Raw genomic sequence first — 135533 nt, forward strand, 5'->3', positions numbered from 1 at the left:
GAGCTGAGCTGCGTTCAATAAATCATGGAGGCTAAGGCCTAGGGGAGGGGGAGGCCAGGAAGGAAGGGGGGGCATGGATAAATAATTCATTAAACAAATAAACAAGGAGCCTGTGAGAGGGAGGCACGCGTGTGAGCAAGAGAGGCAGCCGCCAGCTAGAGACATAAAATATTCACAGGTTCTGCACCTTGCACAGGGCCCATATGTGTGCCCCAGCACAGGCTGGTGGTGAGTGTAGCCCTAACACGGAAACCTGGGTGCCAACAACAGGGGCAATACATGTGTCTGCTGACTTGCCGAGTGTCCATCAGCTGGCATGGAACGACACACATGACTGACAGCCGTGAACACAGCACACTGATGTGGGGTCCAGGACAGGAAATGAGGATGCAGGATTTGGTGGGTGGTGTCAGGGTGTGATCACCTCTGATTCTAGTCATGCTCTGATCCCTCTAATGAGTGCAGCAAGCGAGAAGCCTGGAGGGAGGCATCTCTGGGGTGTTCCACTAGAGGTGTGTGTGAATCCCCTGAATGTAATTTGAGAAAAGCTGAGAGAGAGGCAGTATGACTTAGCAGTTAGCAACACAGGCTTGGGTTCGAATTCCAGTTCTACCACTCACCTTCTCTGACACGGCTTCCTCCTCTGTAAAATGGGGATAATAATACCCTACCTCAAGGAGTTGGTTGTTATGAGGATTAAAATCCATGTCTGAGAAGTACTTAACACAGTGTTTGAGATTCAAGAGGTCCTTGATTAAGGGACTTCACCATCATTATTATTCTGAGCTTATCTACTGAAGATTTCTACCAGGACTGGCCCCAGACTAGTCTCCATTTGTTTTCCCCCAAGTTCCTTAATACCCAGATACCACTATACTGGAAGAGGTGACCCAGTGATCTGGAGTTTAGTGAGTGAGGATGGAGATGGGTGAAGCTTGGGAAAGATTAGCTGAAATGAGAGGAAGGTTTAGCTAAGAAGGGGGGTCTCTGTCCTTGACAATGTGGTAGGAGGGGCCCCTGGCATTCTCCTCATACCCTAGAGCTTTTCCTTATCTCCCTGGGTCTGGACTTTCTTCTTCTCTCCACCAAAATTTAGCTCTTTAGGAAGGAACAGAGGGAATTGGGGTAAGGTTCTCAGTGCCATCACAGCCCCTTTCTCCCAGGCCTCATTGCCAGATTTCTGCCCTCAACCTCCTGTTGAGGGCTTCCCTTGCAAAGATGGCTGTGTCTGGGCAAAAATTTGAGAAGTGGAACCCTAGAGTGGGTGGGGAGAATCTAGGCTGGAGAGCCCGTCAGAGGGCCGGGGCGGGTATCTGGAGGCTTCCTGGTAGGCCCCAGCATTCCCAGCCCTCTTGTGTCCCCTGGAAAGGATCTGCTCCCTGGAGGAGAGAGCCAGCAAACAGGTCTGAGCCAGCCTGCTCCTCCACACACAGGAGAGGAACAGGCTGGGGGAAGGGGGGGCAAAATATTGTTGGGGTGTGGTGGTTGGAACCCCCATGCGTTCTCTGAGGAGTCAGGGCTAAAGGAGCTGATGCCTGGACACACCCTACTAACCCTAGGTTCCAGCCTCTTGCCTACTGTGGCCAGTATGCTGCCATTCTGGAGACGGAACAAAGAATTGAAGCCCCATGTGTGAAGATGGTGTCTGCCCACCTCTTCCTATGAAGCCAACAACAGTTCCCCACTTCCCCTCCCCTGGGCTAGGCAGGTTCAGGCCAATCTGCGCAGGATCTTCACAGCAAACATTGATCTGTAATAAAACCACAGTGTATGTTCAGTGTTCAGGAGAAGGGATTCCAGACACAGAAAGATCCAGACAACACACACACACACACACACACACACACACACACACACACACACACAGAGGGATGGGCGAGAATATATGATTACGAGAGAGCAGACACTAGCAGTCCCCAAAATACAGCTAAACATGGACCCATACTGTATCACTCAGGCAAGCATTATTAATTCTACACATTCCCTCCCTGCCACAAACTTCACCCTTCAGGACCCAAGCCTTCTCCAATAGCCCATTTTCCCAGTGTGTTCCCATTGCACTTTGTATGTAGCTCTGTAACACTACTATCCTTTGGCATTATAATTGTTGGTAAATCTGTTTCCTCTGATATTCAGAAGATTTCTTGAAATAAAGGCTCTTGTCTTAGGTAAATGTTTATTCTCAGCATCAAAACCACTGCGTGGTATTTAGTTAGTATGTAAGTTGCTTAATAAATGATCACTGAATAAGTGAACATCAATGTAAAAAAAATGCATTCTGACATAGGGGCTCATCCTCAGAATCTCTGAAAGCATAAGATAGCTGGTGCATGTGGCCCAGGCTTCTTTCCTACTTGCCTCAGGATCTCAGATCTTACTGCTTCTCATTTTTCTCAAAGGCCCTTCTTTCACTCTTCCCTCAGCCTGTAACCAAGAGTTAGTGTTCCACCTGAGGGCTGGCAGGCAAGGTAAGGGTTAATGACACCTCATTAGTGTTTAATTGGAGGAAGGAAGCTACCCTGGCACCAGACAGGTGGGCAGGCCTGCCCCTTGCTGGAAGTAGGCATACCTCCTGCAGGGCGTGTGGGTGATTTGGCCCTGGAGACCCTCGACCCAGCCGGGGCACCTCCCCTCACCATTTGTTTTGCCAATTTAGTCTCCAGGCTGTATGGACCAGCCTGCCCCATCTGTCACTAAACATCCCGAGGGAGAGGCCAACTCCACATCCTTTCTCCTTTAGCCAGGCTTTGCCCCCTCCCGCCCCAGGAGACATTGGGGGCTGGAGAGAGGGATGGAAAGAGGAGGCTATGGGCTGCACAACTTGAGAACAGATTACTGAGTCAATAAGGGATGGATTAGGGATACAGACAGTGACAACACCAGAGATGTGATGTCTGCCCAATTTGACCTTAAATGAAAAGAATGCAAATGAGATGCAGGCGATATGCAGATGAGGACAAGGATTCCAGAATTGAAATTGTCGGTGGCTGCAGTTCCTCACACAAGACCCCAATGTGATCTCCACCATCCTTCCCCTCAGCACCTGGGTTAAGTGGAGTTGACCACTAAGTAAGAAAAAGGGTCTCTCAAGAAAGCTAAGAGTAGGTTGAAGGGCATGGGAAACTGAGCTCCCCCTCAGCCTCCTCGCCCCCATTCCAAGCACCCAATCCAACCGCCACAGTTCAACCAGCGACCACTCTCTAGGTTACGCTCGGACGCCCCGTCGGTTGCTATGGGGACACCCCCCTGAACCAATGGACATCACCACTGATGATCTCATGTCCCAGGTCCAGGGATTCTATTGGCTATTTAGAATTCTGCATGCACCTTCCTCAACTGCGTCACCATTGGGGATACCCCGACGACCCCCCTGTGATGTGATGTACTGAAGGAAAGGCTCACCAGGCACTCACAATTTGTTGAATGAACGAATAAGGGAAGGAAAGAAGCAATTAATAAGCGGAAAGTGGAACAAAAGGGGTCACAGAAACAAGACCCAAACTTAAGAGACTTGGCCTCAAGGAGAAAAGGACGATTTGTAATCCTGGAAAGTGTGGAGCAAGATTCCAGGCGCAGAGCCTTGGGCGCTCAGACTCTTGGGGACAGGGTGAGTGGGTGAGGCAAAGATGAGAGCAGTTTTCACATCTGCTCCGGAGAGACGGGGGTAAGCAAGGCAAATTGAGGGCCACACCCTCGGCCGTCTACTGCCGCTGAGTTTAGGGGAGATCGGCGACGCCCCAAAACTTGCAGTCCTGCCTAGCCTCCTGGAGCCGCTCCCTGGAACACGCCTCGAGGACTTCTCGTGGGAAGGGCACAGTGCCCGGGAGACCGCCCAGCGCTTTCAGTACATCTTGGCCCTGTGAGCTGACTCGGCCCTCGCTCTCGGTAGGGGCGCGCCCTGGGACAGAATTAGCCGCCTGCGCCTGGCTGGCCCAGGCTGCGCGGAAAGTGCGCATCCAGAGAAGACTGGTTTGGTCTTGAGTGTCCGGGCCCGGGAGGGCCTGCATTTGCGACCCCCCAGCCCAGCTCCTTGCGCATGTGCGTGGCCGCCGAGGTGTCCGCCCTCGCACCCGCAGGGAACTGGGCGGTCGGCGAGGGCGTGTGTCTGTGTCAAGTGAGCGCGTCTGACTGAGGGCGTGTGTCTGAGTGCTGGGAAAGCCGACTGGGCCCGGTGTCTCTTTCGCACATGCGTTATCAGGTGACGGATCGCGCTCTGGCCCCCGATTCGGGAGCGAGCGCGCCCATCCTGGTCGGCAAGGAGAGGGTATCCGAGCCGCTGGGAGCAGGGTGAGACCCTTACAGTTGTCAATCCAAGGCAGGGACTGATTACAGTCGCCCCCCCCCCCCAGTTGTCACACCGATGGTTTCTTTGGGAGGGGCGGAGATAGCAATAAATCGGTTTCCATGGCGACATGGAAAGAGGCTAACCTGGATGAGGGTGGAAAAAGCACTCGAACTCAGAACCAGAAGGTGGTGCTCAGAGCTACTCATTTTTGCACAGATTTTATAGTCTACCGAGATCCAGGTCCTCTCCCCTACCTAATGGATTTGGAGTGAGGGTCGTGGCCCAAGAAAACGCAGGGACTTGCGCTTTATGGATATGGCATTTTCCTAGAGGGGGGAAGGGATCGGCCCGCGGAGCTGCCGCCTTACTCCAGACCTCAGCCAGAGCAATGGAATCGACAAAAGCTGAGGACTGAAGTGTGGTGCTTAGGGGTGATGAGAGGGTGCCCACTGCCTGCCTTCCAGAGTGACTGGGGTCTGACCTAGGTATAGAGCAGAGCAGAGGGTTTTTCAACCTCCAATAACAGTACTTGTCAGTTTTCTGACACCCCATCTCCCGTCCTCCCATGTTCACACGCCGCCTCTTGATGCCGCAGCCGGTCGAGCTAATCAGCACAACATCCACCTATCGATCGCTGGCTTGGTGCCAGGCGGGCCGGCAAGGTGCCAGGGGAGCCTGCGGGGCTCTGGGGTGGGCAGGGCACAGCTGTGGGGGCGGGGGTACCTCTTTACCCTGGCTCTACCCAGGGCATCATTCAGGAGGGATTCAGATAGGCTTGGGGGGACACCTCGCAGGTCAGAGGCGGGGATACTGCACAGGGCTGAGAGCAAAGGGGGCCCTCCCTCCTCGGCCCCACCCCCTCCTCCTAATAAAAGCTAAGAACAAAGAGGCCGCTGGGGAAGGAAGCTTTGATCTGACCCCACCTTCCCAGTTCTAGGCCAGGCACCGCCCAGAGTGCCCTTGGGGAGAAGGGATGACCAGTTCTCAGGGACCCAGGCATTCCAAAGCCCAGGCAACCCCTTGCTTTAGCCTCACTGCCCTGCTGCAAGGGCCTGGGTAGTCCCCTAAGAGGACGGTCATCAGGAGCATCTGCCCCTCTTCAGCATAGGAAGCTGGCTGGGGAGAAGGGAGGTGCCAAGCTCCACAGCTGCTGCTGGCACCCACCCCAAACAGAGGGGTGCCCACTGAAGCCTGGCATGGATGGACCTGGCACAGCTGGCATGGAGGTCAGGCCAAGTCAAGCTGGGAGCACAGGCCGCAGGAGTCCTGTTGTCAGGGAAGAAGCCAGAGGGTAGTAGGTTAGGGAGGGCAACAAGAGGGATGGTTTATTGAAGGTTTGGTCCAGACACTTATAAAAATACAAACTGGCATGAAATTCAACCTCATGGCAAGTCCGTCTTCACAGAAGACAAGTGAGTGACCTCCTGGGGAGGGCAAGGTGCTGTCCCAGGGAAAGGCCCACCCATGCACTAGACAAAGACAGGAGCCTGGGCTTCTTCCTGGTCCTGCTCCAGCAATCAACCTGTCCCCAGGTCTTCAGTCCCCAGCTGGCTCAAGGATTTGATCCTGCCAAATCCCAGTCTTCCTGGGGGTAGGGACCAGCACAACAACTGCCAGGGGCCTATGTTTTTTGCTCCAGGGTGCTCAGGGCTATCTGCAGCTCCCCTGACTTATCTTTAGCTTGTGACAAGGAGATGAGCCCTTACAAGGGTCACTTCAGACCCTCTGATTTCCACCGTCCACTACTCCATCTTGTCTTCTGTCTAGGCATTCCCAGTTCAGGTGGGAAGAGCCCTTTTTCCAGGGTCTCCTGGGGGGGGGGGCTCTGGCTCCTGAAGGTGTCAGGGAAGGTCCACTTGGCTCAGAGAACTCGCAGAAGGCGTAGGATTGGGAGCAGCAGCAGCAGCAAGAGACAGAGGGGGCTGGGAGCACCACCCCCTTCCCATCCTGAAGTGCCGCTTTCTCCAGGGCTCCCGACAGGATGCGCTGACTCGGACTCTGCAAGAGGAAAGGGTGACGGAGCGGACTTTACTCACTTCTGCAGTCGGCCTCTAGTTCAGCAGCAGTTCCTTGTAGTTAAACTCTTCACAGGCTCCCAAACTAGCGCCTATCTCCACACCACCTGATTTCGCCTAGAGATAACCAGCCCAGTTAAAGCCTGGAAGGGCCTGGCCCCTAGACACACAGAGACCTGATTATCTCAGCTGAACATGGAGGGGGGAGGAAGGGTTTTAGTGGAAGCTCCCACAGGGCTAAATGGGGGGGAGGGAAAAGGAGAAGAACACAGTCTAAAGCCCCACCTGAACCCTCAGAGTTCTGATGCTCCCAGATTCTCTCCATTTCTTCCCTCCTTGAGGGACCTACATTAGACAGAGGGCTGCCCCCTGTGGCCCCTACTTACTGCTCTCTTTGCAGCAGACAGACACCTGGAGCCTCAGACACTGACCAGAGCTCTCTGGAGTTGGTACTGCTGTGGGATGAGAAATCAGGAGGAAGCAGTTAGCACGGGGAGTCAGTATCTTGCATGTCTGAGATTCTGTTTCAGACCCCTTAGCTTCTCTTGTCTCCTAGTTCCCGGGAAAGCTTCACCTAACTTTGGGGCTGTATCTAGATGCCAGGTCCCATCAATGTCCCCCGTTCCCAGGTTCCTTCCTCTTGCCTTCACTTCCTCCCCCCACCCCATTTCTACACTCACTTTAGATATCCCCCTATTTAGTCCTGGGCTAAATAGTTCTCCCTCTGAGCTTTAGGGACCACAGCCCTCCCTGCTCTCAGGTCTCTGACTTCATTCCCAGACCTGCGCCCCACCACCTCTTCAAGCTCTCTGTCTTCACTAGCAATGGCATAGATGACTGTTCTCCCTGATATCTTCCCCAGAAGGCATCCAGTGTGTCCTCCTCACTCACAGATGTAGTAGTAAGTCTCTCCAGGCAGAAACTCGAAGCCCAGGGAGAAGGGTGTAAAACGCTGAATCTTCTCTGAGAATCGAACAGGACCAAAGGGGGCAAAGGGGCGGGAGCACTCCCAGCGCTTGAAGGCACCCGCTCCCTCTGCGTGGCAGGCCTCATAGCCAGGCCAGTCCACCATGTACAGAGCAAACGTCTCAGGGCCCTCAGGGGGCCCTGGCCCTTCATAGTGTGGGCAGAAGATGTCTAGGTAATCGTTGAGGCCCAGCTCCACCACCGCGTCTCCTTGAAGCAGCCTACAGAATAAAGGAGGTGTGGGCTGAAGGGGTTGTCACACATAGCACAACTGAGGCATGGAGTCAGAGTCATCTCCTCGCAGAGTTCCTGTAAGCCTCTCCTCCAGCCATGGATGATAGGTGGTCTGAGGACCACCCACATGAGGAAGTTCTGATTGGAAGTACAGTTCTGGAAGGCCCAGTTCCCCAGAAGACAATTTTGGAAAGACAAAGAGAGTGCAAGAAATGGATGGAGGGACCAAGTCCCAGATGAATAAAGGGAGGTTCAGAGAAGCTTCAGAATTGCAGTGTTCACTCATAATCACATGGTTTACATGAGAGGCTATACATGCTACCTTTTGTGCTGGAGCTGCCAGCCACTTGTGCAGTAGCTCCAGTGGTGACACCAGGCCCATGCTTTGTCAGTATTAGGTGAATGGACATTGTATGGGAGTTGGGCACAGAGGCAGATACCTTTGGGGACAGATATAGGTCCATAGGCAGTCAAGACAAAGGTGGAAACTGGGTACAGTTCCTTAATGAAGACGAAGAGAAAGTAGGGATGCCTTTTTAGATCTCCATCCACTGGCGAAAAGAATGCTATGGTAAGGGGTGAGGGGAATAAGTGCTGGGTGCCTTTACTGTTTTGCCAAGACAAGAAGCCCACTCCACCCAGCATCCAGTCTCTGTAGCCTTTTCATGATTCCTTTCTTCATTTCTTGGGAGGTGGATGCCTCTAGGAGCCAGTGTCCATAGGAAGGACTGGGATGAGCTGTCCACTGTCTGCCCTCCCATCGCCGTCCTGGGCACTGCATGAACCTCCTTCCAAAGTCATTACACAGCAAGGTCTCCAACTGTCCCTCAATGATAGCTGGCTTGCACTGGGGGGTCTGATTAGAAATACAAACTTCTGGGTCCAGACCAGAGCACAAACATAGGCCTTACTATGTTTTGTTCTGCTGTATCCCCAATGCCTAGAAATATGCTCCACACATGGTCAGCAGCCAATAAATACTTGTGGACTGAATGACTGAACCAGACACGTCAGGGATGGGGATAGGAATCTGAATTTTTAACAAATCCCAGGAGTGGTTCAGAGGCATTGGTCTGGAACAGAGATAGAGGGATTGAGAGTTGGGTAACAACAATAGCTCTTATCACATGGTGTTGTAATGGCCTTTTTTGTTGTTGTTAATGTTGTTAATGTATACCCTCTCTGGGGTCTGTGGGCTTCCCCAGAACAGGGTCTTGATCTTCCAAGACATTATCCCTAGCACAGACCCAGGCACAAAGTAAGAGCTTAAATAAATGTTAGTGAGTGAACAAATGAACACAGTCACAGATTGTCTCAAGCAGAAAACCAGAGAGGAAAACAGATGGAGAAAGCAGAGAGGCAGGGAGAATTAGGGAGGGGTGTGGAAAGAGTAAAAAAATATGAAGGCTCAAAGACAGGCAGCTCAGAAGAGAGAAATAAATAATAGTTTTTATCTGTACATACAGCCCTGCATCTCTTCATGCACATGACCTCAGCTAGCCCGCCTGACTTCCCTGGGCACTCCAAGGTAATATGTATCATTAACCCATTTTACAGATGAGACAACTAAGGTTAGGGAGGTCAAATGACTTGCCCAAAGGTGATTCACTAGAAGAGGCTGGATAGAAACATGTATCCGATAAAGACAGTGATGAAAGTAGCGATATTAAATGGGATCAGGAGACAGAGAGCCAGAGGGGAGGCCAAGAGAGGCTCGCTCACAAAAGTAAAACCCCTTTCCTCATTCTCAAGTCCGCCAGCTTCACCTCCATCCGGCTAGAGGCTGAGGATCACTGAGAGAGAAGCGTGGGGGGCGGGGCCCAGAGTGCAGGCCGAGGCCCCCCGGCTCTAGGCTCTAAAAGCCCACCACTTACCCTCAGGCTGGGGTCCCTCGCCCGCCCCCAACATCTGCGGGTAGAGGAGCCTCGGGGCGCGTCCCGCCCCTCCCCCCTCCCCGACCGGCTCAAACAAAGGAGCCCCGGCGCGCGGCCGGGCTCAGGCGGTGCCGCGCATAGCGCGGGGAGGCGGGTGCGCGCCTAGCTCGGGAGCGCGCAGCCCCAGCTCGGCGTCTGTCCGGTTCGGCCCGGCTACCTGGGGTTACTGGAGTTCCAGTAGACGGCGTGGCGGAGGCCAGAGGCCCCCCGCAGCGGGGAGCCGAGAAGCGCGGCCCAGAGGACAGTCCGCAGCAGGGGCAGCAGCTGCATCGCCCCCAGGGTCCGGTCTGATCTGGCCCGGCCCGTCCCGGCCCGCTTCGCTGTCGGGGCCAGAAAGGTACAAAGTGGAGGGGAGGGGGGTTGCTGGGAGGGGGTGGGGTGCGGAGACTCACAGGCTACACCCCCGGGTAACTTTCCGCCAATAGAGACGCGTCACCTCCCCTCTACTCAGAGCCAACTCCATGTTAACTCTCTCGGCGCTGGAGCGCGCACCAGTTGAGTCAAGCTCCTGACCGTCTCAATTCGAGGCGGCAGGGAGGGGAACATAGTCTACCATCTAGGAATTGTTTGTATAGAAAGCCTTGTCTTTCGTGTCTGACCTTGTACAAAATACAACAATTTATAAACTTCGAAGACTTTAAATAGGGGCACGCTCCCTTTGCTCAAACAGGGTAAGTGAGGCACAGGCAACGATCCACGAGGTCTATCTAACCACCTGTGCACGTTGCACCTCTTTTCTTTGCCCTTCTGTGCTTTTGAGGTTGCGCGACTGGAAGGGACAAAGTGCTTCCTGGGACACTCCTCCCCTTTCCAGTAGAACCTTCTGGTAGCAGGCTTACTGTTAGTGCCTGTCTCCTTCCTCCCCACACTTCGTTCTGGGCAGCCCCAAAGAAATGAAAGGTGGTTGCGGCCTGTTCAAAGCACCTTTGTTCTTGAGCCCTCAGGTGGGGGCGGGGGTGGGGATGAGGAGGTGGCAGGTGCATGGACGAGGGACCGTGGGAGCCGCCCCACTCCGCTTTGGCTCCAGGACTCTGAAGCCTAGCCAGATCCAACTCGCCCAGCCACTGGTCAGAGAGTGAGGATCCCAGATCCTACTTTGTCAGTGGCCGCCCCGGGGGGGTGTCACACAACAGTAAAAGCAAGGACTTGGTGAACGCGCGCACAACTTCCTGTGGCATGGGATGGTGTTAAGAGCCATCTCTCAGCGTGGGCAGAAACTAGCCGGGAATATCCCGAGGACACACGCCGACCCAGCCTGGGACTCCCTCCTCCTTATCCCCGCCCGCCCTTATCTGAGACGGCAGCGCCTCCTGGCGGCCAAACCTGGAGCCGGAGCAGGGGCAGGCAGCACGGCCTTCTCTGAACAGACAAGCTCTGAGGCGAGCTCCCAAGATCTCACGTTTATTGCAGCGCACAAGTAACATGCAGTCCAGTCCTCAGCCATCCCTCGGCTTCCGCAGCCGTCCAGCCCCAGCCTCTCCTCAAGCCTTGCTGCCCCTCCTCAACCCTTGCTGCAATGGCGTGGCACATCCGCAGGGTGCATCAGCGCGTGGTGGGAGGCATGGATGGTGCCTGAAGACGCCTGCTCCACGGAGGCTTGACTGTCTCTCTTGCCCGGACTCCAGTGGGCGGGCTCGCCTCTTAATATCCTTCTAAGTCCTGGTTGGAGGCAGCAGACCCTCAGGATTCGTCAGAGATAGAGCGAGGACACCGCTGGGGGTGGGGGCGCTGGCCTGGGGTCAACGAGAAAACAGGATCCCTTTCACCTGGCCTCTCAGCGGGGCTTCCATCCACTGCACCCTTCCTTGCTTACCTGGAAGGTATGATCTGGGGTGGAGTTCCAGTCCCTGGGCCAGCCAGGTTATCTGATGAGCGCCGGCTCTGGGGGTCAGTAGGCAACGGTTTCCTCGGGGGTGGAGGCTTGGCAGGCCCCTGAGACTGAGAGAGAGAAAGCAGGAGGCCAGCTGCCATGTTGCCCACCCCACCCCCGACGCAGTGGCGCTGGGGAATATCAGTTTGGGAGTAGCACCCAAAGGTCACCATTGCCGACAAACAAACCTGTCACCATTGCCGACAAACAAACCTGTCACCATTAAAGTCGTCACTGGGGTATATGTGCCCTCAGGCATCGTGCCACGGCCACCACCGCCAATGCTACCAGCACCACAGCCCTAGGTGGGGGGAGGGGCTATGCCCTTCTCTCCCCCCACGGTTACCTTCGGGCGCCTCACCACCGGGTCAGCGGGCAGAGGGCGCGTGGGGGGATTGGGTCGGTCAGCCAGCTCAGCCTGAACAGAGAGAGGGGGCAGTAGCCATGAGTGTGCAGCCACGGGCAGTGGACATGCAGAGGGTCCCCCTAGGCGTTCAGGTCGACATGCAAAGCCATTCTGTTAAGGGGCAGGAGAAAGTGGGCATGCACTGAGTACCTCAGAGCATGCTACAGAAGATGCCTCAAGGGGAGAAAGGGGGTAGGTCACCGAGGGGGTTTCCTGAATGACTGCAGTCCTGCCAATAACCACCAGATGGTGGTAGAGACCAAGGCAGGAGGCTCACCCTTTTTGCTGCTTCTCTTGCCGAGTGTCAGGGCTGAGGGACACCCTGGTCACCTAATGAAGAGCCCCACTGGCAGGGAGCAGGATGAGAATGGCCACTGAGCACCAAGCGCCCCACCTGCTTTCAGCCTGGGTGGGCCTGGCCCAGATTTACCTGCAGTCTTTTGGGCACAGGGTCGGGTGGCAGCGGCCTGGAAGGAGGGGCTGGGAAGCCGAGAGCACTAGTCTGCTGAGAGAGCGGGAGGTGCAGATGGGTGGGGCACAGAGTTGGGGCAAGAGGGAGCAGAGAGACACACGTGGGTGAGAGGGGTTAATGTTCAGAATGGGACAGCCACGACCCCAGGGGCAGCAGGGGGCTGTGCGTGCAGTTATTCAGGTGCGTGCAGAGGGCGTGCCAAGTGGTGTGATGGGCATGCAGGCCACTTTCTCAGGTGCACTCCTGTCATCACATGCAGAGGGCTCGAGGCAGGGGCACTCACCAGCCCTGCTACACATGGCGACCTGAGCCTCAGCGGGTCCTGGTGCACTGAGGGCCATTCAGAGCACCACCCCCCTCGTGCCCTCCAGGGACCACTGCTGGGAGCACACATAGATCCACCTCTCCAAGTCACCAGCTTAGCCAGCTCTGAGAGCCTGCAGTCTGCCCTCTGGGTGATGGCCCCTCCCCTCCTGCAGGCTGGACTCCTCAGCCTCACCACCAGTTGGATGGGGTGTAGGGGGTGGGGGTGGGGAGGTGCTGTGTGGCTCCAGCTCTTCTGACTTACATGTGGACAGTACTAGCCTTTCTAGAACCTTTCCATGCCTTCCCCATCCAAAGGCACCAGCTGGATGCTAGGCCACGCTTGGCACCTTCTCCTCTAGTACCCAGGACTCACCTTAGTGCCTGGCGTCAGCAGGGCCCTCTGTGGTGGTCCTGGGCGCTCAGGGGGACCAGGCTGGGCTGCCCTGAACACAAGGAAAGCATGTGGGGAGAAGGCCCAGAATCAGACCCTGTTCTTGACCTATATGCCAACCTCCAGTCGAGCTAACCCTTGGCAACCCCTTGGAAAGGGCCTTATATGAGGTTTAGGCCAAATCAGGAGTGCAGAGATGAAGGGCCCCATTGATCTAGCAGTGCTATACTGCAGGGATATGGGGTGTAAGGTGCTGGGCCATATGCAGGGGAAGGGAGATGTTTGGAGAATGGTGATCAACAAGTTTAAAGTTCAGGGAAAGCAGGTGGTGGGAGCTGCAGTGAAGGCAGGACCTGGCTTCCGAGTGGGAGTTCCTGGTGATGGAGAGATGATGCAGGTACCTGTATTGGCAGCTGGGCCCCTTTAGCTGGCAGAGTCGCTGGCGTAGACGGGCACGATGCCAGTAGCTGGCACCAAGCAGCACCAGAACCAGCAGCAACAGGAGGCTGAGGAGCAGCCCTGTGGTCAGGGACCTGGACTCTGTGGGAGTGAGGCCAGGTTTGAATGTAGGGAGGGTTATGAACTCTGTACCCAGGAAGGAGCAGGAGTGGATATAGAGGCTCAATGACAGAGAAAGCTAAAGAGTCAGGTACCATGTAGAGTTAGGGAATCAGAGGCAGAGAGACCAGAAATAGGGGGTCAGGGTGGAAGGTAGGGATGAGCTGCTTTTCCCTCCCAGCAGTCGGTCCCAGGCCCTTTCGTGCTACCTTTGAGCCGGGTGGAACAGTCAGGCGCTGCCCATCCCTCATCACAGTGACACTGCTTATTGCTGTTGCAGACCTAGGAGGGGTAAGCAGAGCTATTAGGGCCTTGTTGCCCTTTCAGGGTAACCCCACTCCTACCAATACTCCCTCCTTTTACAGGATCTCAGCTTTCAATACCTGGAAGGTATGAGGGTATGGTAAGGTAGAAAAATCCCTAGAGACAGGGAGCCCTCCTCACTCCAGGGAAAATGAGATAAAATTAGCATTTACTGAGCACCCTCTATATGCTGGTTACTGGCATAGAAACTTTCACACTCATCTCACATAGCCTTCCATGCAGGTAGTGTTATGCCCATTTGACAGATGAGGAAATTGAGCTCAAAGAGGTTATTAACCTGCCCTTAGTCAAACTGTGAGGAATTAGTAAAGCAAGGGATTAGAACTCTTTCCAAAGCTCATCATCCTTTTGCTCCCTAGAGGATTCCTGCCCCGCCACTTCATCTCACCCCATGCCCATGGCATTTGCTTCGACATTCTTGTGTCCCCAGGAGATGCACAGGCTGGCATCGATGGTCAATGCACACCTGCCCAACGGGAGAGAAGAACCAAGGTCACATTCTCACAGAGCTTTCCTGGGACGGGAGGACAAAAGGGCTTGTTAACACCCCTATTATTGTAGCTGCAGAAACCAAGGCTCAGTGGGAAAACAGGATTGCTCCATCTGAAGTCAGAATCAGATTCTATACCAGAGCTTAGTGAGGCCTGGGTACGGAGCGTCTCAGTCCAGATATCCCTCTCCATCCAGGCTGCTCACCAGGCCAGGGCCACAGGCTGTGCCCGCCAGAGACCGTAGGGGCTGGGCCACGTCGTTGCCCAGGTCCAGGTCCACCCAGCTGCAGTTCAGCTGAGTCCCGTTGGCTTCCAGAATCTCCCACATCACGTCCCGGACTGAGCCCAGCAGAGGCTGAGTGCTGCCACCCTGGCACTGCAGTTGCCCACAGGTGGCATCTCTGGGAAGAGGAGGGCAGAGGGTCAGTGGAGGATATGGACAAGGCTCCCACAAACCTAGAGCAGCTGGCTTTGCTCATTCACCTAGGAGCGCAGGCTATGTAGCTGCCATTGGGGTTGCGCCCGCAGTTCCCAAAGGCGTCACCCCTGGTGTTAGCAGTATGGAGGCAGATGGGTGCAGCAGGCTGGGCTCCAGGTCCCCAAAGTGCCTGGCACTGCTGGACATAGGAGGCACAGCGCCCCTGCATGCACAGGGCCTGCCCACCAGCACATGGCTCGCCGTTCCCGAGGCTGATGTCAGGCGGGCACTGGGAGCTGTCTCCTGCGCAGAACTCAGGTAAGTCACAGTCACCTCTGGTAGGACGGCATGGCCAGCCAGCTGGGCGAAGCTGTGGAGGTTGGGCAAGGATCAGTGTGGGTGCTGGGCAAATCCAACCAGGCCCAGGGTCAGAATAACCCTCCTTACCTTTGCCCTGCAGGGTGGTCAGTCTAGTCTGTGCCTACCTGGCAGTTTTGACAACAGGGCCCATCAGATGCACACTGTGCCCCTGGTCTCAGCTGGCAGGTGAAGAAGTCACAGCAGGGATCAGTGCAGTCCTGTGGGCAAGGACACCAAGGGGGTGGGTCTGCGGCTTATCTCCAGCCTGTCCTCCCAGGGCTGACTGCATGTGAGAGCTCCCTCCAGCCCATGCTCCATGGGCCTCCCGCACACTGGAAGCGGGGGAGTCTAGGGGGCCCAGGAGTGAGTGGGACCAGGGTTTTGGTGTGAGGACTCACATCAGGGAAGCCACAGTCACACTGCTCTCCCGGCTCCACAAACATATTTCCACAGAAAGGGACTGCAGGGGGCAGGCGGGCCAGCCGCTCAAAGAGGCAACTGCCCAGGCCCCCCAGGAGTGCTTTCTCCAGGGCCCTTCGGCTGCAGTTGCTGAAGTTCAGGCCTGACAGGAAGCTAGGAAGGGTGACAAGGAGAGCTGCAGTGTGGACCTCTCCCTGCCCACTGCCCCGTTCCTGCCCGCACCCCCGTTACTCACTCTGTGGAGGCTTCCATGATGCAGCTCTTGGCTGGAGCTGGACCAGGACAAGGGCAGCTGCTTTCAGGCAGGTCATGGTCCAGGCCCAGACTGTGGCCCAACTCATGGGCTATTGAGGAGGCGACTCCCAGAATGCTCGTGGAGTGGTCCTGCCAGTGGGGAGGGGAGACCCAGGTCCAGTCCCGTCCTGCCTCCATCTCCATGCCCAGCTCATCTTGACAGCTCCTGCTCTCGCCTCATCTGATTTCTTGGCACAGCCCCCACTGCCTGCCGCTTTAATTGCTTCTGAAGTACGAAAGGAACCTCAGCAAAGCTGGGGTCCAGCTCAGTTCTTCTCCCTGCTCTCACTCTGGGGTCCTGGGATATCATCCTGCTTTGGACCTCAGTGGTTCCCCTTTCCCCTCTCTTGCCCTAAGTGATAGGCAGTCCTCCCAGGTGAAGGCTGTGTTCTCTATATATTGTAGTGAACTGGCCACAGATGAAGAGTGTCCTAACAGGAGGGACCACGTCAGGTACCTCTGTTCCTACACCCACAGCTTTGGGACTGGGTAACTTTCTAGTGGGGCTTCAGTAGGGTACTACAACTAGGGTGGACTGAATTGAGAATGGGGAGACTTGGAAATACCTCACCATGTTCACACCTCCTGAGAAGTCAGGAGAGCAGATGGAGTTCTGGATGGCCATGCCCACCATGGGCCCAGAGAATGAAGTAGCGCTGTGGGATCAAGGGGTCAGAGGTCAATGCCCAAAGCCAAGAGCAGGGCTTAGGGCTTCAGGTGAAGTTGAAGGAGGGTGAAACTGGCCAGGGAAGGGCAAGGTTAGCTGCCCGGGTCTTACGTCACCAGCTGGGCACTGTCATGGGGTAAGCGAGGGAGCAGCTCTGCCCGACGCCACTGAAGGAAGTTGTCTAGTGTGACACGTGGGTCCGAGCTTATCTCCACCAGGTCCACCTGGTTCCAGGCTTCCAGGCCCACTAGTGCCACACGTACATTCAGGGGCTGGAATAACTGAGAGAGAGCTGGGGCTCAGAAAGGGGATCTTGTGGTCAGAGGTCCGCAGAGAGGCTGCCCTGCCCAGCACTCACCATGTCCAAGAGGAGGGCCACTTCCAGGGTGCGGTTCACCAGGCGCTGGAAGTCTGGGTACCTCTGGACCTGTGGGCCAAGAGAGGTCACCATAAAAGACAGCCAGGCTGGCCGGAGGTGGGAAAGAACCTGTCAGGACGGTAGGCTCACCTCCGATCGGTCAGCTACAATCACCAGTTCAACAATTTTGGTCTCTGTCAACACATCTCGCCTCCACTATAGATAAGGAGAAGAAGGAGCATCAGCACACTCCACCGCTTACGCTGGTAGCTGTGTAGGGGTGACCAAGCTGTGTCCACACCCACCCTGGGTGGTCAAACAGAGATGGGGGTGAAGATCCCGTTCTACAGATGAACCACTGAGAGCCAGAGGCCAAGGACTTGCCCAAAGGTAGAGCAAAAGTAATTTATAAACTTGTGTGGAGAGCCGTACTCTTCCAGCTCCAAACTCAGTACTGTCTCCAAATTAAAAAACAACCGAGCAAAGAACTATGATAGAATAGTGAGTAACATATCAGGTGATATGATAATAGGCTGGCAGTTCAAATCCATCAGTGACTCCATGGAGAAAAGATGAGCAGTCTTCCTATAAAGGTTTACAATCTCAGAAACTCGATGCATAATAGTTTTGAGTTGGAAGTGACTCAAAAGCTCAAGGACTTGGTGTCCCTGGATAGTAGAAATGATTCAGTGGTTGATGGCTGACTGTAAGATTAGAAGTTTGCATCCACCCAGGGACATTTCCAAAGAAATACTGGATGTTCTGCTTCCAAAACATCAGTCATTGAAAACCTGAGGAAGCATAACGCTTCTTAGACATGCATGTTGTTGTGGTGGTTCCGTTTCACCGAATCAAGTATAACTCATAAAAACCCAGGAACAACAGTCCTGAACCCTGTCCTATCCTGTGTCATCTTCATCAAATCTGACAAACTTGAGCCCACTGCACCAGTCACTGTGTCTCATTGGCGGCCTTCCTTTCTTATACTACCCCTCCACCTTCCCAAGCATGATGTCCCTTTCTAAGGAATAGCCTCTCTTAACATGTCTAAAATATGAGAAATGGAACGTCATCATCTTTGCCTCCAAAGAGCACTCTGACTGCAGTTTTCCCAGGACATGATTGTTCTTTTGGCAGTCCATGGGATACTGAGTACTCTTCTCCAGCACCACAAATCAAAGGAATAAATTCTTCTGTCATTTTTATTCATGGTCCAGCTTTCAGATGTGTAGCAGGTGATTGAAAAGACCATGAACTGGACTGAGTGCACTTTAGCTGACATCATTGCTCTTAACTATTTTCTGACAGTGGACTTGCCCAATGCAATATGTCTTCTGATTTCCTGACTGCTGGGGCCAAGGGTGTTGATCCAAGCAAGATGAAATAATTGACAGAGTCTATCCTTTCTCCATCTATCATGATGTTGTCTGTTAGCCCTGTGATGAGGACCTTTGTTTTCTTGATACTGAGATGTTATCCATATGGAAGGCTGTAGTACTTGATCTTTTGCAATAAATGTTTCAAGTACTCTTCACTTTCAGCATGTGTCATCTACATAACGTAGGTTATAGATGAGTCCTCCTCCATTCCTGATACCACATTCCTCCTCATAGGCTGCCTTTTCATTAATTATTTGCTTAGCATACAGATTTAATAGTATGGAGAAAGGATACATCCCTGACACACATCCTTCCTGATTTTAAACCATGCTTTTCCCTTGCAAAGCAACAAATTATAACAAAATGTGCAAAAAGTTGAAGTTAGAGAATAAAAAGAAAAGAACTCTCAGCATTTCTCAAGCTGAAAGACCTTAAAAACAAATTCAAACCTCCAGTTACAATACTAAGAGATCCTAAGGGAAAAATCTTCAGTAAACTAGGAAGCATCTAAAGAAGATGAAAGGAATACACAGACTATACAAAAATGATTAATTGACACTAAAAAATTTCAGGAAGTACCACCATATTAACAATGGTAATGAAAGATGAAGCTCCAGATGTACTGAAGACATTGGCAAAAAGTGAGTCCCCAGGACTTGATGGAATACCAACTGAAAAGTTTCAACTAACAGATGAAGCCTTCTATGTGCTCACCAATGTATGCCAGGAAATCTGGAGGACAGCTGACTGGCCATCTCACTGGAGGACAGCTGACTGGAAAACTCACTGGAGGAGATCCATATTTGTTCCCATTCCCAAGAAAGGCAACCCAGTAGAACGTGAAAATTATCATTAATACCACATGCAGGCAAAATACTGCTGAAGATCTTGGGGAAAAAAATGGCTAGAACAAAACATTGCCATGGAACTTGCCAGTAGTTCAAGCTGGGTTTAGAAGAGGCCACAGCATCAGGATTATCACTGCTGTGTCAGATCAATCCTGGCTGAAAGCAGAGAATACCAGAAGAATGTCTAGGTTTTATTGACTATGGGATCACAACAAACTATGGCTAACATTGAGAAGAATGGGAATCCCAGAACACTTCATTGTGTTCTTGTGAAATCTGACACATGTGGGGTTGCCAAGAATTTGAGCTGATTTGAAAGTAACTGGATTATCCAATATTCACTACATGGAAAGCACAATCCTAAACACTTTACATCCATATAAACACTTTATATCCATTATCATTGAGTAGACTGCAGAATCAGAACCGCTACATAGTTTCCAAGGCTGTAAATCTTTATGAGAATATATTGCCTCATAATTCTCTTGAAAGTAACTAGTGAGTTTGGACCATCACCTGTTCAGTTAGCAGGCCAATGTTTAGCCTACAGAACCACAGACTTCAGATATAGTAAGTCTTCTGACAATTAGTCAGCAGTTCTAATCCATCATCTACCCTGTGAGAGGAAAGACAGTTTCCTCCTAAAAATTTACAGCCTCAGAAACTTGATAGAGGGTCATTATGAATTGGAATTAATCCATCAGCTCAATGGTATATATATATATATCTTAGTCTAGAAGTTCTGCTGAAACCTGTTCACTGTGGGTGACCTTGCTGATGTTTGAAAAGTTGGTGGCATAGCTTCTTGCATCAGAGCAACCTGCAAGTCATCCCAGAAGAGCAAAGTGACAGACAAGTGCTGTACCAATAAAAAAAGCAAACTTTGAACAAACAAACACACATAGTCACAGACTAGAAAATAAGCAACAACATGCAAGTCACCCTCTTATACAGCACAGACAAGTGCTGTATCCATAAAAGTGAACCATAAAACAAGCAAACAGATATATATAATAAAATAAACATCCTTGCTATGGGAAAGGTATATCAAAGATGTGTCCAGAGGTGAGGCATTCCTGGTAACAGCAGTCAAGAAATCAAAAGATGTTACCTGCAAAAAGCTGAAGCATCCCTCTCACCACACACAAAAATCAACTCAAGGTGGATCAGAGACCTAGGGGTAAAGCCCAAAACCATAAAGATCATAAGAAACAAAGTAGGACCAAGCTTAGAAGGCCAACCTCACTATATAAAAAGGCTGACAAATACAGCCATAAATACACAACCTTAAGAGGATAAAATTGACGAATGGGACCTTCTAAAGATTAAATACCTGTGCTCATCAAAAACATTTTCCAACTGAGTGAAAATAAAACCTATTGACTAGGGGAAAGGGAAAAAAACAACAAGATTTGGCAATACTATTTCAGACAAGGGTCTCATATCAAAAGTTTACAGAATCCTACAGGGCCTCCACAAGAAAAAGACTGGTAATCCAATTACAAAATGGGCAAAAGACATGGAAAGACTTTTCACCGAGGAAGATATTTGGATGGCCAGGAGACACATGAAGAAATGCTCAAAATCCCTGGCAATAAGAGAGATACAACTCAAAACTGCAATGACATAACCATCTCACCCCAGTAGTAAAAGTTTAACAGTACAGGAAGTAATAAATTTTGATGAGAATGTGGAGTGATAGGAACTCTTACACACTGTTGGTGGGATTGTAAAATGGTACAACCACTCTGGAAGGTAGTTTGATGTTTCCTCAAAAAGCTGAACATGGAAATTCTATATGACCCAGCTATTCCACTACTTGGAATATACCTTGAGAAAATGAGAACTAAGGCACAAATGGAGACTTGTATAGCCATGTTCATAGCAGCATTATTCACCATCACAAGAACATGGAAACAGCTCAGATGTTCAACGACAAGTGGATTGAGAAATTGTGGTATATTCACACGATGGAATATTACACAACATACAGGAGTAATGATTTTGAAAATCACTACATAACTTGGGAAAGCATTATGCTAAGTGAACTAACTCAGTCCCATAAGGACAAATACTGTATAAGACTATTATTGTAGAAATAAAGATAACTAGTAAAACATGTATGAGGATAGGAGCAGAGGGGTGAGGATGGGCAGGGGGTAATCACAGGGTTGCACAATTTGATGGGCAGAGGGAGAGGTAGGTAAAGGAAATGGGAAAGATCCAGTGTGAAGAAAAATGTATATGAACTTTGTAAGCAAACCAGTATAAAATAAAGGTTTTATTCAAAAAAAATCAAAAGATGAAAATATTGAAAAATACTGGTGCAATAATGTCAGTTTAAAGACTAAGGTGCACCTAATCTAAACAATAAAAATTTGGTATATTTTAATTGTCTCCTATGCATCTAAAAGTTGGACAGTTAATAAAGATGACAGAGAACTGATGCTTTTGAATTCTGGTATTGGAGAAGAGTTTGCCAGAAGAACAAACATTTCTGTCTTAAGGAAAGTGAAACCAGGGTGCTCCTTGGAGGTAAGGATGGAGAAACTTGGTCTCACATACTTTGGACATACTGTCCAGAGGGACAAGTTCTAGGGAGCTCTGGTGGCCTAGTGGCAAGAAGCTGCACTGCAACCCCAGAGGTGTGCAGTTCAAATCCACCAGGTGCTCTGCTGGGGAAGGAGGGGCAATCTCCTCCTGTATCGGTCAGATTTGATTTGATGGTACATGCACAAAAAATAATTTTAAAAAAATTTTAAAAAAAGAGGGACAAGTTCTTAAAAACAGACATGCTGGGAATGGTGGAGAGTCAGAAAAAGAGGAAGGCCCTCAACAGGATGGCTTGACACAGTGATTGTAACAGTGCTCAAGCATATCAGAGATCTTAGGATGATGTGGACAAAAGGACAATGTTCAATCTGTTCATAGAATCACTATGAGCTGTAGTCACCTCACTGATGCCTAATAACACGTATATATGAATATATATCTATTCATTTTAACCTTCACAGAAATTTTGTAAGTCGTTTTGAGGTTTTAAAAATCTCAGCTTTACAAATTAGAAAGCTGGGTTTTCATATTTTTATGACTCTTATTCCCATTGCTGTTAAGCCAAAACTGACTCATCGCTGACTCTCTAGTGAGCTTTCGGGGATGTAAATCACACACAGGAGAGATTTCTCATCTTTCTCCCAAGGAACAGCTGATCGATTCAAACTGCCAGAGAGGTGCCACCTTAGAGTTAGCAGTGAATACCCTACGGATTTCCATATCTAAGCAACAGTACTTTGTAAATAGCATCAGAAGCAAGCTGAAGAATTTGAGTGAAACACCTATGTAGGTACCATTAATTAGCTAGGTGACCTTGGACTTTGAGCTGGTTCCTCATCTTAAAATAGAGCTACTGATAGAACCTACCTCCTAGAGTTGCTAGGGAGACGAAATAAAATAATATTCACAAAGTTAAAGGAGTTGTAGTTACTCTTAACAAATATCTCAAAGCGTCCCGAGTCAGTCCTCCAAATGCTGGAGACCCAGCCCTCCTACGAGGCATCCTCACCCGATGAGAGTGGCGCTGGCTCCGGGGATGCTCTCGTGGAGTCCGGGTGGTTCCAGATGCACTCCAGCTTAGGGCACAGGTGTGACCTGGCAAGAGGAGGTTTTGGATCCGGGAAATAATGGGAGGACTTTGAAGGTCCCCAGGCCCCAGCTCCAGGGTATAGCTTCTCTCTGGAGACAGGACCACCAAGCCCCTAAGGAAAGATACAGGAAGTCAGAGAGCATTTCAGCTGCATTCCAGGTGCCTCCTCACTGTCTCCCCCTCCATGGCATCCACTCAGCATACCTGAGCCCTGAGCAGGTGCAGATAGACACCCAGGAGTGTGCATGGCCTTGCACACTTCCTTGGTAGCAGCAGTTTTCCTACAGTGGAGAAAGAACATTAATGTGACTAAAAACACAGGTGATGATCAAGCCTAGAAGTCTAGGATAGTGGCGAACTAATGCACTGTCTTTGCGCATCCTTCAGGGATGACACCCCCAGTGGCACCTCCCCTTCCTCTAGGTTAGGAACAAGGCAAAGGAAGTCGGACTCACCAAAGTATGTCCCTCACTCTCCACCCTGGTGCCATCTGGCTGGTACCACACCAGGGTTGGGTGACCTGGGACCAACTCTCTGCAGAATAGAGGAAAAGGAAGACAGTGTCAAGGCCACCTCCGGGATGGTGCAGTGACAGGCTTGGACATTTCCACATTCCCCAGGAGCAGAAAAGCATAGTGACTGGATCACACACTGCCAGGCCTATCTGGACCCCAATCTGGATTTTGTCACATAAGCTGTGTTACTTTGGGCAAGTTTTTAAACTCCTCTGTGCTTTGACATCTTTGCATATAAATTGAGGAAAATAATATAGTGATAATAACAACAGTCTCTCCCTTATGTGGTTTTTATGAGGATTAAATGAATTAAAGCATTTAGTATCCAAACCAAAACTAAACCCACTGAGTTTTTCTGACTCATAGCAACCCTATCATGACTCTCCAGGACAGAGTCAAACTGCCCCATATAGTTTTCAAAGTTGTAAATCTTTATGGGAGCTCCCTGCCTCATCTTTCTCCTGGAGAGCAGCTTGTGGGTCCAATCACTGACTTTTTCAGTTAGAGCCTCACAATTAATCCACCAGGGCTCCAACTTAGAACCTAGCACATCAAAACCAAGACCACAGCCATCTAGTCGACCTGATAATGCCCCCACCAGGTTTCAGAGGCTGTAAATCTTTGTGGGAGGAGGCTGTCCATCTTGCTGATGAGCCCCTGATGGATTTGAGTTTCTACCAACACAGTCTGTAAGATACTAGGCCACCACAGCTCCTTACCTAGCATGTAGTAAATGCTGTATACCTCGTCAGCCATGTTGTTATTATAATGAGCACCACCATTAGTATCTACCTGTTCCGTAGCAGCTCCAGAATATGAGTCTCGCCGTCCAGCTCCAGTTTGATCTGTAGGGCCTCGGGCAGACTCATCTGTGGGCACCAGAGGGTACGTCACCTCCCTGGCCCTGCCCACAACTCCTACCCCCTCTAACAGAAAACCTCACTCTCTCAGGAGAGCACTAAAGATTAGATCACTGGTGGGGGAGGATCCTGAGGGAGGGGCCAGGAAGCCCTGCCTGGCCTGGGACATTGTTCTGGGGGCTTGTGTGGGGAGGTCAAGGAAGGTATCTGAGCCGCCCCTTCTCGGCTTCCTGCCCAGAGAGGAAGTATTGTGGAAGACCCATTGCAGGCCCCGGCCCTTCCTCTGACTCAGCTTTAGAATGCAGTGGTGGGGGGAGGCCCTGAACCCTCTCCAAGAAGTATCCCCACTGAGAACCAACAACATGAGACTAAATTTGGCCTCGAAATTTCCCCAGTGGAGATGGATGGTTTGGGTGGGGCAAAAGCAGACAGATGTGTGTGCTGAGGGGAGAGGGAGGTAAGTGAAGCCAGGTGTTGGGGTGCAATGGGAGAGTAAGCTAGACATTGCATGAACCTGCTGCAATGGGGTCCACTCACCCCGCTCCTCAGCCAGGTTTGGCTTTGAGACACCTGATTGTAGAGGTGTGGAGATGGGGGTTGGGGGTGTGTGTCTGTGTCCTTTTACAGAGGAGAGGCTCACCTGAAGCACCTCTTCCAGGCTGAACATGAGCTTGTCCTGAAGGAGCTGGAGCTCCAGGGGGCCACTCAAGACCCTCTGTGGTCTCTCTTCCTCCTCAGTGCCACCTGCAAGGTCCCCAGAGCACCCCAAGAGAGGGCTAAGAGCATCAACACCAGGGCTGGGGGTGGCTGGTCCCCTCACATCCTGTCTCCCAATATGTCCTAGCTGTCTGAAGGGCCCTGGCTCCTGAATACTAACTTCAAGAATGGGGAGCGGGAGGGGGCTTCTCTGCAATTCATTCCCTTTCAGCCCGTCAATTCATCCTTATAGTCCTCAGATAAAGAAACTCAGCCTGTGACCCCCCCAGTCCCACCCGGGCCAATCCCAGGTTCTCACAGGAACCCTCCCCCTGTCCCCACTCCCTCCCAATCCCCCCAAGGAACGCCTTCTCTCTGGACTGGGCAAGTCTTGTGGCTGGATGCCCACTCACCCTCCTTTCCCTCACATTGGAGATGCCGGGAACGCCCATTTCTGGGTGAGCAGTGCAAACACTCTCACCTCCCTAAATACCCCTATGCCCAGTCAGGCACACCCGCTCCCCACAGCCTCCGCTTCCTCCCAGAGTCCCCCCCCTCCCCACCCTCCTCAATGGCCCTGTCTCCTCCGGACACTCCACCCCCGCCTGCCCTCTCGGCCCCTGGCCCAAGACAGCAGCGGGAAGTGAAAGTTCCAAGGAGGAGCTGGTGTCACAGCCTCTTTCCTGGCCAATTCTCCCCTCTCCGGGCTCCTCCCGGTACCCCCTGCCTGCCCAACTCTCCTTCTAGGGGCATCAGCCTGAGGGTGATGGGTGCTTGGACGCCCAGGCCTGAGATGAGGGTCCGGGAAGAATTTTCTTCGCCAAACCCTATGAGCTGTTCCCTCTCAGCTGTCAGGCACCGGGTGGAGCTGTCAACTAGGCCCCAGAGGAGCAAACATCACTTCTAGGGAGCATCACCTTAACTCCCATGCTCGAAATGGGTCTTTGGCTAGGCCCTTTGGAGTCTGGCACCGGAGCCTGAAAGTGTCCACGGCATCCACGCAGATAACCGACACAGCGCAGAGTACTGGCATCTCCCTCCTTCTCTCCATCTACCAGTCGCCTATCTCTCTGACTGGGACAACGCACCAGGGCGGGCAGTCTTCTTATCGGACTCTTCTAAGGTCTCCGTCTCCGACACCCTCGCCTCCCTACTGCCCCACTCCTCCTCCCAGTCTACCTCCGGCCCAGTTCTAGGCGAGACTTACCTCTATTTGGGACCAGCCTGGAAGGCAGGGAGCTTCCCGCGCCCAGAAGCCCCAGCGCCCAAAGCAGCGCCAGCCGCATGGCAACGGCGGCCGGGGCCGGGCAAGGGCAGCAGGTGCGGGGCCGCGCGCCGACGAGCCCAGGCGGCCGGGTCTGCTCGGAGCTCCGCGCCGGGCCGAGCATCCACCAGGCTCCGCCCAGCCCCCTCCGAAGACCTGGTGCCAGGCTCAACCCCCGCCTAAGCTCCGCCCCATGAGGGCTCAATCCCCGCCCCGGCCGCGAGCTTGCTGAACTGAGTCTCCGCCCACAAGGCCAGCTCAGCTGGTGCTGTGCCTCACAGCCTCTTAGACTTCTGCAGCTGCGCTGGGCGAGAGTCGCGATTAGCAGCTGACGCCCGGTCCGACCGGCTTGGGCGTCACGCCCTAAACCTACCCGAGTCCCAGCCCTTTCCTAGCAGCTTTGCTTAGCCCCCTTCCTCGCCTCCGCCGCCTGGCCCTCCTAACTGCCACTTAAGACAGCAAACATCTAGTTCACCCCAGTGGAGACCTCCCGCGAACCGCCGCCACCAAGAGTGTACAAAGCATTTTATTAAACATCAAGAAGCAGTCTGAGAAAGTGGGTTACCCCATCACTCAGCATAGGTAGCGTCGTCGTCACTGTCGCTGAAGGCAGAGGAGGAGAGTTCCTCGCGAGGTGTGCAGGCTGGGCACTGCTGCCGCATGTCGACCCAGCATGATTGGCAGTACACAGTCTCGCAGCCCGCCGTCGGGCACACGTAGGACTCGGGCTTCTCGGGTGCTAAACACACCACGCATCGCCGGCGCAGCCAGAGGTGCAAGAGAGGGCAGCATCGGTGCAAAATGTCAACCAGGTGGTGGCGCTGTTTGGAGAGAAGGAGACCTTAGACCCTTTCGGAAAGCAAACTGAGAAGGCATTACTGTTGTTAGGTGCCATCGAGTTGATGAGTCATAGAGACTCTATGAACAACGGATCTGAACTTTGCTCTATCCTGTGTCATCCTCATTATCTCTGATATGCTCGAGTCCATTGTCACAGTCACTGTGTCACTCAATCTTATTGAGGGTCTTTCTTTCCTTACCTAACCCCTCTACCTTTCCCTACATGCTGTCTTTCCAAGGACTGGCCCCTCCTAACAACATGTTCAAATGTGAGGTGAAGTTTCACCTTCCTTGCCTCTAAGGAGGCATTGCTAGGGGGGCTGAAAGTGCTCTGCTTCAGAAATCTCAAGACCTGACTGTGCCATGTTGGAAGAAACTGAGGTGAGCAAAGAGTTACTCTGAATGAGGAAGGGTTCTAAGGAGGTTGATCCTAGAGAATGCTCCTCCCCCACTGTCACGTGGTGGAGAGTGGGAGGATGCAACCTCTACACTGTCAAAGCCAATATCAGCAACGGCTATCGTGCACACTTTCCCATAAATCAATCATCTTATTTGGTTCTCACCTTCAAACTGAGAAGTGTGTAAGGGCGATAAGGCTATCATTATTGTTATCCCTACTTTACAGACGAAAAAGGTGAATCTCTGAAAGATGATCTGATTTCCTCCAAAGCATGCAGCTAGTAAAGGATCAAATGATTGGATTCAGGTACCCCGAGTACAAATGAGTAACTATGCTCTCGCCCCTACCCTCTCTGTACACAATTGCCAGACATTTTTTTCTACTTATCAGGTCACTCTCTTACCCAGAAACTCCAGGGGCTGCACTGCCTTATTAGACAAAGGCAGGACTCGGTTTGTCCTTTAGAGCCTCCTGTGATCTAGTTCTTTCTACCATCTGTTGTTGTTAGGCACCATCGAGTCTAATCTCTACTCAATCTTAAGTAAATCAGCAAACTAGATTCTGACTAATGTCCCAGATCAGAACTGTGCTCTATAGTGCTATCATAGCTGTGGTCTTTCAGAAACCAATCACCAACCCTTTTTCTGAGGCACCTCTGATTCTCTGCCAGTGAGTGTCTTAAAATGTAAATTTTTGCACTACCCAGGGATTATTTTTTAAAATTTTTTATTTTTATTTTATTATTTGTGTGTACCGTCAAATCAGATCTGACTGGTACAGCAGGAGATTGTCCCTCCTTCCCCTGCAGAGCACCTGGAGGATTTGAACTGCACACCTCTGGGATTGTAGTGCAGCTTCTTGCCACTAGGCCACCAGAGCTCCCCTACCCAGAGATTCTTTATGCTCCAGTTTACCTATCCCTGAATGCCACCTTCTCTATGATGTTTTCTCCTTAGACTAACCTTGGCACTTGGCCCTTTGATCTAAGTCTTTGCACATTTCCCCCTCAGTTTCAAATGAATGTCTTTCACATTTTCTCCTCATTTGCTCATTTCAGTATAGAAAAAAAAAAAACCCCAAAAAGCCTTATCACTGGACCAATAGACAACATCATGATGAAGATTCAAGTTGTCAATCATTTCATTTTACTTGGATTCATAATCAATACCCATGGTAACAGCAGTCAAGAAACCAAAAGAAGGGAGCTCTGGTGGCCTAGTGGCAAGAAGCTGCAACTACAATCCCAGAGGTGCACGGTTCGAATCCACCAGATGCTCTGCCGGGGAAGGAGGGGCAATCTCCTCCTGTACCAGTCAGATCTGATTTGACGGTACACGCACACAAAAATAATAAAATAAAATTTAAAAAAAATCAAAAGACATGTTATAGTAGGAAAACAGATTTTCAAGGACCTCTCCAAAGTGCTAAAAGAGCAATGATGTCAGTTTAAAGTGCACTGGATCCAACTCATGATCTTTTCAATTGCTTCCTATGCATCCAAAAGTTGGATAATTAATAAGGTTGACAGACAATTGATGCCTTTGAATTGTAGAGTTGGAGAAGAGTACTGGATATCCCATGGACTGCCAAATGAGCAAAGAAATCTGTCTTGGACGAGTACAATCAAAGTGCTCCTAAAAGGCAAGGGTCGTGAAACTTTGTCTCACATACTTTGGGCATGTAGTCAGGAATGGTCACTCATTGTAAAAAGACATTATGTTGGGGAAAGTGGAGGGTCAGAGGAAGAGAGGAAGACTCTCAACAAGATGGATTGACACATCCAATTGGTATCTGAAAAGATGGGGTAATAGTAGGCATGGATAAATGGTGATTAATTTTTTTATTATTATTTTTTTTTGTGGGGGTACTGCCAAACCAGATCTGACTGATTGAGGAGGAGATTGTCCCTCCTTCTCCAGCAGAGCATCTCGTAGATTTGAACTGCACACCTCTGGGATTGCAGTGCAGCTTCTTGCCACTAGGCTACCAGAGCTCGCCAATGGTGATTAATGTTATAAAACACAATGTATAGAAGTGATCATTTGAAATGCAATGTAAATGAAGAAATGTGTGAAACACAATGCAATGTATAAAATGTTTGTATGCAAACCAATATAAAGTGGGAAAAAAAAGATGGATTGACAAATGACTTTGAAAATGGACTTGAGCATGTCAAAGACTGTGAGGATGTCCCAGGACAGGACAACATTTAGATCAGGCGTTCATAGGGTCACTATGCGTCCTGGTTGACTCACTGGCACCTAAAATAGCATTGAAATCCAGCTGATTTCAGGATCAAGTCACAGGATCACAACATGTTTGGTTTCCACTAGATATTCCTTCTATCTCTACTATGTACCCTGAGGGATCTTATAATTCAGGTACAGAAGCGAAAGGTGAGCAAAACACAATTTCACTCTTACAAGCTTTGTATTAATGGATTAAATAAGTATGGCAGCCATTCAGTGTTCTGTTTACACTATTGGGTCCTGTACTAGAACTGGATGAATTCCATCCAAACAATAACCATATAAAGCAGAAAATATCATCTCTCTCTGATGAGAAAACTGACACTTGAAAAAATGGACACCTACCCAGGTCACACAGTGACAACCAAGACATATATAGCATTTGCTTGCTACATGCCAACACCTGGGAGTGTTTTATGTGTCTGTACTAATTTATGCCCTGGTGGTCTAGTGGCAAGAAGCTGCACTTTAATCTTGTAGGCACGCAGTTCGAGGCCACCAGCTTCTTCAAAGGAGAAGGATGGGCAATCTCTTCCTGAGTGATTAACTGCCTCTGAAAACCCGCTGGAGGGTCAGCTACGTGTTGGCTCCAACTCTACAATACACAACAACAACAACGACAACTCCTTTATGCCTTGGAACAACCAGATGGAGTACTTAACTCCATTTTTCAGAAGGGAAGGACCAAGGCACGGAGGTTAAGTAGCATATCCAAAGTCACAGAGTTGTCATTGTAGTAAAAAGAGGAGCCAGGACTCAAACCCAGATTCTCTGGTGCCACAGCCCCACATGGAACCACCACATACACTGCTTTTAGTGAGAAGGCCTGACAGGTCTGTTCTTCCTACCATTTCCATATGCCATGGGCCCTTGACAAGGCTTTCTTGAGCTCAGCCGTCCTGTCTTCTCTCTCCTGTGAACCACAGGCCTCTCAGGGGCATCTGTGGCTTTGCCTTGAAACCCTCTCCCCCTGCTTCTTGTGAGCTCTTTACTGTCCTCTGACCAGACTGGAAGAAGCCTGATCCCCGGTGTCTGCCTGCTGCCCAGTCACCTGATGAGGCTCTCTGGGCTGGATTCAGGGGTACAGAGAGGAAGGGACCTAACCCTGGATGACAGCATATGAGTAGGGGCCTTGGCATCCATCACTGAACTCACTGAATTCACATAGGCCTGGGGCCTTTGGTAGCCATGGATGGACTGAAGAGAGATGTCCCCTCTCCTCCAGCTCTCAGGCCTGGACTTACCGGAGCCCTCTGCTGCTGTGCCCGCCTCACAATGGCCGCCCTCCTCAGTTTCGTGAAGGCTTCTCTCTTCCTCAGCAGCTCATTGTAGAAGAACAGGACACGCTTCTTCTCTCGCTGAGGGCAGGAGAGGTGGTCTGTGATAGCGATAGTGCAAAGGATAAAATACATCCCTATCCAAAGTACTGAAGAGCAGTGATGTCAGTCTGAAGACTAAGGTGTGTCTGATGCAGGCCATAATCTTTACAACCACTTGCTATGCATTAGAAAGCTGAACAATGACTAGAGATGATAGGAGAATTGATGCCTTTGAGCTGTGGTGCTGGAGAAGAGTATTGAATATGCCATGCACTGCTAGGAGAACAAACAGGTTCATCTTAGAGAGAGTGAGACCAGGTTGCTCCTTGGAGGCAAGGATTCTGAGGCTTCCTCTGACATACTTTGGACATGTTGCAAGGAGGGACCGGTCCTTGGAGAGAGACATCATGCTTGGGAGGGTGGAGGGAGAGTGCAGGAGAGGAAGACTCTCGATGAGATGGATTGATTCAGTGACTGAGGTAATGGGGGTAGGTGTATCAGAGAAAATAAAATTGGCACAGTATAGTGAAGAGTTTAAGGCTGTTGTACATAGGGTCACTATGAGTCACAGGCAACTCGGCGGCACATAACAACAACAACAACATCATCCAAGAGGACAGGGTTGATATGGAATTAGGGGTGTGTGTGTGTGTGGGGGAGGTCTGAGGAGCACACCTTAGGGAAGTAGAAAGCTGCAATGACCCTCCGGAGTCGGTAGCCAAAAGCCTGGAGCAGGCAGAGGCACACCAGCAGGCCACTTGGTAGTGCAGCGCTGAGGTAGGCCTTGGCATCCATGCTCTCTGGCTGGGGCAGACAGGCTGCAGAGTGGGCGCAGAGAAGGGGGGACAAAGCTATATGGGGTCTGGCCAGGGTCAGCCAAAGGATGGGGTTGCCCAGGGCTGGCCTTCTTGACTGTGTAGGTTTGACCTCTGATCCCCTGGTTCTCCTGCCTGGACAGTGTCAGATAACCTAGCAGAAAAGGGAAGCACAGCTTACTTGTGCTTATGTACTCATTTAGTGTAAACAATTTCTCTCTTTTTTTTCCCACATCAAAGATTCCGCTTCGAGGTATGGCTGGCAACTTTCTCTGTCCCAAATGCACAGCACCTTCCTATAGACTCAAAGCCTCTTCTCAAATTCACAATCTCTGACAAGGACGAGAGTTCTCAGGAAACAAGGTATGCACAGATTCATACTCACTGATCGTCAGTGAACAGGTTCACATGAGATCAGACCCACGTGAAGCTGTTCATTGCAGATTAGCATGTGAGCACCAGCACATCAGTGCTTCCCTCGCTTAGTGGGCAGTGAACCCCCATGCCTGTCGCTAACCTGCCAACACTGCCAATATGGAAGGCGGCCACAGAGCAGGCACACAAGCCCATGCACTCCGTGAGGCACGGATCTAGAAGGTAAGTATCATGGCAGAAAGTCCTGTTAGACAGCAATGCCCCGCAAGACTGGAATCCCCACTCTCTGACCTCAGGACTCTAGTCCACAGACTCTTCTGACCCAAGCTCGTCATCCTCTGCTTCTCAGCCTGCCCGCCCCCTGGTTTACTCACCTAATGCCCAGTGATGTCCAGCTCTCCACACTCAAACCCAGTCTCCCAACTCTTTACTTTGGAATCCTCTGCCGGCCCTTGGCCCCAGCCCTCGGTTCTCTGATCCCGATTTTCAGCATCACCTACGCATGTTATTTGATTCCACCACCGTCTCTGAGGAGGTGTTCAGGGCCCCAATGGTTTTTCGAAGAAGCCGGGCGAGCATGGAATCTCCTTCCACCTTCACCTCCAGTTTATGACTGCCTGAAGTCAAGAATGGGACCATAGGAGGAGGATCAGGAAGAACTTGGGGCTACGTGGAACAGGAGGGAGGCTGGATGCAGGGGAGAGGTCCAGGTGGAATCCCTATTACTTCTCTGAATCAACTCCTCTTTGTAGAGTGGGGACAGAGGTCCCAGTGACAGATCCCAGGTTGAGATTTGGCCCCGGGAAGGGCTGAGTCAGAGAAAGGGAGCCGAAGAAACAGAAAAAGGAGACAAAATGAGAATTTTGGTGAGGCAGCTGGGCAGGGTTGGAGCTTAGAGTGGTGTCTCATGGGACTGAGCTGCACACAGGGTCTGGAGCCCAGAGAGGGGGTGACTCACTGCGGAAGGAGTACTGTAGGAAGGAGTGGTGGCGGATGGTGTTGAAGATGGAGAAGAAAGCCCAGTCTAGCCCACACAGCAGCAGCAGCAGCAGCAAAACCGGCACCGACTCGAGCAGCTCCCTTACCTACCAGAGGAGCAGGCGCGGGGTCAGGGTAGTGCTGCCTGCTTGCGGCCTTGCCCGCCGCCCTGCGGTGCGTGCCCCACACCCTCCTCACCAAGTTCTTCATTTCTGAGGCCTGGATCATGGGCTTGCAGGGAAAGATGACGGTTTTTTCCTCAGCTTTGCGGAGAGGCAGCAGGCTCCGTTTGCCCTGGAGAAAGATGTCCACACAGTGAGGACCCTCCCAACCCCCAGCTCTGCCCCCTTTTCCCTTCTGGATGGTGAAGCCCACGCAGGCCACGTGCAGGGCGCCCTGGGGCAGGGCGGTGCTCACTCACTAGCTTCTTCCTGCGCTCATCAATCTGATGGAAGTAGGTGCTGATGTAGATGTTGTCAAAGCGAATGTCTTGGTTATACTTGTCCATGTAGGAGAAGGACCTGTGGATGAACAGACAGGGATGTCTCTAATTCTTACTACAAGTTCTCTTCCATCCACACCGACCCTGGGCTTCCTTGAGGTACAGCTAGTCTTTTGTTTAGCTGGCCAGATTTTTTAACTGAATGCCATTCAAGTCCCAAGCACTGTGCTCAGGGATGATGAGAGGAACACCCCCTCCATCAGAATGCAGTCGGTGGAAGTAATACAGCTACACGACTGGGGAGACAGGCCGGGGTAAGGAGAAGAGCTCAGAGGAGGGCAGGGCTAGCCTGTGTGTGTAAGTGTAGGGTTGTGTGGGTGAGGGAGGGGAAGGCTTCATCAGCATGGACCCTGCAGAGTGAATATAAAGCAGAGGAAACAGCAGGAGCAAAGGCACAGCCAGTGACAACCTCTCAAGGTTGCAAGAATCACCTAACCCACTGCGATTCCTATATTCACCTCTGAGAGTGTCTGCCTCTCAGCTGAGCCTGCAAAACACCTCCTGGAGGTCACCTCAAGCAAAACTCATTCCCATCCCTATGTCCTTTCTCCTCTGACAGACTCCTGCTCCTCCCAGGCTCCCCTCGGAGCCCCACAGCGTCTTACGGTGTGTGTGTGTGTGTGTGTGTGTGTGTGTGTGTGTGTGTGTGTGTGTGTGTGTGTTTGGGTGTGCGTTGTGTGCCTAGCTGTCCTCCAAGTATCTCCAAAGCCCTAACATAATGCTTCAGTTATTTAAAGAAAAAAATGCTCATTGTTGGACATGTGTTCAGAACTGTAAAAGGACATGGACTAAGCTGCTATGTAGGCTGTTTAACTTCCAATGCTATTAGATTTGGGGATCCAGGGAAAATCCGCGACCTTGCCTTTAAGATAGAAATGTAAAGATAGACTGTGAGCGCCCCCTGGTGGAGTGACCTACAGCAGTAGCTCCTGGGCCTCCTGAGTCCTGACTCCACCCACTGGCCAGCTCGACCTCTTCAGTGAGTGGCCTGGAGGGTGAAAACCTGGAAGTGCCTTTTGACTCTGTCTCCTTTTCTGCCCTCCCCAGGCTGGCTCTGACACGTGCCACACCTTCCTCCTTCTTCCTTCCATTTCAGGTTACCTTCTCGCCACGCCCCACCACAACCAGGCACCTGACCCCCTGACCCAGTCATGCTGCCACCACCCAAGCTCAGGCTCTCCTGAAGGACTTTCTAGATTGTTCTGGCCATGACCACCCTCAGCCCAGCCCTCCACTCCTCGTTCTCTACACTCCACAGAGGCAAGACCTTTGCCCAAAAGAATTTCCTTTCCCACCCCCTTTAGCCTCACCACCCCATCTGCAACCATGGGAGCTGAGCCAGACCCTCCAGTAGCTCTAGGAAGAAATCCTGGTGGCACCGTAGTTAAAGCACTCAGCGGCTAAGCCAAGGATTGGTGGTCTGGGAGAAAGAGCAGTCGGTTTCCATAATGTTTTGAAAACCTTATGGGACAGGCTCACTGAGCTGAAATTGATGCAGCAGATGTGAGTGTGGATTTTGGTTTTTTCAGGAGCCCTGGCTCTGGAAGCCCCTTCTCAGCTCTCACACTGTCTCCACAGCCAATCCATAGAACAGCCCTTGAAACCTTGTTTTGTAGGTTCTCTGTTGCCTTCAGTACCTTGGGTGGCAAAACCAGGCAAGCATTTGACTACTAACCAGAAGACTGGGAGGTTCCAACCTACCCAGAGGTGTCTTGTGAGGTGTGCTGATCCGCTTCTGGGAGTTAGGGTTCTACTCTGCTCCCCCTCCCGCCCATGTAAGTCAAAATTAACTTGACAGCAGTTGGGTTTTGATTCCTGTGTTTGCTCTTGTCTCTCCAACTAGACCACGAGCTTCCTGAGGGCAGGGCTTTGGCTCCTTTGTCTTTGTCCCCTCCCAGGGTTCCAGGTGCACACACAGCCCTGTGGTCACTCCAGGCCCCACAAACAGAAGCCAACAGAGCACCAACCCCTATGACTGCCCTCACCCGGCCGCTGCCCAGATTGGGCATTTGGGGTGGAGATGGCAACTAGAGGGTCCAGAGGTCAGCAGGGGTGCAGGAGCAAGGCCATGGGCAGCCCAGCTGGACGCCAGGCTGGGTGGGGTTGAGGACTTTGGTCCAAAAGGAGGGAAAGTCGCTGCCAACGCAGCAGGCGGGAGAAAATGAAAGCAAAATTGGACGATAAAAATGGCACAAAGTCAGAGCCAAGGGGAATATGAAGGGCAAGAAAAAAAATCCAAAGTCAAAGCTAAATGTAAAAAAGAAGTCAGCGTTGGGATAAAAAAGTCAGCGATGGGATAAAAGCTAGACTGAGGTAGACACATGAAGACAGGCCGCCCTTTCAAGGTGCTGGAGACACGGGTAACATTTCTTCCTACAAAATGTTCATGTTTCCTTTTTTCAATTTTGTGTAAACAGTGAACCCCACTTTATAAAAAATGCAAAGTTGAGAGCAAACATTTGGATTCAGAGTAGGGAAGAGGTTTTGCAATTCCATTCTGGAAGCTTCTCTCAGGGCAGGGTTCCTGTCTGGCTCAGCATGGAGAGGGCTTAGATCTTAGATCAGGGGAGGGGCTGCTGGGTGGAGGCTCCTGACTCACCCTCGTAAGACCAACAGGAAGGTGCAGGAGAGCAGCACCTGCAGCAGCCCCAAGGTCCACTCGAGCCTGGCCTCCTGGGTGCGCACATAATTCCTCGCCTCGGTACTCACGTGCTCCCAGCTGGTGTTGAGGCCCAGCACTGTAGCCTGTTTCTTTTCCTGGGGGATGCACAGGGCCAACTCATGCCGCAATGCCTGGCCAGACCTGGTCTCTGCATGACGTCCCAGTCCTGTCCCTTGATCTTCCAAATCTTCCGGAACTGTTGCTTCCTTCCTCTTGCCACCCTCCTTGACTTGCTCCCCCATCAGCTGAGCTCATCTCAGTCCCGGCTATCCATTTAGTGCCAAAGCCAAATTCATGAAGACTCAATACCATCCTTTCTTTCCCATCCAACGGCATCACTTGGCTCAATGCTATCCCCACCCTGTTCCTCTTCTCACACTTAGTCACCTGTTTCACCGGCCTGTATTCACGCCCTACCAGCACCCCCACATGTGCCCCCAACTCCTTACCTTTAGGTTAATACTGGCTGAAAATTCCCCAGCCAGACTATTAATAGACTGGTTGAGTGAGTCGTAGGTCTGCCCAAAGTTGCCTTCCACTGGGATGCGATTCTGACACCAGATCTCCATCACTGGTGGCAGTGTGAAGCCAAGTCAGGGGCCTCTCCCATCTGACACCCCCCCGCCCCCCAGGCCTGGGCCCAGCTGGCCTGCTTCCCTTCCCATGATCCTCCCCAATTCTGTTTCTGTCTCTCTGCTCATGACTTTTCACCACACCAACTATTTCTCATCTCCACTGGCTGGGATTCTTCCTTTCAGGAGCAAGACCTAATTTCCCTGCAATTTTCTCAGCTGCCCATCACCATAACAAATACTAATGATGATAGCCAGCATTTGTACAGCGACTCTTCTGTGTGCCAGCTGTTACCTGCTTCACGTGCATTATCCTCTTAAATCCTCAAACCCCCTAATGGGATAATGACTGCTATTTTACCCATCTTTCAGACAGAGAGGCATAGCTCAGAGCTTTTCTGTGTAACTTACCTTGGGTTGTGCCAGTCAGTGGAGGTGCTAGGCTCTGAGAGTGAGGGCCCCTTCAGAGCATCTAGGCTCTCTGCTTGATTGCTTTCCTACCACATATCTGCGCTCTTTCTCTAAGGATCCTAGTCCCCCAGCCCCGGCGCCCCCTACCCTTGGCAATGGCACAGAGGAACTTGAACTTCATGGGCAGGCAGAGCAGGTGGTTGAGCAGTGGGACCCACACGCGTTGCATGCACTGTTCATGCTTTAGGTTAAACCACTGATGGCAGCGGAGCATGGCCTTGTTCACCACATCTGAAGGAAGAGCCAAGAGGTGTCCGAGATCTCCACACCTTGGCCTGGAACCCTCACCTCCTGCACTGCCCAACCCACCCAAGGACATCCTCTCACAGGAGCAACGCAGCTTGGTCTTCAGCTCGAACATCTTCTGTGTGGAGTAGAAATCTCTGAAGGACGGGACCCGGCGGGCCTCTACGTCTTGAGCTGTTTCCTTTGAGTCTGGAGCATCCTCTGGATTGAAACCTGCCTCACTTTTCACCTGGGCATCAAGGTCCTTGAAGGAGTTGGAGATGTTGAGAGCCTCGGCTTTCAAGGAATCTCTGCTGCCCTGAGGTTGGTGAGGAAGAGACTGAAGAGCTGCGGAGTGCCATTCTCATGGTCTGCCCTCCTCACTCAGCTAAGCTCTGAGTGCCTACCCCAGGCCTGCAGGGAGTCTAGGCCCCAAGACGTAGCCACTCACCTCGAATTCACCTCTGTTCACAGTCCTACGGAGCCATCTCCATTCCCAAGTTGACTCATCTAATGCCCATGCCTCTCTCCACCTGCCAACTTCAGAGACGCTCAGCTCCTCCCAGGCTTCCAGAGCTTTGTGGGTCACTGATTGTCCAGATCCTTAGATTTCATCCCCCTCACTAATCTCTCTGACCACCATGTCATCTCAATGCCTTTGGTGCCTAACCCTCTCCGCCTGATCTTCCCAACTCTCCCAATCTCTAGTCTTCCAAGACTCAGTTCCTTAATCCTCTGGCCTTCAAATTCCCTTGGAACTCCTCAAGGCCAAGGGCCTCAGTTTTCTGGAATCCTAGTTCAACTACTCAGACACAGTAGGACCCATCTAGGTGTTTGGAAATGTATGTGAGGAATTCCAGGTTGTCTCAATGAATGGGAGATTCTCCTGGCATTTAGTGTCCAGGGACAGGACAATTTCTGGAATATTAGAGGGGCCAGTCCTGCAAAAATGCCCTATTGGGAAGTAGGGTCCTAACTCCCCATATTTAGTCATCCTGGCCCTTGGGAAGAAGCCTCATGCCCAATTGGGGTCCTGACCAGCAGGTCCTTGAACACTGTCCGCAGAGGGGCCGTGGAGGTGTGCCAGGCCGCCCGAGTGTTGTTGATCTGCAGCTCCACAGTACAGCCCAGAGATGCTATCACCTCGTTGAGGTTGTAACGCAGGTTGGCCGCTGGCCCTGGGGGAAGAGGCCTGGTGAGAGCTCTCCTCCCAGAAGATGCTCTGCAGCCTGCCTCTAGCCTACACTCTGCAGCAGCTACCTTCCCCATGTCTACATCCATCTCATTGCCCTTCAGCTGGAATCAACTCATAGCTGACCCTTTAGCCCATTCCTGATACTGCAAATTAATAGTAGGAGACTGCTCATCTTTGTCTCATGGAGCCATTGATGGATTTGAACCACCAAACAGGCCTTTGGGTTAGCAGCACAACTCCTTACAGATAATACCATCAGAACTTCCCTCTAAAACCGCACGGTGGTGGAGCTGGAAAACCTCGTTCAAATGCACCTTTTCTCACATGTGCAAATGAAGGATGCTCAGAAACAAGGAGGAACCTCGACACATAGCAGTTGGAGCAGCCAGGATTAGAACCTGCATCCCTCTCTTCCCACCTTTCTCTTTCACCAGGTCTGACTTCCATTGAATGGGTCACTTGTTAACTAGCATCCAGGAACATACACTCACCTTCATAGATGGCGGCCAAGGCATAGCCCAACAAAAAGAGCCTGCCCTCTTTACCCAACATCTTAGGTATCATCAGGGCGCTGGCACAGCGGATGTGAGGGGAGGTCCCCCAGCCCATGGCACTCAAGCCTGTCAGGAAAGCCCAAGGGGAGGGGCAGGGTGAGGATGCTGCCTTGCCCACCAGACCCAGCAGAGCACCCACCTGACACAATTCCTTCTGGAACCCTCACCCTCCTGCCCTTGTCTCCATTTACATAGACCTGATAAGAGGTCTGACAGTCCTTCTAGTCCCATTATTCATTCATTCGTCATCGATTTCATTCAATAGCTGATGTACATCATTCAGCTGTGTGCAGGGGGCAGAGAAATGGCTAGAGCTTGAAAAGTCACGATTGGTGCTTGTCTTTGGTGTGAATACAAGCGTGCGTATGCGTGTCAGGTAAGTGAGCCAACACTTTAGGATCCAGGCTGGTTTCAGATTTACGTTAGCTTCTGAGTGCACGGGGAGAGCAAGAGGAAGATTCTGGAAACAAGTATTGGTGCTCAGAGCAGTCACCAAGGAGGCCAGACCCACCTCCAGATCCCATCTGCTCTGACACTTCCAGTACTACAGTCTGTGCCCAGTTTCACGTGTCTCCCTGTGGTCGCTGCAAGGAGACAGGGAGCTCCTAGAAGCTCATAATCCAGGGAGAGAGACAGATGAGTAAACAAATGACTACAGCTCAATGTGCTAAGTGCACAAGGGAGGTGCTTATAAAGAGCCAAGGAGGGAGTGGGCATCTCCGCAGGGAGGGGTGGGGCTGGGAAGGCTGGACAAAGGAGATGATGTGTCAGCTGGGTCTGGAAGATGAGTAAATGTGCGGAGGATCAGAAGGCAGTCCAGGCTGGGAGAACAGCATAAGCTGGTCAGGGGACCTGGCTGAGTCCTCTGGCGATGCAGTGTTTGCTCAGCAATGGCCAAAGCAAATCCAAACTTCTGTCCATTGTCCTCAAAGAATCCTCCTCCTCCTCTTTCACAATAGCTTCCTAACTAGTCTCTCTACGTCCTCTATTGATATCTTTTACTTTGATTTTTTTTTTCACTTAACAGCCAGAGTAAGTTTGTCAACACATAAATCACATGTGCCCCTTTTCTCCTTAACACCATCCAGTGGCTTCCTACCACACTTGGACTAACCTCCCTTGTTATTCTGGTCTGTAGACCCGCAGGATCTGGCCCCTGCCTACCTGCTGAAGTGATCTCATCCCGCTCGGCCCTTCACCTACCACGTCCACCCACACCGGCCTTCTCCCTATTCCTTGCACATGCCAAGCTGATTCTCCCTCTCAGGTCTTTGCCCTAGCTGGCCCCTTTGCCAGGAGCACTCCTCCCCCTATTCTTCACATGGCTGGTTCCACCTAGTCATACAGGTTTGTTACAAACTCTGTCTGGTGCCACCCAATGGTGGTTTTTTTTCAGCCTTCCTCCTTACTAACGTTAGCAACTTGGGTTTTGTTCAAGGGCAATGGTCTGGCCCTGCCCTGGCCCCGGGAGGTAAATCTGGATCTGCCTAACCCAATCGTGGTATAACAGGACACGGTGAGGGACAGGGCCTCATGGCCTTTTTTACCAAAAAACTCACACTGAGGACAATAGTTGATGCCTTGATGCCCTACATTCCTCAGAGGGCTCCAGGGAGGTATCCATCCCCTCTGGGCTTAAAAAAAGAGCAAAACTAATCTCCTACCTGCTCCTCCATGAGTGTAGGTAAAAAGAAGAGCAAAAAGCTGAAATTTTGGAAATGTAAAGGGAATTGTTAGAATATCCAGACAGGCCTAGGAGGAGAGTCCATGGGAGGATGGGTATTCCCTCTCATGTTTCGTTGAAGGGCTCTGAGGTGATCCTTCAGAGACGGTAGCTTTGAGAAGGAAGCCTTGCTCATTAATCCTAGGCTGGACACACCAACCCACCTCCTCCACCCGCAGAACTTCTCAGGGTCACTTGAGGGCTTTGGGGGGGGTTGTTAATGGGAAAGCAGTTGGAGCAGAGGTGTCAGTTTGAGTTTGGGGAGCTGAGGAACTCTGAAACTAGCCTTCAGTGGCAGGAGAGAGGACAGACACGTGGGGCCCGACTTTCTGGGTCTGGCAGGACAGATATGTACATGATTTCTCTGTGGCAAGTGGTCAATATGGAGGGCAGCAGGTCTGGCACCACCTTGGAAAGTTCCCTATCCAAGAAAGGATCCTGAAATAAGAGGCTGTGGGTGGCCTACAGGAGCTAAGGGGGCTTCATCTGAAGTTAAAGAGAACTGTTCTCAGAGAGAAACAGGCACTTTGAGGTGTACACAGAGCCTCCAAAGAGTCCATAAATGGGTCTCCTGAGACAAGGAGTGTGCGGGTGCCCGTCACACAGAGGGCTTCAGCAGTGGAGTCATAACAGAATTGGTGACTTAAGACTTTTGTCTCTTTTCCTCTAATTCTTCTAACTCCCTGTCTGACATCAGAAAAGCCAGAAGGGGAAGGAAGTAGAGGAGAAAATTAATGAAAGAGCAGGCTGTGCCCCCTTCTCTACTACAAGACCTCATGCTAGGATCAAGCCCAAGCTGGGGGCTGATGGGGAGAGAAAAGATGATGAGGGGGGAATGCATGTGAGATTGAACTTCTGATGGAGGCTGGATTGGATCTCTTAATCCCTAAGTAATAATCGCTGAAGCAGGACGACATTTTCAAAATTAAAATAGCCGGAAGTTAGTGGTCTAACTCAAAGGTCATCAATGGGAGAGCAGGTCTGAATAAAGTGGCCAGAGGAAAATAAAGCCGTTTCCTGTTGGTATCCCATAGACGTTAGTTCATTGACTAAACTGGCAACAATGCTGCTTCCACTCCCCCTGTCAGAGACAGGCTTGGGATAAAGCGTGTGCTGTGATTCTGTTATGAGGGCAAGTGTGTGAGAGGATTTTGAGGAATTTTTTTTTTACTCTGGAAAAATGTTTTATAATGCTGAAAATATATTCCACAAACCATTCACCAATTCCTACATGTATAATTCAGTGACAATAATTACATTTTTCATGTTGTGCAACTATTATGATTATTCTTTTCCAAATTATTCTACTACAATTAACATAAGCTCAATGCCTCTGAGAAAGAACTCTTCCTTTCTCCCTCTCTCCCATCCTTGGTAACTGATAATAATCCTTGGCTTCTAGAAATTTCCTTATTTTATGTGAGATCATATAGCATCTATTTGTGGGAAAGTTCCTTACTCTTAAAATGAGAAGTTATGGCGATGGTTGCACAACACTATGAACATAATTAATGTCATTGAATTGTATGTGTAAAAATATTGAAATGGCAAATGTTTTATTATATAGATAGAGATAGATAGATATAGATATATAGATAGAGATATAGATAGATAGATATAGATGTTGTTATTAAGTGCCATTGAGTCGAGTACGACTCACAGCAACCCTGTGAACTGTAACACGCCTGACCTCTGTCCTATCTTGCATTATATCATCCTCACCATCCCTGACACCCTTAAGCCCATTGCCACAGTCCCTGTATCAGTTCATCTCACTGAGGGTCTTCCTTCCCTTTGGAGACCCTCTACCTTTCCAAACATAATGTTCCTCTTCAAGGACCAGCCTCTCCTTAACAACATGCCCAAAGTATCTTAGACAAAGCTTCACCATCCTCGCCGCTGAGGAACACTGTAGTTGCACTTTCACCAAGAGATGAGCAAGGGCTGTTCTTTCTATTCCCTGGTCTGCTGACATTGCTGTGCAAAGATGTGATGGCTGGAGTTGCTGCAGTTATTTTGTGATGAAGAGGGGGATAACAAGCCAAAGAATAGTGGCCAACAGGGCTGAAGATGGCAGAAAGAAAAAGGTACAAGGAACCTGGGCTCTTGATGGAGTTACTGGGCTGCTGAATAATTCAAATCTTGAAACTTCTCTACCTTGAGACTTTGTTATGTGAAATAAATATTTCTTATTGATGAACCACTCGTCAGGGGGTTTTCTGTTCTTGCAGCCCCATAACCCCTGATACAAAGTCTCCATTCAGATGTCACCCTGACTATTCAAGCTAGGAAGCTCTGAGTCACTTTCTATCACATCTCCCTATTTATCCCCCCGCCCCCCATAGTCTCTGTCACCATCAAGGAGTCCTGATAGTATACTGCGTTCAGTATCGTATAGTATCAGGCTGCTAACCAAAGGTTAGAAGTTCAAATCCTGGGTAACTCCTCCTGAAAGACTTACAGCCTTGGAAACCCAGAGGAGGGCAGCTGTGAGTGGGAACCGACTTGACAGTAACACGTTCAGTTTTGGGGTTGCACCATCAGAAGTTCTCTTATTACTTGTTTACTTATTACCTAACTCTTTTCAATAGGATGTCAACTCCAAGTGAGCTGAGTGTCTGTCAGTCTTGTTCAAGGCTGAATCCTCAGTGGGTGCCCAGTCAATGCTGAATGAATGAATGAATTCTCAGGAGGAGCAGGAAGCAAGGCCAAAAAGCCAGGAGAGATGGGGATTATGATGTCCTGGGGTTTGGACTTTACCAGGAGGACAACAGGGAGGCTTTCAAACTGGAGAGTCACCTTGAGGGCAAAAGGACTGAGTCTTGAGCTTCAGACTAGAGGTTCCTTCCCTCTGGACCTCCACACAAGGCATGCTTGGGTACAGAGGAGGCAAGCTCAGACCCCTTCGGCATGGAGACCTGGGTGTGCTCTGCAGGTCTTTAAAGCGCGTCTGGTCTTTGTCCAGCACTCACCCACCAAGCTGTACAGCATCACCATCTTCTGATCTTCATAGATGTTCATGGGGTTCACCAAGAGCTGAAAGAGCCCTAGGGACATGGGAGCAAGCCAAAGACCTAGAGTGGGCTCCCATACCCTGCACAGTCTCTGCCTACCTCTGACCTTCCACTTCTACTCACCTATGGCAAGGAGCGCCCCAGTGCCTGCCCCCAGCAGGAAAGCGGTGACCGGAAACTCGCCAGCCTGACGCCACAGGAATCGACTCCAGGAGGGTGGCAGCCCCCAGCACAGGAGCCTCGCCACGGCTGAGGGGTCAAAGAGTTCAGCCCAACAGGACCAACAAGCCACTCCTCTGGCAGAGGATTAGGGGCTTTCTCGGGGTGGAGACTAGGGTGGGTCAGGGTGCTGGATGAGGGTAACAGGAACATGGAAGATTCTGGAGATGAAGGACTCTGAGGAAATTGGGCAGATGTGAGGAAGAGAATAGGAAAAGAGTGGGCTTGGGGACACTGAATGAGAAAGGGAGGTTGAGGGGAGCCCAAGGTGAGGGCAGAGTGGGGGATCCCTGGATGAGAGAGGTGAAGCTGAGAATAGCCAGGCTTTTTTTGTGACTCACTGGTGTGGGGTGGCTTCCTTCTTGACCCTTTGGCACCATTCAGATGAAGATGGACAGCCATTCTTTTGCTCTGGGAAATACTCTTACCCAGGACTCTCAGGGTGGTTCATGTATGAGAGGCTCTGGTGGCAGAAAGAAGGGGCTCCTCTGCTGCCTCACCCACAGCCTGGGTCTGAGCTCTATGTGTCTTTTGATCCCTCTACTTTTGTTAAGGAAAGAGATTACAGCCCCACTTGTCCCCTCCCCAGCCTTTGGAACTGGGTGAAGGAATTCCAAGGACACACAATGAAAAGCCCTTTGGAATCTTAGGATATGGTGAGACATTCCGGGATCCTTTGAGAGCCCCAGAATGTGATGGGCATCTCCTTGGGAGAGGCAAACTCTTGGTCTTAGCAGCCACGTATGAAGTCCTGAGGGACATTATGCCCTCTTTTGGGGCACAGGAGCCTAACATGTCAAAGACTGTGGTCCGCAGTGTGGCAGGCTTTGCCCTGGGCTTGTCCTTGGCCACAGCCTATGGGCTGTTAGAGCTGCTGGTGGAAGGGCGCAGCCCCTGGGGCTGCCTGGTGGGCACCCTCTCTTTGGCTGCCTTCCTTGGCCTGGGCATGGGCTTCTTTCGCCAGGTCCGCGTCAGTGTCCTCCTGCTGTTGCCCCAGGCATTTTCCAGTAAGCTTGGCACTGGGAAGGACAACTAGGTCTTTGGGCTGGGGTGAAAGAGGAGGTCTGGGGGAGAGTGGGCTGAGGGAAATATTCTGAATCCTTCTTTAAGAGGCTTGTGTCTATTGCCGAGCGCTGGGTGTTGGTTCTGATTGAGGTCTTTCTCAGAGCAGGGCCGGACACTGCTGTTGGTGGCTGCCTTTGTGTTGGTCCTACAAGGCCCTTGTGCCAACACCCTGCGAAACTTCACCCGTGCCAGTGAGGCTGTGGCCTGTGGGGCCGAACTGGCCCTGAACCAGTCCGCTCAAGTGCTGCAGCGGGCCAAGCAGCCCCTTGTCAGTAAGATGTCCTCGCCCTGCCTGTGGGCTCCAACCTGTGTGCTGTACGGTCTCCTGGCTTCATCCCTCTCTCTGGCACTGGGTTCCAACCTCAAAGCATCTGGGGCCTGGAAAGGGTCCTCTGGTCTCAGTGGCTCCTTCAGCCTCGCTCTCTGGTTTCCTCCATAGCCAGATCCCAACACCCAGGCACCCCACCTCTGGGATGGCTGCCTCCATTCCACTCCCTGGTCCATGGGTGATGGTGAGAATCCAGGCTCTAGAAGAGGGGGCCCCCACATGCCCTTGACCTTCCCCTTCAGGTGCCTTGAACAAGATTAAAGCCATAGCCCGGAAGGCCAAAGAGGTGGCTGACCGAGTCAGAAAGTTCTTCCGCTCAATCATCGATGGGGTAAAGCATATAGGTTAGCATGCATGCATATCATTTTTTGGGGATGGGGTGGCTGTAAAATGCCCCTGTCTCTCTGCCCCACCTGTGTCCAGGCCATTTCACTCTCTCCTGGGAGTTGACTAGTACTCCCTGGACAAGCATATCCGGGCACTGACCACAGGTCTCCGCCTCTCTGGAGGGCTTGATGTTCCCGGCTCCTTGAAAAGATACTGCCACACTCTAGCCCTTGATGCCAGCCTCATGCCCATCCCCAGCCAGGGCCCTGCGGAGTGTGTGGTACTGGCTTCTGCACATTGGAGACGTGTGCAATTCAGAGCTGGGCAGTCCTTACTCCAAGTGCTCTGGGATCTTCGAGAATGCCAAGGACGACTGCATGAAGGTCATCCCGCAGGCCTACCACCTGTGCTATGTGCTTATGCCCTTCAAGCTGGTGCTCTGTGGACTTGTCAGCGGTGAGAAAATCCGATGCTCACCTGGGAGCCTCCAAGTACCAGGAGGGTTAAGCAGTAGACTGATAGATGAGCTCGCAGACTACTAGGGAGCTCTGGTGGCACAGGGGAAATGAGCTGCATTGCTAACCTAAAGGCAGATGGTTCAAATCCACCAGTTGCTCCATAGGAGCAAGATGGCTCGTTTCCTCCTGTGCAATTAATATACTCTGAAAATCCACCAGGGAGGGTCAGCTATGATTGGTTCCAACTCAGTGACACATAACAACCGAATGACTAGCAGAAATGTTAGCAGTGGGAACCCACCCCTAGAGGTGCCTCAGAAGACAAGCCTGGCCATCTGCTTCTGAAACATCACAGCCTTGAAAATTCTATGTCCAGTTCTACTCTGTATATGTAGGGTTATCATGGAGACTTGGAATTTATTCAGAGCAACTCACAACAACGAAAGGGAGGGGTGGACCAGTGTAGAGGAACCACAGGGACAGGACAATGGAAGACCCAAAACTTAAAAAGGAATTCCCATTAAAAGAAGGTCTCTGGAGGCGGGAGGGCTGGCTGGCCTTCTGGCCCTCCTCCTGATACCTCTTGGTCGCTCAGTGGCCCAGGTGTTCTGCATCATCCCCAAGTACATCCAGCCCTTTTTGCGCAAGACTATTGGAACCCGTGAGTGGCCCCTCCCACCTCCTGCTGGGTGTCCCCCCTCCCCCAGCTCTGTGTGGATGAGGCCCCGCCAGGAGGGCTCCCAGTCCATGGACGAGAATTCTAGAGCTGGAACCTCAAGAGGTTCTCCAGGCCGGCCATCATCCATGTGAGGAGGAGGAGGACAGCTGACAGGGGAAGTTCACTAAAGCTCGCTTTTAGGGCAGGAGCTAGGTCCCCTGTCTTCTAGGGCGGGCTGTTGAGGTCATTCACCAATTTACTTTCAAATCCTTATGGGGCATCCTTATGTGGGCCGGGGGCTTGAGATGCAGTGGCGATGGCACAGAGAGGCAGAGGCTTAGCCTGGGAGTCCCTGGCTATTCTGAGTAGTGTGACATCTGGGCTGTGCCAGGGTCCCCCCCCCTTTCTAACAATCCTTGCTCACGTCACGCCCTACCTGACCTGTGGACCCCAGCGGTGATGAAGATGATTAATCGAGTGCGTCAGGAATTTGAATTCAATGTAACAGCCACCCATCACTTCTCTGTGAATCTCAATGCCTCTCGGAGCCTGTCCCAGGTTGCTCTGGACATCAAGGAGGCTGTCAGCCTGAAGCTGCACCACATCCGAGAAGCCCTGGTGCTGATGGGCTACACCACACCTCTGCTGCTCACGTTTCTCTACCTCCAGTGAGGGCGCTACAGGGAGGGTGTGGGTGCAGAGACACCTCCCCTAGGCTTCCTGGGAGGCTGAAGTTGCAGGGAGGGGGAGGGAGGGCGGAAGTCCCTGTGGGGTCCAGCCAGGGCTTCTGAGAGGAGGGACCTCATGAGCACTCTACCCCCACCAGAGCCCTGTTCTACCGGTACTGTTACCTGAACTGGGATAATTTTGACAATATCTACATCACCAGCCGCTTCCTGCGCATGGAGGCTGTCCGCTCCATGGCTGGACTGCCCACGGTGTTGCCGCTCAGTGCACATGAGGCCAGTTACTACATCCAACCTGGTGAGGGCATGGGACTGGAGGAGGGGGCTCTGAGGGATAATACCAGCCCCTGACCCCCAGGCCCACTGCCTTAGCCTGACTTCATGTGCACCCAAAGAGCCAGAGGGGAGAAAGAAACCAGGTGTGCCGTAAAGGTCAGGTTGATTGGGAGATATAGCCCTGGTCTGGGGGAGCCCGCAGTCTGGATAAAGAAAACAGACATGGAGAAAAGGGGCAGGTGGTACTTTTTGGAGCACCCTAAGTCAGGACAGAAGGACAGTAGGGCATGGCTATGGAGAAGGGGAGGTGAGATTGGAAAGTCTTTGGGTGAGAGGAGTGGGGCAGGAAGGCTGACAGATCTGCAGTCGGGGTGAGAGGACTCATGTGAGTAAGTAGGTAGCCAGGTAAAGGGATTAGCTGCCCCAAGGGGGAGGGTCCTGAGATAGTGACACCCCCTTTCACTGTTGCTCATGGGTCCTCACACCTTCTTTTGGGTGGTTTTTTTTTTTAATATTTTTTAGAATTTCGTTATTTTGTGTGTGTACTGTCAAATCGTATCTGTCCCTCCTTCTCCAGCACAGCATCTGGTGGATTCGAACCACTCTCCTCTGGGATTGCAGTGCAGCTTCTTGCCACTATGCCACCAGAGCTCCCTGCCTCATACCTTTTTTTGGGTTCCAAAGATCAAAGGGACATCCAAACTCAGTCAGGATCCGAGGTCCGGTAGGCAGGCGTGGGGAGGCAGCATTCTGAGTACCCCATTTCCACCCAGGCTCGCTCTCTCTGTCCCACTGGGAGCGGATATTTTACATTCTGGCCCTCTTCAGCCTCATTCGACAGCTCCTCCTTGTGCTGCTCCTGATTTTCCTGGACTATGCGGTCTTCTGGGTGCTCGACTTGGCCCAGCACCACCTACAGGGGGAGATTGTGGCCCGTAGTGAGTGTGCCCTCCGCCCCACTGAAGCCCGGGTGTCCTGGTCCTCATCCTCCCGTATCTTTTCCTCTTTCCCACTCTCGACCCTAGGTGACTGACTGTCCTCATTACTGTTATTCACCAAACCCTGATTTTGTCCCACATCTAACTAGTAACTAGCAAGGAACATCCAAATAGTCAAAACCACGCAGAAGAGTTGGGCTGGCCTGAGCTCAAATGCTAGCTCTGCCCTTTTAGCAACTGACGCCTTGTAAGCAAACTGCTTCATCTCTCGGAGTTTTTATCTCCTTTTCTGACAAATAAGCTACTAGTAGTAACCACGGGCCTCTGAGATGATGAGTGTTGAGTGCCTGGTAGCCCACTGACTGAGAAGGTGCCATGAACCACCAGGTCTAACTGATCTAATTCTCGGCACCAGAGGTCCAAGAGAAAAAGCAAGACCCCAAAACAATGAAACACTTAATCCAGTGTCTGCTATACTGTCAGTGTTCAGGCAAATGCAACACATAACTGCTTTGGGTGGTCGTGGAGGCCACTGACAAAAAAGGTCACCCCAGATCTGGTGGTTTGAGCACGCTGGTATCAGTACCATCCAGATGGCCCGGGGTGCCAATCTAAGATGTCAAGAGTCGTGAGTGTGTCTGGGCATCAGATGTCCCTCACTAAGGGTGTGGACCTTCCCTGGGGACCGTCCACTGGCCTGCAGAAGGAAGTGGGTATCTGCCGCGAACATCCTTCACACAGTGTCTTTGTGCCAGGCCCTGTGTTGATCTCCATAACTGTGGAAGGGGAAGGCTATACTGGGAAGATTTTTCGTGATCTGGCTTCGGCATTTAACATTCTGCAACAAGGCAACATCACTGTCTTGTCCAAACGCTGCCTCCTACGCCCCTCGGAGCCTGAACCTTCCAGTTACATAGTCATTGGTACCAGCATCACCCCTAGTGACATTGGGGAATGGGTGGCGTTCAGAACAGGAGGGGCACAGGCTCCTGGAAGGTCAGTCTTGGGGTGGCTGGTACCTTGTGGCCACTAGTGCTGAAGACTGTGCCTCTGTGCTCCAGGCAGCATGTATGGCCTCTGCTTCTTCGTCACTCTATTTGGTACTTATATCAGCCGGCTGCGGTGGCTCATCTGTGCCTCCTACTACCCATCCCGGGAGCAGGTAAGGGGTCCACAGTGGACAGCTGGTCCCTGCCCTACCCCTAAGGTGCCAAACTGTGGCCATTTGCCTTGACTTTGGGGAACTTCAACTGCCCCAGTCTTCTGTCCAGTAGTCGAGCCTGCAGGTACCTGGACTCCACAGAGGATTGGGAGAGTCACTGCCTCTTGAGGCAGGGCTTCCTCAAAAGCTTTGGTAAAACCATATAGAATTGGCGGAGTTGGCCTGTTAAAGTGTGGATGGACACCTGCCATTCGTTTATTTATTTGTTGGTGGTGTTGTGTACTGTTGACTCACAGCTGATTGATCCTCCAACAGATTTTCAGAGGCAGTAAATCTCGTGAGAGGAGATTCCCATCTTCAAACCACATGCCTTTGGGGTGGCAGTGCAGCTCATTACCACTAGGCCACCAGAGCTCCCTTGTTTATTCATTTACTGAGGCTCTCCTGTCTGCTAGTCACTATGCCAGGCTTCAAGGATGCCAGGATGACCCAGACACAGCCTGGAGCCACCCGCCTGGGACAGTCAGACAGACTCTAACAGACATTACAATTTCAGAATTTGTTGTTATTGTTGTTGTTGTTGTTGTTGTTGTTAAAGAATGAATAATGGACTTTGAAAACCCAGAGGGAAGGGTGAGTAATTCCACCTAGGGGTCCAAAAGGCTTCCCAGAGGAAGGGACATTTGAGTCAAGCCCAGAGGGATTTACAGGAGTTGGACAGAAGGAAAAGGCAGACAGCTGGGGTGGGAAGCACAGAGAATATTCCAGCAACTTAGAGAACGAGGATCAAGGGTACCCACTCCTGATCTCCCCTCTGCCAGGAGAGGATTTCCTACTTGTACAACATACTGCTGAGTCGCCGAGTCAACCAGTCCTCTGCCCTGCAGCGAGCAGTGAGGCGGCGGGTGGCTGACGAGGAGCCCAAGAGCGTCCTCCATGTGCTCAGCAGCCGGTGAGCCCACAGTCCGCCCCACACGTTCCTCATGAGGGACAGAGTAAGAGTGAGAGGTCAGAGCGGCTCACCGCCCTGCCCGAGGGTCAAACGATTTGCTTGGTTGCAGTTGGTGTTCATTCCATGCGACTCCGACTCCGCAGAAGAGAATTAAAAACAAACAAATGACAAGTCATGGCTGTTAAGTGAGAAGAGATTCATAGCTGGTTTTCAGAGGCATAAATTGCATGAGAGATTGTCCTCTCCTGAGGAGCGCTGGTGGATTTGAACCACCAGAGAAACACGACCTTGGAGTTAGTTGTACTGCTCCCTATGGGCCAGGCAACCAGAGCTCCCTCAGAAGGAGAATAAGTGGTGAGAACTCTCCCGGGTGGGTGGTGAGTGGAGATAGGGAGGCCAAGAGGTGGTTGCTGAAGTCAGAGGGGTGGGTGTTAGACTGCAGGAAGGCCAACCCTTTGTTTAGAGGTTGGTCTTGGAGAGCAGGAAAGGGTTCCTGGTGATCTAGACCAACTGGATTGTCCTTAGCATTTTGGGGCCTCTCTCCTCAGGTTCCCTTTCCTGGCTCGATTTCTCAGTCCCTTTCAGTCACACCAGGCGTACTGCTTGGGCTGTGGGCAGTCCCATGATGAAGCGGACATGGAGAACTTTGTGTCCTGCAGTACCCCAGGCTGCCGAGGTGAGACATCCTCGCACACTGCCCCCCCCCAGCATGTCTCTCTCTGCTGAGACTCACCACATTTGCATATGACCAAAAAAAGTTCTTTCTTATTGACTCCTCTATGCCACCTATCGTATCCTCCTTCCTTACTCTGCTGGTTGAATTGTGTGTGTGTGTGTGTGTGTGTGTGTGTGTGTGTGTGTGTGTGTGTGTGTTATTTTTGCTCGTTCTTAATTATAAGGAATCCCCAGGTACCTCCTTTCCTCCACTCTCACTGCTGCCTACCGAACTGACTCATCGCTGACCCTCTCATGGGTTTTCTGAGGCTACAAATTGCATGGGAGGAGACTGCCTGTCTTTCTCCCAAGGAGCTGCTGGTGGGTCTAAAAGGCCCGAGAGGGCCCACCCATGAGTTAGCACAATTTCCTGTGGACTACACCACCAGAGCTCCTCCTTTCCTCCATTCTTAACTCTCTCCATGAAACAGGATTAATATGCAAGTGGCCCTGTCACCATCTCCTGGTTATGCCCCCTGTGGGAGACAGTATGCTGTGGTCAGGGTAGGAAACGCAAGACCGGAAGCTGGCTAATCCAATGGATGGGCGGCTAAGTTCACATCCACCTCCTACCCTCCCGGGATCCTCCAGGTCTCTTCTGCACCACTTGTTTCCGTCTCCTGGGCAACACCTGTTCTGTGTGTGCATCTCCTCTCTCCTACCAGGCGGAGCTGGACCTAGAGCTGTGAGTCTTCCAGGGACATGAGGTGGCTGGAGCCTGGGACGGGGACAGGAGGACTAGTGACTTCTCTGGGTCATTGAGACAGGAGTCTTCTGCAGGGACTCCAGTGATGAGGAGCATTCTCCTCTGTGGCTGCCTTCAGCTCCAGAAGAAGACCCTAAGAAACAGTGGCTACTGCAGCCACAGCTCCAAGATGCAAGAGGCAGGAGTATTTCCTCAGCCTCCAGCGAGGAGTCCAGGTGAGTTAAGGAGTAGAGGATCTCTAAGGGGAATGATTGCAGCAGGCACCACCAATCAGGGAACGGAGCAACTGACAAATGAAGACCAACCAATTTTGGATAGGCTTCACAGAAGAGGTGACAAATGGGCTGGGCTCTTTCAGGGGCAATGAGGTGGTTGTTAGGCCAAAGACAGAGAATAGCATTCCAGGGGGAGTCATGTGAGTGTGAAGAATGTGAGACATCCAAGAGCATAGAGCCTAAGGGGGAGAGAGGGAGAGAGAGGATGGTATGTCTGGGTGGGGAGACCTCAGAGAATGTTGGGAGATAAGGTTGGAAGTTAAGATGTAGACAGATGGGAGTAAGGCCTTTCTTGCTATCTGAAGATTTTAGGTGGAAAGTGGCACGTTCACATTTGTCTTCTTGGACAACAAGCTAAGAAGGCAGAGTGGAGACTGAACGGGAGGCAGGGAGCCCAGAAGTTAGGGCTGGCCTCAGAATGGAGGCCCTCGGAATGGCAGAATGGATTTCTGTGCTTAGCACTGTGGTGGAACAGGAAGGAGAACTGGTTCCGTTCGAGACCTTTGAGAGCTCCTGTCTAAGGGCATCCAGCTGGAGATGCCCAGAGGGTAGTTGGAAAGGGGCAGGGCTCCGGACTAGAGAGCCCAACAATCTTTGGGGATTGTTGATTTAGAGATTGTAGGAGAAGATAGATTATCCTGGTGGAAGGTGAGACGGGAGAGGAGACTGAGACAGGATCGGAACCCAAAGCAGCTCCCTCCCAAACCAAGGAAAGAGAGACTTTAAGAAAGCATTACCATCTCATGCCATGAAAAGACCAAGCCAGATGAGGACTGAAGACATTGAGAAATTGACATTGAAGAATTGAGAAATTACTGGAGTGGTTATGGGAATGATTTTCATGGCATTGCAAAAGTAAAACCCAGATCAGAGTGGATTGTGTGTGGGGTAGCTAGAGGAGAGGACTCACACAGAGTAAGGGGCTCCTGTATCACTGTTGTGAGAAACGTGACCTTTTAGTAGTCACTGCTGTGACTGTGAAAAGAGACTCTCATAAAGACTTTTGCTTCACACAGCAAAAATAGCTCGGAGAGGACCCAGCACCAGATTATTTTTGCTTTTTCTTTATCCAAGAACAAGCAGGGGAATTTGAAGGAGTCCCTGGGTGACATAAACAGTTAACCTCTGAAAGATTGGCAGTTTGAAGCCACTCAGAGGTGCCTCAGAAGAATGGCCTGGCAAATCTTCTAAAGGGTCACAACCTTGAACACTCTGTGGAGCAGTTCTATGTCCACAGAGTTGCCACAAGTGTACTGGATGGCAGCTAACAACACAATAGGGAGATTAAACATTTGAGAAGTGAAAAAGAAAGTGCATTTAAAAGGGATACAGGAGGAGTGAGATCTAGGACTAGGTGGACAGGTGGCTAACCCAAGGCAAGAGAGGAAGACTACAGGAGCTGAGCAGAGTTGAGTCAGGCCCAGCCTGGTTGGTGGCCTCTCTTCTGTGTGGGGATTAGGTGGCAAGGACACCTGCTGAGTGAGTGATGAAGGAGGGGGTGGCTGGGAGTAGAATAAAGGTTTAAGGAGTGGGTGGTGGAGGTTGAAATACCTGCCACTGGGAGTGTGCAAAGAAGTTCACCAGGGAGCTTGTGGGATTTCCAAGTAGCATTAAAGGCCCAAATGATGTTGAAAACCTTAACATTGGCTCCAGTGGGCATAGCTTGCGGTTTTCTGGAGCAAACGTAGTAACTATGAACAGGATTGAAAAGGGTGAGGGCTTTTTCTGGGCAGGTCAGTGTGAGAACAAGATGAAAAGTAGAGCATCTTCAGTTTCTTAGACTACTGGCCTTGAATAAGAGAAGGGGCTTACGCCTGGGAGACAGTCCTGAGTCTGTGTCTTGAGGTGTCAGGACCAGAAAGTAAGCTGTAGCTGGGAGAAGAGTCCTGGATGAACCCAATGAGAGGCCAAGTCTGAGGGAGTTGTCTGAGTGTGAGCAGAGGTGGTGAGGGTCACTAGGGCCAAGGAAGAGAAAGGTGACAAAGTTGGATGTGTCCTCCACTGAGGAGACTGCTGGACCACTCAAGCACTCAGAGTGAGGTATCACACCCTGAAGATCATGGCAGGGTGTTTGGGGACCTGAAGTTACACCTGTGCGGTTGCTGCCATAGAAGCTGAGGGTTTTTGAAAACACCATGAGCCAGCTGGGTTTGAGAACCAGCTGCCCCCACTCGGTAGGACTGCAAAGAAAACTGGAAAGTGGACCCTTTCCAGTGAAGAGAGCAGTGGAGACAGAGAAGAGTCTAGAGGTTGAAGGGGAAGCAAAGTTTTCTTTTCAGATGTCCCAGAGGGCCCAGGGATAGTGAAAGCTGGGATGGCAGAGGGGGCAGCTTGAGTCTTAAACAGGTATGATCTTTTGGGGACATTATTGCATTTGCCTATCTCGGCTTCAGCCTCAACTCAAGAGAGCCATAGCCTTGGGCTGATAGGTCTTGTAGGTCTTCTGGAGCAGGAGTGGCAGGTAAGTGACAGGAGAAGAATATTCACAGACGCCTTAGAGGAAGAACGCATCTATGAAAAGTGTTGATGGGCTGGCCAGCTTGCTTCCTTTCCTCACTTAGTGACCTGGATGAGGACAAGGTGCCTTACCAGAGGCAGCAGCCTCTACCCGAATCCCTTCAGTCTGCTAGCATTTCCGTGACTTTTCAACACCACTGACCTCATAAATTCTCGGCCCTGGAACAGTGAACTTCAGACTGCCCCCAACCCCACACCCACATCCCGCCTTTGTCCTTCATTCTGATCCCTCTCATCCATTCCTCAAATAAAAGAACCAAAGGTGGACACAAGTATGAATCTTAAATTATTATTATTTCTTCCTGTCGCTTACACCCGAGGTGGGGAGGAGGGTAAGGGAACAGAAGAGGGGAGATTATCTCCCCCCTTAAGGCACTGACTGGAAAAGCCAAGGAGAGGGAGGGAGGCCATTCTGTCCTCACTCCCTGAGGCTAGGCCCCAGGTCTCCCCAACCCTGGGCTCCCCCCATCACCTGAAATGCTAAGATGAGGCCCAGGGCAACCCGACCTCCCCCTAATATATTACATCATCATTTTTTTAAATAGATACAGGGACTGGTCCCGCTACCCCCTCCCTGTGACACCCCCCCCATTGTTGGGGGTACCTGGGCAGCTGTGCAAATGGGCATGGGGGTGCATGGGAGGGAAGGAGGGAGGGAGAGCACCGGGCCCCTGAACCTGCCCCTTTCAGGAGGGAGAGGAACCGCTAGGCCAGGGAGGGGAAATAGTGCAAGGCAGCGCCCAGGCCGCAACAGGGGTCCAGCACCCAGCGAGGACGGGGAGGAGGGAGACAGCCTCCACCCCCAGCAAAATTGGAGAGTTAAAAATCTGAAACTAGATTTCAACGAGACCAACAGAAGAGGCTATGTACAGAACGGGGTGGATTCGATCCTAATGGAAGTGAGGGGATCACTCTCCCCTACCCAACAGGAAGCCTGGGCTGCAAGGATCCGGGAAAAGGCCTCCTTTCCCACAGCTCCGCAGCCCTCTTTCCCAGAGGCTAAGCGTGAAGTTATTTGCCCACTGCAGTGACAAAGGGCGCCACTCTGCAATGGGAGTGGTTGAGGTGAGTGAAGCCTGCGGCTTGGAGCCGTCGCCAGGGGGGTGCGCGCCACCAAAGGGCACGGCCACCAGATGGCGCCGGCTGGCCCGCGCTCCACCAGGCTCCCCCCAACCTCTCACCCCGTCCCACACCCTGTGCCCCGCCAGCCCGGGGGCGGCGTGAGTCAGGGGCGGCAGCGGTGGCGGCGGCTCCGGCTCGCACCTGGGCGGGGAGGAGGTTGGGGGGAGGAGAAGAGGGTAGGGCCCGCCCTGCCCTCTGGCCCCAGGGAGGGAGCGGCGGGAACAAGACATTCCCTGCCCGGGGACGGGACGCAGGGAGGGGAGGGGAGAGGAGAGGAGGGGAGGAGAGAGAGAGAGCAGCTCCCCTAGCTGGGCGGGGCCCCTCCCGCTGCCCCCAGGGGCAGGCGAGCCAATCAGGCCACCCCACCCCCTTCTTCTCCTGGACCCCATGACTCAGCGCTGGGAGCAGGGTGGAGGGGACTGGGATGGCTCCTTCCTTACAGGCCCAGTCCCCCTAGTCTTTCAAGCTTCTACCTTGCTCCCCCCACTTTACCCTTCCGTCGCTGCCCCCTTTTGCATAATTCACTGCCAGGAAAAGGGAACAGAAACTAGGAAGGAGGGGTCTTAGAAGGGAGGGGCAATCCTTCACCCCCCTACACAGCCAGAGCCCCAAGGGGGTATGGGGCGGGGCAAGGCTTTGGTCCCAAGCCCCCCCCAACCCCTAGAAACCCGCATAGCCGAAGAGCGACCCCATGAATCAGAAATACATTATTGCTTCTACTCCCCAGGAGCAGCTGGGACAAGAACCCCACCTTTACAAAAGAGCTGTAAATATATACATATCGTATGTATGACTCCTTGGAGACCACCCCAATCTGGTGAGCCTTTGCCCCAAAACCTCAGCTTGGAACTGGAATGAGGGCTCGCCGGTGGGGAAGGAGGGATTCCAATGCCAGCAAGGCCCAGCGCCTCTGGCCCCAGCTCTGTCTGTCCTGCTTGCTCCCATCGCTTGGCATGGGTGTCCCCGGCCTTGTGCTGCTCCATCCAGGCCACCTGTCCCTCTTTAAGAGGACTCCATGGCTCCCTCAGCTTGAGGCGTGTTGGGTGTCCCCTCCTCGTCGTCCTCATCAGGGGGCACTGGAGTGGAGACTGGGGGCCCAGTGGGGGCTGACTGCTCCCAGAATCGAGCCAGGGAGAGGCGGTAGGTGTCCAGGTGGCCGTTGGAGAGATCGAGCCCAGCAGGGGACAGCGTGGCAGTAGAGGGTGGTGGGTAGTGGGGTGGCGCATCATCCTTGCGGCGCCGCCGTGTGCGCACCTCCAGACAGTTCTGGCCCTTGAGATGGCGCTGCAGGTGGTCCTCCTTGGCAAAAGCCTTGTGGCACAGGTGGCACTCGTAGGGCCGGTCGCCTGTGTGCAGGTGCATGTGGTTCTTGAGGTCGTAGCTGTGCAGGAAGCGGGCTGGGCAGTGCGGGCAGGAGTAGGGGCGCTCTCCTGTGTGCTTCCGCATGTGGATCTTCAGCTTGTCGTTCCTGGCGCAGGTGGGAGAGAGGGGCCAAGGAGGTGTTCAGAAAGGCCTCACTCTGGCCTGGCTCCCAGCCTCGTCCCCCTCCTCATCTCTCCATGTACTTCCTATTTACCCCCAGGATACCCTTGCTATCTTGTCAGCTTTTGCCTCTAGCTCAGGCTTTTTCAACACTAAACCCCCTTCAATGCTCTAAATCCACCCTCTAGTCCGGCGTTATTTATCCTCCTCCTCTATACTACTGGTCTCCCTATTCTAATGTTTCTCCCAACTCGATTCCTTTCCAGAACCGCCTCCTTCCACGTTTTAACTCTCATAATCTCCTCCCTGACCCAGGGCCCCTTTCCCTGATGGGTGCTCACCGGGTGAAGCGGACGCCGCAGACTTCACAGGCAAAGGGCTTCTCGCCCGTGTGGGTCCTCATGTGACGAGGCAGTTTGCCGGCCCCATGGATGATCTTGTGGCAGACCGGGCACTCCTGTGGCATCTGTGAGCGGCGCTTTCGCACCAGTTTGTCCTGGCAGTCCAGGCCTGGCGTCAGGGCATCCTGGTGCAAGGAGCTTAGGTATGCCATCAGGTCAGGATCGATAGCATCCTCATCCGAGCCCAGCTCCTCTGGGGACAGCGGGGGCCCGCCACCCTGTGAAAGCCCATAGTTGGGGGGATATACCAGTTCCTCCTCTTCTTCCTCACCCTCATAGCCCTCGTAGCTCATGGGCCCCTCAGAGGGTGAGGCAGTCCCTGCAGGAGGGCTGTAGCTGTCCCCTAGCCCACTGCCACCACTGCTGCCTACTCTGCCCACTGCCTCTTCGTCCTCGAAGGTTATGGGGTGAGTGGGCATGGCTGGCACCTCAGGTGTCAGGTGGTTTGCCCGAGCCCCCTTGGTCTGCAGGAAAGCTTTTCGGGGCTTGCGGCTGCGGCGGGCAACAGGCCGAGGTGGTGGTGGTGGTGGTGGCGGAAGGGGTGCCTGCGGTGGGCTGTCCTCACCATTGGGCACTCCGGAGGCTGTGGCTGTGGCAAAGGCCTCCAGGTACTGGCGGGCCCGCTCACAGTCGTCCTCATCAGGGCTGGGAGCTTCTAGTCCACTGCCCTGCAGAATCTCCACACAGGCAGCGATGACACACGGGATTTCCAGCAGCCGGGCAGCCTGGAGCACAGCTGGCATGTTGGCGCTGCTGGTGGTCAGCGTGGCTGTGTAGGCAAACTCGAGCAGGGCACCCAGAGCCTCTGGCCCCACAAAGTCCAGTTCACACACACCAGCCCCGGCTCCACCTGTGGCCCCCCCACCACCTCCAGGCCCCATGCCCATCCCACCACCACCCTCTGTGAAGAGCTTCTTAAAGTAGTGACTGCAGGCAGCCAGCACAGCCCGGTGAGTGCGGTACTCGAGCCCCTGCGTCCGGATGGTGAGGTCGCAGAGGTGGCCCAGCTGGCGTTGCTCATTGAGGCAGCTCAGGAGCTCACTGCTGTGGTCTGGGAACGGAATCCCAATTAGGTCATCCTCAGGGCTCCCCATCTTCTCCTGCAGGAGCAAGCAGAGGAGGAGGGTAAGAACACAGCTCTCTGAGGGGGCCTGGGGAAGGAACAGCAGCACTGGCCAAGATTTATGGAGAGATCACATGTATGCCATTAAATTGATCTTGACTCACAGCAACCCTACAGGGAGAGAGTAGAACTGCCTCTGTTTTTGAGACTGAAATCTTTCCAGGAGCAGCTTGCCAGACTTCTCCCTCAGTCACTGGTTATTCAAACCACGGTTGGTTCGTGGCCGTGATTAGCCACAGTGCTCCTTTCTACGTACACCCATTGAATCTTGCACTACCCTCTGAAGGACAATTATACATTCTCCAGACAAGGAAACTGAGGTTCAGACAGGTAAAGTGACTTTCCAAAGCAGCAGAACAGGATTCAAACCCAGGCAGCTGGCAGAGTCAGTGTTCATAGCCGTGGCACTATTGGACTGTAAGCCTTGTCTTTCTGGCCTTTTCCTAGAAATTCATCTGGATCATCTGCCACAACTTGACCCTTCTGGAAGGATCACCTGACTGGGAGTTAGGACACCCGCATCCAGGTTCAGGCTTAAAGAATTTGGTAAAGGATTCTGGGTCTGTGTAGCAGTGGGCCTCAGCCATCTGATGCACTGGGGAGCAGTCTATGCAAGACAATCTCCTCACAGCCCAAAAAAAGGGCAATGAGAGAATTCAGATTTACACAGGACCATGAGGCACTCGAGGCCAAGCACAGTCAGGCCCTTTAACTCAAGTTATCTTTCTAACGCGTTTGGTGCACTGTAAAACACTATGCAAACAAGAACACCCTCTTTCTCTGCAAGTCTCTCTCCACCACCACCAAAAGTTCATCTCTCCTTCTAGACCTCCCTTCTAGTAGAGACCAAACGGGAAACACGACTCCCAGTAGCACCCCCTCACATCCTCCCCTCCCCCATGGGGGCCAAGGAGCAGCCACCCTTTGCTGGGGTGCTGGCTCGGGTGCTTCCTGCCCCGCACAGATAAGCATCACCCCGGCCCCTTCCCCCACTGCCAATAGGCCAAGTTCCACCACTCCCTCACCCCCTCTGCTACCATCACCTCCTTTCCCTACCCATTCCTGGAGACTTTCCCCCCCACCTCTCCATTCCAGCAAGCAGGCTCATGGTGTCTCACCTGTTCCTCTTTTCTCTCTTAAGACCTAGCAGGAGGACAGAGAAGCAGCAAGCCCAATAGACTGGGAGGAAGAAGGCTGGCTTGGAAAGGGGGAGACCGGCGGCACGTTCTAGCTCTGCTACTATCTTGCTGAATGACCTTGGGAGAGTCACTTCTCTCAGAATTTCAGTTTCCTCAGCTGTAGGAGGGGTGGGAGTGGAAGGCCCTAGGGTCCAGTCTTCTAGCCCTGACATTTGGATCTGGAGCAAGTGGAGACAGTGTTAGAGCTGGAAAGAGTAGAGCTCTGGGGTCAGCCAGGTTTGAATCTGAAAATTTAGTTTTCTTTGATCAGCTCTGCAATCTAAAACGTGATTTAACTTTGGATCTTTGTTCTGCATCTACAACTGTGATAATCTCACCCGATTGCTAGGGTTAAATGAGACCATGTGCTTGCTGTACAATACCTGACACATAGCTGTTCTTAGGTGCTGTTGAGTCTAGTACGAACCACAGTGACCCTATGAACAATAGATCTGAACCCTGTCCTAACTTGTGCCATCTTCACAATCTCTGACATACTCAAGCCCATTGCTCCACACAGTACATACTTAATAAACATGTCTTTCCTTCAACCTTAAGACCTAGGGGAGGAGGGAGATAAATGAAGGCCTAACACAGGGGTGAGGCTCACTATATAGATGGCCTCTACTGAGAAAACCATTTGAGGGCAGGAAACGGGTCGACCTCCCTCCCTCAGATCACTTGAGGGAGCCAGGTTACTACCAGCTCCATGACCTTGGATAAGTCACTTCCTTTCTGAGGAGGCCTATTTCCTCTGTAATATTAAAAGCCAACCCAGATGATCCTCCACATTTTGTCAATGTCCCTTTGGCCACTTCCAGTAGCTGCTCAGCCTGGGCTGACGGAAGAAGGTGTTTTGGGGGATGAGGGTACGGTGAAGGGCCCCAGATTTCTTTGGGATTACAGAGCAGCACTGTCTCTATCTCTATGCCAGCCACTTTTCTTGGACTGCCAGGGCTGGCTTCTGCAAGGACGCCTTCGTGAGCAGCATCCACGTGTCTGTCTGTGCTTGTAAGCCACACCTAGGTTTCCTTAGCTAGCCCACTCATTCCCACCCTAAGTCCCCAAACCACTTCTCTCCCTGACCTCCAAGCATCCTGGGAGCTCTCCGTGGTTCCCTTACTGGTCCTGGGCAAATGGTCCAAGTGGTAAAAGGCCTCAGGCCTTTGAAGCAAACAAAACCTGGGTGGGCAAGCATCATCAGTGGCCACTTAAGCAGCAGTGAGCACCCTCCTGAGCCCAAGCAGATCATGTCCCTCCTGAGGGGGATGGGTGGGGCCAGGCTCCCAGTCCATTGGCAGAGCTGGGCACCCGCAGGCACGTGGCTCACCCCATCCCTTTCACTCCTTTCCTCTCCACCCCACCCATTCCCGCTGCTAAGCCCTCCTCCTTTCTCCCACCCCAGGGCCAGTCTCTGTAGCAACTTGATGTGGCGGGGGTGCTGATTGGCTGACCCTGCTGTCAGGTCACAGGCTTAGGCTGGTTCACCATGAAACTCACAGAGCGGCTTGGGCAAGGGTGGGTGTTTAACCCCTTAGGCCCAACTCCAATGCCTCTGGCTAAGAGGTGGCAATGGAGGAGGAGGAGCTTATAGCATAAGAGATGGTAGGGAGAGGCAGAAGACACATGTGGGGAAGGGAGGGTGTTCTTACAGTTCTACAGCTTCTGGGAAACTCCCCCAGCTCTTACCCAGTGCTCCTGACACTCATGCCAACTTAGATGCCACCTGGAGCTGCACTGATGCCAACCAGGCCAAGGGGGCACTCCTAGCCCCATCATCTGGGAGAGATGGGTGGGGTGATGCCTCCCCTTCTTGATGCCAGGGTGTGGTACTGCTGCCAGGGTGCCCACCCTACCTTGGGCACCCTTCCCACCTCTGCATCCCAGAGGGCCCAGCCCCCTGACGCCCCATGAGGACAGCCCATCTCCACCCAGCCTGGCATGCCCCCTCTTGCTAAGACCTTGTGGGCATGGGTGTGTGTAGTGGGGGGGGCAGCTGTGCCAGGGAACTAGGCAAGGTCTGTTTGGTCTGTTTGCCTGGTAGGGGGAGAACTGAGGGCCCCGCCCCATCACTCCCCCCTTTTCCCGCCACCCCCCCAGGCTCCCCTCACTGTCAGTCCTGCTAGACCGGCCAGGCCGGTGGGCAGCTCTCTTGAAACTGGGCCCTGAGTCAAGCCTGCCTCATCTTTGGTGGGGGAAAGATTTAGGGGAGAGGAAGGTTGGGGGGAAGCAAAGGTAGGAGCCACGATCTCCTACCCCTCAGTGCCCAAGAGCACCTGCCAGGGTGTGTCTACCACCACCAAGAACTCAAAAGGTAGAGGGCACTGGCCCTGACTTGGAAAGAAAAAGGAGATTGGAACTCTTTCCAGGTGCTGACCTCAGGCAGTGTCCAGTGCAGGGCTGGGGGGCACCCGGGCCAACACTGCTGGCTAGAGCCAGCTGAAGGGCAGGGATAGGAGGCCCTGAATGGGGCAGCTGAGTAAAGCTGGCCCCCTTCCCCCCACCCTGGGGATTAGGGGAGTGAGGCTTAGTGTGGGGGGCAGCAGGCGGAACCAGGATTAGTGGCGGAGAAAATAGATATGGGCCTGAGACACAGGCACACACAGCACCCCCCTCCCCAGGCTAAAGTGGGCGCCCCCACCTCCAGGCTCTGCCAGAGAGCCTGAGAGGGACCTGGTCTGGCTTCTCCAGGAGTAAGGGCACAGAGAGGACCAGGCTGTGATGTCCTCCTGCCAGGGGTGATGGAGAGACCGGAGACTCTTCCCAAAGCTCCAGCTTCCTTGCCAGTGCCCCTCCCCCTAACTTCTTTCTCCTTTCTACCCCCACCAGCCCCCACCCCAACTCCAGCCTCAGGTTCTCTTCCTGTTTTTTTCGAGTGAAGTTTGCACGAAGTCAGAGCTTTGGCCTGTGGCTGGACCAGGGGACAGTGAGGGAATAGGAGACACAGTTCAAAGTCCTCAGGGACCCAGGAACCCTAGCTTCCAAGCTTCTCCCACCCCTTTCCAGGGCCTCTGGGGCCCAGGGGCTGCAACCATCTGGACTGCCCAGTTGGGAAGGCAGGGGCTGAACTGTATCCCACTGGAGGATTGGAGGGGCTTCAAAGAAGAGGTCCTCTGCCTGGGGATGCCCTTGGCACTTAAGGTTTCCTTCTCTCTGCATTGCAGCCCCCCCAAACTTGGGTCTGCCTTCCCCATCCCCCATATGTCGCTTCCCCCCTCCTAACCTCACCACCCCCAGCACTCACACTTCCTGGGGGGAGGCGGGGAAGAGAGAGACCGCAAGCCAGAAGGGGGAAGGAGGCAAGGGGAGTAGGCTGCTTCCCGGTGTTGTGGGGGTTAAGTCTCTCCCCCCCAAAAAATCCCCCATTCCTGGCACAGGGGCTCCTGAAATGAAAGGGAACTCAGTGATCCCCTACATTTTCTTTCCGTGACACCTGCTTGAGACTACAGCACCCCAGCTCCATCAAGGGAAATAGGAGGAAGAGGAGAGATGGGGGAGAAAGGAATGAAGGCTACTCCAAACTTCCTTACTCTTCTCCTCTCTACTTTTGGGTACCCCTTGGTCTTCAGCCTCAATCACCCTTCATACTCTTTCCTCAGCCTCTGCCTGTCCCCAGGCAACCTTCCTTCTTGGGCCCTTGTAGCCCCTGTCGGAGACTCCTCCATTACTGTCATGCCTTTGGTCCTTGAAAGGTTCCTCACCTTCTATCACATCTATGTCCTGAGGCCCCATCCTAGGGATCATCACCCTAGGATCTCCCTTCCTTTCCTTGCTCCATTCTCCTTCTCGTGGTGCCTAGCCTACTTCCTCCACTTCCTCTCAGTCCTGGGTATCCTTTCTCTTCTTCTCAGGCATGGGGCAGTGGCAGATAGGAAAGGGCAGAGAAATGAAATCAGGGCCTGCCAAGTCCTAGGTCAGCCAAGGGATGACCACATTTAAGTCAACCATGCCACCCTACTAGATGAAGCATGGAGACCAAAATTTAGGGGCCACTTATGGAGAAGGTGGCGGAAGGGGGTGCAATAAGAGCGGATGTGGGATGGGGGTGGGGGGACAATCTGTGTCTCTGCCCGTCAGAGTTTCCAGGCCCCTGGAGCTACTGGACTTTCCCCAGAAAGGGCCACCCTTGGGTCAGGCCACTGTTCACTTGGAGAGACTGTGACCATCAGGAGTCCCCACAGGGTCTGCCTAGGCAGTGGCAGCTCCCCTCAGGGTGTGAGGAAATCACGTAAGGTGCCAGGGTCTGCCCTGTGCCCACCCCCTCCCCCCAGCCCAGAGTCATCGGCGGCAGGCGGCTGGGTAACCGAGCTGGCTGGTAACCCCACACCCGTCAAGCCACCAGCAGAAACCTGAGCCCCCCAGCCCCAGAGGACACCCCAGCCCGATCCCTGGAGTCCGGCTCTCTGCCAGCCTGTCCAACCTCCTGCAAGCCAATTGCTCGGCTCCTGCAGGCCCTTCTGCCTCCTCTGATCGTCTTTAGGTTCCTTAGGCTGGGAAGTTTTCTTGCACTCTAGTAGCTCTGACCCTCAGTCTCCCAGATCTCCCCAGGGGAGTTTGGACACTCTCTTCCTAGCCTGTTTTTCAGTCTCCCTCTGACCCTTGGTCAGTTCTAGGCCTCCAAGCCTCCCCTGGGGCCTGATCTCCCAGGCCAGAGCTGGGCCTACTCACCTGAACGCCAAGGGGCCTAGCCGGCAACTCCTTCTGGCCCCTGGGGGGGAGCAGGTAGGGAGGGGTGGGTGGGGGAGGTCTCAGCTGGGGGGCAGATAGGGTGTCTGTTCCCCAGCTCCAGCTCCCTCCTTCAAAGGGGCCGCCCACGACCTGGCCCAGCCCCTCCCCCATACAATTTTAACCCTCTGGGTACTGGCCCCCCCCACCCCAAAGCTAGGAGGGAGGGGTTACAGGACTTGCAGCGTGGGAGAGGGCCAAGAGTCTGCGGAGCCTTTGCCTGTGATGCCCCAAGCCCAGCTGTACCCACCCCCGCCTGTCCTTGCTCAGTCCTAAAGGGGAAAAAGGTGAAGAGTAGGAAAGGTAGGAGCTGGGACAGTCCAGGAGGACAGAGGTGAGGAGGAGCAATGGGAGAGGCTGCCGGAGGTGGGACCTGGAGGAGGAAGAAGGGAGGGGAGGGGACAAGAGGTGGCAGTGGCCCGAAGAGGGAGGAGGGGAACTCTGGACAGTCAGTGCCAGGGGTGACAGGTGCCCAGGTCCCAACCCTTCAAGGCATATGGGATAGGGGACCACAAGAGGCCCTCCAAACCCTAGCAAGTCCCCTAATCCCCTTGTGTGCTGGCCGAATTCTCCCCACCCTGTACTGGGCTGGGGCCCTCAGGGGCTGGGCATGGCGGCACCCCGCCCTCCCCATAGCCTCACCCCAAACCCACTCACATACCACAGTTCCTCGCCCAGGCGCCAGCCCCTGCCAACCAGGCCAGGGGGCAGCACCCGTGCCAGCCCCCAATGGCCAGGGGGATCAGGGGGATAGAACCAGCTTGAGGTGGGTGGACAGATGGGGGTAGCTGTGGGCACCGAAAGAGGAAGGAGCTGGGAGGGGGCATCTGCTGGGAAGCGCCTAGCCCCACCCCTTGCGCAAGCCACTGACACCCTGGCCGGTTGGGTGGGACCCGCCTGGGCCTGAGGGGCAACTCAGGAGGGCTCTGAGCCCAGAGATAGGTAGGCCACAAATTTTCAATTAAACAACTCCTGGGGTCTCTGATTCCCGGAATGAGGGGACTCTAGTGTCTCCCAGACGCTGGACCATCAAAGTCCTGCTAGCCTAGGGGGGACCTCAGAAATGCCCCCTAAACTACTCCTCCCCTTTTCCCCCAACAGCTGCTGGCTCAATGCCGCTGGCCTGCTGCCCCTCACCAGCTCCCGGCCCGGTTGGCACCTACCCACCAGGATGCTGGCAGTCCTGCCCTCTTCTCCCTCCTACCCCCCTGCTCCCAGCGCCCATGCCAATTGTGGGCCTGGGGTGGGGGAGGGTCACCCCTGTGCCTTGGTGCCAGCCAGGCGGGCCCAGGTCCCCAAGCCTACAGATAAGGCTGAAGACCCTGTTTTCAAAACACCTCCTCCAGAGGCAGCATTCGAGTCAGGGCCTCCAAAGAGCCCAGGAGGTTATGACAGCCTGATGAGCAGTTACTGGAGTGGAGGTTCCCCTCCCCAGGGTGGGGGCCAATGTTTCTCCCAGCCACCAGGCGCCAGCATATGCTTGGGCACCAAAGTCCCTGCAATTTCTCAGAGCCCTAGTGCCTGAAGTCTTCGAGGGAGTAAGGTGGGGCTGTTCTCTGCCCTTTGATCCCCATAAAGGGAGGGAACCAGCCCAGAGGGCAGGGGGCAGGGAGGGAGTTCACAGGGCCCCTCCATTTCACCCCTGTCAGGGACAGCAGGGTAGGGTGTGGGGCATCTCTTGGGTGGGGTTATAAGTAAGAACTGACAGCATGTCTCAGCAGTAGCAATGGATGTCAATCACAGGTACATGATATCATATGGGAATGGGATGATAAGAGTAAGGGGGATGTAAAGGGTACACATGTTCTAACCTGTTCCAGCCCTGACCTTGACCCCCATCCAGAAACATTTCCAGAGTCAGCCAAATTGAGCTCAAGGTAAACTACAACTCCCAGTATGCACCACAACTGTTCTGCATGTGTCTTGGGAGTTGTAGTTCCCTTGAGTTGACCTGTGCTCCTCACCCCAAGAACCTTGCTGAAGGAGTAGGAAAGGCAATAGACTTGGGCACAAATCTCTAAGAAAACTGTTCAAAAAGAAGTAAAAGGCTTGGTGATCCATGGTGGGGAGAGGACCCCTTTTCCCAAGCGAGGGAGGGGAGGAAAGGAGGAAGGAAGGAGGAGAGGATGTCTGTTGAAAGGGGCATATGGGTGGGGAGGAGTTGAGGGGGGGCAGTGGAAACAGGAAGGAAACTGAAGCCAGAGACATGAGGTCGAAAGCAAGGGCCTGGGGGAGCCCCGCTCTGAGGCCTGGCAGAGTCTGGGAAGGCACCCCCCACCTCATTCTGGTGGCCAAGGGAAGCTTAAGAGGAAATTAATGACGTCAAGTGGTAGCAAACTGATGTGCCTGCGTGAGTTACTGGCTCCATATTCCTGCTATCAGTCTGTAATGCTTGGATCTGGCACAGGTGTTTGCTGGCTGGGGTGCTCTGAAGGGTGACCGGTTTTTAGAGATGCCATCAGGCAGAGGAAGAGATTGGGGAGGTCAGGGCCAGGCCTGACGGTGAGTGTGGTATGGTACGGGTGAGATTAGGCTCAGGTGTAGGGTCAAGGAAGAAAGCTTGCAACTAAGATTGCTGTTCTCTAGGGCAGAGGCCATGGCAGCTGGGAGGCCTCAAGGGAGAGCTAAAATGCTAAGACCACCAGCCTCTCACCTACTGCAAGCTACGGAATAGAGCAGAAAGGACACCCCTCTCTGATTTCCCTGGGGAATTTGCTAAAGGTAGTGTCATTCCCTTCAATATTAAAGGTGGCAACACTGGGTAGAGAGGGCAAGGTCAGGATGGGCAGAAGACCTGCTTTTCCTGGAATCCCCAAGGCTCAAAGACACACTCACAGGCCCCAGTCAAGACTTGGGCCTGGTTGGCTAGGGGTCTTTCTTGCTTCCTCTGAAGCCCTGGAGGGTGGATGACAGTCTCCTTCCCCCTAGTCCCCCAGGCCCGTCTTGGCGCCTGGCCGCCTGTGTTGGCAGGGCTGGGGGGGGGGGGGGCGGCGAGGCAACTTCAAACTGTCCGGGCAAAACGTCAAGTTTACTCACGAGTTTACTCAGCAGAAGGAGGGGGAAGAGGCCAGAGCAGGCACACCCCATGCCAGGGTCCTATCCCCATGCCTGTCCCCACCTTCCTCCCCCACCCTTCTCTTCAGCTGTAGGCCAAAACAGGCCTAGGTCCCAAGGCCTTGTAGCAGGGCAGTCTTAAATCTCAGGAAGGTCGGGGAGCCAAGCAGGCAGGAGGGAGGGAGCCCCGAAACAGGCCCAGGGGCTTCTATCAGAGGGCAGTGCCCTGCCTGCAGCCCATTCACTACCCATCTTGGGGCCTCGGCCTTGAGCCAGGAGAACTGGGCCTTTCGGCAACCAAGACAGGGGTAATACCAAGCCAGGCTTCTTCCATCTGAGTAGTCCCCTGGGTAGTGACCTCTGACCTCAAATGCCCAGTTTCAGGCTGTGCCTCAGGCACCAGCATGATGCCATCTAGACAGTCACAGGGTCAGAAGCTACTTCTCTCAGCCTTGGCTTGGAATGGGGGGCCAGCACCCTATCTGACCTACTTCCCTTTCCTCCCCACCTGCTTTCATTCTCTGCTTTTCTCCCCCAGCCCTTACTGTCCCCACCCTAGAGGCACTCCACCCCCTATGCCCGGGGGGCCCTCCCCCACCCTTCCCCAGGGTGCCAAGTGCAAGCACACAAAGGGCCTGATGGTGCATTGTTAGCCCAGCCCCCGCTGCCCGCTGTGCCTTCCCAGGGCGGGCAGTAGGCCAAGGAGGAGCTGGGGGCCCTGGGTGCCAGGGGGCACCAAGGGTAAGGGGGGAAAAGATGGCACCTGTCTCCTAGACTATGGGCTCCATATGAGCCAGGGTTGAGTAGTGATGAGTGCCCCATTAGTGCAAGGCCTCTCTTCCTTGACACCTGAGCCAAGTGGGCACTGCCTTTTTTCTTCCCTAGAGCCCCTTTCTGGTGGTATTAACCCCTTCCTGACCCCTGCCCCAAGGATGGGGGGTGTGGTACCCAAGGGAAGGGACAGCGTCTGGGGGTGCCAGGAGGCTGCGTCGTGCCCACAGCAACCATGTAACAGAGGCACGCTGGGGGAGCTGGGGTCCCGGGGGTCAGGGACAGGAGGCACTGACAGAGATTTCTCCTTGTTTCATCAGCTGCTCCAGGGGGAGCCCCCTGCTCTTCTCCCCAGTCACCACTAAGGAGGAACACTAAACCCAGTCACAAATACGTCCCTTTCCAGGCTAGTCCAGCATTCGTTATGTCCACTCTTTCCTCCCAATCCAATGCCCACCTCCTTCTAGCTTGCCAGTTTTCCTGTAGTGCCAGGTGGGTATAGGGGTGACCAAAGCACCTGGAGTGGAGAGGAGCAGAAGGCAACCCCATAATCTTCCAGATCTCACTCCCCCTCTATACATACACACTCCCCCAGGGAACAGGGAGTTCCCATCCTTGTTTAACCCCTCACCGTCCAGTCTGGTTCCCCCTGCCCCTGACAAACTACCTCCCTCCACCCGGATTAAGTAGGGGGAAGGGGGAATTGCTGCGCTGACTCATTCCCATTCGTAGTTGCAACCAGGGGTCTCCAAGGCGTTAGGGCGGGGGTCAATTCAAGAACGCCCTCCACCTGGCCCGGAAGCCAGGACAGCCTGCCGGTCTCCCCCTCTCCCTAGCACCCACTTCCGGTGTCCCAAACTAGGTCAGCAGCGCTCGTTTCCTGTGGGTCAGCTAGCACCGGAGCCTCTGCCCCTCCCCTGCTCCAGACCGAGGCTCCCCGCCCCTCCTGCCCCCCAGGGCGCCCCGAGGTCTCACCACGTTTCAGCTGCCCTTTGATACGTGGGGGTTGTGCGGGGCGGGGGGCAGGGGACCCGCCCTCTCTCTAAACACTAGCAGGGCCGGGGCGTCTGGGCAGGCACGTGTCCGGGCACAACCCGCTGCCCACGCCGCCCCCCCTACTCCCGCCCCCCCCTGCTCTGGCCGGGACACGTCGCTCTCTCACTTGGGGTGGGGTGGGAGAAAGGAGAGAAAAGTGGGCATTCAAAGCAGCGCCCCCCACCCCTTTGAATGGCAGCCCTCTGTGAACGGCGCTCACTGTCAGTTCTACAACAACACAGTAGCGACCCCCACCCGGGGCAGGGGCAGGTGCGCCGGCAGCGGTGGAGTGGGGCGCTGTGGGAAGAAATCCACCTAACCTCGCTCCCTGGTTCTGGGGGCATGAGCAGCCTCCTAAAAGGTGGCGGTGGGATTCTGGCGCTTGAAGGGAGGGAGCGCGCTGGAGGGACGGCAGAGCGCGGGGGTGGCTGTATGGCGCGCGGAGGCAGCCGCCGAGCCCCTCCACCGCTGGAGAGACAGCGCGGCTCGGGAAGCGCAAGAAACCGAATAGTCCAGCCGGTAACTTTCCCCCGAGCCGCGGCTCCTCCGGGGCTCCCCCCACCCCCCAGACGACTGGCCCCGCTCCAACCCGCCGCGCCAGGGGGCGCGGGGCGGCGAGCTGTCCTAGTTAGAGCCGGTCAGCGTTTCCATTCCCTCAACCGCTCTGGTCGGGGTCTCCCCCTAAAGTCACGGAGGAGACCAGGGAGCGCTCAGCGCCGCCTCACCTCTCCATCCTGGAGACGCCAGTCTGTCTGATTCCCGGAGAAGTGCAATGAAAAGTTTCTGGGGACCCTCCGCCCGGGGCTAGGGGGTAGCCCGAGTGCCTTCTCTACTCTTCCTCCCAGTGGAAAACCATTTCCACAATTCGGGTGCTGGGAAGGCACGGGGAAGAGGAGTGGTGGGAATCTGGTCTGCATGCGTGTGTGTGGGATCCCCCTTACAGGACGGACGAAGGACACTGCAGTAGTCTCGAGTTCGAGAGACCCTAAGCCAGGAGACAAAAGTGGGGTACACTCACCTCTCGGCCGTCGGGTCCGCTGGATGTAGCTGCTGAGGCACCCGGGGTGAAGAAAAATGCGTACCCCGCCAGGCCCGGGGGCTTGGGGCCCTGCTCCGGTCCTGGTCAGAAGGCCGCGGTCAGTCGCTCGCCGCTCGCTGCTGGGGGGCTCCTCCTCCGCCGCCCTCTGCCTCCTCCTGCCGCCCGCCCCCCCTCGGCCGACGAGTGCCGCACATCCACCTGGCTCCCACTCGCCCCCCCCCTCAGGGCCCGCCTCACCTGTCCTGCTGTCTCACCTGTCCTCCTGCTTGCTTTCCCCCCATCCCTCCCCCCGCCCCCTGCCACCCCTTAAACTCCCCCCCCAACCCTTAGCAACACCCTCTGTCACTTCCTGGTTTTTCTCCCGCCCCCCCTGAGGTTCCCCCCTCCCTCCGCCCAATAAGGACATAAACTTCAACCCCTTCGGCCAGCTAGTCCTTGCAGGGCGCAAATAGGATCCTTTCCTTCTTTTTTTGCTCTCTTCCTCCGGACTCTTACTTTGGGCTCCCAGCCTTTCCCACCCTCCTATTTTCCTTCTTTCTTTCCTTCTTGCTCTCTCTTTCTCCCTTCACCTGCCGCGGTCCTTCTCCCCCTCTGGCTTTCTCTCTGCTCTTCTCCTGCCCCTATCTCTCCCAGTCCACCTTAACTTGAGCCCCGCCTCCGGCCCATCCAGCCCTCCGCAGCTATATTGCCACGCCCCCTATGCTCCACCGCCCCGCCTGCCCATTGGCCTTAACACACGCCTATCTCCAGTGAGTCCCGCCTTGTGCTCGGCCAGGGAGGGGGCGGAGCCGAGGGGCTGGCCAGAAACCTGGAGGAGGGGAAGGGGGAGGGGGCAGTGTCCGCAGTGGCCGGGCAACCGAGCGCCCCAATGTGAGGCTCCCACTTGTCCAAGAGGGGCTACTGTAGGGTTAGCATCTCATGAAGGAAGGGTGTGAGAGTTTAAGGATAAGCTAGGTGGGTGTGAGACGGGGATTTAGGGTCTTGAGGGAGGGGATCCCGAGAGGGGCCATAATCAGGTCAGGGCCCCGGGAGGGAGGGGGAGGGGAACCAACAGGCCTTCTGCTCCAGCCTCTACCTAACGCCCCTCCCCCCGGAGGGGCAGAAGAGTCGAGACTATTGACACACTGAGTCCTTCCCCACGCGTGACGGCGTCCCGCGGGGAGGGATCGGGGCCCAGGGCAAGCAGTCCCTGCGCTCTAGTCCGGTGCCCGCTGCGGCCTTGGCATTATCAGAGAGGAGGGGCTGATCGAGAGGGGAGGGGGTGAGGGAGAGGCGTTCGTGCGCTTGGTCCCCGTCTTCATCCCCGCCTGCTCCTTAACTGGAGAAACTGAATCTCCATGAAGTAGCAACATCTGGACTTGGACTCATTCTCATCCCTAAGGTGGCCAGGGGGAGCCGCTCTGTGTTAGGATGTGTGTATATGTGTGAGTATGTGAAAGGGGAACCAAGATGGGTACTTAAGTGCCGCCCCCACTCCTGGAAGCCCGAGAGGGACGCTTCCCACTAGGCCTGCACACACCAAAGAGCCCCTCCCTGGTGTCAAACGGAATCAAATCCGGCTACCTCGGGCCAGGTTCCGCTCTCCCGGGCCGGCCGGGACGAACCGGGTAGGACTTGCTTTCCTTCCCAACCCCCCTTGATAGGGGGGCCCCCTCCCTTGCCAGCAGGTGGCTCCGCAGGACACCAGCTCAACCTGTTGGACCACAATGGGCGGCGCCAGGGGGCCCTGGCCCTCACCCGGGCTGACCCGGGATCCCCTCGCAGGGGGAGGAGCTGAGCCCGGGTCCCTCCTTCCCTCCCTCTCCCTCTCGGGCCGTGACTCAGCCTCGGGGCCGCTGCCCTGCACCCCAGCCAGGGGCGGAAAGTGTGAGGCGCCCTTGAGGGCCTAGGCCAAACCAAACAGCCCCCCAACCCAGACATTATCTCACTGGAGAATTAGGGGGCTATAGAAAGGAGGGGGGAGCAGCTGTCCTGGGGCGTTCCACAACGGGTAATCCACTCCGGGTTTTCCTATAGTTCCTGCCCCCTTGGGTCCAGAGGCCGGCCACTGCTCCGGGTTTTCTTCTCTGCTCCGCTGGACACTTTCTGGTCCTACAGAGTCTGGAGCGGGTGGGGTCCAGTTCAGGGTTTTTTCCTCCCATCACTGGCTGTTGGGGTCGCGTTGGCCTGGCGAAGGATAATGCCAGGAAGCAGTGGCAGATGCACCAGTGAAATGTAGAGAGGGCAACTTCGGGGAAGAAAGGGTTTAGCCGAGGAAAGGAGGGGACAAGAAAGTGGCCCAGCGAGGGCAGCACCCTTCTAGAGGTAGTAGAAGGGCAGGCGCCTTGAACCAATCCATGGGTACAGAACAGCGAACGATGCTGCCGTCACATCTGGGGGTTACGCCTGGTGGCTTGCTGGACACAACCTGAATCCAAATTGTCACTCCCACTCTAGTCCTAAACCTTTTGTTAGTTCCCCTGCGACCCTCAAAGTTCCCTTTTCATTTGGCCTACACAGCTCCCCTTTAAGTTAAGAAATTGGAGGGGGAACCCCGGTTTGAAACTCTCGCCTACCTCTCTGCTCTTACCTCGCCAAACCACTGGGACTGCGGCAGCCCAGAAACGCTGACTGGGGACAGTCACCCCCTCCCACGAAACCCCAGCCGGGCCCCAGAGGGCCTCGCCGCCGCCTCTACCACTAGGCCCCTGACTAACAGTGCTCAGGATAAGTGTGGGGCCTAAAGGAGCCTCTCAGGTGTAGCCAGGTGTCCTACACATCTTAAGGACTGGAGTCTTCGGGCTACCAGCGAAGACCTTAAAATTTGGCGAAGTAGCAGAAGATGGATAAAGGACGAGGATTTTGCACAGAGCGGAATGAAAGTCCCAGCTGGGAGTTAACCTTTCCTAGGAAGGACTAGACACCTGGCGCTGGGAATAGCGACTTGGACTGGCAGCCAGATGCCCAGACCAAGTCACTAGGACTGGGTCCAGGTGCGCCCAGGGGCAGCTGGAGATGAAGGAGTTAGTAGCGGCTGCAGAGTCTGGGGGGAAAGAATTTCTGGTAGGGAAGAGAGGAGGGGTTCTGCTTGGGCGGGGACCAGAGTGAGTGGGTCTGGGGGCCGGTTTTGAAAGGTGGCAGGCTGAGCGTCAACCTGTGCCAGGCGCCCACCTCTCTTCTCTTTCCTCCCCCCAACCCAGCTGCCTCCGCTTCCCTCGAAAAAAAAAAAAAAAAAAAAAAAACCCGCCGCCCAGGAAACCACTGGGGGCGCTGAGACCGCAGTCCCCCCGTCCGCCGCCCCCTGGCGCCCCTACCGCGACCGCCCAACCCACCTGAAGGGGCCGTGGCTGCCAGGGGTACCCCCCTCCCGCTAACTCCCCCCACACCTGCGGGCTGCACTATTTATAACTCGGGACCTATTCCGGGCCTCTGGGCGCGAGCGGGCTGCGGCGCTGCAGCGCTAATCGCCGCCGGGATCTCTGCGCCCCCCTGGGCCGAGGGAGGTAAATTTAGCTTCAGGAAGCTCTGGGGAACATTTTCCAAAACTCCACGTCCCAAGGAGGGTGAAACAGAACCCCTCTGCCCGCAAGCTCCCTCCAGCTAGCCACTAGGCGGCGCAGTTATTCTGGCTTCTCAAATCCAGTTTAGTGTTGGTGTTGCCGCAGTGAGGGCTGAGACTCAGCACTGGGCACAGGGCGAAGCTGGAGACATTGAGGGACAGGGTGTACCCAGCCAGAGAAAGGTTCGAAGAACGACTACGGCCGGCCCCGAGGCTGGGGAAGACTCAGGAGTGAAAAGTCTCCGCTGGGAGTAATTGAAAGAGGTGGGGATTTCTGACCACTAGGAGCGAAATAACACAAATATGATGACAATAGAAATGCAAATAAGAACACGTGTGTGTGTGTGTATGTGTGTGTGTGTGTGTGTGTGTGTGTGTGTACGTCTGCCACCCTTCTTCCTGCTCACCTCTTGATATTGCTAAGAAAACTTGCGTTCCTCCCCAAAATTATTACTATAATATCTAGTTCATTGAGTGCTGCTTCTCAGACAACTTCACCGTGGCCCTTGCCCTCTGTCTGCCAATGAGGGTCCTACATCATCGAATGCAATCTTCGTTCCCCCCCTACCCCTATCCCTTGTGGCCACTAGAGGAGTCCAAGAAGCCAAGGGGTAGATAGATGGAGGTCTTACCTTGCTATCCTATTTCTTCCCCATTCGAAAGGGAGTAACTGAGACCCTCAAAACCTGTGCTCTTTCTAACTGGGAAGAGAACATTCGAGGGGGGTTCAGCCCCACCTCGCGTCTTTTTTCTTGTAGAAGAGTGAGTAGTGTGGACTAGAGATTGTGGCTGTGTGCTACTCTCTCCAGGCTTCACCTGGTTTAGATGAAAAAGGCATAGCCAGACCCCAATTAGAAGCCCTGGTGTTGCTCGGGGTTAAGAATTACACTGCTGACGGAGAAGTGGTGCATTCAAATTCATTAGTCAAAGATGTACAACCTTAAAAACCTCATGAGTAACCTATATGATCACTGCCAGTGAATGTAAGTAGATTCCACAGCGATGGGCTTTGACGACCCCCTAAATGAGCTGAGGAAGTCACAGAAATTAGGGGTGAGGTGGGAAGAGGGAAAGCAATGCAATGAGATAGCACCAGCTAATAAGGGGAAACCAGGCTAATTTTAAAATCAGTAAATTTAGGGTCATTGTTATGGATTGAATTATGCTCTCTAAAAATACATGTTATAAATCCTAACCTCGAAGCCTATGGTTTTAAGCCTATTGAGGAATGGGTTGTCTCTTTTATGTTAATAAGCCAGGATTAGTGTATAATGTATTTTGAGTCAGCCTCTTTTTTTTTTTTAAATTTTTTCCCAAGGGCTTTTTTTACTCCATAGCATCCCCAAAACAGATGTCATTGCTCTGTGTTGCTGCTGTTGTTGATGATTGCCTTCAACTCGAGCACAACTCACAGCGACACTATTGTGTCAGCCTCTTGAAAATATAAACGAAACCCCACCCCAATGCCATCAATCAAGTTGGTTCCCATCATGGCCCATCTTTCTGAGTCTGTATATGCCACTTCACCTCTCGGAGTGCTTCCTTCTGATCAACATGGACTATTTCTCCCTTCTTTGCCTGTTTTTGAAGTAGACTTCTGTGAAGCTTTTTGTATTGCTGTGTTTGGTGTGTGAGGTTATTGTTACTTTCTTACTCCTCGATCCTTCTTTTAAGCCTTTCCAGACCTGACACTCCTCTTGATCACTGTATAATCTCTATTGCTCTTTCCCCACTCCAGTTCTCCACCCCAGTCTCACCACAGGCCACAGTCTTGGGCTGTGCCTTCCTCTGCCCACCACTTCCTCAGTGGTCTTTGCTAGATATCTCTTGGCCAAGGCCTCTCTGCCCAGACCTCAGACTACAGAATCCATCTCCAAGCAGGACCCCCATTAGGTAGCAGTGCCCTCTAAGAAAGGAAAGGGGGCAAGGGCCAGACTGCAAGTCAGGTGCAAACTCAAGGAAGAAGTCCAAGATTCAGATAGATGGTGTATTCTGTGTGCAGCTCTGCCCCTCCCCACCTTCCTATCTGATTGGCTTCAATACCATACCTATTTTACTACTCTGCCATGGGATAGGGTTGGGGGACCAGACATAGATTTTTGAATGACTAAGGAGGGGGGCACTGGACTTTCAAGTAAGCTCAGATTGAAGTAATGTGCTGTCATGAAAAGAATGAAAACCAAAACTCATTGTCATGGAACTGAAATCAACACATAGCTGACCAGGTTTTCAGAGGCTGAAAAGCACATGGGAGGAGATTGCTCATCTTTCTTTCTCAAAGCAACTTATGGATTTGAAACATCTACTTTGGATTGGTAGCAAAACTCTCAACTGACTAGGCCACCAGAGTTCCCTTTAAAAAGAAAAACAAGACAAAAGGAAGAGACTGTAAATGTACTAATGTGAAACAAGTTATGTTAACAGGGAAAAAAAGCAAGGTGCCTAATAACATATAGAGTATGTTCCCAACTATGAGGAATAAGCATATCTACAGCTGCTTCTTCACACTGCTTCTGCTGTGACACTGGTTTAAGCCACTAGTATCTAGCTGGATTGTTCCCATTGCCTCATGGATAGCTCGTAGTCTAATCTTGCTCCTCTACAGTCTTCTCAATATGAGTTGTTATGTTCTGGTGAGTTGGAACCCACTCATAGGTGATACTCCTATGGGTTTTCAGAGGCAGTAAAATTGCATGGTAGGGGAGCTCTGGTGGCCTAGTGGCAAGGAGCTGCAACTACAATCCCAGAGGCACACGGTTCGAATCCACCAGATGCTCTGCCGGGAAAAGGAGGGACAATCTCCTCCTGTACCAGTCAGATCTGATTTGACGGTACACTCACACAAAAATTTAAAAAAAAAAATTGCATGGTAAACTGCCCATTTCCCTCTAGTGGCTGCTAAATCCAAACCCTTTGCCTTCATACTGGCAGCACAACTCTTGACCACTAAGACACCAGAGTTCCGTTCAATATGAGTTGTTGTGTACTGTCAAGTCATAACTGACTTATAGATGATCCTCTGGCAGGTTTTCAGAAACAGTTAATCACAAGGGAGGAGATTGCTCATCTTTCTCCAGCAGAGCTGCTGGTGGATTTGAACTGTTTACCTTTGGGATTGCAGTGCAGCTTCTTGCTACTAGGCCATGTAGGAGTCTTTCAAATCACAAATCATGCTCAAAACCCTGCAATGGTTCCTCATTTCACTGAGGTAAGAGCCCAAGTCTTCTATGACCTGCTTCTACCTCCACTTAAGCTTTGTATTCTTTTTACATAGCATCTATCACTTTTTAATATAAATATTTATTTAGTGCTTACAGTTTATCTTCTATCTTCTGATACCTAAGTTTTACGAGTACAATGATCTATTTTGTTCACTGCTGCATTTAAAGCACCCCACTGTGCAGACAGTAGACGCTCAATACTATTTGTTAAATAACTGGAATGGAGATGCTGTGTATTCCCAGACTATCTCTGAGAAACTGGTAATTATGGTTATCTCCAGGGAAAGCTGGGAGTTGGGGGCACATGGAGTATGTGTGTGTGAGAGAGAGACTTAATTTTCACTCTCGGACTTCTTTACTCCAAGCATGTATTACTTTTACAAAAAGGAAGAAGACAAAAGCCCCAGAGGAGTTAACTAAGAAAACTGAGAAAGGTCCCTGGGAAGGAGAGGAGAGCCCTGTGTCCTATCTCTAGGCTAATGCCCCAGGTGAAAAAGGGAGGTGGCAAAAACTGGGCACCACTCGGGGCCAAGGAGGCTACATGCAGATCCCAGGAGGACTGCAAATAAGCCCTGTGGCTGGCTCTGATGTTGTGGGGGTGTGCATCAGTGAGCACTAGCAAGTCGTGTAGAAGACTGATGTGTGCCTACCACTGGGAACAGTTCAGGGAAAGCATGTGTTAGTGGATGCCAAGGGATGGGAGGAGTCAGCTCTGCTCGCCCTGGCTGTTTGTTCGGATGGAACCGTACTGTCACCAGCCAGAGGGACCAGTGTGGCCATCCCAACACTCGTGCTTTGTGCATCAGCTGGAGAAGCCAGGAGCTAGCAGCAGTCAGTGCTCTCCCCTCTCCCCAGAGGCTGGAGCTACCCAAATCAGGGCCGCATCGCAGACTCTACCCAAGCTGAATCCTCTTTTGCCCAAAGACTGGAGGAACCTGGCCTTTCTACCCTCTGTTCTCCCCATTGGGCATCAGTTCTATCCAGGACACACTCCTCCCTGATCTGTACCCTGGTTTCAATACCCTTTACTGAGGATTTTTTTTTTTTTTACATTTTTCCACCAGACATTAGGAATTTGCAACTTTAGCATATTTATTATCTATTTATATAATTTATAATATAATTTATATATATTTATTTCAGTGATTCTCAGAGATCTGAGGGTTAAGGAACAGCCAATTCTTGATATTAAAGGGATACATATGCTAAGGTCAGCCAGGCTGGGGGGAACTCCAGGTCTCATGTAATCTTATTGGGGTCCTTGCGAGCATGCCAAAAACCTGGCCACCAGAACAGATGAGGCCCAAGATGAGGCAGGCCTGACGCACCGCTCAAAGCGGGATCCACATGCCACTCATTCATGGTCAATCACAGCTGGCCCCAACAGTCTTGATGGAGGGTGGACTGGGTGCTAAAGAAGAGAATGGGAAGGTGAGAGACAGGATCTGCCACACACTGCAGCCAAACCTTGTGTTCCCTACTCTGCCCACCTGAGCGTCACCAGCTGCGAAGAGGAGGCAGTTCTCTGCCATTAATCCAGTAGCTCTTTGATACACCAGCAGCAGAGAAGAATGTAGGCGATTTCCTTCAAGGTCCGCTGTAGGCCCTCCCACCCTGTGCCCATCTTCATGACAGGTACTCGGAGCCCAGCATCTCGCAGGACTCCTCCGAGGGAGAAGGGTAGGGCCTGGGCTAAGGGCTGTGTCCGTGGCTGCATGTGGGCAGCAGCTCTGAGGAAGGGTGGGAGGTGACCTCCAGGGCCTTTTATCAACACCGTTCCCCCCACACCCCCACCCCCCTCCGGCCTCATGACTAGAGACACAAAGGGCCCAGGGTCCAGCAAAGGAAGGTTCTGGCCTGGGAACAGGCTGAGTCAGCCCCTGTCCATGGTGGGTGGGGTTGGCGGTAGGAGGACCAGGCTTGTCTTTTATCCTCCCCACCAGGCCAACTCAGTTCCCCTTCCCCTTCCCTAAGCCTTGATAATGTGGGTGCTCTGCTTGGCTGCACCTTTTCCCCAGGGTAAGCATTACTCTCTGACCTCTGGGGGGCTCCCATTGAAGCTGGTGTCAAGACCCACCAATGAGTGTTCCTTTCTAGCCTGTGTGGCGTCACCCTGGGCCCCTTAGGATGAGCAGAATTTGGCCCATTTTAGCTTTGTCCATCCCCTGCAGCAGGCAGACACAGCAAAAGCAAGGGCACAGTTAGAAACGTGGTTTATTGGAGGTTACACCGCAGGACAGCCACCTCCCCTCCCTCCCAAAGAGGGCACAGGTCATGTGCGGGAGTTCCGCTCCTCATCCTCATTTTCCAGTTGGTAAGCCGGGCGGTAGGTGGGGTATCCTCCGGGGCTCAGGCACTTCAGGGCTGGGTTCTGAACAGTGTTCTCCCGGCTCCCCAGTGATGTGTACCTGAAAGGGAGAGAATGGAGGACAAGTGTGTGGTGAGGGGCTCTTCCCATCTCAGCACCCCCACGTCCCTACTCTTCCCCCAACACTCTTACCCTCGGTCATACAAGATACAGTAAGGGACAAACAGTTGACGCAGAAAGTCCCAGATGTCTCTGTAGGTCCAGTCCTGGGAGGTCAGAGAATCAGAGTCATCACAAATAACCTGACTCCCCTCTCTCACATTTGCCCATGCTGTCCTGGAAGGGGCCCACCGTTCAGCTCCCTTGACCTCTGAGGCATGTTATTATATCTGCTGTCTGATTCTCTGGTATGTCTAGCTCTATGGAAGCTAGCCAATGATAAAGAGAAAGCCTTCATTCTTTCCCCCTCTCTATTGCCAGTCTCCCCTCCACTATTTAACAGAAACTTTCTATAGTCGTGGAAATTCCCTATATCTGTGCTGTCCGACAGGACTACTGAGCTCCAAAATGTGGCTAGTGCAACTGAGGTCCTGGATTTTCAATTTAATTTTTTTAAATTGAGATATAATTTACATATTGCAAGACTCCTCTACTTAAAGTATACAGTTCAGTGGGCTTTGGTCATTTGTATTAGCTTTAATTAATAAAAATTTAAATATTAACTATTAAAAAAAGCAACCCAACTCATTGCTGTCAAGTTGGAACTGACCCTCCAGTGGATTTCCAGAAGCTGTAAAGAGCATGTGAAGAGATTGCTTATCTTTCTCCTACAGAGCACCTGTAAAGAGCATGTGAAGAGATTGCTTATCTTTCTCCTACAGAGCACCTGGTAGCTTTGAACTGACAGAGAGGTGTCACCTTTGGATTAAGAGCTCAACTTCCTATGGACTAGGTTATGCCAGTTATTTAAGTTATTTAAGTGTAAGTAAATAGCTAGGGTCTTCCTCTCTTTCACCAACCCTCCACCTTTCCTAGCATAATGTCTATCTATTTCCAAGGACTGGTTCCTTCTGAAAATAGATCCTCAATAAGATGGATTAACACAGTTGAGTTGACTACCACAGTGAGTTTGAGCATGATGGAGATTATAAGAATGGTGCAGGTTAAGGGCAGGGTTCAGCTCTCTGTTCACAGGCTTGCTGTGAAGTCGTACTTGACAGCACCTAACAATAACAGCAACAAATATCTAGAGACCACTATCGTATTGGACAGCACAGTTCTAACTCATTGTTCTGCTCATGGTGGAGTGCACAATGCCAGCCAGCCAGTTGTTGTTGTCAGGTGCCACTGAGTTGATTCAGACTCATAGCAGCTCCATGTCACACGGTACAGAGTGGAACTGCCCCCTAGGATTTCCTAGGCTGTCATCTTTAGAAGCAGATGGCCAGGTCTTTCTCCTACAGAAAAGTTAGGTTGGTTGTAAATTATAATCTTTCACCTAGAAGCTCACCAGAGCTCAATGAAGATCAGTCAGAAGACTGAATGAACAAGGGTATGGCCCCTCCCTTGGACTAAAGGTCTTGTTCACTGTTTCTGAAGCTGCTGGCTCCCGGCCCTCTAGCTTTTAAGGAGTCAGGGTGCAGTGATGACAGGGATAGCGGTTCCCCCATTACCAGCAGTGGGTTGACTCGCATGAATGAAGGCCAGCCTGGGTCCGTGGGGCTGAAGGGAAGCAGGCTGCAGGAATATGGGTCAGTGCGGCGGGTGCCCATCAGGACGGCCTCCAGTTGGGGATGCCGTGCCTGCAGCTCACCCAGAGCCTGTTTCATGTCCCCCTGAGCCTCCAGTACATGCAGATTATACCTTGGGAGGGAAGAAGGAGATGTGGAGGTCAGGAGTGAGCCCTGCTAAGTCCCTCCTGGAGCCCAACCCGCAGGCTTCTAATACCTCTTGATGGTGTCCTGTAGAAACTGCTCCAGCTCAGGGAAAGGGGCAATGCTTTGGATATACAAGATCTGGAGGGGTTCTTGGACATCTGGGCATTTCCTGAGAAGGGATACACAATAATTATGGTGGGGAATGGAATTAGGAGGTCACCACGATTACTATCCTCCCAGTCTACCCCAGACACTCCTTTACTCTCTGCTTCCAGGATTGAGGAAGAGGAGCAGGGGGATCAGGGTGCCTTTCAGGGTATAGGCTTACCTCCTAACAGCTGCGTGGAATAGGTGAAGGAGGGCAGTGCAGTCCTTGCCCCCATTGAAGCCCACGCAGAGCTGGGTAAGGGTGTACTGAGCCAGGCCCTTTTCAATGGTCTGCAGGGCGCCTGCCACTTTTTGTCCCAGAGGAGATCCTTCCAGGTAGGCAGAGAAGAAGTTAACAGATAGAAACACAGGTCTATCAAGAGGGAGTGGAGGTTACACTACCCTTGCCTAAAACCCCCCACTACCCTCCCAGTGTTCCCCTAGGATCAAGTCCAAGCTCCTTCATGCCACCTATTGGGGCCTGCAGAGTTAGCCTCTGTGTGCCTTCAGCCACTGATACCTCACGTCAGTCTTGCCCTCAGTGCCTTCGCTAGGTGGCCTGCTTCCCTTCTATTCCCTTAAAGCTCATGCTGTTTCCTTTCTGGGTCTTGCTCATACTGGTCCTCTTGCCTACTTCTAGCCTCATCAAACCCTCCTTATCCCTCAGCTGGATGCCACTTACCCAGAGGAGTCTTTTTTAAAAAGTTTTGAACTGTAATATAACTACTTAAACAGTTCCAATTAACTATGTTACTTTCCATTCATAACTTTTTTTAAACATCAGAAATGTTTTCATTTTTATTCTATTGTTGCATTTTCTTCTCCCTTCCCTCCTTCTCCCTCAGCCCTCCCCACAATTCAGCCCTTGTTCCATACTGTTGTCATACATATAATGCCAAATCATCCATTCCTTTCAGACAGTTCTTCCCCTTATCTGATCTAATGCAGTGTTCTTTATCTATCCACTCTTTTCCCATTCTCTTCCCAACTCCCCCATTCCTATCCTATTTTATGACAGCGGTATCATTATACAGCATTTGTCACTCAGCATAATGTCCTCCAGGCCTCCTCATATGTGTAATGTTTTACAATTTCATTGTTTTTCAGTGCTGCCTAATATTCCACTGTGTGAATGTACCATGGTTTTTCTGCCTATTCATTTGTTGGTAGGCACTTGAGTTGTTTCCATCACTTTTACTATTGTGAATAGTGCAGCAGTAAACATGGATGTGCCTACAACTGTTTGAGTTATGGCTCTGGTTTCTTTAGGGTATGTTCCCAGTAGTGGAACTGCTGAGTCAAATAGTATTTCTTATTTCCAACTTTTTGAGAAAGCGCCAACCCACCTTTCATCGTAGCTATACCATTTTACATTCCCACCAGCAGTGAATAAGAGTTCAAATCTTTTTTTTTTTAAATTGTATTATTCTTACGTGTACCATCAAATCAGATCTGACTGGTACAGGAGGAGATTGCCCCCTCCTTCTCCAGCAGAGCATCTGAAGAGTTCCAATCTTTTGACAACCTTGCCAGCATGTACTGTTAGCTACCCAGTTGAACTTTGTTCTTGTTGCTGAGAGGAGCCTCCTTTGACCCCATTTCAAGGTTGAGCTCCCTTGTGGAGCCCCCTCCTCCCTCACATCACTGGAATGATGTCCTGTTTAATGTCTAACTTTCCTCCTAAGCCAGCTCAGTGGACTAGGCAGGCGATTTGAATCATCCAGTTGCTCTGTAGGAGAAAGATGAGCAATCTCCTCTGGTGAGATTTACAGCCTCTGAAAGCCCACTGGAGGGTCTGAATTGGTTCTGACTTCACAGTAAGAATTTTATATTTTTCCTGTTAAACTAATGTCCCCTTATGAGTAGAGCAGACATTTATCCTATTGAGATATATGTTATTTAGCCCAATACCCATAAGTAGCTATTTTCTACTCTCCCAAGATTTATGAAAAGTCCCCAATATTCCATACATCCCTGAGACCTTCGGTGGCACCAATGGCTGGTTCCAACGGCTACCGGAGGTGGCCCTAACCTGATTCGGTGAGTTTGTACACAGCTTCACTGGCCTGCTCCACAGCGTTGGGCATGTAGGGGACCAGTGATCCCTGGGGAAGACGGGCTGTCAGGTAGGCCAGACCTTCCTCCAAAGGCTCTTCCTCTTCTGAGTCCAGGGTCAGTTTCACCTGGTAGTAGTTGCTGCTCCAGTCAGGGTAGGAACCGAGGCCAAGTCTGCGCCCAAAGTGGGCCTGGGCCTCCGTCAGGATGGGGGCAATAGAGGCCTCATCAGCGGCCACATACAGCTCCCGCAAGTGGAACTGAACAGCTGTGTTCTGGAACAATCCCTTCAGCCCCTCCAGTGCTCGCCGTAGAAGCTCCGGGATGCCTGGGAAGAGGTAGACGTTTTGGACAGAGACCAGTGGGAACTTGAAGGGGCGGCCGGTTCGAGGATCAGTGCCGTAGTGCAGGCTGGCAGAGGAAGGCACCAGAGTCATCTTCTCCCGGCCCTCCCCTCCCAGGGCTTTGATGGCGGCTTCCAGCTCAGGGTGTGGCTTCAGCTCATCCCCAAAGGCCTGTGCCACTGCCTCAAAGGTCACGTCATCATGAGTGGGGCCAATACCCCCTGCTGTGAGGACATGAGTGAACTGCCTGGAAAATGAGGTGACCTCAGCTGCAATGGTGGCTACCTCATCAGGTACAACAGAGACCCGGCACACCTGGACCCCCAGGGAGCGCAGCGTCCGGCACAGAAAGTAGGTGTTGGTGTCCTGAGTGTGGCCCTGGATCAAAAGGAGAGGAGGCAGAGAATAAGAATGTCAGTACTGCGGGGACGAGGGCACAAGGAAGAGATGACAGCTGATTGATGATAGGTACTCTGTTATTTGGGGAACACCACTATTACAGCCTTCAAGAAGCCTAGACTGAGTATAAAAGTAGAAAAAACCTTCTGGAATGAAGTTAGTGATCTACCATGGGCCAGCCTGCCGCCTTTGCACTATGTCTCTGACCTCACCTGTGGTAATCAGTCAATTTAATAGTCCTTGGCTGGCACAATGGTTAAGTGCCGGACTACTATCTGAAAGGCTGATTCTTTGAACCTACCTAGAGGCATCTGGAAGACAGGCCTGGAGATTTGCTTCTAAAAGGTCACAGCCTTGAAAATCCTGTGGAGCAGTCCTACTCCATAGACATTCAGATCAGCAGAGTCAGGATCAATTTGACAGCACTTAGTCCACTGTCTCACAATCCTGATCTTTTCCCCTAGTTTCAGTCCCTTGGCTACAAGTGCTTGTGGGATGCCTTTACCATATCCCTGGCTGTTGTCACTTTAGTTAATGGCAACCCTAGGTACTGTACGTCCATGGACCTCACAGGATGAGGCAGTATGCATCCTGCTAATTTTCCTTGTGAAGTTCTCCTCATTTGCTCTTTCTCTTTCGCCCCACTGCCAACAAGTAGATCCTTGGTACCTTTCACCTTGACAATGGCAAGAGCCTTTCTGGCCAGGCTACTAGCCTCCTATCACAACAGTCTGTCCAGGGCCTCCCGAATAACCTTCCTAATGCCTCACTGTGATTGCATCACTCTTGGGCTCAAAAGCTATTTGTTGTTTCCAATTTTATACAGAATAAAGTTCAAATTCCTCTGCAGAGTATTTGAGGCTGCCTCTCTATAGTGTGTGGCCAATTTTCTTTCCTTAAACCATCTCCTTCTGATTCCCCACAGAGGATTTAGGGGTTTTGATTTTGTGCTCTGGAGTAAAAGTGAATGAGGCTGGAATCCCAGTTCTACTACTTCAAGCTGTGTAACCAGGGACAAGTTTCTCAACCTCTCTGAGCCTAATTTTATAATGTTTGCTATTGTTTTTGTGTTGTTGAATCGGAACTGACACATATCTGACCCTCCAGTAGGTTTTCAGAGGCAGTGAATCATGAGAGGACACTGTCCATCTTTCTCCGGTGGAATATCTGGTGGATTTGAACTGTGTGCCTGTGATATTGCAGCACAGCTTCTTACCATAAGGTTATATATTCACTTATTCATTCACTCACTGTTGCCAAATCAGACTGGCCTATAACTGATCCTCCACTGAGTTTCTAAGGCTATAAAGCACATGCCAAGAGATCTCCCATCTTTCTCCTGAGGCACTGATGGTAGATTGAAGTGCCAGAGAGGCTAGGTCTTTGGGTAAGCAGCGCAACTCGCGATAGACTATCCCACCTGAGCTTTATAATCTATTAAGTATAATCAATTAATTTAGATTTACAATGAATCACCAACCTCATAGTTTGGTGGTGAAGATTAGTAAAATCTTGTAATATAATAAGTGTTTTTGGGCCCTATTAAGCAATCAAAAACAACAAAGCAAACCCACTGCTGTAGAATCCACTCCAATTCAGAGACCCTATGTGACAGAGTAGAACTGGCCACAGGTTTCTAACGCTGTCAGTCTTTACAGAAGCAGACTGCTACATCCTTCTTCAAGGAGTGGTTGGTGGGTTGAACCTCTGACCTTTTTGTTGGCAGTCGAATGCTTTAACTACTTTACTACTAAGGCCCTTCATTTAATAAATAAGGGTCGGCGTTACTATTAAAAGGAGCTCTGGTGGCTTAGTGGTGAGGAGCTGTGCTTCCAACCCACAGGAAAGAGGTTCAAATCTATCAGCTCTTCTGCAGGAGATGGATGGTCAGTCACCTCCTGTGCAATTTACTGCTTCTGAAAACCTGCTGGAGGGTCAGCTCTGGGTCAGTTCCAACTTGACAGTACACAACATTACTATTTTTTTTTCCAATGTTCAGTTTCCTTTAATGACCCCTATTCTCCCCGAAGGGCAGGTGCAGGCAGCGAGGTGACAAGCCGTTGGCTCACTTAACATTACTATTAAAGGGAGTTCTGGTGGACCAGTGGGTAATAAGTTTCCATGCCAACCCAAAGGCATGCAGTTTGAATCCACCAGCTGCTATGTGGGCAGGATGGTGGTGGGGGTTATGTAAGAGGAGGTGAGGATGGACAGTCAGCCATGCTAAGTTCCAACTCAACAGCAATGAGAGAGAAGAGAGATTACTACTAAAGGAGCTCTGATGAGGAGTGATTTCTCCCTTCTAGTGTTTTCCTTCTGTTTTATTTATTCACATTGCTGGTGCCAAATTAAGTGGCTACAACTCTCAAATAAACAATATATGTACTTGTATCTTATCTAGGCTTTGGATTCCCTGTCATATATGGAATTAGGGATACTTCCCTAACCACTGAGCTTGGCCTACTGCAGGGGCTTGCTTTAAGTTTTTCGACAGAGTAATTAAGAGAATGAAAGTCCTATTTCCTCCAATATTTGGGACTCCCCCGTGACCCGACTGCGGCGAGATGGACCCACTTGGTTCATCCTCAATGTTAGGGAGTCATTAGAGAGACACCTAATGACAGGAGAATGCCACCCCTCCCCCGCTTCGTCCCAGACGCACCTTAAGGATCTCATCTCCAACAATGATGATGCCAGCCGTCACGCTGCGCCCTGGGGAAGTTTCAGAAGACCTAGAAGTCATGGTCTTGCTTTCTCTGCCCCTCTGCAAGGCCCTCCAGTAGCCACCCAGACCCCGAAATAGGGGTCGTATGCACTGGGGTCCTGCCAGATCTACAGGGAACTGGGGGCCATAGCCTGGGAAAGGGGGTCGAGAAAACCTGGAGGAGTCAGAAAGAATTATGAGGGAGAGCATTCTTTTGCATCCTTTCCAACTAAGCTCTTGACAAGCGACTCCTTTATTCTTGCCTCTTTAATACATATATTCTCAACCTCTAGCCCCTGCTCATTTAAATATGTCCTCTAAGCCTGCCGCTAGTCTCCCGTTTGCGTCTCCGAACACCTACCCCTTTAAATGTACTCCTTTAAATGTCTAACCAGTTACCTCTAGTGTCTGAACTACCACAACAGGCATCTTCAGTATAAATGTTTCTTCTCTTGGGGCATCTGCCCCTTTAAATAAATGTCTGTTCTATCCAGGGTAGTTATTTAAATGCATTCCCTCTCTTAACCACCATCAGGACTTATTGCTTTCACTTTCTCTTCCAGTCGTTCGCACCCTTGCTAACCGAGAAGCCCCCTTTTCCATCAAGCTTTTGAATATAGAATTCTTCCAGGGACTCACTCACCTGCCTCTTTCGCCCCTTCACCCGGTCTTTCTTTCCTCTTGTCCCAGGGCAGCTTCCGTACTCGGAGCCCCGCCCTAGACCGAGCCTGCTTTATGCTAATTGGTCAAGCTGACTTTCACTCAGACCGCCTTCCGGGTCCCTATTGGTGAAACTGATTGCGGCTTTACTGTGTGTGTGAGAAAGGTACTTGTTGTCTTTAGGGTCACCACGTGCCACTCCCTCACTTAGAAGCTCCAAGGTCGGGCTTCTCCTCTAAGGGAAGGCTTTAGGACTATGGGCGAACGAAGGACCTGTGCGTGGAAATGCTTCACGGACTGCCGTCGAGTCGGTGGGTGTGGTATCCTTGTTTTTGCAAAGTTCGGCTTATACCACTTACTTTTAGAAAAGATCTAAATTAGTACCTTTTTTTTTACAGAAGAGTGGATTTTCATTCATTCATTGTTGCACATTTCTCTCCTTCCCCCAGTTCACTTTCTTTTTTTTATTTTTAAAATTCATTCATTCTTGTATAATTTCATCCTCCCTCTTTTTTTGTTAGCCAGAAGAAGTCACAAGAGGATTTTCACTTTGGTGAAAAAGATGAAAAAACAAACTAGGGTTTAAGAATTGTTTTGCTGCAACCTTTACAGAGACAAGGGTGCACATTGAATGATGAGCAGCTTCGTCAAACTCTGTCCCCAGAACTACACTGTATGTACGGAGTTTTGGTGACATAGTGGTAAGAAGCTTTGCTGTCAGTATAAAGGCATGAGGTTAAAATCCACTGGTGCTTCACAGGAGAGAGGGATGAGCAGTCACCTCCCATATGATTTACTGCCTCTGAAAACCAACGACACATACCAACAACACACTGTATATACTTATGTCTGTGAACTTTGATAAATATCGATAGTTGTAGAGGGGCTTCAGGCCTTTTGTTCATAGGGTCGCTATAAGTCATGCTCCACTCGAAGGCAATCTGCAACACAGAGTATACACATGGTTTTCACCTAATGATATGCCCAAGAATCAGACAGAGTATGTATGTGAAAACTAGGCCAGGCGCTGATTGTAGAACAGAATATTAATTGCTCATATGGAAGTTCAAACTAAAGCCAAAGAGGATTAAATCAAATCCACAGGAACCAAAATTTGACCCTGAGTCTATCCTACCTGAATTTCAAAACCATCTCAGGAACAGGTTTGAGGTCTTGAACACTAATGAGTGAAGACCAGATGAGCTGTCGGAGGATATCAATAATATCATCCAGGAAGAATGCAAAGGTCATCACAAAGACAGAGGAGGAAGAAAAGACCAAGATGATATCAGAAGAGACTGAATATTGCACTAGAATGCTGAGAAGCCAAAGCAAAGGGAAGAAATCAAGAAATTAAGGAGCTGCATTGTTCACAATAGCAAGAGATGGAAACTACCAAGTGCCCATCAATAAATGAATGGATAGAGAAGCTGTGGTACATTCACACAATGGAATACTATGCAGCACTGAAGAAAGAACTTATGAAATATTATACAAAATGGGTGGAAATTTTGCTGGAGGACAATATGCTGAACAAAATAGCTCAAAAAAGGACAAATACTGCATAATGCCACTGTTATAAAACAGGACTGATATAGGGGTTGGGGAGGAACTAAGAAGAGAGGGGATAAATAATGTACACTGCATTGAAACAGATGATGAATAGAACTGCTTAAAAGTAATATATGATTAGGTATTATTTGCATGACAACAGAATAAGAGCTACATAGTAAAGTGGACAGGTGAGGGGGATTATACAACAATGAAATATTTTTTTTTCCCCAAAGAGAAAAGCAAACTGGGGGTGGTAGGCAGGGAGGAAAATGGGCAACAATGAACAAATTGAAATAAAAAAAAAGTTAAATAATGCAAAGGGTTACTTTAATATGTATGGATGACTTACTTTAAGAAAACTCTTAGGGGAGCTCTGGTGGCCTAGTGGCAAGAAGCTGCAACTACAATCCCAGAGGTGCACGGTTCGAATCCACCAGATGCTCTGCCGGGGAAGGAGGGGCAATCTCCTCCTGGACCAGTCACATCTGATTTGATGGTACACGCACACAGAAATAATAAAATAAAAATGTATTTAAAAAAAAAAGAAAACTCTTCATCCTGATCTTGACACCATTTATCTATTCCCGGGGGCTGTGTTTAGTAATATAATGTGGCAGGGGCAGGGTGGAAGCCACTGGAATGGAGGATACTTTTAGAACTTCTGAACAGATTAGCAAGATGAAGTTACCAAGAGGAAAATGACTGGAAGAATTTCCACCTATGCCATTTTATATATACTCTAGGAGTTCTACAATACATGGGTGCACCTTTCTGCCACGTATGAGGATTAATAAAAAGAAAAAAAGAAATTAAGGAGCTGAAAAGATTTCAAAGGGCATCACGGGAAGACAAAGCAAAATATTATAATGAAATGTGCAAAGAGCTGGAGTCAGAAAACCAGTGGGCTGAAGGAACCAAAGAACAAATTCAAGCCTCCAGTTGGCAATATTTAAAGATGCTTTGGGTAGAATATTAAGTGATACAGGAAGCATTAGAAGAAGATGGAGGGAGTATATAGAATCACTGTACCAAAAAGAATTGGCTAACAAAGAAGAATTTTATTCAACAATGTATGACCAAGAGCCTGTGTTGATGAAAGAAGTCCAAGCTGCTCTGAAGGAATTGGCAAAAAACAAGGTCCTAGGAATTGCTGGTATAGCAATTGACATATTTCAACAAACAGACAGTCTCTCTGGAGACTAAGGTGTATCTGATATAGGCCATGGTCTTCGCAATCACTTGTTATGCATCAGAGCGTTGGACAATGACCAAGGAGGATAGAAGGCGAATTGATGCCTTTGAGCTTTGGTGCTGGAGAAGAGTATTGAGAATACCAGGGACTGCTAGGAAAACAAAGATTTGTCCTGGAAAGGGTTAAACCGGGTGGCTCCTTGGAGGCAAGGATTCTGAGGCTCCATCTAACATACTTTGGACATGTTGTGAGGAGAGAACGGTCCTTGGAGAGGGACATCATGCTTGGGAGGGTGGAGGGACAGCACAGGAGAGGAAGGCCCTCTATGAGGTGGATTGATTCAGTGACTGGGATAATTGGGATCGGAGTGGCAGAGACAGTGCGATTGGCACAGGACAGAGCAGAGTTTAGGGCTGTTGTCGCTATGAGTCGCAAGCGACTCGACGGCACATAACAACAACAACAACAACAACACTGCCCTGGACACACCAGCTTGTGCCAAGATATCTGGAGGACAACAACCTGGCCAACTGACTGGAAGAGATCCATATTTGTTCCCATTCCCCAAAGAGTGACCTGACAGAGTGCAGAAATTATCAAACAGTATCACTAATATCATATGCAAGCAAGATCTTGTTGAAAATATAAAAAAACCCCGAATGGAATAGCACAACAGAGATCTGCCAGGTGTTCAGATTGGGTTTAGAAGAGGCCATGGCACTAGGGATATTATAACTAACATTAGATGGGTCTTTGCTGAAAACGGAGACCACCAGAGGAAGGTCTGTCTGTGTTTCATTGACTGTGCTCAGGCATTTGACTGTGTGGATTACAACACATTGTGGCTGAGTCAGAAGAATGGGATCCCAGAACACTTGATTGTGCTTATGTGAAAACTATTCTTGGACCAGGAGACAGTCATCAGAACAGAGCAAGGAAACACTGCATGGCTCAAAATCAGTAAATGTGTATGCCAGGGATGCATCCTATCTCCATACCTTTTCAATCTATATGCAAAATAGATCATCCAGGAGGCTGGGCTCTGTGAGGAGGAATGTGGCATTAGGATTGAAGGAAGATTCATCAACAACTTGTGTTATGCGGATGATACAACATTGCTTGCTGAAAGTGAGGAGGACTTGAAACACTTGCTGCAGAGGATTAAACACAACAACTACATCTCAACATCAAGAAAAAAAATTTCTCACCACTGGGCCAATAGACAAATTACCATGATCGATAGAGAAGAAATAGAAATTGTCAATTATATCATCTTACTTCAATCCACAGTTAACATACTTGGCATCAGTTGCTAGGAAATCAAAAGAATTTGCACTGGAAAAATGCCTGAAGAATTTCTATTTGTGCATTATTTACTATGCAAACACATTTGACTGTGTGGATCATAACAAGTTATGGCTAACATTGAAAAGAATGGGAAACCCAGAACACTTAATTATGCTTATGCGAAACCTATACCTAAACTAAATGTTGTTGTCTGAATAGAGCAAGGGGACACTGCATGGTTTAAAATTAAGGTGTGTGTTAGGGTTGTATTCTTTCTCCATATCTATTCAGTCTGTATGCTGAACACATAATTCAAGAAGCTGGACTCTATGAAGAAGAATGTGGCATCAAGATTGTAGGAAGACTCATTAAAAACCAGTGATATGCAGATGATACAATCTTTCTTGCGGAAAGTGAAGAGGAAATGAAGCCCTTGATACAGAAGATTAAAGACTACAGCCTTATTGGGCAACAATGAAAGAATCTTTTTAAAGAGAAAAACAAACTTGGTGGGTGGGTAGGGAGGAAAATGTGCAATGAAGAATGAATGGAAATCCAAGTTTTGGGTTTTATTTTTTTTTAATTTTATTATTTGTGTGTGTGTGTGTGTGTGTGTGTGTGTGTGTACTGCCAAATTAGATCTGACTGGTACAGGAGGAGATTGCCCCTCCTTCTTCAGTGGAGCATCTGGTGGATTTGAACTGCTTACCTCTGGGATTGCAGTGCAGCTTCTTGCCACTAGGCCACCAGAGCTCCCTGGAAATGCAAGTTTTCTGTAAACTTTCGTTAAAGTAGCAATAATTTAAAAAAAAAGAAAAGACCACAGATTTCACTATAGATTACATCTCAATATCAAGAAAACAAAATTTCTAACCACTAGACCAACAGGTAAAAATAATAATAAATGGAGAAATGATTGAAATTGTCAATGGTTTGTTTAATTTTACTTAGACCTATAATTAACACCCTTAGTACCAGCGTTAGGAGATGAGGAGACATATTGCATCGGGAAAGTCTGCAGTCAGGGACCTCTCCAAATAACTGAGGAACAATGATGTCAGTTTGAAGAATAAGGTGCCCTTGATTTAGGCCACAGTCTTTTTTAGTCATTTGATATGCATCTGAGTGCAGGACAATGAATAAGGAGGAGAACTGATAATTTTGAGCTGTGGTATTGGAGAAGAGTCCTGAATATCTCATGGACTGCCAAAAGAACAAACATGTCTTGGAGAAGGTGCAGCCAGAATGTTTCTTGGAGGCACATATGACAAAGAGCTTTGTCTCACGTACTTGGGTCATATTAGTAGAGGCTATTCCTTGGGAAAGGACATCATGCTTGGGTAGGTGAAAGAGAGAAAGACCCTTAACCACATAGATTAACACAGTGACTACAGCAATGGGCTCAAGGATATCAGAAATTAAAAGGATGGCACAGGATAGGGCAGGGTTCAGATCTCTTGTTCATAGGGTCACCATGAGTTGTGCTTAACTCTATGGCACCTAACAACAACAACAGTAACTAACATTGCATTGGGGAAGTCTGCAGGCAGGAACCTCTCCAAGGTAATGGAGAACAAAGGTGTCAGTTTGAAGACTCAGGTGCACCTGATTAAAGCCATAGTCTTTTCAATTACTTGCGATATATCAAAGTTGGAACAGTGAATAAAGATGACAGAAGTTGTCTTTGAGTTGTGGTACTGGAGGAGTGCTCAATATCTCATGGACTGACAAAAGGACAAACAAGTATGTCTTGGATAAGGTGCACCCAGGTTGCTCACTGGAGGCAAAGATAGTGAAACTTCCATCTGCCATCCTTTTGGCATGTTATTAGGAGGGCCAGTCCTTGGAAAAGAACATCATGCTTGGAAACTTGGAGGGTCAGCAAAGGAGTGGAAGACCCTCAACAAAATGGACTGGATTTACACAGTGACTGGTAAGGTGACTCTAGTGTGTCAGATGATGATGGCAAAGGATAGGGCAAGTTTCATAGAGTAGCTGAGTAGTAGTAGACTCAACCACACTTAACAACCACCACTAGATAGCAGTATTATTTGGATCTGGAGCTGCTCCAAACATTCCCGTATCATTACTGCAGGGAAAAGTCCTGTTCCCCAGCTCTGGTGTCTTTAGAGTCATTTGTTGTCATTTCAATCATTTGTTGTACTAGACTTCAGGATGTTTGGGAGACAGGGGATGGCAAGATCCTGTATAGCCAGTGTGGGCATGTGATAAGCGCCCAGGGCCAGAACCCCACCATCACCAAGGTGCTCAAGGTCCTGGGAAATCTTAAGTGAGAAAATGAATGTGAAGATGCTGGATTATGAGCACTTCCTACCCATGCCTCAGACTGGGGCCAAGAACAAGGACCAGGGCATCTATGAGGACTATATTGTAGGCCTTGGGATGTTTAAAAAGTAAGGGAATAGCACTGTCCTGGGAGCTGAAATTCAACATGTCCTTGTCACATTGGGTAAGATGACAGAGGAAGACGTAGATGATAGTGGTGAGGCTTGAGGATAGTAATGGTAGTTTCAACTATGCAAGTTTGTAGGGTGCTCAATGTCTGAGGGCAGCCGTTCCTGTGTCACTGTGTCTAGCCCTGAAAGCTGCCTCCATTGTCAGCACCGTTATCTCTCTCTGCTTGCCAGCAGCATTCACCAAATAAACTTGATCTCTGTGTATTTCCCTGTTTTCCGTATCAGTTAATGGCAATTTACTTGCTTTAGCCATTGGAGTTTTTCAGAGATTTCATAGGAATGTTCTATTTTTTGGAAAGCAAGTGAAACTTTACTTCCTCCTAGTGCTGGAGATAAAAGGAGTCTTGCCTCTTACTACCATTCTCTGTCACATTTCTGGTCTACATATGCAGTATTCATTAACCATGACTAATTCTAGGCTGAAGGGTCAGTGGTTGGTATTGGTGCCAGAGAAGATTTTATATTGTACCAGAAGGAAGCTAGATACCAAGAATGATTATCAGCAGTGCCTGTGGGGCAGGAACTTGGAGTTGTTGTTCTTCTTGTGTCCCTTGGAGTCACTTGCAACTCATAGCAACCTATGTACATCAGCTTTGAAGCCTGCCCTGTCTTGAGTCAGTCTCACTGACTCTGACACACCTACCCACATTGCCTTACTTACGTTATCAGTCTAACTCATCCTGGGCCTTGCTCTCTTGTGCTGTCCCTTCACCCTTCTGATCATGATGTCCTCCAGGGACTGGTCCCTTCTGGCCACATGCCCAAAGTGTATGAGATAGAGCTTCAAAGTCCTAGCCTCCAAGGAGAAATTTGGTTTCGCCATCTCCAAGAAATACCTATTTGTTTTCTTGTTGGTCCATGGTCAGTTCAAGACTCTTCTTGAGCACCACAACTCAAAGGTTTCAATTCTATCTTTTTTTGATGCTTTCTGTATCATTCCAGATTTTGCCCATAGTATCCTTCAGCATTGCAACTTGAGGCCTGAATTCTCAGTTCTTTCAGCTTGAAAAATGCTGACTGAGTTCTCTTATTTTCTGACTCTAGCTAGCTCTTTGCATGTTTCATGATAATACTTTATCTTCTTGAGATGTCCTTTGAAATCTGTTCATCTCTTTTACTTCACCTTATCTTCCCTTTGTTTTGGCTTCTCGATATTCTAGTTTAATTTCCAATTTGACATCCATTTTGGTTCTTTCTCCTGTCTTTGTAATGATCTTTTGCTTTCTACCTGGATATCATTAATAACATCCTACAATTTATCTGGCTTTCAATCATTAGTGGTCAGTGCGATAAAACCTATTCTTGAGATGCTTTTTTTAAAAAAAATTTTTTTTAAAAATTATTATTGTTTTGTGTGTACCGTCAAATCAGATCTGACTGGTACAGGAGGGGATTGCCCCTCCTTCTCTGGCAGAGCATCTGGTTTGAGATGCTTTTTAAAAAATCAGGAAGTATAAACTCAAGGTCTTATTTTGGTTCTTGTGGACTTATTTTTTCTTCAGCTTCAATTTAAACTTACACATGAGTAATTGATGGTCTGTTCCACAGTCAGCACATAGCCTGGTTTTGACTGATGACACTGAGCCGAGTCTCCAATGATTCTTTCGGCAGATGGAGTAAATCTGCTGCCTGTGTAGTCCCATCAGGTGAGGTCCATGTTTATAGTTGCCATTTTACAAATTTAAACTACAAATGAAATATTATCTCACTCAAGCAACAATAGCAAAGTTCAGTAAGGCAGCAGACACATGGTGGTGAGGATGTGGAACTGGAATCTTCATACACTGCTAGTTGAAAAATGTAAAATGCTGTGACCACTATGGAAAGCAGTTTGATGTTTCTTTAGAAAGCTGGAAGTAAAATACTCTTATCTAGCAATCCTACTAAGTATATATCCTGAAGTTAGAGCTGCCACATGAATAGACATGCATACTTATATTCATTGTAGCATTATTTATAACAGCAAAAAGATGGAAACACCACGAGTCTCTATCAACAAATGACTAAAGAAACTATGGTACATTCAAATGGAGTACTATGCAACACTGAAAGACGATTAAAAAAATTAATGAAAAAAATGAGCAGCATGCAGGAGCAATACCTTTATAAATTATTATCTAACTAGAGAGCATTATGCTGAGTGAACTCAGTCCCACAAGGATAAATATTGTATAAAACCGTTATTTTAGGATGAGTATAAGGATCCAGAAGGGTAGGAGAGACTGGAAGAAGAGGGATTTGGATGTGCAGGGGGAAGAGGAGGTTAATCATTGGGTTGTACAATTTGATGGGTGGGGGAAATTGAAAGAATTTGTTTGAATTTTTGTATTTGAGTTTTGTAAATAAACTAGTTAAAAAAATTAATGAAACACTGATTATTATCAGGACATTATGCTAAACAAAATACATTAGTCACAAAAAGGACTATTATATAAGACCACTATTATTAAAAAACCAAAACCAAAAAAACTAAGAAAAGGTTTTCACATACAATCATTCTTGGTTACCAAGGATAAGGCAGGAGAGGGGCATTGATAAAAATTGGTAAGTTGAGCAAGGGAAAGACAATATTCGATGAACTGATCAGAAACTGTAATTAATCATATTATGCAATTATCGCTTATAAGTAAAAATGTGTAAGGATTAGCAAATTAAATTGTAATTACAACAAAAAAGATGGCTGGGCCCAACTCTGCTTCAGCTGTGGGTCAGTTTGAACTTGAAGGTACAGAACAGTGAACTAGAACGTGCATTACTAAGCTTCCAGATGATGTTGATGGTTCCAGTCCAGGCACAACACTTGAAAGACCTAATCCTCTAGAAATAAATGGAAGACAGAAGGAGAATAATCATCCTTAGTGCTGTATCTTTAAAGGTCTAGGGCCAGACAATATTTAGAGAAATGTTTCCCCAAACAGCTAGTCTACAACTATTTACTCAAAGTTTGGTGCTGTAACTGCCTATACAAAAGAAAGTTACTGTTCAGTCATTTTCAAGACCCCATGTGTAGGGAGAATAGCTCCATAAGATTCTCCTGATGTGACCTTTCTGAAGCAAGAGCCTTGGGGTTACCAGTTGCTGTTACTCAGGGGCTTTAACTACTTAGATAAGAACACTCAAAATGCCTGCATGCAGGCAACACTCTACAGGGAAACATGGAGATGTAGTTAAGTGTTGGGCTGCCAATCCAAATCTATAGCTCTGGAAACCTAATGAAGAGGTTGGAATCAACTTGACATCCATCAGCGAGTTTGATTTAGGCACAGTGAATAGTGACTCACAGTGACCCTGTGGACAGTGAGCTTTCCGATAGTCTCCAAGGTTGTAAATCTTTACAGAAGTAGGTTGCTTCATCGTTCTCTCCCAGAGGGGATAGAGAATGGTAGATTCAAACTGCTGACCTTTCATTTAGCAGCCCAGTGCTTCATCACCATGCCATTACATGTCATCTGGTCATTCCAGGGCCTATAGTGAGTAGACATGTGTTTGGAAGCCATTTGATGAATCGGGAATTGGTGTGCAGATAGCACAGGAGAGGGCAGGGTTTTATTCTGTTGTGGAGGGTAAATGTGAGTCTGAGCTGACTGAATAGCATCTATCAATAAGAGTATTTGGCTAACAGCTTCCTCTGCTCTCAGGCCTCTTCAAATACTGAGACTAGGTAGGAAACAGTTCACTTGTTTTGAGATGAGACTGTCTCAATGTAACCTTTAACCAAGGCCAGCAGTTAAGAATAAAATACATTTTAGTATCTGGGGCTTCGTCTGACATACTTTGGACATGTTGCTAGGAGGGACGGGTCCTTGGAGAGGGACATCATGCTTGGGAGGGTGGAGGGACGGCGCAGGAGGGGAAGACCCTCTATGAGATGGATTGATTCGGTGACTGGGGTAATCGGGATGGGTGTATCAGAGGCAGTGCAGTTGGCGCAGGATAGAGCAGGGTTTAGGGCTATTGTGCATAGGGTCGCTATGAGTCGGAAACGACTTGACGGCACATAACAACAACAACAACATATGTTTGCCAGCAAGTCTGATTACAGGAGACTAAAAACCAGTTACCTGTTTAAAATAAACTTCATTCTTATGAGTGTTGAGTTTTATTATCTAACTATAGGATTTATTATTAGAACTATGATATTGAATGTGATTCTCTTGAGAGGAAAAATGTAGTCAGAGAACTTGATTATAAAAACTTCCTCTTTAATCAAAGGTTTTAACATCAAAAAGATTTCTCGAATAAAATGTAAAGTTTCCAATACATTGAAACATAAAATCCACAATCACCATACATATAATACCCAGCGGGAAAAAACTCAAAACCAGCAAGTTTACATAATTCCTGTACCTGAGCCCTATGGTCTTATTCTCAGACACTTTATCCATCTGCCAGGTGTGTTCTGTTGGATACCGATCTCATCATGGCTTCTGGGGTCATATGCAGCTGAGACTACAGGCCACAGACCACCCATGTGGCTGAAGGGAGTTGTGTGTGGTGGAGGCTCTGCTAAAGAATCAAAGCACTCACTAGTACATTCAAACAGTGTATTGAACATTCTTTAAATATCAAAGTGAAAAATAGGAAGGCAAGATTAGAAAGATGTTAGCAAGTAAGGACAGCTGTAAACAGAGTGAAGCTGAAAGTGGCTTTGCGAGCTTCATTTCTTTGGCTTCTTTGGTAGTGGCCGGCGGAACAGCAAGATGTGAGGTTCTGAAAGAGTAAGTGAAATCTGAGAAACAAGCTCACACCATTCTATTCACAGTCTGTAGTTATCCCATTCCACTCCAACCTCTTGCTATCAACCAACTCAGATCTTTATAACTAAATTAAAGTTTAAGCATATGGCTTTAGAAGCAGACCCAGAAGTCTGGCCTGTCTGCCAACTACAAAATTGTTAATATCAGTTCCTTTTGCTATGTGTACAGCCCTGGGGTGTTCTTTATTAGTTTTGCCTGGCAACTGGGTGTCTGGTATCTTACCAAGAAATAAACTTTGCTTGGCTTATTTGGAACACATCTATGAACTGGCTATCTTATGGAGAATGATGCAGGGATTCTAACCTCTACTACTATGAGATACTGGGCCTCAAAAAGAGTACCCTTGGCTAAACTTAAGCTAGAGGAGAGTTTTCAATGATAGGCTAGCTCTGAACTACTCTTCAGATGTTTACTTTATTCTTGGTTTTGGTCACTTTAGTTCTCCCCAATGGCTGGTGGAATAAAAGACTTAGTAAAATGATTCCTCTTTCTTACCCCACCACCAAATTGGGTCATGCATTTTTTTCTTTCATTCTAAAAGTATAGCAGTCCTACATGATTGCTGTTAGCCAGACTACTGACCTGGTTCATGGATCATATAGTGGACCCATCCCTGACTCTGCTGAACACCAAGATTCCTCCATTCAGATTCAGACATCAAATGAGTTTTAGGGACAAGCTTGGCTATATCCTTGGGCAACATGACATGCCTGTAACACAAACAAAGGGAAGTGGAGAATTTGTATTAGTACCAGGCCTTTGAACCACTTCACTGTGGTTCAACTCCCTGTTGTGAATCTGCATTCCCACCCCAGATATACTGAGTCAAAATCTACAGTTTAACAAGATCTCTACCACCTGGGAAGCTTGGCAAAATTGCAGATTTAGATAGTGTATCTGGGGTAGGAAAGCAAATTCACCTGAGGAGCTGTTAAAGAATAATTTTTGACTCAGTAAGTATATCTGAGGCAGGCAAGTAAATTTTCAGCAGCGGGTCCAATTGTAATGAATTTATTTAAAACTCTGGTCAGTACTAGGCACAGTCTGTTAGATAAAACACTGGACAAAGTCAAGAGAGCAAATAAAAGTGAAACCATTTTTCTTCTGTCAGGGAATTTGTGCAATCTTATTGTGGGACAGACCAAGTTATGTAAGTCTTCACAAAAGTACAAATGAATGAATAGTCAAATAAACAAGCACCTAAGCCCTAGGTTTCTACATTGTCATGGAATTTATAAGCTTCTAGTTGATTACCTGTAACATAATGGCAACTTCACAGTGTCATGTTAATAAGGTAAGTTTTGAACAGGACTGGTATAAGTGAATTGATTTTGTGGAGAAAGTAGGTGTATGTATATTGCTGTGTGGAAGGGTTATTGCAAAGGTGAAATGGAAATGTTTTAATTTAAAAAAAACAAAAAAAACAAACCCAACAAAAAACTATCCAAAATCTTATTTTCCTAATACTGAAGGGATGTGCCAAGAGACTTCTCTTGGGGAAACTCCACGTTTTCCTAACCAAGGTCAAGTTTTCATGGCAAAAATTTAATCATTTAGAATCAAGCTTCATGCTCAATGGAAATGTCCTACATGCTTTCTTTGGGTTAGTAAGTGAGGTCTTGAGAAATAATTCTAAAGGTCTGAAAATGATTTACATTCTAACAAGCTCCCGGTACAAAGTTCGCTTCAATGCATAATGAAACCAACCAACCAATCCTCTCAAAGTAAGCCATCACAGTCAAGCAAATTGTTACAACTTCAGGGGAGGAAACTAGTTGACATCTCTCTAACCCTGCAAAGATGTTACAAACATATAGTTTTAGTTAGCTCAGATGTAGAGGAAAACAGCTGAGGAAAATAAAATTGTGTCCAAGAAAGACGTGGCATAATGGTGTCTGTTTATCAGTACACACTGAATTCTCCAGAGCACCCAGTAGTTTTCAGTAGGTCAGAAACTTGTCAAGAGGCAAGTTTCTATTTTGTGTTTAACTGCAGAGACAAGATGCAAACTAGGAAGTACTCTTAAGTATGTGGGTTAATAAAAGTTAGTGCTATCAACAGTTGTGGAAGCCTTTGCCTGCCCTTACTTTACAATCTAGAATTACAGACGGAATATATAAAATGTTGGCTTTGCATCCATTTTAGGGATACCGTTTTTGCTATCCTTAGTCGACTATCCAGTTTCTAAACAATTTCAGGCAGGGATTCTCTCCTTCCTTCTTTGATCCTCAAATCAGGCAGTTTCTCCCAGGTGGTTTCCCCCTTTTATGACAGGTCTTTTGTGCTCCCACCACACTCTGAAACATCTCAAGATAGTGGTATTTATCACTTCTCTGAAGTCTGGTACTTAAGTTGTTGAAAGTATAGATCATGTCTTATCCTCGCACCATGGCAGAACACCTGACATCTACCTGTTAGCACTTCATAATTGATTCGTGAATCAAATATATGAAGTAATCGATTAGGTCCCTCAAAAGCCTTTTCTCAATTTTGATGGCCAGTTTTACTATACTCATGTTCTTAGCAGCCTTCCTAAAACACATCAGTCACATCTGCAGCACTAGGTCTCCACTCAAATTGAAGATAAGAGAACAATTCCAGCTCTGCTTGAGCTACATTCTCCCAGCCGACTCTAGGGTCCTATGGTATAGTGATAAGACTAGCAGGAAGAAGGGAAATTCAGTTTGCACAGTATTTGCGAGAGTGATTCAGAAACACTTAAGAGTGAGGATGACCTGCACTCTGTTGACGCCCACTTAGCTCAACTGCGGGTTTAATTCCAAATTCCCATCTTTATATTCTCTCCAAAGCATGCCTGTCCTTCGCGCATGCCCTTTATGTCTTACCTAAGTGAAACCCATTCCCGTTAACCTATCACGCATGCGCTATGGCTGTCGCCTCAGTTACTACTATTCGCACCCACTCTTGTCAATGCTCACAACTTCGTTACGTCCCCCGCGCCGGCACTAACCGGTACTCGAACTCCTCGTCGTCGTATTTATCCGAATAATAAATCTGTTTGTGCGACATAATCGCTCTGCCTGAAGGACTTCAGACTCGCGCCGCAAACCTCCAAACAACTCCCAGCAGCACGCGCTCCCACCCTCTTTGGCCTCGCTTTCAAACACACCGCCGGCACTTCTTATTGGTTCCTTTAGTTCAAGGCGGGACAGCTCCACCTTCAAGCCTCTCATTGGCCTAGATTTACTACTCCCAGGAATCGTTACTGGTCACTAAGTCTTAACATTTCTCAAGAACGAGCGTGGGTCTCTCGTGCACGTTCTTAAGCAGTCATTGGCTGCTCCAGGAAAGTAGGCGGGGTGAATGAGGGAACGGTGAGGTAGAGGGTCAGGGGTTAGTGAGGCCGGAAGTGGGTGCAATAAAGTTTCTCCAGGGAGGCCGGGTCCTGGGAGAAAGTTGGAGCGGCGACCTAAGGAAGCAGTGTCGCAATCCAGAACCAAATAGGTCCGCGGTGCGGTGTGGAGACTCCATGCAGCCCTGGTGAGTCTTGACGTTTTTTCACCTTAGGTGATTCATACCTCCACCCCGGAACCCCTCTCCCGGGACCCCACTTCCGGCTTTTATTGAGAAGTCCCGCCCCTTGAGACCCCCTCCCCGGAAGTCCCACCTCCCTGTTCTAAGGGGCTTCCCGAACATCTCTCCACTTCGAGGTCTTCTCAGAACCCCAGTTTTTCATTATTGTGCCTTACCCCACCTATTCTCCTAGCTTTCCAGGAATTCCCACCCCAGATACGCTTCCAAACCCTTATACGAGAAACCCTTCTAAGTCGCCAAAGCTCCGCCTCCTCGGGACGATCATCTGCTATCTCAAGTCTGTCCAAAAAATCTTAGCTCCCAGAAGGGCTAAAGTATTACGCTCCGAGTTGTTCGAATTCGTTGAAGCCACGCCTCGGAAGGAGCTCCGCCCTCCTGGAAGCTCCACCCCTTCCTTAATCCACGTCTGGTTGTCCAGAGGTTTTAGTACAAATCCTTGAGGCTCAAATCCTAGAGGCCACGCCCCCTTTGAGGTTTAAGCCCGATGGGACGCTGGTCATCTTCACCTCTGAAACTTCGTCTTTAGTGCCAGAAGCTTCGCTTACACTTTCTGTCCTTTCTTCATGTCCTTGGGCTGTTTCCTGAGCGCTCATGCGCCTCTGGATGGAAAGTCAAAGTTGGCACCTCAGGCCTTGAGTGAGCGAATCAAAGTCAACCCCTTCTTGAATTTTACTTCCCTCCACACTCTAGAGTAGAACTTGCTTTAAGTGGGCTGGACTTGGGGGTTTGGCAGGAACCGTAGTAGAGACTGGCTCATAGTTTCCCAGTCTCACTGCCTCTCATTCCCAGCACCGACTCCACCCCAGAAACAGCTGCAAAACGTACCTGTACCTCAAGAGTTGGGTAGGGCCAGGGTCTATTAGTGTATGGGTTGCTGGTATGACAGGAGATAGATATTCTCTCAGGACAGAATGGTTGTGTGGAGTAGGGGGTGTCCCTTTTTTCCTTAAGGGCACTCCTCTCGTCTCCCTTCCCCCTAACTGGAGTTCTTGTCTGGGCATTCCTCTTGGCCCAGCTCACCCATCCTTCCCTGCGGGGAACATTCCTGAGGCTTTCGCCATTTCCTGCTACTTCCCGTTCCTCTCTCCTCCTCCTTGCTGGGCTTTAAAGCCATACAATCACCAGAACTCTCTCACTAAAGCAGCCTTTCTCCCGGTGAAAATTTAGAGAGTGAAATGTAGTCATTCCTTTCTTCCAAATGCCCATACCTGTTGGTTACTTCCTGCCTCTGAATAACTCCCCAAGGATGGCAAGCTCTAAAGATTGGATATCCTGGGTGTGTGTGTGTGCTGTGAGGCCTTAGAAAATGGAGTGAGAATTTTCTATCAGGAGTTATATCTCTTTGTATCTCTTGGGATGAAGACTAAAGGGAAGTGAAAGATTTACCACTTGTATGAAGTGTTAGTATTGCTCATTACTATCATTGTATTATTACTTTTTTTTATTCTCTGAAGTAAATGAAGGACTGGGTAATTCTGAGATGAGTCTTGGGAGTATGTGTATCTTTGTTTCTGGCCACTTTCTAGCTTCCTTTTTGGCCCCACAGCTATAACAGGAAATTGTGAGTGGAAAGAATGGGTTTGGGATTGTGCCCTGCGTGCTGCCTTATAGCCCATCTTCTCCTGGCACCCCCCTTTCTCCTGTAGTTACTAACATAGAACTGTCTTCTTGATCCTTCCGACAGCCTTAGTCCTCACTTCTCTTGGAGAACTGTTCCACCCCCCACCCACCCCAGTGAGACCCCCCTGGTGTGAGGGACATTGTGCTGTATGGTGGGCACTTGACTAGTTACCAGTCATTGCTGCTGAGGAGTATGAATATAAATGGCTATTCAAAGGAGTTGACTTTAGAGTTAGTGCCAGGCCTTCCAGTTCTCAGCTTTGACAACCTGCTTTCTGGGGGAAAGGGGCAGAAAGGTGCTGTACCTAGCTTTGAACCACTGCTCTTTCCCATGGGGAGGGAAGAAAAGCCTCAGCTCTTGCCTGGTGGCTCCTTGACACACCACACAAGTTGGACTTTAGCCTCCTTCCTCTTTACATCCTCTGGGACTGCTTCCTTCTCTCCCTCCAGTCCACAGCTGTTGGGGGAGAGGGTGGTAGTGGCTCAGGCTCCCTGGGGGCACAACCCCACTGTGTATTTGGAGGTTGGGAGGTGGTTTGGGCTAGAGGATGGGGAAATGGAGGAGTGTCCCACCTGGACGGGAAAGAAAGTGCTGCGCTCAGGATCCACCTCCCTTTTCCAGCCCCTGCAGCCTCTGTTTCCTCCCTCATTGCCCTCCTCCCGTCCCTTCCCTGGCTTCCTGCTCCCCATGGCCTGCCCATGTCCGGTTTGGATTGATCCAGACCTCCCCTCCTCTTATCAGCCTCCTTTCCTTCCGTCTTCCTTCTCCATCCTTCCCTTCTGCCCTGCACCACTCCCTCCACCCCCCACCCCAGCCCCGCTCTCAATTCCTCCCCAGATTACTGGTTGGTTGGTTGCTTGGAGGTGGAGAAAGAGACGTGGCTGTCCTACCCCTGCCAGGGTTCTAGGTTTGGGCAGCAGAGGGGCTCAGCCCCTCAGTGCCTGTGAGTCAGCAGTGTCTTTGGGATTGGTCTCTCTCCTCAGCTCCCCGCCCCTGGGGAGGAGCCAGGCAGCTCTGGGTCTTGCCTGTTCTCCTCTTCGCAGAGAAGAGGCTCCACGCTCTGCAGGGATGGCCCCAGAAACTGCCCAGGGCTGAGCTGGGGGAGCTGAAGCCACCTGTCTCTGTCCCTCCCCAGGACTCCTGAGACCCCTGAGCCATAGAGGTCCGACCAGGCTAAGGGCCTGGGGATGCCCCCTGCCTGGCCCCCTTGCCCTGACTGGCAGGGGGGCCGGGCCGGGCAGCAGCACCCCTCTCACCCCAATCATGGATCTCCTTCCCCCCAAGCCCAAGTACAATCCGCTTCGGAATGAGTCTCTGTCATCGCTGGAGGAGGGGGCTTCAGGGTCCACTCCCCCGGAGGAGCTGCCTTCCCCATCAGCCTCATCCCTGGGGCCCATCCTGCCACCTCTGCCTGGGGACAATAGTCCCACTACCCTGTGCTCCTTCTTCCCCCGGATGAGCAACCTGAAGCTGGCCAACCCAGCTGGAGGGCGCCCGGGGCCGAGGGGGGAGCCAGGAAGGGCAGCTGAGGATGGGGAGGGGATTGCAGGGGCAGCTATGCTGGACTCAGGCCCCCTGCACCTCCTCCAGGACATGAACAAGCTGAGTGGAGGCGGCGGGCGCAGGACTCGGGTGGAAGGGGGCCAGCTAGGGGGCGAGGAGTGGACCCGCCACGGGAGCTTTGTCAATAAGCCCACGCGGGGCTGGCTGCATCCCAACGACAAAGTCATGGGACCTGGGGTTTCCTACTTGGTTCGGGTGAGTGAACATCCTCCCTTCCACTCCATTCCTGACACCCTCAACCCCTATCCCCACCCCAGTTCTTCTACACACTCTAGCTTTGCTGGAATGTTTTTTACCCCCTCCACTTTCCCAACAACCCTCACTCCTTGAGGGCTCTGTTCCAATCTCATATTCATTTCTGTTATTAAACCTTTCTTTGCTTTTCACCAATTATGTAGCCCCTTCCCTTTCAGCTAAGTGTGGGCCCTTCCTTTTTCCGTCTTCCCCACCCCCATGCTGCCATGCTTAGCACAATGCCCAGCACATGGCAGACCCTTAGGAAGTGTTGGAATGAGAGACTTCTTGATTTCTCCTGTCCAGTCCCCTCCCCTTTCTGGAGATGTCACTAGATTGTCTTCACCCCACCCTGTGCCTGTCAGTGCCCTCCGAAGTCTCTTCCCAGATGCCTCAGGTCCTCCTAACTTCCCTTTCTTTCTATCTTTATTCCCTGTTGTCTTGCACATTGTGGGATGTAGCCACGGTGAGTGGGCAGAACTTGCACATCCTTACTCCCCTCAGGGACCACTAAGAAGGAAGGGAGAAGTCGCAGGGCTCTTTGTGATGGGGCTGGTGGGAGGCGGCTAACATGCTGTCTCTGTCCTTCCTTCAGTATATGGGCTGTGTGGAGGTCCTGCAGTCCATGCGTGCCCTAGACTTTAACACCCGGACTCAAGTCACCAGGTAGGTCAGTGACTGACCTGGGTAGAGGATTGGATTATGAGACGAGGAGAGTTGATTGCATAGTTGTCGTGCTAGTAGTCTGAATGAGGAGAAAGGTGACCCAGATCCTTCTTACCTATTCAACCTTGGGAGCTGTGGGGTAGGTGGCAGAAGCTGCTGGCAGATGGACTTTGAGTGGAAAACAGGATGGATTGAAAGTTGCTGCCGTCTTTGGGAAGGGACCATTTAGTAGCCAGAAAGGGGTGGGGCTGTAGCCATTGAGGCCCTAACCCAATCAGCCAGGAAGCGGCCTCTCAGTGTCATCAAATATTAAAGGCCTTTAATTCAATCTGCCACGACAAAGAGCCTGGAGCGCCCTGGGAATCTGGCCTAGTCTTCCCCTCCCCCAGACCTGTGGCAGCCCCAGCTGAGTGGAAGGCAGGCTCTGAGCCTGAGTACCCCTCTTTTCTCCAGGGAGGCCATCAGTCTGGTGTGTGAGGCTGTGCCGGGTGCTAAAGGGGCAACAAGGAGGAGAAAGGTACTTGGGGATGATGGGGCTAGGGATGCAGGGGGCAAGGTGGCAGGTGGGCATGTGAGGAGAAAGCCAAAAGGCAGAAGTGTGGTTTCCTATTGCTGGGAACCCTCAGCTTGTGAAACGCCTGGACCCTTCCCTAGCCCTGTAGCCGCCCTCTCAGCTCCATCCTGGGGAGGAGTAACCTGAAATTTGCTGGAATGCCAATCACTCTAACAGTCTCCACCAGCAGCCTCAACCTCATGGCAGCTGACTGCAAACAGGTTGGTGGGGTAAGGCAGGGGGACCAGAAACACAGATAGAGCTAAGAGGGGATCTGGTAATGAAGGCAAAAACCTAGGGGGGAGAAGGGATGGAAATTATGGTCAAGAAAATTATGAGCACATGGGGTCAGAAGCTAAAAAGGTGGGTAGGTCAGGCTTTGGGGTACCCAGGTGGACTTTGAGGCTGCCTGACATCACTCCCCTCCTTCTTCAACCCCTGCCTTAACCCTCAGATCATCGCCAACCACCACATGCAGTCCATCTCGTTTGCGTCCGGTGGGGACCCGGTGAGTTAGAAAGAGATCACAGGTGGTAAGAGAAAAAAGTAAGGGGCTAGGGATGGGGAGCAAAGAGCTAGAGAAGAGGGGATTGTAGCACTGAAGGATATCTGGGTTTTAGAGGTAAGGAAATCAAGTGGGGTGTGGGCATCTGGGAAATTCACCTGACTGGCTTCTTCTGACTCTGTCCACCCCAGGACACAGCTGAATACGTCGCCTATGTTGCCAAAGACCCCGTGAATCAGAGAGGTGAGGCGCGGTGGGGAGCACTGGGTGGGGCCGGCTGTTCATGAGGCAGGTGAGCAGGATTGGGGTCTTCTTTCCCTGCTTGGAGTAGAAATGATCAGGGGCACTGGCTGGGAAAGATGAGAGCCCCTGTCCATGCCTCTTCTGGCACTCCCACCTCAGTGCTCACTGGTGGCCTCTGCTGTGCCCCCAGCCTGCCACATCTTGGAGTGTCCTGAAGGGCTCGCCCAGGATGTCATCAGCACCATTGGCCAGGCCTTTGAGTTACGCTTCAAACAATACCTCAGGAACCCACCCAAGCTAGTCACTCCCCATGACAGGTGAGCTGGCACGAAGAGGGTGGGCAGAACCTAGTGGGGAAAATAGGTCTGTTTTTCCCACACTTGGGTTCAGTGCTGTTCAGGGAAGGAAATAACCTGTATGCCCCTGCTTCCCACTTCCTGCTATTCTTAAATTTCCTGTGGTCCATCAGAAAAGGCTTTTAAGGCCCTGCCTGCTGCAGGGCCAGCTCTTCCTCTTGTTTGCCCTTGATGGAACTGTGTTACCAGGCCTCTAGCCTGCATCTCTGTCCCTGGCTATGGCTAGATGGGCTCTTTTAGCTGTAACTTCACTTCTGGCCCACTCTTTTTTCTTGCCCATGTCTCTGTTCTGTGTTCTAGCTTTTCTTGCCCCTAGAAGAAACTGAATGAAAGAAATGTTCTTTTTCCTGAGATCTTTTTCCTAACTCGTCTTGAGGGATAAATCACCAGTAGGCACTGACTGTTTTGAGGAGGTTAAAAGATTATGTCATCAACATTCCCACACCTCCATATTAGTGGTTCCCATTCCCCACCTTTCTTTGCCTTAGGAGATAGTGTTGGGCATGAACTTTAAAGTCAAGCCTAAATTGAAATTACAGCTTCACCCCCTTCTCATTGTATCCCTGTAGACAGATCTTTTCATTTCTCATTTTATTTCATCTATAATATTGAGGAAGGAAATAGTATTGATCTTAAAATGTTGTTAGGAGGATGAAATGATTATGTATATAAACCCACAGCCTCAAGTTTAACTTAAAATAAGAGCCAGCATATGGCCGTGCTTTAGTTCTCTCCCTTCCATCTTCCTGATCCAACATACGTTTGCATGTGGACTCTTCATTCGATGATGTTCCTCTCAGGATGGCTGGCTTTGATGGTTCAGCTTGGGATGAGGAGGAGGAAGAACCACCAGACCATCAGTACTATAATGACTTTCCGGGGAAGGAACCCCCTCTTGGTGGGGTAGTGGACATGAGGCTTCAGGAAGGAGCTGCCCCAGGGGCTGTTCGACCCACTCCAGCCAGTGCCCAGACGCCCAGTCACCTGGGTGCTACTTTGGTAAGCTGTATGGATAAAGTCAGGCTGGGCCCATAATGGGAGTGTTTGGTTAGCAAGTATGTGGTTTCATCTTATTTTTTCCCTTGCAGCCTGTGGGGCAGCCTGTTGCAGGGGAATCAGAAATCCGAAAGCAAATGCCACCTCCACCACCCTGTCCAGGTATGAAGGGAACTGAGATTGGCAGAGCCAGATGTGTAAGAGGCAGAGGTTGAATCACTGTAAAATTCCTCTTTCCTCAGCAGGTCGAGAACTCTTTGATGATCCCTCCTATGTCAACGTCCAAAACCTAGACAAGGCCCGGCAAGCAGGGGGCAGGGGCGGGCCCCCCAATCCTGCTGTCAATGGCAGTGCTCCTCGAGACCTCTTTGACATGAGTGAGTATTCCTTTCTACTTTATGCAATCTCACCTTCCCTCTTGGTTCCACTTCTCTTGCCCATCTATCTACTCTCTCCTTCCTGGGTTTTCCTCCACTAACATCTGAGGTTCTGGCCATATCTCATCCTGTTGTTGATTGCCGTCGAGTCGTAGAGACTCCATGAACAAAAGACCTAATGCCTTTTCGTAGCTATTGTTTTTTCTCCAAGTTCATGGAGTTTCCAGAGGCATGTGGTTTAGGAAGTGGATGCCACTCCTGCTTCCAAACCTGTTTACAAATGGGAGCTCCACCAAACACTGTCCACAATGGGAAAGCATTATGGTTTTTGATATCCCCATAGCACAAGGTTCAGTATCACAGCAAACCCAGGTTATCTCATACAGCACATTGACAATCTTAGCTACCTCTTCTAATCTTTTCTCTACACCCTCAGAGCCCTTTGAAGATGCCCTTCGGGTGCCTCCACCTTCCCAGCTGGTATCCATGGCTGAGCAGCTCCGAGAGGAGTCCTGGTTTCACGGGAAGCTGAGCCGGCGGGAGGCTGAGGCACTGTTGCAGCTCAACGGGGACTTCCTGGTGCGGGAGAGCACGACCACACCTGGCCAGTATGTGCTCACAGGATTGCAGAGTGGTCAGCCTAAGCACCTGCTCCTGGTGGACCCTGAGGGTGTGGTGAGTGTGGCTGTTGGGGTGTGTGTGTATGGGGATGGTGTAAAGAAGGTACAGTATCCTTCAGTGCAGTTCTGTTCCTTTAGGCATTATTTCCTAGACTTTCCCTACTGGCCATCCCTGCATGGGCCTTTGCTATTCTTTAAAGAGTCTGATGTCCCTTTTCCCGCAGCTGAGATAACTTCCCTTCATACATCCCTGATCCTGAGCTCCCCTCAGCCTGGGCCAGTCCTCAAATCCCTGATTGTTAAGCCCGTCAGAGCTCCAAGGGGCTTTAGTGCTCATCTCACTTGAGCCCCTTTTGACAGATGAGAAAACCACGCTGGAGACGCTGTGACGCCCAGTGTCAGATGGCTAGAGTCTAGATCCAAGTGTCTCATCTTGCAGGAGGAGCGAGCATTCCCTAGACTCAAGGCTCAGACCAGTGCTCATTTTTCTCCTGCTTGCATTGCATACAACTTTGGTCTCTGCTCCTGTAATCTCAGCTTCCTTTTCTACATGTTTTTGCCCTATGTATTCTCCAAAACATGCCAGCTTCCTCTAGGGTAAGGAAGGCGTAGCTTTCCCTCAGTGCTGACTCCTGGGTTGATGTCCTCTCTGCCTACTCTCGGTTCACTGCTCCGCAGGTTCTCATAACTGTCTCTAACTGCACTGTGGAGAATCCTCCATGATCAGGACCGACAGCTCCCACCACCACCTGTCATCTTTTTTTTCTCATCAACCCTCTTGTATATTCCAGCTTCCTTAACTTTGGGAGCTGAGGTCTTACTTGACTCTTAACCTGAATTGACCTACTTCTCCCTTTCCTTTTCAGGTTCGGACAAAGGATCACCGATTTGAGAGTGTCAGCCATCTCATCAGCTACCACATGGACAATCACTTGCCCATCATCTCTGCGGGCAGCGAACTGTGTCTGCAGCAGCCAGTGGAGAGAAAAGTGTGATCCTTCTCTACGCTCTCTCTGAAGATGACCTCCAGCCCTTCCACCCTCTTCCCTGACTCTCAGGACCTCTCGTTCTGCGGACTGGGCCTTGTGTAGGAGCCTTCAGTGGCGTGAACACTGGGCTCAGTGTCTGCTCGAGATGGTTTGAGTCAGGAGACTGGGGTAGAATCCTGTTTCTCCCCAAACCTCACCAAAGTATTAATGTACAGAGTGGTTCCCTTCCCTGGGCCTTGCCTGTGCCAATCTGATACTCCCCTTCCCCAGGAAGGTGGGTGCTTGAGACCTGGGCAGTGCCTCTTTGTAATGGAAAAGGTCCTGTGGTGATAAGCTGAGTTGAGTTACCACCCTTCCAGGGAAGGGGGAATTGAGTCACACCTTTATTCTATCCCTGGGCTCAGGGTCCCCCCTCAAACTCCTCATAACCCTCCCTCCCATGTTTAAACTTTGTGCCTTTGACCGTCTCCTAGGTCTGAAGATATTTTATGCAGAGTTTTTGGGCCTCTGAGATCGAGGAAAGGGGTCTTGATACCTTGGCTTCTGGGACCCGTTCCTCTCCTTGCTCAGCAACCCTTCCAATTTCAGTTGGGAGAACAGAGGCAGGAGTGGCAGTTGTCCCCTCTCAGGGGATATGCAACCCTTATAGAGACTGTCCCAGGGCCCCCCTCCTGGCCAGGGGTGAAATGGGTCCTTCCCCCAATCAGTGCCTCCTGGCTGGGGTCCCTCACAGAGGGGTCTGTATATACATTTCGTAATCCCCATCCCCTCCCTTGTTGCATGAATGTTATACTCTACAGCCAAAGTGTAGCCCTTTCTCCTGTAGCCTCTGTGCTGTATCCACCTGCTCGAGGGGTTGGGGGATGTGGGGGAGACTGATTTTGGACCTCTCTTGTACGGTTAAATCACGTGGGTGGATCTGCAGAGAGGGGAATAGGGCATCAGGACTCTAAAGCAGTAGACAATCCCCAAATACCATCTCTAGATGTAGCACTGCTTTTTTTATCTTATATGCATATCTTTTAGGGCTGTAGATTTACTCTAATTTTATGTGGCTTAATCTTGAGCACAAAATTATTATAATCAATTACGTTTATATAATCACTTCGTTGACGTTTCAAAGCCCTTTTACAACTTTGCATTTTCCTCACCCTAGCTTGTGAGGTAATTGGAAGTGGCAGCATTATGTTTTGTGGTTTTTAAAATTTTTTTAAGAAGACCTAAGGCAGAGAAAAAATTGGTCAAGAACTAAGACTAGAGAAACTTGGGCTTCTTACCACCAAGATTGGGTGGCAGAATTTCTGCTAAAGTGTTTTAACTTCAGGAAAGGGACGTGGGAACCTGCAGTTATTTATTGTGAACCTTCTACATGTCTAGCACTTGCTCTGGGCCTAGTGTGTGGCCCCAGGGAAGCCGGCCCTGCCATTTCTCTAGGTCTTGTGCATAAGAGGGAGTTGACTGTTGGATCCTTTGCCGCCTTGTTTTGTTTGGATGTTTTCACGGGTCTCACCTTATACCAAAGGGAAAGAATCCTCATTAAAGTCCGTATTTCTTCTACCTTGGTTGCTTGTCTGTGCCTCTTTCCACCCTTCTGTTCACTGTGGGTCGTGGCGGGAGGGGAGGAAGGGGGAGTGGTATCGAGCCGCTTGGCTCACCTGGGTGCATCTGCTCACCTGGGCGCCCCGCGCCAGCCCGAATACCTGCTGCGCCACCCAGGCAGGCGGGGATGTTTGGGGCCCACGCTCTCATAAGGATGCCCATGTCTGTAGGAGAGCCACCAGGTGGGGGACAGGATGCACGTCCCGTGGCCTTGTAGGTTCCCGAAAGTCGGAAGCCTGGAAAGCCTAAATCTCGCAGTTCGAGGTACACTCCCGGTGGCCCCTCTGCCCGGAATGGTACGGCCCGGCAGCAAGCTCTGCTGGGTGCGGCGGTCAGAGGTGCGGCGATATAGGCCACTTCCCCGGACTAGAACAGCCTCTCCGCGCACTAGGTCGTGCGGCGTGGGGCACCGCTTTCCCCACTCGGCCGGCCGCCGGGTGGAGCGCCCCGCCTCGCGCTCCCCCTCCCGCCCGGCTCAGTGGAGGCGGCCGAACCGACTTCCGGTTCCTGCTGCCGCTGCGGGCGGGCGCTGAGTCTGGAACGGGCGCGTAGTTCGTGCTCTGGTTCCGTGCTTCTCCCTCGCCACACCTAGTGGTTGCTGTAGCTGGGGGTCCGCGCCGCCCCTGACTTCCCTCCCGGGAGATGATGCGGCCCGAGGGCGCCTCCATCCCGCGCCGTCGCTAACCCTGGTCCCCCACTCCATGGCCGCCTCGGCGCCGCCCCCACCGGACAAGCTGGAGGGAGGTGGCGGCCCCGCACCACCCCCTGCGCCGCCCAGCACTGGGAGGAAGCAGGGCAAGGCCGGTGAGAACCCTGAGAGGGGTTGGGGCTGGGGAGGCGGTGGCTGGAGAGGCCGAGGACCTCAGAACCCTGAAAAGGAATTGGTGGAGCGGGTGTAGGGGTCTTAGGCTGAGGAGTCTAAAGAAAGGCTCGCCACCCTCGGTGCCTCTCTTGCAGCTCATCTTTTAAGATCTTGCCACTGTCAGCCTTCGAAGCTTGAGAGAATGGGTGACTGGAGACCTTAGGGGTTTTGGGGTAGTTGTCACAGATTGAGGGGCCTGTGGTTGGAGGCGCATGAAATTCAAGAGTCTTGGAGGCTGAGGGTATCAGTATGGCTCTCTTTCACTTAAAGAGCCAGCTGACAGTGTGGTCTTGCTCGTGATTAATATTTCATACCACACTTATTGCCAGTATTTGTGTAATAAGAAAAAAAATGTACAATTAAAGTTAGAGGCATTCAGGGGATGGCGGGGGAAAAAGAAAGAAGTTGAAAACCCCCAGGAAAACATGCCTGCATCTGCCATTTGCTGATCTTCCAGGTCTGCAAATGAAGAGCCCAGAAAAGAAGCGGAGAAAGTCAAACACTCAGGTGAATGGTAGTTGTTGGTGGGGTAATTCTTCACAGGCCCTCAGACCCTCTCTGTAGCTTAAGTATCCATTTGTTTTCCTGTAGATACAGAGAATGAAAACTGCCTTTTCTTGCTCTATTTCTCATCCTTTTCCTCAGTCTCATAGCAAACACCCAGAGAAATAGTCTTCTCCAAGAGGTGATTTGATCAAAGATCTTATCAGGCATGATTACACCACCTTCCTCCTTTTTTTTCTGTTCTAGTTACTTTAGAATATTAACAGATGCCACTTCCTAAGGCCCATGAATTGTGGTAAAGTTGCAGTAACAGTTTTGGGAGATAGGCATTAGTGCCTGCTCCAGTATTTTGAAGATATTCAGGGTCAGAGCTAGGATTCAGATCTAGGGTTCAAAACACAGTTACTGCACTCTGCTGCCTTTGCTCTTCATCCTGTTACATGCTAAGGTCCATCTCGGTTTAAGATTTGAGATGGCCAGTTGTTATTACGTGCCACTGAGTTGACTGCGACTCATAGCAACCCTGTGAACCATGCCTTAGCCTGCACTGACCTCACAATCTCTGATAAGGCCCAAACCTATTGTTGGTGTCACTTTGTCCGTCTATCTTGTTAAAAATCTGACTCTCCACTTTCCCAGCCTGATGTCTATTTCCAAGGACTGACTCCCTCTTGACAATTTGCCTAAAGTAGGTAAGGTGCAGTTTCACCATCCTTGCTTCTAATGAGCACTCTGGTTTCACTTTCTCCAAGGTAGACTTGTTTGTTCTTTTGTCAGTTCATGGAATATTCAGTATTTTTTGCCAACACCACATTCCCACCTCCAAATCCCGTGTTTGTAATGCTCTTCTAGTTTAGTGTCTCTCTCCCTCCATGACCTTTTCCTCATTTCTTCCCCACTAGGGCCCTGCATACTCACATCTGACGGAGTTTGCGCCACCCCCAACTCCTATGGTGGATCATCTGGTTGCCTCCAACCCTTTTGAGGATGACTTTGGAGCTCCCAAGGTGGGGGCTGCAGCCCCTCCTTTCCTTGGAAGTCCTGTGCCATTTGGAGGCTTCCGTGTACAGGGGAGCATGGCTGGCCAAGTACCCCCAGGCTATGGCACTGGTGGTGGAGGTGGTCCCCAGCCTCTCCGTCGACAGCCTCCTCCCTTCCCTCCCAACCCTATGGGCCCTGCTTTCAACATGCCCCCCCAGGGCCCTGGCTACCCCCCCCCAGGAAACATGAACTTTCCCAGCCAACCCTTCAATCAACCTCTGGGACAAAACTTTAGCCCTCCTAGTGGACAGATGATGACAGGCCCAGTGGGAGGATTTGGTCCCATGATCTCACCCACTATGGGACAGCCTCCCAGAGGGGAGCTGGGTCCTCCTCTTCCTCAACGCTTTGCCCAACCAGGAGCACCTTTTGGTCCCTCTCCTCTTCAGAGACCTGGCCAGGGGCTCCCCAGCCTGCCCCCTAACACAAGTCCTTTTCCTGGTCCAGACCCTGGCTTTCCTGGCCCTGGTGGTGAGGATGGGGGAAAGCCTTTGAATCCACCTGCTCCCACAGCTTTTCCCCAGGAACCCCACTCAGGCTCCCCGGCTGCTGCTGTTAACGGGAATCAACCCAGTTTTCCTCCCAACAGCAGTGGGCGGGGTGGGGGCACTCCAGATGCTAACAGCCTGGCACCCCCTGGCAAAGCAGGTGGGGGCTCAGGGCCCCAGCCTCCCCCAGGCCTGGTGTATCCGTGTGGTGCCTGTCGGAGTGAGGTGAACGACGACCAGGATGCCATTCTATGCGAGGCCTCCTGCCAGAAGTGGTTTCACCGAGAGTGCACGGGCATGACTGAGAGTGCCTATGGGCTGCTGACCACCGAGGCTTCTGCCGTCTGGGCCTGCGATCTCTGCCTCAAAACCAAGGAGATTCAGTCTGTCTACATCCGTGAGGGTATGGGGCAGCTGGTGGCTGCCAATGATGGGTGACACTGGCATGGTGGCCCAGGGAAGCTCACATGTCCCTCCCTGCTCTTCTGGAGTGATTGTGTCTGGCTCTTGGTCCTTGTTTCCAGTGGCTTCCTAGTCCATTAGGGGCAGGAACACAATGGCTCCTTGGGGCAGAAAAGGAACTGAAATAGGCAGGCAGAAGAAGGGCCTGGATTATTCACTTTTCTGGAACTTGCCTGTTGAGATCTACGAAGGTCCGGGAAACCAAAGCCTTGCTGTGTGGAGCCTTTTTCTTTTTTTTGGTGGCTGTCTCTGGAAGCCTAGGGCTGTGGCCTCAAGAGAGGAGGGGCTGGAGGTTAGGTGTGCCCTCTGTAGATGAGGGGTGCCCTCTAACACCTGTGCCTAATGTCCCTATCTAGCCCCACAGTACCAGCCTTGGTTGGTTTGGTTTTTGGTTTTTTTTGTTTGTTTGTTTGTTTCAAGAGTGGACAGAGCAATTGTGTGGTCTGTTGCCACCTTACATTAGTCTTCCATGGGCTCTCTGAGGCAGCGTTAGGACATAAATGGAAATTCCCCCCCCCCCCTTCCCTTTGCCTCTTTCAAAAGCTACCCAACTCTTCTCAGAGAACTAGCTTGAAGAAGCTGGAGGGTTCTTGACTATGAGAGTATCTTGGTGATTTGGGTCTTTAGGATGGTAAAGAGATGCTGTCAGAATACATTTCCCTTATACCAAAGTCACTGACCTTTTCTCAGCCTCCCTTGTGATTTTCTCCTCATGTCCATGATTTTTGCCAAAAAGTAAGGTATGTGTGTGTAGTCTGACACACCAGGATATCTGAAGTTTGAACTGACTTGGAAGTCTGGACTCTGGTCAAACAACCTTCCCCCACCTTGTCCATCTGTTGCACATTTTCTTCAGCACCTTTCTTCAAGTTTTGGTGCTCTTATGCCCCTGCCTCCCTGGTTTGACTGAAGGAAAGCATGAAAAGGGGATCCTTATACCTCATTTCCTCTCCCAATAAAGGATTCAAGCAAGGCCCTACCACAACCTTGTGGATAAGGGAAGTAGGAAGCACTAGGACCTCATTGCCATGGTACTGAAAGGTAAAAGAGCCTGGATACTTACTTTACTCCCCTACCATTCTTTCATGTGGGAGCAAGATGGGCATTCTCTTCCCACTAGAGGGTCAGCAGTGAGTTGGTTCTGACTTGATGGTACATTATCAATACCACCATTGTCTCAGATCTTCTCAGGCCCAGGAATCTAGCAGTTCTCGTTCCTCTCAGCTCTGAGCTTTATTTTTGAAGCACTGTCTGCCAGATAGGGGACCAGGGGCAGTTCTGAACCCCTGCTGCCACAAATTAATCTTTAGAACATGTTCACATTCCTCATTGGGAATGTGGGGAAGGGAAGCGGGGGTATGGCCTTGAGAAGTTGGTACAAAAAGCTCACAAGGTGTAGTGGCCTTGAGAAGTTGGTACAAAAAGTTGACAAGGTATAGTGGCAAAGGCCCTTCTGTGGTCTCCTTCCCCACTTCTGGGTTTCCTAGCACAAGCAGAGGAATGGCGGGCAATACAGAGCACATTTGTCCTCTGGAGCCAGCAGCAGCCTGTGAGGCTTCCAGCAGGCCTCTGGACTTTGTCTTCCCATACTAAAACTAGATGGCACCTAACTCCCCACCACTCAACTTTGTGTTGTGTTTCTGTTTGCCTTTTATCTGTTGATATTTTTGTGTTTTTCTCCCTCCTCCTCTATTTGTAAAATGAGGGAGGTCCTGGGGGGGGATGTCTTTGCTCACTCACCCGCATTCACCACTACTTGGAAGAAAGTGTGTGTGTGTGAGATGTAGTGGGAGAGTATTTTGTACGGTTGGATTAATAAAATGACTTGAAAATTCAGACAAGGACTCCAGCTGTTTGTGCAAAAAGAGCTGTGAACCACCCCTGAGGGGAGAGAAGGGATGTGTATGTGTCCCAGCAGTGGGAATGACAAGGATTCAGGCCCCCCTCCCCTCCCTTCTGACCTTGGTACAAGTTTCTGAGCCAGCCCTCCCTGCTCCTCCTCAGGTCCCTGCTGTGAGAAATTTAGTTTCTTTTTTGAGCACATTCCTGGACTATGTCTGAGCCAGGATGGAGTTTTGGCTCCAAGGCCTCTTGGAGACAAGTGCTATAAACTTAGGGGTTTGCCGACGCCCCCTAAGCCAGTTGTTACTGTCACGTGTAGCTCCAAGGATGGGAGGAGGACCCATCCTTGGTTTAACATTTAATTTTTGGAGGGTTTTCAGGCCCACCCTCACTAAATAGATGTGAAATCCTTAACAGTTTTGTTCTGGACCGAGGTGGGAAGAGTATAAAGAGGGCTATTTCCAAGAGCACTATTTACCACCTGCCCCTCTCCCCTCCCCCGACCTGCAGCTGTCTCTGTCTATTCTGGGGCCAACTTGGCTGCGCGTGCTGCTTGTCTCACAGACAGCATTCTTTTCCTGTCTCTGTTTTGAGTTTTCCCTCTAGAACCAGTTCAGGCACTGAGAAAGGAGTGGTGGTTGCCTAAAATTAAGTTTGCACGAACCCCAAGTCTCCCACCAGGCTGTAAATACAGGTTTATGAGCTGAGCTTGTCCCCCCCTTTCCATTGGTTCTCAACTACAGCGCTTATTGGCCAAAAGTTTCCGCCCCTTGGGGGGGTTGCTGACTTACTATTGGTCAGCCACTGGTCACATGACCCACCTCCTTTCTTGGACTGGAAACCTGTGGAGGCAGCAACAAGTTCTGCTGAAGACTGAAGCTGGGTAAGGTAAAGTACCTTAGTGGGGAAGGGGACCACAGATCCCTGCAAGAGGAAAGATTAAGGAAACATAAGGCAGAACTCGCGAGGGCTTTACCTGGTTTTCATAGATCTGTCATTTCTGGGCTTGGGGAAGGAGGGCCATAGGAAGACATTTTCAAAACAGGAACTTGCTTTGGGTTCCCCTGCAAATTCTTATGACTCTAGGTCTCTTGCCTTAAGTTTGGCGGAACTGTTGGAGGGACTGAAATTAGCTAGAAGTGAGGTTTATATAGAGTGAGAGGGCTCCCTCTTTAGCTGTCTTTTAAAGAAATAACAGACAATCCATCCAAACCAGAAAACCAAACCCTCTACTGCTCAGTGTTTTCTAACTCTTAGCGGCTCTTTAAGACAGAGTAGAAAGGTTCCACGGGGTTTTCAAGAGTGTGTGTCATTGTTTAGGAAGTAGACTGCCACACGTGGGTTTCAATCTTGGGCCTAAAGGTTTTATTTATTTTTTTTGTTGTTGGGTGTGTAGAGTCAGATCCAACTGGGGTAGGAGATTGCCCCTCCATCTCCAGCTGAGCTGGTGGATTCGAACCGCTTGTCTTCGGGATTGCAGCGCAGCTTCTTGCCACTAGGCCACCAGAGCTCCTTGAATGGGTTTATTTTAACAGCCGAGCAGTTAACCATTGCATCACCAGGGCTCCTTGACAGTCATGCTTACAGGATAGTTTTATTGAATCTTGCCTATGGGTGAAAGGTGAATGAAAAAAGAGGAAGTGGGAAGTGGATAGAGGTGACCTTTCTTCTTAGAGGTTTATGAGAAGAAAAAAAGATTCTCAAACACAGCAAGGCAAAGTGGAGATTAGACAGCAGAAGGAACTTCCTAATAAGGCAATCCCATGCTGGCTTGGGAAAACAGCAGTGTTTTTTAATTTTGGGTGATTTCAACAACAAAAAGTATCAGGGTCTGGTACCCTGTGAACAGGGCATTCAGATTGTCCCCTGTTTGGGTCTCAGACGTGCTTGTCTTGTTGACCCAAATACCGTGGCTGGTTTCCATGGAGACACTGGGTCTGACATCATCCTGGTTGCCATGGTGCCTTGTTCTGGAGGACCTGAGCAGGCTGTACACAGCCAGGGATAAACAGAGACTTCAGCCCAAGCTGCCGCCACTTCCTTCCTGCCACCACCTGTTAACAGTCACATGCAGCAACTGGGGCTACAAAGATGATGACAGAACAGCAGTGGAGGGCCCTGAGAACAGACAGCAGAGATAATGGCTCTGTGAATGCCCCTAGGAGCCTGTCACAGTTTTCCTGTTGGACTTGGCATGGAGTTGCCATTGCAGCCATTCTTCTGCCTCCATGTGGGCTGCAAGGCATGGCATTCAGGATGGTTCTCTGAGGCATCTTTCATTTACCCTGGGCCTAGATCTTGACTGGCAAAGGCCACATGAGGCTAACTAATTCAAAGATTGGCACTTTGAACCCACCAGCTCCTCCAAGGTGGAAACACAAGGCAATCTCCTCCTGTTAAGATTTACAGCCTCAGATACCTGAGCCTCACCATGAGTTGGAATTGACTTGATGGCAGTGGGTTTGCCTTTGCTCTGCTGGAGAACTTGAAGCTACTCAAACAGTAGGGGACAAGGGGGTTGTTTTCAAAGGTGGATCTGCCTTACTGCCCATCCTCACTTCTTTCACAGAGCCTTAACGAGTCAACTTCTATTTATTGCTCTTAAGCAGTTATTTATGCTTCTCTGAAGTATCACCACCCAGGATTCATACCCACCCCTCCACCTTCAAGCCAGGCCACAGTTGGAGCTGTCTCAACCTAAGGGGAGGGTCTTGGCCTTGATGAAGGGAGGATCTTTCTCTTCTTAGCTTGCTTTGTGTCAGACTTTGGAAGCTGGAATGAGCAGATTAGCTGGAGGCAAGATCACAGCTCTTACCTTTGCCTATGCTTTATAAATGGTAAAGTGCTTTATATGTGTTGTTGTGTACTGGAGAGTTGGAACAGACCCACAGTTGATCCTTTGGTGGGCTTTCAGGGACAGTTAATCGCAGGGGAGGAGATTGCCCATCCTTCTCCCGCAGAGCAGCTGGTGATCTTGAACCAAGTGTCTTTGGGATTGCAGTGCAGCTTCTTGCCATGAGGCCACCAGATAATGGTTGTCATATATCCCTTTTCCCAGTCACCTTCAAGTTCTCTAAAGGGAAACCCTGGAGATTGCTAAGAAGAGAAAGAGAATATTAGATGTAGAATGAGAGAGATTGGAGATTTACTAAAGGTACATCCAGATGGTTGTAGGACATCCAGATGGTTGTAGGCTATCCCAGTGGTTCTCAATCCTGGCTGCATATGAGACTCATCCCAAGAGGTTTTAAGAAAGACTATGCCTTGGCCCAATACCCAACAGCTGAGTGGGTCAGTGGCAGCCAGTGTGGAGGCCACTGAAGCAGACAATACAGAGGACCTGTGTTGGGTGGTTAGTGGTAAATGGAAAGCTCTGAGAAGCCATAGAGTTTATCTTCCAGACCTTAAGGAAATTAGTGACTGTCATGGGACCTGGTGTTGGATTGCTTTTCTTGTTCTGTGTTGATCTTTGGCAAATCAGGTTATTCAGCTTTCTGGGCATCATTTTCCCTTCCTGTACCATGTGGCAGTTGGACTGGATATTCCCCAAGACCTTTCCAATCCAGTATGTTTCTTTGACATTTCAAGGTCAGTTTCATTCTCCAAGGTGCTACCAGTCCCTGGAAGTGTCATGCTTCTTTGTGATTATTGGCAGGGATTGATTTCCAAGGCAGATACGGCCCAGATGAGTTGGGGTGTTAGGATCTGAATTGGCCTAGACCCAGGCCCATCCTTTGAACTTTGGAACCCAACCAAAACTGTTCTCTGAATCCTATCTGTTCTGAAGAGTGTTTGGATCCTTAAAAGAACTTTTGTCTTCAGGTGGCAGCCACAGTGCCTGGGGACCTCAGCAGTTATGGCCTCCTGCCCAGACTCGGATAATAGTTGGGTACTTGCTGGCTCAGAGGTAGGCCTGGGAACCATATGAAAAAGAGGGGTTCCTGCAGGGCTGGGATGCTTTCTGGGCCTGTCCCTATCCTTGGTCTTGACAGTCACCTGCATCGTCACCTTCCAGAGCCAGGGAGGAGGAGATAAAATCTTGGGGGGGTCAAATGGGCTATGGCTATTGGAAAAGGCCTCATGGGGAAGGTGTTAGGGTTTAGGTTATGCTTTGAAGGAAAGGTGCTGTTTGGGGAAGTGGAGAGGGAGTTCCGGTGGGGGGGGGGACCATCCTGAGCTGAGGCCCGTGGTCAAGAGTGGAAAAAGCCCATACTGGAGAGATGGTAAGGAGGCCACGGGAGGAAGAGGGGACTTGTGTTAGAGCCCAGTGTTTGAGTAAGATTAAGGGTGGCACCTGGACCCCCTAGAAAAGACTTGAAGGGCCTGATGGACATATCTGGACTTTCCCTGATTGTAAACTCAGCAAGGATTTTTGAGGCAGGTGCCACGACAATCATTGGGAAGATGGTGATGGCACCGTGTGGGCTAGGTAGGAACAGGGAGAGTGTTTGATGGACTATGAATAAGGGAGACTGAAGAATTGATGTGTTTGAATTGTGGTATTGGTAAAGGTTATTGAACAGACCATGAGCTGTCAAAAGAGCACAGAAATCTGCCTTGAAGGAAGTGCAATCAGGGTGCTCTTTAAGAGACAGGGATGATGATGGCGAGCTCTGGTGGCCTAGTGGCAAGAAGCTGCACTACAATCCCAGAGGTGAGCAGTTCGAATCCACCAGATGCTCTGCTGGAGAAGTAGGGACAATCTCCTCCTGTACCAGTCAGATCCAATTTGACAGTATACACACCAAAAATAATAAAAAATAATAATAAAAAGACAAGGATGATAAAACTTCATCTTAACATACTTTGGCATCCTTGGAAAGGTAGAGGGTCAGCAAGAGAGGAAAACCCTCAACAAGATAGACTGACACAATGACTGCAGCTTAAGGACAGGGGAGAGTGGGAGGATGGTACAGGACCAGGGAAGGCTTGGTTCTGTTGTACTTGGGCCTCTATATGAGTCCAGTCAACTTAGCAGCTTCCAACAACAATGACATGGGCTCCAGGTCAGAGTTGGTAGTCTCTCGGGCTGCCTGAAGCTACCGAGGAGAGAGAAGAGGGCTGACAGGATGAGAGCCTGATTGGATGGAGGAGGATGGAGAAAATTTGTCAAACGGATAACTCAGCATTCCAAAACCTGTGACTTATTAGAATAGCCAGGAGAGGAGAAGGCGAGTCAGTGTAGACATGCCAAGTTTGGGGTACCTTTGAGGAGCTGAGTTGGAAGTGAGGGACCTCAGAGATCATACTGGAGCAGGGCACATAGATCAAGGCTGACTGGTGGAGGGAGCAGATGGCAAAGTCAGGGCCCTGGCTTTCTGTTGTGTTGCCTTTGCTGACAGTCACCAACACCCTTGGTACCAGCAGTCACAAGATCAGATGTGTTGGTCAAGTCTACTGTCAGGGACTTCTCCAAATTAATGAGGAGCAATGATGTCAGTTTGAGGACTAAGGTGCACCTGATTCAGGCCCTGGTCTTTTCTGTCACTTTCCTATGCGCCTGAAAGCTGGACAGTGAATAAGGATGACAGAAGAATTGATGCCTTTGAGCTATGGTGTTGAAAAGTACTGAATACCCCATGGACTGCCAGAAAGAGCAAATAGATATTTCTTGGAGAAAGTGCAGCCAGAATGCTCCTTGGAGGCAAGGAGGATGAAGCTTTGGCCCATGTACTTTGGGTAGTTTGTTAGGAGTAGCTGTTCCTTGGAGAGGGCCATCATACTTGCAAAGGTGGAGGGTCAGCAATGGAGAGGAAGGTCCTTATTGAGATAATTGACACAATGACTGCAACAGTAGGCCTGAGTGTGTCAGAGATGATGGAGATGGCCCAGGATAGGACAGGGTGTTGTTCATGCTGTTGCTATGAGGCCTACTAGACTTGACCTAATGATGATGACAATAACAACAGGTTATTGACCTTGCCTTCGCGGGGGGACATGCAGGGAGAGGCGAGGGTGAGGCTGCCTGCTCAGGGCTGGATGGCAGGCTGAGAACCTGAGACAAGGCCAGCCTCGCCATGGCTGGGCTGGACTGGGCTTCTGTGAGCACCTGCTGGAAGAGCAGTGGGTGAGGACATGTCTGCGGCCAGTGGGAAAGGCCAGAAGAGCTTGGAAGAAGTAAATGGGTGGTTACTCGTGTAAGAGCTGCAGGGAAGTTCCAGAGAAACAAAGCAGTGACCTTTGGGTGCCCAGGGGCTTCTGTTCTATTGCCACTGTCCCGATGCTAACTCATAACCAGGCTGTAGGGAAAGGAAGTACTGATGATTGTGGGTGGGTGGTGGTGGTGGTGGTGATGTCCCAGGCTGTGGCCAGCCTCTCTTAGAGGGTGTCATGTCTGTATGTTTGTTGCTGAGCTGCCTGAGTCACATCTTTGTCTCACAGTGTTTTTCATTTCAGATTAGGGGGGTGGGCAGAGGCTTTTATATCTGAGCTGAGGTGCCTGTTTGCCTCCCACCCACACTTCAGTTTGACTCACTACGCAGTTTATCTTTGTGAGGTACAGGCTGGGGTGCCTGAGTGACCAGCCCCAGGGGCCCCTCAGAGCACGCCATGCACCCAGCTTTGCCCTGCCGCCCTCTCTTGGGAGCAGCGCTCTGCTCACACTGCTTTCCTCAGAATCTGCCTGTGGAGACGCTGGGCCCCGAATCCAGGATGGACCCAGAATCTGATGTGGGCCCAAAGGCCCCTCCGAGCCTCTCTAAGACAACTGGTGAAAAGTTAGCTGGGACCGTGGATAGCGGAGGTAATAGGGCGCTGAGTGTGGGGGTGGAGCTATCTCGCTTCCATGTTCTGGGATTTCTCTGTTTCCTTGGAAAAAAGGGGAGGTTGGTAGGGCTGGTTAGTCTATTTCTCCCATTATTCTGTTTATGTTTCCTCATGTCATCTGGTTTTCTGGACTTTTTCATGCCCCTTCCAGCTGGGTAGGGGCTATGGGAGCTAGAGTTACAGAACTTTTGCTGTGGGGCGAGATAGTTCATGTTTTTTTCCTGAGCAGTTTCTCTCCAATGCAGAGGCCCTCCCCAAGAGTAAACTCTCTGAGTCTGAACCCACTTCTCCAGAGGAGACTGAGGCTAAGGTGAGGACCTTTGAGAGATTGAGGGGTACATGGGAAGGAAAGGGGAGATACTTACAGCCGTGTCTGCATTAGGGTGTCCTAGAAGGTGACGTTTGCAATGTGGAGTCCCCTGACCTGAGAGACACAATGACCCGGGATGATATGCAGGAGACCCTCGGGGTGGCAGACGTGGGATTGGACACACAGGGCCTGGAGGACCAGAGTGTTTCACAGAACCATCCTTCATCCCCCAAAGCAGGTGAGAGCTTTTTCCTGGTCTGCTTCAGTCACTTTCCTTCTAGAATCTAGGGGAATAGAAATGACTGTCTAGGTCCTGGGACATAACGGCTTGGTGCCTTCTTGAAATTACAGTTGTGAATCCTACCTCTGCCCTTTGAGGATACTGAAGCTCAGAGAACTTAAATGACTTGTCCATGTTCACACAGCTGCTGAGTGGCAGAGCCAAGCCTGGCTGGCTTTCGTTTCTGACACAGGGCCTTCTCTTTCTCTTTCTGTGCTTTTCTCTTTCTTTCTTCTTATCTCTATACTTCAGCCTTCATCCCCTGAGTCCCTTCCACATGCTGGCTCTGGGCCTGAGGGAGGGAAGGTAGGTGATCTGTGGCCTGTTTAAAATAGACCAAGATTGAGTGAGCCAAGATGTAAGTCAGACTTAAGAGCTGTACAAAAAAAGGAGTTATAATTTAGCTGCTCCCAGAGGAAGGGGTGTGTGTGTTCAATCAAGGGACAGGTTGATAGGAAGGAACAGTTGGGAAAAGGTTCACATTGGAGGTGATATTTGAACAGAGCCTTGAACAAAAGATAGACTGTTGGTAGGTAGGGTCACAGAGAAGAGAATATACTAGGCCAAGGCAAAAGTGTGGGAACTATTCTCCATGTGGGCCATTCTAGGAGAGTGGTCCTGAGGGAAGAGGAGATAGGGTTGGAAAGAGGAATTGGGGCCAGGTTGGATAGCGTTTCATGTCCCATGTAAAGGAACTTGTGTTTAAGGTGGTAGAGAGGTGGCATGAATCCATCTCCACTGTAGAGTAGGGGGCAAGAATGAGGCTGGGAGGACCATTTAGGAGACAACTGTAGTGGTGGTCGAAGGAGATGGAGCCCTGAACTAAGGTGGTTTCAGTGGGAGTTGAGAAGAGAAGCAGATTGATGATATGTTCATCAAGACTTCTTGTCTGGGTTTAGGGTGAAGAGAGTAGGCTTGGGCTTGATGGTATCACTGGTACTTGAGGAACACCAGAAAAAACCAGTCTCTTGAATGTTTGGTCCCTGAGAGACATCCAGGTGGATGAGGCCTGTAGGTACACATAAAATTCTGGAACTTAAAGGAGACCAGGTCAGGAGTTCTAGACCAGGGACTCGTCATCTGTAGGGATGTGTAGATGGTAACTCTGATGAGAGGCACTAAGAACCAGAAATGGTGCCAGGGAGACTCACCTTGGGACAGAGAATAGAAGGGAAGGAGGTCGAGAATGGCTAGAGTTAGGAAGGAAACCAGCTCTGCCCAGTGGGAATAGCTGTCAGGGGCTTGATGAGGAGGAACATGTTGGAAGAAAGAGACTATATTAGGATGAAAGTAACTCTTGTAGTTTGTGGATGGACAAGGCTGGTCTCTGGCCCCTTCTGGACTGAGTAGACAAGGCAAAAGTGGGCAGGGCCTTCCTGTGCTCCCCTCCACAGCCGGGATGGGGCCTCCATTTTCCTCTCTTAAGCTCTGTCCCTCCAGCTGCCTCACTGTCCTGTTCCCATCTTTTCCTCAGCTTGGGTCACAGAGGAGCTCCGCTGTTCCAGCAGCGATGATGACACCGACATAGATGTGGAGGGCCTGCGGAGACGCCGGGGCCGGGACCCCAGCCCTCCCCGGCCCTCGGCACCCATGGGTGTGGAGGACCAGGCGGGGAATGAGGGCGTGTCTCGGGAGCTGGGCATCTCTCTCAACATGTGCCTCCTCGGAGCTTTGGTTCTGCTGGGCTTGGGGATCCTCCTCTTCTCTGGTGAGTGGTGCCCCTGATATGGCCTGGGACCCCTTCTCTGTCTCCACTTGCCTTTTGGCCTCTTGTCACCTTCTCAGCCTGTCACCTTCCCCCCCCCCCCCCGGGTCTTTTTGGACTCCTGTGTCTTCATCGTCAGGTGGCCTCTCGGAGTCTGAGCCGGGTGAGTGGAAGGGCCCTGGCTTTTGTGTGGCGTCCTGTCCCACATGGAGGGAGGCTGTGATCGGGAGGGCACGGTTTCTCTGGGTCAGAAGTAGATGTGCAGGTACTGGGAGTGTGCTCGTTTGTTGCTCCGTTATTGGCCTTGTTGGTTGGTCAGGCTGATCCTCGGTCCTTTGTTTCACTGGATTTCTAAGCCATCAGCCTGGTTCAGGGCAGAAAAGGGAAGTATGTGCATGTTGGGATGGAGTAGCCACTGTGGGTTCCTTTTATGGCCTGAGACACTCAGAGGATTTGGTTCCCCATCTCCCACCTTGTACCAGACTCCACATCCATCCTGGGCTTCAGATCCTCTGTCCTTGGCTAAACAAATTTTTAAAACTGAAGTAAGGCTAGCCAGTATGTGGCTCCCCTCCCCTCCCTGAACGCAGAATCAAGAAAGTGCATTGCTATCAAGTCAGAGCCGATTCATAGGTGACGCTCCAGCTGGTTACTGAGGGTGTGAATTGCATGGGAAGAGACTGCCATCTTCCTCCTCAGGAGCTGCTGGTGGACTCAGACTGCCAGAGAGGCACTGCCTGTGGGTTAACAGTGTAACTCCCTACCGACAAGGCCACTAGAGCTCCCTCCTTCCCTGAGCAGACATTGTTCATGGAGCATAGCACTCCTCTCCCACTGAGCCGGTTTCAGGACCTCTCTTTCCCAAAGGGCCCATGGAGGAAGTGGACCTGCAGGTCTTGCCGGATGCTGGGTCGGATACTGAGTTGCAGGATGCTGCAGGGGATGGGCAGGTATGTGTATGTCTGTAGGTGTGTGAGGTCTCGTGGGGGAGACTGGGCCTGCATGGGGCAGTGGGACAGGATGGGGTGACTGATTCCTCTGACCTCAGGAGGGGCTAAAGGAACAGCTGCAGGTGCCCCCTGGCAGTGTCCCCAGCCTGCAGAACATGGCCCTTCTATTAGACAAGCTGGCCAAGGAGAATCAGGACATCCGGCTGCTGCAGGCCCAGCTGCAGGTGGGCAAGGGGGGAAGGGATGGCTGGGCCAAGTTTCTGCCCTAGTGTCTTTCTCACAAAAGAATGTCTCCTGTTGCCCCATCTCCCACACCTTGACCCTCTTCTTTCCCCAGTCCAGTCAGGGTGTCTTCCCAAATCTCTAGTCACATCCATCCCTCAGGCTAAGGTTTAAGCCTGGGTTGTCCTGTCTGTTCCATGGCATGCCGCTTCTGATTGGAACATCAGCCTGGAGCACTGTGAGGAGAGGTGTTTGAAGAGCACGCTAGGGCTCAGCAGGAATGAAGTGCTGTGCTCAAGTGACAGAGACTGATGTGGGGATGGGCGGTGAGGGCAGGGCAGTGACAGCCACATGCTGTCACTGTTAGATTTAGGTAAATCTAAATAGAAGCTGAGGCTCAGGATAGAATTAGGGGATCTGTGGTCTGGTGCAGGGTAAGTTTGTGGAGTAGGGTGAAAGCCATATTTGAATGCCTCAAGCCCACCCATCATGACAGCAGGGAATTGAGGTCATGGGCACTTGGCCCATTCTGACCAGAGCTCCTCTGGTGCCCCCTCCATTCCTGCCCCATCCTAGGCCCAGAAGGAAGAGCTCCAGAGCCTGATGCACCAGCCCAAAGTGCTGGAGGAGGAGAATGCCCGCCTCCGGGGAGCCCTACATCAGGGTGAGGCCTCCCAGCGGGCCCTGGAGTCTGAGCTGCAGCAGCTTCGGGCCCGGCTCCAGGGCCTGGAGGCTGACTGTGTCCGGGGTCCAGATGGCGTGTGCCTCAGTTGGAGCAGAGGCCCGCAAGGTGGCAGGGCCTCTGAGGGACAAGGCCCCAGGGGACAGGAGCCAGGCCCTGGCTTCTTGGAGCAGAAGGAGCAGCTAGAGGCTGAGGCCCAGGCACTAAGGCAAGAGCTGGAGAGACAGCGACGGCTTCTGGGGTCTGTGCAGCAGGACCTGGAGCGGAGCTTGCGGGAGGCTGGCCGCGGGGATCCAGCTCATTATGGCCTGGCCAAGCTGGGCCATAGACTGGCTCAGAAGCTACAGGACTTTCAGAGCTGGGGCCAGGATCCTGGGGTCCGTGCCAATGCCTCAGGGCTCCAGGGTCAGGATCTCCACTTCCACAGTTCCAGAGAGCGAAATGGGAAAGAAAAGTGGCGCGATGGACAGGGGGACAGGAAAGCTGAGCATTGGAAGCATAAGAAGGAGGAGTCCGGCTGGGAGGGTGAGAGGGACAAGGAGCATGCAGGGAAGTGGAAGGAGGGTAAAACAAGGATGGAAGAGTGGGCCAAGAGGGATGGCAAGCAACAAGGTTCCAAGGAGCCCCCCAGGAAAAGTGGGGGCTCTTACTACCCTGGAGAAAAGCATAGGCATTCTTTGTGGAGGGAAGGGGCCAAGGACAAGCATGAGGTCCTGACACCCTGGGCCGAGCTATCAAGGCACAAGTACCGGGCTCCCCAGGGATGCTCAGGTGTGGATGAGTGTGCAAGGCAGGAAGGCCTGGCTCTCTTTGGCATAGAGCTAGCCCCAGTTCGGCAGCAGGAACTAGCCTCTCTGCTGACCACATACCTGGCGCGGCTGCCCTGGGCTGGACAGCTGACCAAGGAGCTGCCTCTCTCACCTGCTTACTTTGGTGAGGATGGAGTCTTCCGTCATGACCGGCTCCGGTTCCGGGATTTTGTGGATGCACTGGAGGATAGCCTGGAGGAGGTGGCAGTGAGGCAGACAGGTGATGATGATGAGGTGGATGACTTTGAGGACTTCATCTTCAGCCACTTCTTTGGAGACAAGGCACTGAAAAAGAGGTGAGGCACAGTTGGGGTGCTACATCTGGTGAGAGGTGGTGGATGGGGGTTGAGGTGGATATAAAAGGGCTCTGGGGTGAAGAGGGGCTTAAGTTCATTCTCTTCTAGTCATCCGTAGGCTTCTCTTAGAGAAGGCATCCAGGTGATAGTTGGGGCTTCTGAGAGCAGCCCATTCTAGAGTAATCCTGGGGGTTCCCCCTTATGAACTAAGGGAATTTTCCTGCCCTCCATCTACCAAGGGTGAGAGATTACTCTCTATCTTCCTGCCTCCTTAACTAGAGCTTTCATCTTGGGAAGTCATTCTAGGCTCTAGTGTTGCGTTCATGAAGAACCGGATCTCTCTCCACAGGGAGCCATTGATTATCATGGGGTATTGTGCTCTTAGGGCCTCTTTCTCCTTACTCCATTATTTCTCCACAGGTCAGGAAAGAAGGACAAACATTTCCACAGTCCCAGAGTCTTTGGGCCCAGGGAAGAGCACAGCCACCACCACAGCCACCACCACGGCCACCACCGCAGGGGTTGAGTCCGCCCCATCGGGGCTTCTGGCCACTGAGCCAGCCACGCCCCTCACCCCGGCCAGCCACGCCCCTCACTCCCTCAGGGGCTTAGACTGTAATGAGTACCACCTCCCCTGGCTTGCTCTGCTTGCTTGGTGTCCTTGGTAGAGGATCGAACTAGAGGAGAGCAGCGAAAGCATCCACACCTGCACTGATGCCACTTTTGCTAGAAGGGGCTTTAAGTGGACCTGCTGTGCTGTCTATATAAATGTGTACAAATGAGCAGGCCTAGGTCTGGATCTTGGCAACCTGAAAGTGTATTAATGTGAAGTGGGAAGATGGGAGAGGAGCCTGATTTGTTTTCTTTTTAAATGGGGAGGGAGTGGGTAAGAGGAGGTTGCATTCTGATTGTGAAGGCAGAGTTTTTGTCCTCTTTTGTGTGTGTATAATCCCTTCTGGCCCCTCCCTGCCCTTGTGCCCACTGGGGATTGATCAGAGTTGTTGTCTGGAGTCCTAGCAAGAGGAGCATGATGGTGAAGCGTCTTTTTTCTCTCTGCCTCTCACCTGGCCTTACCTCCTCTTGTGAACTGTAGACTTAGATGCCAATAAAGTTGGAGCTATGACACTGGGTGGGGCCTCTGTCACTTGGGGTAGTTTCTGAATGAAGGGGTGCCAACACCTACCACTGTCCTGATACTTGCCCTCTTCTTCCATTTGCCCCTTTCCTGGTCACCCTACACTGTCAACAAACCCCAGCTTCCTGGGTTGTGATGCCTACATTTTGCTCACAGTTTCCCTTGCTGTACTTCTGGGACATATAGAAAAAGGTGAGGGTTTTAGGGTCTTGAGTTCTTTATGCTAAAAAGAAAAAAAGTAATTTAGCTTTCTTTTTTTAAAAAAACATGTGTGTGTGTGTGTGTGTGTGTCTCTGTGTGTGTGTGTGTGTGTACTGTCAAATCGGACCTGATTGGTACAGGAAGAGATAGTCCCTCCTTCTCCAGCAGAGCATCTGGTGGATTTGAACCACATGCTTCTGAGATTGCAGTACAGTTTCTTGACACTAGGCCACCAGAGCTTGCCCCATGCTTAGCTTTCCATGCCTATTAGAGCAGGTGATGGGAGCATTGGTATCACTAAGGGTAGTGTCCTACCTGACGTGGACTGCCTCCCGTTTCAGACCATGTAGAATCCTTAGCAATTTTCCTTGCACCTCTGGTAGTATAGACCCTAGTGGTTGTGCTGCTAACCAAAGGGCCAAGCATATCAGGTGGTTTGAATGCACCAGTAGTTCTGTGGGATAAAGATCTGTTAGGATTGTATCACAATGAAAGAATTTTTTTTTTCTTCAAAGAGAAGGTGAACTGGGGGGAAGGGGTGGGCAGGGAGGAAAATATGCAACAATGAATGGAGAAAAAATTAAATGGAAAGAATATGCTGTAAAAAAGATGTATTTTGCATTAAAAATCATTAATTTAAAAAAAATATTTACAGCTTTGAAAACCTACTGGTGAGGTGGGGTGTAAGTCATTGTAAGTCAGAATTGACAGTGAGCAAGTGAATGTTATTCATAAATCACTGAATGTAATGGCAATAGTAGTGACAACTAGCAAAATTGAAGTTATAATTTTAAACTACAATAGCTGGTGTAGATGAACCTGATTTGAAGCATCATTATAACTGTTATGTGTCATCGAGTTGCTTGCGACTCATAGCGACCCTATGTACAGCAGCCCTAAACTCTGCTCTGTCCTCTGCCAATTGCATTGTCTCTGATACACCCATCCCCATTACCCCAGTCCCTGAATCAACCCACCTCATAGAGGGTCTTCCTCTCCTGCGCCATCCCTCCACCCTCCCAAGAATGATGTCCCTCTCCAAGGACCTGTCCCTTCTTACAACATGTCCAAAGTATGTTAGATGGAGCTTCAGAATCCTTGCCTCCAAGGAGCCGCCCGGCTTAACCCTTTCCAGGATGAATCTGTTTGTTTTCCTAGTTAATGATGATTAATAATAATGATCATTGAAATTAATGGTAATAATGATAGTTCTGACAGTGCATTATTATTGTTGGGTACCATCGACTTGAAACTGACCCATCGCTGACCCTCCAGCAGATTTTCAGAGGCAGTTAAGTGCAAGGAAGTAGGTTGCCTGTGTTTCAGCGCGGCTGGTGGATTGGAACTGTGTGCCTTTAGTTTGTAACGCAACTTCTTATCACTAGGCCACCAGAGCTCCCTGACAGTGTTAGGAAGGTTCATAAAGGAGATTATTGTTTTGTGCTGTCAATTCAGAACTGTTTTGTAGCTGATCCTCCAGCAGGTTTTCAGAGGCAGTAAATCACATGGGAGGAGATTGCTCATTTTTATCCCACAGCTGGTGGATTCAAACTACCTGCCTTTGGGTTGGCAGCACAACTCCTTACTCAGTAGCCCACTAGAACTCCATAGAAAAGAAATTAGTATTGCATTTTTTTAGCCTTGTAAGTATATGAAGATGTGCGTGTAATTCAAATCTACCTGCTGCTCTGAGGGAAAAAGAAGGGGAATCTCCTCCCATCCTGTTCACTGCTTCTAAAAACACATTGGAGGGTCAGCCGTGAGATGGTTCCAACCCAATGACACACAACATGCATTTTTTAAAAAATTGCAGTCACTTTGATGTTAACACTTTTAACAGTGTCACGAGATGTGGTCTGCAGTCATCCCCTCCGTGCTCTAGGGACGCTGCTGTGTGTGGAGGAGACAACCACACTCTCTCTAGCTCTGCGGTCCCCGGGATCTCACATTGGGAAGGCCTGGCAGCCACTAGGTGGCGCCCTGGCTTCACATTTTCGTCACACCTACCCTCCTGCCCCCACTACCTATCTACTAATTTCCAGAAATTTCGGACCCCGCCCCAGTGTCCGTGGACTGAAGTCAGTGGCTAGGGTTAGGGTTAGCTCTTTCAAGGAGACTCAGCCTTCTCCTGGCTACTCTAGGAAGTCCTTGAAATCTCACCTTCTTGACCACACCCTGGGTCTTTGACTCTCTTGGAAATCCTCCAGTCATTGCAGGGGGCAGAATGACTGTGATTTCTCAGGTCAGAGCTGGCTATGCTGTTGGTTAAGGAGAGGAAACAGTGCAGACCCCAGAATGAGCTGTGATTGATTTCTGTATTATTTAGAAAAGGCATATGCTTTTTCCAGCGTGGTGGTGGCAACAGAGCCAGGACCTTTCCTTGGCAAAGTCCGTTACATACCAGAATAGCGAAGCCCAGAGACCCTTCAGGGAGCTTCTAGTCCAGCCATACTCCCTCACTCGTTGCTGTGGAGTTGGAACCTCCTCAGAGCTGACCCTCCACAGGGTTTCTGTGGCTGTATCGCCTGCCTTGCTGCTCTGGAGCCTCTGGTGGATTCAAACCACTGGAGAGCTGTGGCTTTTGGGTTAGCAATGCAGATCCCGATAGATTTGTCCACTAGAGTGGAGAGGGCTATTGCCTGCTTTCTGCGGTGAGAAGGACTCTAGTTAGACCCAAGGAAGAATTTTTTTTTCACAGGCAGAAGGTCATGACAGAGGCTGGGGCGTCAGGGTGTGTAGGAAGGAGTCTTCCATTTTGGGAGGGGCATCAAGTTGACCTAATTTTAGTCAGTTCAGTTCTCTGTCCAGATTCCCAACTGAAAACCAAACCTAACAAGTTGCCTGTCGAGTTGGTTCCAACTCATGGGGACCTGTGTGTTTGAGAGTCAAGCTGTGCTCCACAGAGTTTCCATTGCCTCTCATTTTTGGAGTGGCTTGTCGAGACTTGCTTCTGTGGTGCCCTCTAACCTTTGGCTCAGAGTCATCATGCTCATTTACTGTTCACACCACCTGGAGACTGCCTTAGCTTAAAGTTTCTTGCTGCCTGCAGCTGAGTGGCAAACCCTGGAGAGGCTTTCAGGAAGACAGGATTCAATGTTCTGGGGCTGATGTGTAGGACTGAGCCTAGGGTAAGGTATTGACTCTTATTCCGGCTACTTGGGCTTCTCAGTTTCGTTTCTAGGGCCCATTGTCTTCGTTTGCATAACGAACCCTGGGGGAGGCTGAATGTTTCCTCCAGGCCCCCATCCTCTTCCTTCCCCACTCAGGAAGTGGATACGCTGAGCTGGAGGTTTCAGAAACTGCTGAATCAGGAAGAAAAGGCCATGAACCTTAGGGGGTTTTGGGGGAAGGCCGGGGTAACAGGAACATGGGCCACTCCAATAATCCCCTTCTCTCTGGGTACTTCTAGGGAGTGGTTCTCATGCTCTCACCTCACACTGTGCACCCACAGCAGCACTGAGGCCACAGGATGCACCCCATGGCCTTGGCCCAGCCTGTGGGGA

The 135533-nt window shown here is 50.9% G+C and overlaps 11 protein-coding genes across 18 annotated transcripts; 4 read left to right on the plus strand and 7 right to left on the minus strand.

Moving 5' to 3' along the window:
• Window positions 1-6143: 6143 nt before the first annotated feature.
• EFNA4 (ephrin-A4) lies at window positions 6144-9783 on the minus strand. Its single transcript, XM_006895818.1, has 4 exons — window positions 9592-9783; window positions 7192-7487; window positions 6687-6755; window positions 6144-6283 (listed from the first exon to the last, which is right to left on the minus strand). Exons 1-4 carry the CDS (start codon window positions 9702-9704, stop codon window positions 6147-6149), a joined length of 615 nt encoding a protein of 204 aa, XP_006895880.1. The 5' UTR covers window positions 9705-9783; the 3' UTR covers window positions 6144-6146.
• Window positions 9784-11124: 1341 nt separating this feature from the next.
• On the minus strand, window positions 11125-25996 carry ADAM15 (ADAM metallopeptidase domain 15). Of its 5 annotated transcripts, none has more exons than XM_006895820.1 (23): window positions 25918-25996; window positions 24655-24758; window positions 23947-24023; window positions 23095-23173; window positions 22844-22920; window positions 22559-22751; window positions 16920-16985; window positions 16770-16838; window positions 16523-16692; window positions 16316-16400; window positions 15686-15834; window positions 15429-15603; window positions 15156-15248; window positions 14736-15040; window positions 14458-14653; window positions 14150-14227; window positions 13647-13719; window positions 13281-13419; window positions 12862-12931; window positions 12141-12212; window positions 11651-11722; window positions 11248-11372; window positions 11125-11167 (listed from the first exon to the last, which is right to left on the minus strand). In XM_006895820.1, the coding sequence occupies exons 1-23, from the start codon at window positions 25994-25996 to the stop codon at window positions 11125-11127; spliced, it is 2589 nt and encodes an 862-aa protein (XP_006895882.1). The 5 variants fall into 5 exon arrangements, with proteins under 5 accessions (XP_006895882.1, XP_006895881.1, XP_006895884.1 ...); XM_006895819.1 differs by having other exon boundaries at window positions 12141-12215; XM_006895822.1 differs by lacking the exon at window positions 12141-12212.
• Window positions 25997-26543: 547 nt separating this feature from the next.
• Window positions 26544-44489, minus strand: DCST1 (DC-STAMP domain containing 1). The gene is made up of 16 exons (XM_006895824.1): window positions 44429-44489; window positions 43992-44117; window positions 43827-43901; window positions 39069-39197; window positions 38421-38560; window positions 37485-37701; window positions 37245-37388; window positions 36564-36685; window positions 36052-36209; window positions 33372-33471; window positions 33149-33244; window positions 32931-33057; window positions 32473-32589; window positions 31458-31600; window positions 30708-30821; window positions 26544-26795 (listed from the first exon to the last, which is right to left on the minus strand). Exons 1-16 carry the CDS (start codon window positions 44487-44489, stop codon window positions 26544-26546), a joined length of 2121 nt encoding a protein of 706 aa, XP_006895886.1.
• Window positions 44490-44536: 47 nt separating this feature from the next.
• Window positions 44537-55290, plus strand: DCST2 (DC-STAMP domain containing 2). Its single transcript, XM_006895917.1, has 16 exons — window positions 44537-44598; window positions 44802-45094; window positions 45254-45424; window positions 45723-45824; window positions 46066-46263; window positions 46861-46926; window positions 47378-47591; window positions 47750-47907; window positions 48659-48823; window positions 49579-49746; window positions 49885-49985; window positions 50807-50937; window positions 51486-51613; window positions 52243-52336; window positions 52432-52572; window positions 55194-55290. The coding sequence occupies exons 1-16, from the start codon at window positions 44537-44539 to the stop codon at window positions 55288-55290; spliced, it is 2289 nt and encodes a 762-aa protein (XP_006895979.1).
• A 1669-nt stretch (window positions 55291-56959) lies between these two features.
• ZBTB7B (zinc finger and BTB domain containing 7B) lies at window positions 56960-71346 on the minus strand. 2 transcript variants are annotated; one of them, XM_006895825.1, is made up of 4 exons: window positions 71317-71346; window positions 71059-71159; window positions 58095-59254; window positions 56960-57739 (listed from the first exon to the last, which is right to left on the minus strand). In XM_006895825.1, exons 3-4 carry the CDS (start codon window positions 59246-59248, stop codon window positions 57274-57276), a joined length of 1620 nt encoding a protein of 539 aa, XP_006895887.1. In that variant the 5' UTR covers window positions 59249-59254; window positions 71059-71159; window positions 71317-71346; the 3' UTR covers window positions 56960-57273. The 2 variants fall into 2 exon arrangements, with proteins under 2 accessions (XP_006895887.1, XP_006895888.1); XM_006895826.1 differs by lacking the exons at window positions 71059-71159; window positions 71317-71346 and adding an exon at window positions 63097-63141 and having other exon boundaries at window positions 57274-57739.
• An 8023-nt stretch (window positions 71347-79369) lies between these two features.
• On the minus strand, window positions 79370-79555 carry LENEP (lens epithelial protein). Its single transcript, XM_006895827.1, has one exon. The coding sequence runs from the start codon at window positions 79553-79555 to the stop codon at window positions 79370-79372; it is 186 nt and encodes a 61-aa protein (XP_006895889.1).
• Window positions 79556-80034: 479 nt separating this feature from the next.
• On the minus strand, window positions 80035-88345 carry FLAD1 (flavin adenine dinucleotide synthetase 1). The gene is made up of 8 exons (XM_006895828.1): window positions 88316-88345; window positions 87631-87847; window positions 84203-84947; window positions 82352-82499; window positions 82094-82192; window positions 81820-82009; window positions 80339-80412; window positions 80035-80246 (listed from the first exon to the last, which is right to left on the minus strand). Exons 2-8 carry the CDS (start codon window positions 87709-87711, stop codon window positions 80111-80113), a joined length of 1473 nt encoding a protein of 490 aa, XP_006895890.1. The 5' UTR covers window positions 87712-87847; window positions 88316-88345; the 3' UTR covers window positions 80035-80110.
• An 11154-nt stretch (window positions 88346-99499) lies between these two features.
• On the minus strand, window positions 99500-102694 carry CKS1B (CDC28 protein kinase regulatory subunit 1B). Its single transcript, XM_006895829.1, has 3 exons — window positions 102571-102694; window positions 100182-100309; window positions 99500-99552 (listed from the first exon to the last, which is right to left on the minus strand). Exons 1-3 carry the CDS (start codon window positions 102627-102629, stop codon window positions 99500-99502), a joined length of 240 nt encoding a protein of 79 aa, XP_006895891.1. The 5' UTR covers window positions 102630-102694.
• A 178-nt stretch (window positions 102695-102872) lies between these two features.
• SHC1 (SHC (Src homology 2 domain containing) transforming protein 1) lies at window positions 102873-112370 on the plus strand. 3 transcript variants are annotated; one of them, XM_006895832.1, is made up of 13 exons: window positions 102873-103100; window positions 106366-106533; window positions 107168-107238; window positions 107692-107755; window positions 107893-108012; window positions 108246-108299; window positions 108488-108539; window positions 108730-108856; window positions 109696-109894; window positions 109984-110053; window positions 110134-110268; window positions 110705-110943; window positions 111755-112370. In XM_006895832.1, exons 2-13 carry the CDS (start codon window positions 106369-106371, stop codon window positions 111881-111883), a joined length of 1425 nt encoding a protein of 474 aa, XP_006895894.1. In that variant the 5' UTR covers window positions 102873-103100; window positions 106366-106368; the 3' UTR covers window positions 111884-112370. The 3 variants fall into 3 exon arrangements, with proteins under 3 accessions (XP_006895894.1, XP_006895892.1, XP_006895893.1); XM_006895830.1 differs by lacking the exon at window positions 102873-103100 and having other exon boundaries at window positions 105817-106533; window positions 111755-111883; XM_006895831.1 differs by lacking the exon at window positions 102873-103100 and having other exon boundaries at window positions 105817-106533; window positions 110137-110268; window positions 111755-111883.
• Window positions 112371-113974: 1604 nt separating this feature from the next.
• On the plus strand, window positions 113975-117211 carry PYGO2 (pygopus family PHD finger 2). Its single transcript, XM_006895833.1, has 3 exons — window positions 113975-114280; window positions 114796-114845; window positions 115745-117211. Exons 1-3 carry the CDS (start codon window positions 114178-114180, stop codon window positions 116807-116809), a joined length of 1218 nt encoding a protein of 405 aa, XP_006895895.1. The 5' UTR covers window positions 113975-114177; the 3' UTR covers window positions 116810-117211.
• A 5320-nt stretch (window positions 117212-122531) lies between these two features.
• On the plus strand, window positions 122532-131220 carry PBXIP1 (pre-B-cell leukemia homeobox interacting protein 1). Its single transcript, XM_006895918.1, has 10 exons — window positions 122532-122582; window positions 125291-125417; window positions 125686-125750; window positions 125823-125988; window positions 127505-127738; window positions 127875-127898; window positions 128603-128685; window positions 128784-128909; window positions 129484-130694; window positions 131115-131220. The coding sequence occupies exons 1-10, from the start codon at window positions 122532-122534 to the stop codon at window positions 131218-131220; spliced, it is 2193 nt and encodes a 730-aa protein (XP_006895980.1).
• The last annotated feature ends 4313 nt before the right edge of the window (window positions 131221-135533 follow it).

Source organism: Elephantulus edwardii, unplaced genomic scaffold (assembly GCF_000299155.1).
Source record: "Elephantulus edwardii isolate Elephantulus edwardi_28Jun2011 unplaced genomic scaffold, EleEdw1.0 scaffold00176, whole genome shotgun sequence".
NCBI classification, from domain to species: Eukaryota; Metazoa; Chordata; class Mammalia; order Macroscelidea; family Macroscelididae; genus Elephantulus; species Elephantulus edwardii.

What these genes read in the sequence shown, in the direction of transcription:
- CKS1B (XM_006895829.1), bottom strand. Translation starts at nt 102,629, where the DNA reads ATGTCGCACAAACAGATTTATTATTCGGATAAATACGACGACGAGGAG. An exon ending in GACGAGGAGTTCGAGTACCG is followed by an intron (nt 100,310 to 102,570) that starts GTTAGTGCCGGC and finishes TTTGTGTTACAG; the next exon opens with GCATGTCATGTTGCCCAAGG. An exon ending in CTATATGATCCATGAACCAG is followed by an intron (nt 99,553 to 100,181) that starts GTCAGTAGTCTG and finishes TTACTCTTTCAG; the next exon opens with AACCTCACATCTTGCTGTTC.
- DCST2 (XM_006895917.1), top strand. Translation starts at nt 44,537, where the DNA reads ATGTATGAGAGGCTCTGGTGGCAGAAAGAAGGGGCTCCTCTGCTGCCT. An exon ending in CAGTTACTACATCCAACCTG is followed by an intron (nt 47,908 to 48,658) that starts GTGAGGGCATGG and finishes ATTTCCACCCAG; the next exon opens with GCTCGCTCTCTCTGTCCCAC. An exon ending in GGGGGAGATTGTGGCCCGTA is followed by an intron (nt 48,824 to 49,578) that starts GTGAGTGTGCCC and finishes TCTTTGTGCCAG; the next exon opens with GCCCTGTGTTGATCTCCATA.
- PBXIP1 (XM_006895918.1), top strand. Translation starts at nt 122,532, where the DNA reads ATGGCCTCCTGCCCAGACTCGGATAATAGTTGGGTACTTGCTGGCTCA. An exon ending in ATGCTGCAGGGGATGGGCAG is followed by an intron (nt 128,686 to 128,783) that starts GTATGTGTATGT and finishes CTCTGACCTCAG; the next exon opens with GAGGGGCTAAAGGAACAGCT. An exon ending in GACAAGGCACTGAAAAAGAG is followed by an intron (nt 130,695 to 131,114) that starts GTGAGGCACAGT and finishes ATTTCTCCACAG; the next exon opens with GTCAGGAAAGAAGGACAAAC.
- ZBTB7B (XM_006895825.1), bottom strand. Translation starts at nt 59,248, where the DNA reads ATGGGGAGCCCTGAGGATGACCTAATTGGGATTCCGTTCCCAGACCAC. An exon ending in TGCGGCGTCCGCTTCACCCG is followed by an intron (nt 57,740 to 58,094) that starts GTGAGCACCCAT and finishes CACCTGCGCCAG; the next exon opens with GAACGACAAGCTGAAGATCC.
- ADAM15 (XM_006895819.1), bottom strand. Translation starts at nt 25,996, where the DNA reads ATGCGGCTGGCGCTGCTTTGGGCGCTGGGGCTTCTGGGCGCGGGAAGC. An exon ending in GCCTGGAAGAGGTGCTTCAG is followed by an intron (nt 24,024 to 24,654) that starts GTGAGCCTCTCC and finishes TGGTGCCCACAG; the next exon opens with ATGAGTCTGCCCGAGGCCCT. An exon ending in GCCAGCGCCACTCTCATCGG is followed by an intron (nt 16,986 to 22,558) that starts GTGAGGATGCCT and finishes CCTTATCTATAG; the next exon opens with TGGAGGCGAGATGTGTTGAC.
- SHC1 (XM_006895830.1), top strand. Translation starts at nt 106,039, where the DNA reads ATGGATCTCCTTCCCCCCAAGCCCAAGTACAATCCGCTTCGGAATGAG. An exon ending in TGGCAGCTGACTGCAAACAG is followed by an intron (nt 108,013 to 108,245) that starts GTTGGTGGGGTA and finishes CTTAACCCTCAG; the next exon opens with ATCATCGCCAACCACCACAT. An exon ending in TCGAGACCTCTTTGACATGA is followed by an intron (nt 110,269 to 110,704) that starts GTGAGTATTCCT and finishes CTACACCCTCAG; the next exon opens with AGCCCTTTGAAGATGCCCTT.
- DCST1 (XM_006895824.1), bottom strand. Translation starts at nt 44,489, where the DNA reads ATGGCTGTCCATCTTCATCTGAATGGTGCCAAAGGGTCAAGAAGGAAG. An exon ending in CAGCCAGTATTAACCTAAAG is followed by an intron (nt 36,210 to 36,563) that starts GTAAGGAGTTGG and finishes TGCATCCCCCAG; the next exon opens with GAAAAGAAACAGGCTACAGT. An exon ending in ATGAGCGCAGGAAGAAGCTA is followed by an intron (nt 33,245 to 33,371) that starts GTGAGTGAGCAC and finishes ATCTTTCTCCAG; the next exon opens with GGCAAACGGAGCCTGCTGCC.
- EFNA4 (XM_006895818.1), bottom strand. Translation starts at nt 9,704, where the DNA reads ATGCAGCTGCTGCCCCTGCTGCGGACTGTCCTCTGGGCCGCGCTTCTC. An exon ending in TGGAACTCCAGTAACCCCAG is followed by an intron (nt 7,488 to 9,591) that starts GTAGCCGGGCCG and finishes TTTATTCTGTAG; the next exon opens with GCTGCTTCAAGGAGACGCGG. An exon ending in TGTCTGCTGCAAAGAGAGCA is followed by an intron (nt 6,284 to 6,686) that starts GTAAGTAGGGGC and finishes TTCCTCTTGCAG; the next exon opens with AGTCCGAGTCAGCGCATCCT.
- PYGO2 (XM_006895833.1), top strand. Translation starts at nt 114,178, where the DNA reads ATGGCCGCCTCGGCGCCGCCCCCACCGGACAAGCTGGAGGGAGGTGGC. An exon ending in GAGGAAGCAGGGCAAGGCCG is followed by an intron (nt 114,281 to 114,795) that starts GTGAGAACCCTG and finishes CTGATCTTCCAG; the next exon opens with GTCTGCAAATGAAGAGCCCA. An exon ending in GGAGAAAGTCAAACACTCAG is followed by an intron (nt 114,846 to 115,744) that starts GTGAATGGTAGT and finishes CTTCCCCACTAG; the next exon opens with GGCCCTGCATACTCACATCT.
- LENEP (XM_006895827.1), bottom strand. Translation starts at nt 79,555, where the DNA reads ATGCAGCCACGGACACAGCCCTTAGCCCAGGCCCTACCCTTCTCCCTC.
- FLAD1 (XM_006895828.1), bottom strand. Translation starts at nt 87,711, where the DNA reads ATGACTTCTAGGTCTTCTGAAACTTCCCCAGGGCGCAGCGTGACGGCT. An exon ending in TTCCACGCAGCTGTTAGGAG is followed by an intron (nt 82,193 to 82,351) that starts GTAAGCCTATAC and finishes ATCCCTTCTCAG; the next exon opens with GAAATGCCCAGATGTCCAAG. An exon ending in TGCGAGTCAACCCACTGCTG is followed by an intron (nt 80,413 to 81,819) that starts GTAATGGGGGAA and finishes CTGACCTCCCAG; the next exon opens with GACTGGACCTACAGAGACAT.